General features: G+C 49.0%; 2 protein-coding genes across 5 annotated transcripts; one reads left to right on the top strand and one right to left on the bottom strand.

Moving 5' to 3' along the window:
* Nucleotides 1-26,760: 26,760 nt before the first annotated feature.
* On the top strand, nt 26,761-79,032 carry ATP6V1C2 (ATPase H+ transporting V1 subunit C2). 3 transcript variants are annotated; one of them, XM_072767717.1, is made up of 14 exons: nt 26,773-26,857; nt 28,166-28,320; nt 30,515-30,582; nt 54,289-54,374; nt 61,845-61,939; nt 65,381-65,472; nt 68,088-68,186; nt 68,753-68,821; nt 70,358-70,450; nt 70,571-70,664; nt 73,055-73,192; nt 73,992-74,089; nt 78,382-78,514; nt 78,768-79,032. In XM_072767717.1, exons 2-14 carry the CDS (start codon nt 28,192-28,194, stop codon nt 78,855-78,857), a joined length of 1,284 nt encoding a protein of 427 aa, XP_072623818.1. In that variant the 5' UTR covers nt 26,773-26,857; nt 28,166-28,191; the 3' UTR covers nt 78,858-79,032. The 3 variants fall into 3 exon arrangements, 2 of the variants coding, with proteins under 2 accessions (XP_072623817.1, XP_072623818.1); XM_072767716.1 differs by lacking the exon at nt 73,055-73,192 and having other exon boundaries at nt 26,761-26,857; XR_012003236.1 differs by having other exon boundaries at nt 73,055-74,089.
* On the bottom strand, nt 78,973-100,067 carry PDIA6 (protein disulfide isomerase family A member 6). 2 transcript variants are annotated; one of them, XM_072767718.1, is made up of 13 exons: nt 99,934-100,067; nt 94,298-94,439; nt 90,207-90,264; nt 89,642-89,768; nt 88,073-88,179; nt 86,579-86,709; nt 86,071-86,185; nt 85,321-85,461; nt 84,698-84,782; nt 84,496-84,568; nt 82,957-83,115; nt 80,559-80,655; nt 78,973-79,964 (listed from the first exon to the last, which is right to left on the bottom strand). In XM_072767718.1, the coding sequence occupies exons 1-13, from the start codon at nt 99,950-99,952 to the stop codon at nt 79,896-79,898; spliced, it is 1,323 nt and encodes a 440-aa protein (XP_072623819.1). In that variant the 5' UTR covers nt 99,953-100,067; the 3' UTR covers nt 78,973-79,895. The 2 variants fall into 2 exon arrangements, with proteins under 2 accessions (XP_072623819.1, XP_072623820.1); XM_072767719.1 differs by lacking the exon at nt 99,934-100,067 and adding an exon at nt 99,566-99,719.
* Between the last annotated feature and the right edge of the window lie 15,021 nt (nt 100,068-115,088).

Genomic DNA, 115,088 nt, shown 5'->3' with positions numbered 1-115,088 from the left:
CGAACCGGTGGACTCGTATTCTTTTCTGCCCCCCGTTTAAGCTATAATACATCGCACATGAGTGCGCTTTGCAGCTGGTGTCGGGGGGTCCCTGGGTGGCGCAGCGGTTTAGCGCCCCCTTCCGCCCAGGGCGTGATCCTGGAGACCGGGGATCGAGTCCTACCTACATCGGGCTCCCTGCATGGAGCCTGCTTCTCCCTCTGCCTGTGTCTCTGCCTCTCTCTCTCTCTCTCTCTCTGACTATCATAAATAAATAAAAATTAAAAAATTAAAAAAAAAAGGGCAGCCCGGGTGGCTCCCCGATTTAGCATCACCTTCAGCCCAGGGCCTGACCCTGAAGACCTGGGGTTGAGTCCCACATCGGGCTCCCTGCATGGAGCCTGCTTCTCCCTCTGCCTGTGTCTCTGCCTCTCTCTCTCTCGCTCTCTCTAATAAATAAATAAAATATTTCGTAAATCTATTTTTTAAAAATCCGGTGTAGTAAAAATGTTACTTGCATCTAGATTTGTTTGACATCCACTAAGAAGGGAAAGAAGAAAAAAAAAGCATACTAAGGAAAATTGTAAAAGCAGGAGGGTGAAGATGGAGGATGAAGTGCTTTTGAAACTGATGTCTTGGGAGAGGGGTGTGTGACCGGAAGGACAAACACAGCCCCTCGCTACAGCGTTTTCAGAAAGTTGACGAACTCTGTTGGTTGTTCGGTGAGGGAGAGGGGCCTCCGAAACTGTTGCCCAGACCCGGGGACTGGAGCATTTTCAGCTTAGATGCAAAGTTAATGGGAAAGTGTAGTTCCGAGCAGTCACACGGGGCCTTGTGAAATCCTAACAGTACCGCGTCCCTTGCATGTAACCGAGGTGGATCATTTCTTTCTTTCTTTTTTTTTTTTAATTTTTTTTATTTATTTATGATAGACAGAGAGAGGCAGAGACACAGGCAGAGGGAGAAGCAGGCTCCATGCACCGGGAGCCCGACGTGGGATTCGATCCCGGGTCCCCAGGATTGGGCCCTGGGCCAAAGGCAGGCGCCAAACCGCTGCGCCACCCAGGGATCCCCAAGGTGGATCATTTCGAGCACAGGCTGTATTAGTTTACCCCAAGGGGGAGGGCTTCTGGGCTTAGCAATTTTGGTTTTGCTGTAACTGTCCTCAAAGTTCCAGTCCAGGTTCTACCTTCTGCTTGAGCGTTTCTTTGGAGGGAATGCGCAGGACTGTCATCCCCCGTGGGGAAGCATCGTGCCACAGTAGAGAGGTCACCGGCTCCGTAGCAGTAATAAGCCTTGCAAGCAAGTCATAAAAATAGAAGGCACTTATTTTCCAAAATATGCAAGATGATTTCCAAGAAATCTTGAATAATTTTATACAAAAAAGATGCTACTTTTATTATTTCCACGAATGTCTTGTAAAAGTCCATTGATTGTAAAACATGATAGTATCTGTCACTTATGAAGTACTATGCGTTAAATAGAAGATATGTAGACCTGTCCTACTAATTTTTAAAAAATATTTAATTCACAAGAGACACAGAGAGAGGCAGAGACACAAGCAGAGGGAGAAGCAGGCTCCATGCAAGGAGCCCGATGTAGGTAGGACTCGATCCCAGGACTCTGGGATCATGCCCTGGGCCAAAGGCAGGCGCTCAACCGCTGAGCCACCCAGGCATCCCCTAATTTTTAAAAAGATTTTATTTATTTGAGAGAGACAGCATGAGCAAGGGGAGTGGCAGAGGGACAAGCAGACTGCCTGCGGAGCAGGGAGCCTGAGGCGGGGCTGGATCCCAGGACCCTGACATCGCAAACTGAGCCAAACTCAGACACTTAATTGACTGAGCCACCCAGGCACTCCTATCCTACTAATTTTGGTAATTAAGGGCCCTAGGCCATTTCGCTTTGCTTTATAGGGTCCTATTTCCCACTGATGCCTAAATCTGCCTTCTCATTCATTAGCACTGGTTTCATTATTCTGTTTTTGAATCTTCGTTCATGCTAATCTGAATTCTGGAATGCTCTCTTTTTCACCTTATATCCAGTTTCCACCGCCTCCTCAAAACTCGCCTCTTGAATATCTTGTTCTTTCTCTTATGCTCACTGTACTGTATAAGTACCTTTATGGCAACTCTTATCTTTTTGGTAGATTTTTGTTAGCAATAAACATGGTAATTTAACACACCCTGTAAGGACAATAATAATGAACCTGGATGTAATGCTGTCCTCGAAGCCTAGGCTTGGAGATTTCATTCAAGTGCTCTGGTTTCCTTAAATCACCATGACTTCTCAAGGCTAACTAAAATGGCATTTTTCAAGAGCCCATAAAGCATCTTCCTTTATTAAACTTGGGACAGTCTCCTTTAGAACATGTCCTTCATTCTTTTATCTTCTCCCTCTCTCATTTTTATTACTATAGGAAAATGTTAATGTATTTGAAAGTATAATGCCATACCAGCTTCAACAGCTCACATGTGACCCAGCATGCTTCCATTGTACCCTCACACTCCCTCTTCTTGGGTTAGTTTGAATGATTTTGTGTAAATCCATGGCAATTATCTTTGAGGGTTGTATTGTACGTGTCTGACCACCCCGTCCAGTCCATCTAGACTCGGTGGCAGCACTGGGCCTTAATTCATCTCTGAGTTCCCTGGGCCAACCCAGTGCCTAGTGTGTAGCGCACTTTCAGTAGATATCTCTTCATTGAAATGAATCAATTAATTTATCACTGCTCATCCTGACCCGAAGTCCTAATTCTTTCATCTGTACATTGCGGCCTTGTTAAAAACAGTGTATCTCTATGCCAGATGATTACTGTTTCAGATACGTCCATTTCTACTTCTTGTGTCTCCAACAAAAAATGTCAGAGTCAGAAACCACACAGGAGGGAACACAGTGTTTCCTGCAAGATAAAACAAGGTGTTCTTGGTTCCTCAAAGCCAACACAGCTCCCTCCCCACCGTCACTAGCCTAGGGGCTTACTGGCTGTAACTGCACTCTAGGTTGCTTTCCACTGAGGACAGAACTGCAAAGCAGGTGTCTTTTCTCCAGTGTTTCTAGTATCATCTATAACACAAACGCTTCTGAGGATATAATGAACTGTGAATGTAATGCTTACTAGATGCCTGTGCTTGGAGCTAAGAGCATAGACTGTAGAGCCAGATTGGAGCCAGATCCTGATTCTCCCACTGGCTACCCAGAGAGAGCCTAGAGCTACAGTGAGCGAACCTAATCTCTCCCTGCCTCTGTTTCCGCATTTGAAAAATAAAGATAATATTAGGACCTACTTCAGAGGGCTGTTGTAATTGTTTTTAGAATTTATTTATTCATGAGAGAGGGAGGAGAGAGAGAGAGAGAGAGAGAGAGAGAGAGAGAGAGAGAGAGAAGCGGCTCCACACAGGGAGCCCGATGTGGGACTTGATCCCGGGTCTCCAGGATCACGCCCTGGGCCGAAGGCAGGCATCAAACCGCTGAGCCACCCAGGGACCCCCATGTAATTTTTTTTTAAATGAGCAGATGCCATAAATCATGGAGTCCAGGATATCTATTCTTAACATTCCTGAAGTGAAGGTCTGTCTTCTGTGTCATGCATGTTTAGGTGACGGTGTTTTTTCCTATAGTGGTACTTTAGCTAATGGTGTGTATAACAGTTAATGGGCTTTTATTTCTTTATTTCTTCTTTTTTTAAGATTTTATTTATTTATTCATGAGAGACACAAAGAGAGGCAGAGACCTAGGCAGAGGGAGAAGCAGGCTCCATACAGGGAGCCTGATGCGGGCCTCAATCTAGGTACTCCTGGATCACACCCTGAGCCAAAGGCAGACGCCCAACCGCTGAGCCACCCAGGCATCCCTCCATCCCTCTTTCTTTCTTTCTTTCTTTCTTTCTTTTTTTCTTTCTTTCTTTCTTTCTTTCTTTTTACATAGATTCCATGCCCAATGTGGGACTCGAACTCACAACCCTGAGATCTACCAACTGATCCAGCCAGGCGCCCCCTTGGGCTTTGAGATTCAATAAAATTCAGTACAGTTGGAGTACTCCAAACAGCACCTGACATGGTGAAAAAACAGCACCTGACATGGTGAAAACTATGCATTACTTGCTATTATCTAGTCCTGGGAACCAAAATATTTAAAACTATTTAAGAGAAAAAGAGCTAAATGTAGGCTCCATATTTGGAGCCATGAAGCCTAACTTAAATGTTCTGTTTTATTAGTTGCCATTTCAGAAACTTTCAAGCAATCTCCAAGATTCCTCTTTAATTCTCTACCTCCATGGCCAGTTGGTCTCCAAATCCTTTTGATTCTACTTTTCAAATGTCAGATTCATTCTTCTCTGTTGCCATCGTGCCATAAGAGTTCAAAGCTTCATCCTCTCTCACCAGCCCCTTATAATCCTTTTCTCTGGTCTCTGTCTCCCCCAGGGTACAAAATAATCTCTAATGGGAAAATCTGATCACATTACACTCCAATTCAAAACTCTTTAGTTTTCCCCAAACCTAGAAGAATACATCTGCCTACTTTTGCTGACCTCTCTGGCCTTCCAGTCACAGTACCTGATGCTGCCCCTCACCCACTAGACTCTCCAAGCTGAACTACTTACAGCTTGAAAAATACAAGACCCTCTCCTGCCACTCCTGCTCTTCTGACTTTTTTCAACTCCCTCTCTCTGGAAACCTCGGTAACTCCCATTCATCCCTCTTCATCTCTAGGAGGGCTTAAAATATCTAAGTTCTCATCAAACATTGTATATAATCTCACTGCAGTGTTTCTTAAGCTGCACTTAACCTGGTACTTCTGGCTGTATTCTTTAAAAGAAAAAACTTTAGGATTAAAAAAAATTTCAATGATAGTCTTTTTAACAATTGATTTAAGCGTATCTGATTATCTGGTTGGCCATCTTCTGAAAGAAGTTCAGTGTCAGTGCCAGGTTTGCATTTCGTTTACAGTTCACTGGTGCCACGTGTCACTACTTTCATTGTCTTGGCTCAGTGATTAGGAGAGGAGGATGGTATGAAGTAATATGATAGGGACAAGTTTGAGCCAAGTAAAAGTCCAGTGATGTCATGGCCTGCTGTGTGAAAGAAGGTTTTACAGTTCGTCAAATAGAGAACAATGATGGGAAGAATCAAATCAACTTGGTCGGATAAGGGCAGGGAATGCAAAAGAATTCGTGCAATGAAAAAAAAAAAGAATTCATGCAATGCTATATATTCCTTCAACAAAGTGGCAAATGGTTTTCACCAAAACAGTATCTATCATCATAGTAAATGAATTTGAATCACATTGGTTTGAACTTTCAACATTTTGCTTGAAAATAATGTATAGGTTTATTCTGTTGTATAGCAACGCAAGAGCTAGAACCACAATAAACTTAAAGCTGGCTTTATATTTACACATATTCAAGTCAAACGTTTAAAAAAAAAAAGTCCTAATTGCAATGCAGTGTTCTGCATTGGACCCTGGAACAGAAGGAGCACATTAATGGAAGAATTAAGAAAATTTGAATAAAATCTGTAGTTTAGTTAATAGTATTGCGTCAGGGGCACCTGGGTGGCTCAGTGGTTGAGCGTCTGCCTTCGGCTAAGGTCATGATCCCGGGAACCTGGGATCGAGTCCTGCATCAGGCTCCATGCAGGGAGCCTGCCTTTTCCCTCTGCCTGTGTCTCTGCCTCTCTCTGTGTCTCTCATGAGTAAATAAATAAACTTTTTTTTTAAAAAAAAAATAGTATTGCACCAGTATTAACTTCTTAGTTTTGATAAACATGCCATGATTGTGTAAGACAGTAAGAGTAGGGCACCTAGAAGAAGTGCATATGGGAACTCTCTGTGGTGTATTTACAACCTTTTCATGCGTCTAAAATTATTTCAAAATAAATATGTTTTTTTAAATAAGCCAAGCCAATATTGAGAGTGAGATTTCATTTCCCCTTACCTGAATGATCCTTACTTAAGGTTGAAGAATTTGTAATTTTTTATCTACTTAACCACATCTCCATAGATTCCTAAACTGCAAGTACAGCATCAGATCTGTGATGAATTGAAAGTGTCTCACCCCATGTAGATGCTGCTAAGTGTATGTTGCAAGAATTAATAAGAATAAAATCACCAACTTCACTGCGAGGACAGTAAGCTTTCTAATTTAATGCTTTATACAAGTCTCCTCTCTTAATCTTCACCAAAACCTATGGAGGAGGCAGTATTAATTGTCTCATATTACAAGAGATGTTAATAATTGTTCGATTTATGTAAAGGAGTATGTGAGATGTTGAAAATACCTCTTTCTCAACTTTTCTGTAGGTTTGAAAGTTTTAAAAGAAAAACAAACTTATCCCAGGTTGCGTAAGAGAGATGGGATGCACCCTGCCTGAGTTGTGGACCTCGCCCCCCCCCCTCCTAGCTGAGCCCTTCCCCGCCCAGGATCCCACGTCTGCCCGTCTCCCTGCTTCTCTGCATCATCACTTAGGTTTGCCCATAACCCATGGAGCAATTTTCCATATCTTAAAAATGCCATTAGTTTTCTCTTGCTCTCTAACAAACTACCACAAACCGAGTGGCTTAAAACAACATAAATATCGACTAAACAGCTATGTATAGGTCAGATCTGGCATGGAATGGCTGGGTTTCCTGGTTCAAGGCACCACAAGGCAGAAACAAAGGTGGCAGCCAGGCTGAGTTCTGGTCAGGAGGCTCTGGGGAAAAATCAGCTTCCAAGATCATTCTTGTCAGCAGAATTCATTCCCTTGCAGTTGAGATCCCTTGTTTTTCTTGCTGGCTGTCATCTGGGGGCCACTCTTGGCTCCCAGAGGCTGATCTCAGAACCCTCCCCCATGACCTCCAGAGGCACCTCACAATCTGGATGCTTGCATTCTTTCAGGCCACTCAGTGTGGTCCCTCTGATCTCTTCCTCTGTGCCCAACAGAGAAAATTCTTCTAAAGGGCTTGTGTGAGTTAGTGAGGTCCAACTGCAAGATCAACTGATTAGTAACCTGAATTACACCTGCAAAAATCTCTTTTGCTACATAACAATATCCTATCACATGCACAGGGGAAGGAATCATGGAAAGGTGAAGGTCAATGGGTCATTTTAGATTACTGCTGACCACACCTGGATAGTCATTGCCACTGCCACCAATGCCAGCATCCAGAGCAAGTTTTCTTTCCTGCTGAGGGAGAAGACAGTCACTTCTTCCATGCAAAGGAGTCCTGGCATACAGGAGAGAGAGAGAAAAAAAAAGCAGGGGGAGGGGCAGAGGGAGAGGAAGAGAGAATCCCAAACAGATTCCCCACTGAATGTGGAGCCCGACCCAGGTCTCAGTTCCACAACCCATGAGATCATGACCTGAGCTGAAACCAAGAGTCGGAGGCTTAACGACTGAGTTACCTGGGGCTCTAGTTTTTTTTATTATGTTTAAATCCACAAATGCCCAATGGTAAAATAAACTATAGAACATTTGACCACAGAAACGTATTCCCTAGTTTTGACACGTAATAGGTGCTCATTGTCTGTTGAGTGCATAAATAAACGAATAACCAAATTAAAAATGGTTAAAGCCCTATGCATGTTATTAAGAAAATAACATTTCATAAACGTTATTGATATAAATTTATTATTGTCTTCATTAGTATTATTAATATGGGCATTTAACGGTCTTCAGTGAACCTGTACCTACCTTAAGGATAAAGTTAAGCTGGACTTTAGATTAAGTCGGGTCGTTTTGTTTGCTTGTCAGCTTTATGTGGTGGGGGGGCAGATAGGGAGGGAGTTATCTTATTTCCATAAGATAATAGAATCCTGCCCTGAAGTCTCCCTCTGTTTTCTTTCCTTTCTCCCTCCCCCTTCTCATACATTCACCAGCCAAACATTTATTGGACCTGCTGCCAGGCCTTGTACACGTTAGGAATAAAAGCCTGCACAGGATATAGCCCAAACTGCTAATGAACCCTGGAGAGGGAGAAATCCAACCAGGGAAGCTGAACAGTAAGACAGGAAGACTTCTTACACTTGACCACAAATACCCTCACTGGGACCTGTGCCCCAAACCAGACCACAATCATCACCCCACACCCAGCCTCAGACAGTGAGATGCTACTTCACTACACATTTCCTCCTCAATCACTTACATTTTGTATAAATAATACAAAATATGGGGGGTGCCTGGGTGGCTCAGTGGTTGAGCGTCTGCCTTCAGCTCAGGTCGTGATCCCAGGGTCCTGGGATCGAATCCTGCATCGGGGTCCCCGAAGGGAGACTGCTTCTCCCTCTGCCTGTGTCTCTGCCTCTCTCTGTATCTCATGAATAAATAAATAAAATCTTTTTTAAAAATAGAATACCAAATATGAATGTTCATTCATTTCCAGCTTATTTGGAAGGGGATATTTGAGTATTTAACGTATGAGCTCCTTTAAATAAGAACAGATGCTTACTGAAAATGAGCACAGGGTGAGTATAGCATACAGAATACAAACAGGTGACTTCTGTGCCTGAAAGCTTATCATGACCTCTCCTTATGACGGAGTTGCTGGCTGACACTGTGGGCACGGGCAAATTCATTCCATCAGAGCTCACAATGTTCTGATCTCAGCGGGCCTTACGCATAGCTGTTTGTTGACTTACTTTCCAAGACTAAGTAACTGGACTACAATACTACAATACAATGTTCTGTCTTCTGAGACCATTTAAAATGATGAGATTATACCAAAGGACAAAAGCCATTGATTTTAGGAAAAAGCAACTCATTTTCTGGATGATTTGCCTGGGCCCTCTAAAGCTCTAGGGCTTCCTGCGCTATAGAAACAGAAACAGTTACAAGTGTGAGATGTGCAAAGGACCCGTGCAGTCACACAGGGCCCTGCACTCAGAAAAGCCTTATCCTTGGCTTAACACTCTGCTGTCACCATCTTGAAATCCTTAATAAGTTTTGAACAAGGGACCCCTACATTAGATACTTTATCCTGTGCACAGGGCATAATGAGCACATCAAGGAAGGCCCCCTAACTCCTTTGGGGGTTGGGGAGGCTCTCAGATAGAGGAAGGCACAGGGGATATCAGGAAATGCTGCCCACAAGGTGGGAAAGAGCCAGATTGTGCACATGGTGCATTTCAAGTTAAGGTGGTTGGGACCACATTCTGGAGCTAATGAGCTTTGAGCCAGAGTGGCATGGTCAGATCTGCAAAGGATTCTCTCTGAGGCTGCTGTGCAAGCTGGCTTTGCAGAGTGCAGCTAGGTAAGCAGTGATTGCAATCCTCTAGCTGAGTAAGGGGGAAGGCCTGCATTCTGCATGTTCTACTACATTCTCACAGTAGTGGGGAAAGGTAAGAATGGATCCAGCATATATTTAGGGAGAAAAATCAGCAGGCCTCAGTGATTATTGCTGAGGCTAAGAGAGAGGGCCAAATTCAGGGAACCTCCCAGTTTCAGGGGCAGGCATGATATCACATAGTATAAGAGGAGGTTGAGGAGGGGTGGGAGAGATACATAAATAATTCAAGATGAGATTTATTGTTAAAATGTCCACTCTCATCACATTAATCTATGGATTCATTGCATTCCTCATCAAAAGCCCAGGGGGGATTTTTTTTTTTTTTTGGTAGAAATTGACAAGCTGATCCTAAAATGTGTAGAAATACAAAGTTTTCTTTCAAAACACTTTTGGGGGAAAAAAGAGTTAGAAAACTTACACTACCTGATTTTAAGATATACTGTAAAACTACGGTAATCAAGATAGTTGAGCTTCTAGAATAAGAATCAGCAAACAGATCATAGACGAGAATAAAAAGCCCACTAATAAACCCTAGTTTATGTAATCATCTGATTTTTCAACAGTGGCACCAAAGCAGTCCAATGAGGAGAGGAAATTTTTTGCAACAAATGGTGCTGGGGTAACTGGATCTGCAGGTGGGGAAAAGCTTACCTTGAGTCCTACTTCGTACCATACCAAAAAAAAAAAAAAAAAGAATTCAAAAGTGATCATAAATCTCAACATCAAAGTTGAACCATTAAGATTTTAAAAGGAAACACAGGAGAGTATCTTGTGACTTGGGATAGGCAGAGCTGCTTCAGTCACAAAAAGAATCTGTAATCATAAAAGAAAAATTGACGAGTTAGACGTCATCAAAAATTAGAAATTTCTGATCATCAAGAGACATAGTTAAAATGAATAAGCAAAATACAAGCTGGGAGAAAACAATCATAACATATATGCCAAAAAGGACTGGTATCTAGCATATATAAAGAGTTCCTACAACTCAATAATGAAAAAAAAATCTAATAAAAATGTATTAATAGAGTAATGACCAAAAAGCACATGCAAGTGTCTTCTACATATTTAGTCATCAGAGAAATGCAAGTTAAAACCACAATGAGATATCATTAAAATTAAAAACTCTGACAATACCAAGTATCAGTGAGAATGTGGAGCAGAGGAACTTTCACACATTGCTGGTGGGAGGGTGACTTAGTGCAATCACTTCAGAAAACTCTTTAGAATTATCTACATAAGTTGAACATATGTAAACCAAGACCCAGTGATTTCACTCCCAGACACATCTTCAAATGCAATGCGAACAACATGTGCACCAAAAGACACCAGAATGTTCACAACTGCATTCTTCCTAATAACCCCAAACTTGAAACAGAAGTTCACCAAAATACAAAGTGCAATGACCAACAATGAACACTGTCAACTAAGAATGAATGAACCAGGGACGCTGGGGTGGCTCAGCGGTTGAGTGTCTGCCTGTAGCTCAGGGCATGATCCCAGAGTACCAGGATCGAGTCCCACATTGGGCTTCCTGCATGGAGCCTGCTTCTTCCTCTGCCTATGTCTCTGCCTCTCTCTGTGTGTGTGTGTGTGTGTGTGAGTCTCATGAATAAAAAAATAAAATCTTTAAAAAAAAAAAAAAAGAATGAATGAACCATTGCTCCACCCAAGAACACAAACTCTCAGAAGCATTATGTGGGGTGGTTGCCAAGGAAATGGTGAGGGTAGAGTTTACTGCAGCGGACCAGGAGGGCTCTGCTCCCCTACACACACTTTCCCTTGCAGGCAACAATACGTGTGCAGTGTGGTAAGGAAGCAAAAGCCAGGCCTGAGGAAGCAAAGCTTCCTGACAGGAAGAGAAGAAGAGAGGTTGGGTGGTGGCCACAGGGGATTTGGGGACCAAGGAGGACGGTTTCAGGACAGGAGGTGATTGAGCTTGTTTGCAAGCTGAGGGAAGGATCTGTAGGGTGACCATGTGAAGATAAAGGGGAAGAACTGATGGGAGAGATGGGGCTCCGGGTGAGCAGGGACCTGTCACATTCTCTGAGACAATTTTAAAAAAAGGTGGCAGTGGCAGCAGGGGGTGCAGAGGGTGAAACATTCATAGACTGGAAGGAATATGACACCTGAGGGGGTCACTTTCCTTGAAGTAAGAGGCAAAGTCATCTACAGAATGAAGGCTGCAAAGCCCAGGGGAGGGACCCCAGCAGAAGGGCGATGGGAAGCTCGCTAAATCCCTTTGACGGTTATGATCCCTTTACTGTCTCCCCACAGTGGGTAAGGTCCCTGAGAGAGGCGGGGACCCCGCCTGTCCTGTTGATGACTATCCTGGCCCATGGGAGGTGCTCAGGGCATAGCTGTGGAATGGGTGAACAGGCGAGTGACCCAAAGAAAGGGACCGCTGGGGGATCCCTGGGTGGCGCAGTGGTTTGGCGCCTGCCTTTGGCCCAGGGCGCGATCCTGGAGACCTGGGATCGAGTCCCACGTCGGGCTCCCGGTGCATGGAGCCTGCTTCTCCCTTTGCCTGTGTCTCTGCCTCTCTCTCTCTCTCTCTGTGACTATCATAAATAAAGATATTTTAAAAAAAAAGAAAGAAAGGGACCACTGGGGGTGGGGGGGGGGGTGTCAAATGCCAAGAGCAGTGGGGGTCAGACTTCAGTGGGGCTCCCTCCAGCCCCGCTCAGCTGCCGCATGGGGATGGTGACAACCTTACAGGGTGGAGGGGCCTGGGGTTTGCTGAGCAAGGTGGGGCGATCCGTGGCAAGAGCCGGGGAACGAGAGAACAAGGGTGCGGGTGAGATGGAAGTTCAGGCAGTCGGTCGTCCAAGGGCAGGTGACAGGCGTGCTTACGTGTGCGCATGCACATGAGCAGGTGTGAGCGCCTGCGTGTGCATGTGCGTGTGTGCAAGCACATGAGCACTGTGAGCATGTGCATGCGTGTGTGTGCATGTGAGCACGTGTGTGAGCGCGCGCTGTGGGCCATGTGGTGGGAGTCGGGCAGGGGACAAGGAGGACAGCAGGCTGTGCTGAGGGGCTGGCGGTATCTAAGCATTCAGATGTGGAGGAGCTTCCAGGGTGGGGGGCAAGGTGCAGGGCGTGGCCACAGGAGTGGGAGCTGAGGGACAGAAAGGGAAGGTCCTTGGAGGGGAAGAGCTCCAGGTGCTCAGAGGCGGGGGGGGGGGGGGGGGGGTGTCCATGGGGACACTCGAGCCATGCATCCTGGGCTGCAGAGAAATTTCACTGAGGAAGGGGGAGTGACCAGATGATGACATTTCACTCACTCATCACTCATCACATTTCATTCATTCATTCATTCATTCATTCATTCATTCATTCAGGAAATTCTGCTGATTAGCTTCACCCTGCAGTGAAGCAGGCAGACACGGTTCTTTTCCTGATGGGTCTTGTCATGTCTGAGGACCTATCATCACGGACACACGTCTCTGCTTTCTCTTGTCCCTTCCTAGGAGGGGCAGAGGGCGGTGGGCAGCTGGGTGTCAGGAGCCTCAGCGGGGAGGGGCTTCTGCACAGTCACCATCTCGGAGGCATCTGGGGGTCTCCCCACAGGTGTCCTCAGGGGAGGGTCATGGTGGGAGGCAGAGGAAGGCTGACATGCAGCTTGTCTGCTTGCCGGGGAGATTGGCTCCCAGGATCCCTGGGCCTTTAGGACCAGAAGGAGGATCCTGAGTACTCCAGGAAGAACAGAGAGAGGAGAGCAGGGTGGGGAGAAGTGGGGATGACCAGGAGGTTGGCAGGCCAGGATGTGCTCCCCCAAGAAATGAGGGTTCCCAAGGGCCTCTCCAAACCCATGGACACGGGCTCAGGCTCATACCCAGATTTCACTCTTGGCCTTACCAACACCTCAAAATCCCTGCTTTATAAGTTGGTGTATGTGAACTGCTTCGCTTTGCCCACAGGTTCAGCAGACTTCCATAAAGCAGAGACTCGTGGGAGTTTTGTGCTGCTCTTCCATGCTGGTGAAGAACCCTTGCTCCTCTATAACATCCTGGTTCAAAATTACCTATGATTGTGCTGCTGGTTTTTTCAAATGAACAGGCCTTGAAAACAATGATGTGCTTTAAAAAGATGGCAGGTTATTTAGCTCGTTCTATGTTATTTCATCTGGGTGTCAGTGTGCCACTCCTGCCAGGTAAATCCACGGGGAGAGGAGGTCGTGCATCTCAGCACAAATGTTCACAGGTGCATGTAGTAGTTCTAAAACAGATCTTTACAACCTCTTTTAAGTGTTGGGTAGCAGTCTCATCTGCACCCTAGGGAACCTCCCACAATGCCCTCCCAAGGTGCTGGGGTGAAGGGACAAGGATGAAGGGATGGGCTACCTCCTCTACTATTGTCATCTGCTCATCTGCCTGTAAAATCCACACCCCCCTCTCCACCGGCCTCTGGCTAAGCATAAATCTCTTCAATAAGCCATGTGGGATAACCCAGAGCACAAGCCTTCCTGGGGCCCTACTCCATGTGGGACACTGTGTCCAGACCAGGGGCACAGACATGATTCGAATCAAGAGGACCTGGATTGTCCCCAAAGCTGACTGCAGTGGGGTTTGGGGCAAGGCTTGTCCCTCCAGCCACCTAGACAGTGGCTTGCTCCCCCAAAACGTTGGCAGTGCAGTGTTGAGATCAAGATAGAGCTCGAGCATTCAGAGACTGGCATTCCTCACCTCTGAAGTTATTGGGCGCAGCGTGGCTCTTAGGTTCATAGTTCTGGCAATGTTTATCAGCAGTTTATGAATCAAGGATATATTATTCATGGCAATGAATATATGCTTATGAAATAATTAAATATCTGAGTGGTATACTCATTAAATGTAATCTTTTTCAAGAGAATTATGAGTATCCACTTATTAAACATACATTTCCCGGCAACCTACTCTGTGCCAGGTGCCGTGCTGGGTGTTGACGACACAGAGAAGAGTGAGGTGTCATTCCTGGCCTCTACTGGCTCACGGCCCAGCCATGGGCCTGATGAGTGACCCACGACCACAGCCTGATGCCCTGCAAGCCATGAAGAGAGGGATGGGAGATGCCAGTTGGTACAGAAATCCGACCAAGGACCTGGAAGGGTTTTACAGGCCGGTCGTGCTTGAGCAGACCTGTTTGCTTTTAGGCTGCCCTTTTTTTGTACGTGGTATTTGCAGCTGCTTTCCTTTTTTTAAAGTAGCTTTATTGAAATATAATTCACATACCATATAATTTTCAGTATATTCATAGAGTTGTGCTATCATGGCTGCAATTAGTTTACCTGTTCATGACCCCAGAAGGAAACTCTATATCCATTAATAGTCATATTCCATTTTTTCCCAACCCTTCCCACCCCTCAGCTCCAGGCAACTACTCATCTACCTTCTGCCTCAATGGACTGGCCCATTCTAGACATTTTATATAAAGGAAATCATATAATACATGGTCTTTTGTGACCTAGCATCATGTTTTCAAGGTTCATCCACAGCAAAGCCTGTGTCTACACCCCATTCCTTGTCACTGCCGAGTAATATTCTATTGTATGGACATAACACAGGTTATTTGTCTCTTCACCGGTTGATGGACAGTTGGGTTGTTTCCACTTTTTGGCTATTATGAATAATACTTTTATTAACACACATGTCCAAGTTTTTTGTGTGGACAGTGTTTTCATTTCTTTAGTATGTACCTAGGACTGGTATTGCTGAGCCATCTGGGGTAGCATTTAAGGAATTGCCAAACTGTCTTCCAAAGTGGCTGCAACATTTATATTTCCACCCCCAGCGTTTGAGTGTTCCAATCCATCTACACCCTTGTCAACACTTGTCTTTTTTTCTTTCTTTAAAATTTTATTTATTGGTTTGTTTGTTTATTTTGATGGGGAGAGAGGCAAAGAGAGAGAGAGACAGAAAATCCCAAGCAGGCTCCACACTCACCGCAGGGCCCTACACAGGGCTCCATCTCCAGATCCTGAGATCATGACCTGAGCTGAAGTCAAGAATTAGATGCTTAACCGACTAAGTCACTCAGATGCTCCATTGTTTTCTTTCTTTCTTTCTTTCTTTCTTTCTTTCTTTCTTTCCTTTCTTTCTTTCTTTCTTTCTTTCTTTCTTTCTTTCTTTCTTTCTTTCTTTCAGTAATAGCCAACTTGTGTGTATGAAGTGGTATCTCATAGTGATTTTCTTTTTTGTCGTGATCCCAGTGTCCCTGGATGGAGTCCCACATCAGGGTCCCCACAGGGAGCCTGCTTCTCCCTCTGCCTATGTCTCCACCTCTCTCTCTCTGTGTCTCTCATGAATAAATAAATAAGATCTTTTTAAAAAATCCAATGCCCATTTCAATTGAATTGTCTTTTTATTATTGAGTTCATAAGAGTTCTTTATATATTCTAGATACAAGTTCCCTATCAGATATATAATTTGCAAATATTTTTTGTCATTCTGTGAGTTGCCTTTCCATTTTCTAATGATGTCCTTTTGAAGCACAGAAGTTATTTATTTTTTATTTTTGTTTTTATTTATTCAATTTTTTTTCTTTCATTACTCGCAATCTTGGTGTCATATCTAAGAAATTTTTTTCTTAAACCCAAGATTACAAAGATTGCTCTGTTTTCTTCTAAGGATTTATAGCTTCAGCTCATTCATTTTAAGTTTGTGATCCATTTTGACTTAAGTGGTGTAGACGTGGTGGGAGCTTGTGGGGGAACTTGTTTTCCTTTTTTCAGGGAATTAGCAAAGTTCCCTGCTGGGGGTGGGAATGGGTGAAGAGAAATTGAACATACAAAGAGAGAGGAGAGTTTGAAATAGAAGAGCAGGGACAAAATGGATCAGGGAAATGTAGTATATTACTGGATTGTACCAAGGACACGATCTAGGATCCTGGTGGTAAAGGTCAAGGGAGACTGTAGGGGAATGTGGAGCCGAGAAATGTGCACAAACAACCTACTTAAACTACCCTTTATCTTCCTAGTTACTTCTTCATTTCCTACTACATCTAGTCCAGACTCCTTTGTCTGATCAATTCATAAATTGATTAATCTTCTACCTAAGAGAATAAAAGCTTCCTGCTCTGGTCTGGTCTTCTGGGCTTCATTGTCTTATGAAGGTTTCCACGTACAAGTAAAAATCTAATAAAATTGCCATGCTTTTCTCCCATTTATCTGTTTTGTTCCAGTTTAATCCTTAGGTCCAGCCAGAGATCCAAATAGGGTAGAGGAGAATTTTTCTTCCTCTACAGTTTCACTTGACATTTAAGACCAACGGCATATCTTGGCAGGACATATTCTATGTTTCCTTCAAGACCAATCAAGACACATATTCTATGTTTCCTTCAAGCCCTGTGTTTTCTTCCAGCCGTGACTGCTGCGTGATGCAGGCACAGTGTGGGCGAAGAGGTGGATTTTCCCAAGGTTGGAGTTTTTGGCCATCAAGTAAAACAAAGCAAGTAAGTGTCAAGAGAGCTGAGAGGGTGGGCAAGGGAGTAAATATAATACAGACAGTGAAGTTTAAAGAGGGATGTGAGGGCATGGCAGGGTGACAGGCAATGGCAGGACCCATGGATTTTGGTCCCAGTGGGATGGACAAGGACCATAGGGTACTAGGAAAATAAGGTGGTGGTGTTGGGTTGGGGGCACATAATCCACCTGGTAACTGAGTAGCCGTCTGTGTTGGCCAACTGCCTTTATCCAAAGGCAACAAAGAAAATTTCTCATATTTCTATAACAAGTAGTAACAGGAAGCTTAGGTCCTTGATGTCTACATTTCAAAGAGGGGCCTTAAGCAAAACCTCCCTGGGTTGTCTTGTTGGCCAGAGGCTTCTGTAGCTTTAAAAAAGATTGATATACATGTCAAAAGGATAGACTTAGGGTTTACAAACATACTTTTCTCTGGCAAATGCTCTAATAAAACGAAAGCGAGGCAGAGAAAATCACTTCCTCTTTGGGCAATAGGGGAACATCAGTATCATTCTTAGTGGATTTGACAGTGGTCGGAGAGTGAGATGCATGGTATGGAGACCAGCAAAGGGTTCCAGGCAGTAATGACAAAGGCTAAGACCATGGGAGTAAAAGACAGATGGTCACCATCACTGAAGGAGAAGAGTTCAGAGAAATGAGCCAGAATGTGGCCAGGATCAGTTCCATATGTGGTGCCATCACCAAGCATTAAGAGAAAGAATGTGCGAGGAACTAAACTCTTTGAGGAAGAAGATGGAGTGCCTTGGGGGTGTATAGAGCACTATCCTGAGTGGAAGTGGGTGGTATGTCCAATATGGTAGCCACCCTCCACGTGTGACTTCTCACATCTAAATTAAAAAAAATTTTTAATTTTATTTATTTATTCATGAGAGACACACAGAGAGAGGCAGAGACACAGGCAGAGGGAGAAGCAGGCTCCCTGTGGGGAGCCCGATGAGGGACTCGATCCCAAGACCGGGGATCATGACCTGAGCCAAAGCTGACACTCAACCACTGAGTCACGCAGGTGCCCCTAAATTAATACAAATTAAATAAAATCTAAAACTCCATTCCTTAGGGTCACTAGGCACATCTCAAGTGCCCAATAGACACAAGGCTAGTGGCTACCACGCAGGGAAGGGAGCACAGTTAGAAAATGTTTCCTTTCCAATGGAGGCAGAGAAGTTCCAGTGGACAAACCAAGCAGCAGATTCAAAGCTGGGGAGAGGTGTTGGGGGTGAGGATGGAGGAAGAAGAACCTGGAAGTGGCAGGAAGGAGCAAGGAGAGTGCTTCCCACTGGAGACCCAATGTTAGGAGGTACGACGGTGAAAAGCAGCTGCTGCTTGAGAGAGATCTGAAGAAAATCATGGCCTCATGGGGAGGTTGAGGTCAGCACAAGATAGTGAGGGAGGCTCAAGGAAGGTGGAACAGCATGGGTTTGCTGACGGGGGTGTGAGTTGCAGAGGGCACAGGTACAGGGGCTGAGGGCTTGAGGAGGAATAGGAAGAGGGACAGAAATAGGAGTGAGATGGGAATGGTGACCTGGTGGGGGGGGGCGGGGGGGGGGGAGCGGGGTGGCTTCCTGTGGTGGCGGAATGGAAGGATAGAGGCCTAGTGGCCTCGAGGCCCACAGAGGGGCCAGGCTGTGAGCGGAGGTGGGGGAAAGGGACCCGTCTCTTCCCTTCCACTTCCCGCAGGCCTGCAAAGGGAGATTTTCTTTTTATTTTAACATAATTTCAAAATGACAGAAAAATAACAAGAACAGCACAAGGGGGGACACATGGGTGGCTCAGTGGTTGGGCATCTGCCTTCAACTCAGGGCGTGATCCCGGGGTCCTGGGATCGAGTCCCGCAACGGGCTCCCTGCTGGGAGCCTGCTTCTCCCTCTGCCTGGGTCTCTGCCTCTCTCTCTGTGTCTCTCATGAATAAATAAATAATTTTTTTTTAAAAAATAGCACAATGGATATCCATAGATATAGGTAGGTATATGACGAGACTGTGTGTAAAAAGAGAGAGAGATACACATATCTCTCTATATAATATATGTTATTATTATTTGGGACAGTTTGAGAGTAAGTTGAAGACATTATGTCCCTTTACTGCCCTCTATTCCAGCTCTGGAACTACCCATTTCTCCCTGGTTCCCTGTTTCCTTTCAGGGGACAATGGTATTTAGAAATCAAGATGTAAACTACCGATGTTTTCGGTGCTGATAACTGATAAATCATTGCATCTAGGCTCTCCCAATGAACAGAGCTAGGAAAATATCTATCTGTCCATCCAACTATCCATGCAGCATCCACACATCCACCTGAAAATCTAGAAGTTCTTTACTCACACCTCTAATCCCCATCCAGCTACACAAGGTTTGTTCCAGTTTCCCCCCTTTTCCGTATTTGTAACTTCTTTCCTCTATGTGAGAAATGGGGCTTTGGAGTTTATTTTAAGAGCAATGGGAAATGATTGGAGGATTTCGAGCAGAGGCATGATGTGATCTGATATGTGTTATAAACCACAACTCTGGGGCAGCCCTGGTGGCTTAGCGGTTTGGCGCCGCCTCCAGCCCAGGGCGTGATCCTGGAGACCTGGGATCAGATCCCGCGTTGAGCTCCCTGCGTGGAGCCTGCTTCTAACCTCTGTCTCTGTCTCTGTCTCTCTCTGTCTCTCATGAATAAATGAATAAAATCTTAAAAAAAAATAAACCACAACTCTGGGTTGTAGGGAGATGTATTAGTTTCCCAGGGCTACCTTAGCAAAGTGACACAAACTAGGTGGCTTAAAACAAGAGAGATCTGTTCTCTCAAGTTCTGAAACCTAGAAGCTCTAAATCAAGGTGTTAGCAGGACCATGCTCCCTCTGGAGTCTCAGGGGGGGAGGGAGGTTTCCTTGCTTCCCCCTGCCTTCTGGTGGCCCCAGCGCCCTCAGTCTTCCTTGGCTGGTATCCCTCCAACCTCTGCCTCTGTTTTTACCTGGTCTTCTTCCCCACATGTCTCTATTTCCTCTTCTTGTAGGATCCTGGTCACTGGATTTAGAGCTGACCCTAAATCCATATGATTTCATTTTGATATTCTTAACTAGTTACATCTGCAAAGACCCGTTTTCCAAATCAGATCCACTCTGAGGTTCTGGGTGGACATGAATTTGGGAGAGGAGCATGATTCAATCACTGCAGGAGACGGGAGCAGAGGTGATGATGGCCCAGAACAGAGAAATGATAAGAAGAGTGGGCAAGTTCAAGATGTACTCTGGAATCTGTAGGGCACGCTTGGGACTGGCTCTTAGGAAGCTCCTTAGAGGAAAGGTTGAAGAACAGAACACGTGGAAACTTTCTACCTCATGTTTTTAAAAGATTGTAATAAAGCTAGGAGAGCCTTTTTTTTGGTGGTAACAAATATTTACTTAACAACCTTTGAATGTTTGCTAGGTGTGTTCTAAGTTCCTCAGAGAGGTAAAAGACAAAAAAATGAAATGAGTCATCAGAGAAAGGTAATTCAGGACACTTAAAATTTAGCTATCAAGAAACAAATAACTAATCATGATACAATAATAAAAAGCAAGACTATGTAGCTGATGAAAAGTTCTCTAATGGCCTTAAATACTTGGCCTCTTGGAAGGAAGTGTTGATCATGCTCTGCCTTTTCAGGGCCAGAGGATGGGAGTATTCAGAGGTACAAACTAATATGAGGATAAGGAAAAAGAAAGAGAAAAAGAAGGCAGGCTCTCCTTGACTTCTTTGAGCTTAAGAGTTGGGCAGGGCAGGAATGATGGAAGGTGGTAGATTCCAGAGCTTGGAACAGGAGGTGGAGCATGTAGACATTATTGCATCTTAGTGATTGGCATCGGGTGGTCTGGATGGCTGTTAATTTTACTATGATTCCTTGATTTTCTTGAGTTTAAAAATGACTTGTTTACTACAGGGGCACCTGGGTGGCTCAGTCAGTTAAGCATCTGACTCTTGGTTTTGCCTCAGGTCATGATTCAGGGTCATGAGATTGAGCTCTGAGTCGGGCTCTGTGCTCAGTGGAGAGTCTGCTGAAGATTTTCCCTCTCCCTCTGCCCTGCCTCTGCTGCACATGCACTCTCTCTAAATAAACAGATAGACAAATAAATAAAATCTTTTTAAAAATGACTTTCTTATTGCCTTTTAAAGATTTTATTTATTTGTTTGAGAGGGAGAACATGAGAGAGCACAAGCAGGTGGAGCAGCAGAGGCAGAGGGAGAAGCAGAATCTCCACTGTGCAGGGAGCCCAACATGGGGCTCAATCTCAGGACCCTGAGATCATGACCTGAGCCAAAGGCAGCTGCTTCACCGACTGAGCCACCCAGGCACCCCCAAAATGACTTGTTTATTTTAAGAAAGTTGAAAATACAAAGATCAAAGGAGAAGAAACACCTATGATCCCACTTTCCAGCAATAACTTCTAACATCTTAATTTATTTCAAGATGAATATAGATGCATGTTTTGCATTTCTTATATTTACATTATCATTTCTTACAAAGTTGGAATCTTTTTTTGTTATTTATTTATTCATGAGAGACACACAGAAAGAGAGAGAGAGAGAGAGAGAGAGAGAGAGAGGCAGAGACACAGGTAGAGGGAGAAGCAGGCTCCATGCAGGGAGCCCGACACGGGACTCGATCCCAGGTCTCCAGGATCACACCCTGGGCCAAAGGTGGCACTAAATGGCTGAGCCACCCGGGCTGCCCACAAAGTTGGAATCTTAATGACAACACTTACTATTCCTCTAAAACATTTTCAATGGCACCATGGTTATGCTATTATTGATTTGCTCAAACCCTCTTGGTTGGGCATCTACGTCACCTCCAATTTTCAGTCTTGTAAATATAATTCAAATGACTGTGGAAGTCACTCCTGTTTAACACTCAGAGCCACTACTCACACACAGTGTTCTATCTTCATGACCTTGTCAAACCCTTTACAAGTTCTAAAACAGGATCGATTTAAGAAGAGCAAGAAAATTCTCACCAGGCTTGCCCTGATTCTCCAAGCAGTGGCGGGCATTTAAGCTCCTTGCTTTAGGTGACCCAAAAAAATATTCCCTGAGCATCTACTCAGCACCAAGAATGTGACAGTGAGTGAGGCATAAGCCTCTGATCTAGAGTAAAGAGAGGAGCACAGTGGGGTTAGGCACACTTGGACATTTGCACACATTCCATTTCTTTCCGTTTTTATCATAACTCTCTAGCTAGACCTTGAAGTCCCCATTTTACAGGTGAGGAAAGTGGAGTGCAAGGAGGTTGGGTATGTGGCAAGGGCACAGTTAATAAGCACCAGAAATGGGACGTGAGGTCAGATCCTCTTAATTCCAAAGCTAGAACCCAAACCCCTGAGAGACTCTTTGCTTTGCCTTCTTCCCCAAGCAGAGCACTAGCTGTGCTCTACTTCCTCTAAGGCGAAATACATCAAAGACACGTTTGAAGTGACTGAATGCATGAGTGACAAATGAGCCACAAGTTTACAACAGGGCAGAATCAGTGTCCTCCAAAAGAACCCTGTGAGGGATAAGGAAAGGAAAGACAAAGGAAGGAAAAGGAGCAAAGAGTGTTTGAGGTGGCTAATGCTCCTAGCACGCCTTCACCAAGGACTTGATATGGGCCGGTCCTTGGGCCATATCGTGGAATCCCCAGAAAAACCTTAGAAGACAGCTACGGTTACTATCTCTGTGTCCCAACTCACCCAAATCAAGTAACTTGTGCAAGTTCACTCAGCGAAGAGTGGAAGAGTCAGGAAGGTAATCATGGACGGAGTGCTAGTAACTCATCTTTGGACAGGGCAGTGGAGGGAGCTTAGATCTGGTTGAGCAATATGCTCTCAGGGGTGGAAGAATGAAGTTCAAGTTCCAGGTCTACCAGTAACTGTGCTCCCGATCAGATCACTTAATCTCCTTGGCCTGTTTCTTCATCTGTGAAACAAGGATCATGGCATTCTTGAGCGCTTACATCTCATTTCTATGCATGTATCACATCCTGCTCGGGGGTTTGTATTCATACCTTTGTGAGTTAGGACTTCTTAAGATTCTGTTTACCGCACTTGCTTCTCTCCATCGCTAGGCTGAAAACTCTGATTCGCTTTTGCATCCCCCCCACTGCCTTGCAGACACTGGAAAGAACAGTAACAAGCTTTTAAATGAGCAAAAGAAGAGCAGTATTCTCCATAACCCTGTCCACGTTGGGCAAAAAAATCATGAGAATTCATGGCCTCGCTTTGTCCAACCAAAGAGCGAAAGCCATCATGACTGTCCTTAAATCACAAGGGTATTGGCTGAATGGGAAAACATAAATCAAAGTACTTTAGGCTCATGGAGAAAGATGCCTGGCATGGCCCATATTTAAGATACAAAACCCAACAGGATATCTAAGGAAAGAGAGGGATCAGGAAGTGAAGGGAGCGTTCACAGAGCACACCACGTCTTTGGTGCCTCCAATGCTGTTCTCTCTCACCCGCAGGACAAGCCTGAAACGTGGGCATAATTGTGCCCCTGTTTTCAGATGGGAAACCCACAGCTCAGCAAGGCTAAGTAGCTCATCCAATTGCCCGATTCCAAAGCCTAATCTGTTTCTCCAACACCATCCTGACTCAGCAGACAGCTCCACTTAACATTTATCTCCACCAGAGAGCTGTCCTTATAGAATAACTTCCCTGGGTTCTTATCAGGAAAGCCTAAAAAAATCCACCTGAGCCACCTGCAGGTGGAATTACGTGTCCATGCTCATCGTAAGGAGCATCCTATGACGGCTCTCTCCACAAAGTAACAAAGAGATCCAAAGGGCAGCATCTGGGAGAGGCCAGGGAACAACAGACCAACTAGGCCAGCCTGGTCCTTCTGGTTCCCAAACTTGATGGGACTGTTTCATCTTGCACAGACTTCAGCTGGCTCAATATGTAACCAGTGCCAACTGCGGAAATATTCCTGGACTATGTAGCCAAAGCTAAATTCATAATAATCTCAGGATAATTCCAAGCTGATAGCATTTCTTTCCTGGCCTTTATTCCCAGGAAGACATAATATTCTTTACAACCTGGGTTCTTACAGGGTTGTGTCTATGAGGCACTTTCCCTAACCTGCGGGTGTTTTCAAAGCAGTGGTCAAGGCACATAAGCTTGCAGTCATTTAGCTGTAGATTTCAGAGACGTTGGGAGTGTGGGGACAGTTGGAGGAACTGCACATGGGTTCATAAGGGCTGCTTCAGGCTGATACACGGAAAGGAATCACTTTCCTTATGGAGTGGGAATGCTGTTTTATATTCTTTAGATATACCAAGGGACCAGGTTCCACAACTTTCGGTGAATTTCTCCCAATTTCTCTGTGTTAAAGATTGATTGACTATAGGGAAACATGACAAAAATAAAACAAGTCCGTTCAGAACTGATGAGTACAGATGTTGCCTTTGAAAGCTGCAAATCGAAAGACCCCTGGGGCAAGACAGTGCTGTTTTCATCTCTCTCCCTTCTTCTCTCTCTGTTTTTTTTTTTTTTAATCCTTTATTTAAGATATAAGTTGTCCAACAAGATCTCTTCATTTGCCTTTGAAATCAAATAGATCTGATTCAAGTCCCGATCTGTGGTAAATTGTTGATGCCATTGGATTATCCTTCATTGATAAGATTGGCCTGATAATTTTTTGATCTTTAAAAAACAATCCACAGAAGGACGTCAAACCTTATGTATAATATCTAATCTCAATCATGGCCAAATGTCTTAGTCTATACATATGAATATGCATTAAAAAGTAGCTAAGAGAAATGTTAAGAGTGGCTATTTTCAGACTGTGGAAATACAGGTGATTTTTTTTATTTTCTTTTTTATACTCTCTATGTTTTCCAAATTCTCTATAAGCAGCAGAAAGTGATGTTTATAAGCAGAAAAAAGTGAGTTGAAAAAAGTCAAGCTACTTCTACAGCAGTAGTCATCAACTATCACAAATTCCAACCTGTAACAAGAAGCTTAAGGTGTACAATAATCAGAAAATTTTAGGTTTTCAGTAGGAAGATTTTAAGACAAGGAACACTGTAGGTCTTCAATAACTTCTTAATCAGATGTCCAGGAGTTATTTTGTGTCTGACTCTTATTTCGTGAAACAAGCTTGTTAGAGGAATCCATATTTGTAGAAAGAATGGTGCCGTAAGGAAAGTCCAGGACAATTCTAAATGTGATGCCCAATGCCTGAGAAGCCAGTGTAGGGTGATGGTTTGGAATATTGAAGAAAAACATGATCTGAGAAGGAAAGCACATATTCTCCCCCTGAGTTAGGGCCCAGTCCTGCAGGCTGGCGGGGAGCAGGGCTAAGGACCCTTGGACCCCAGGCCTATATCCCATTCATAGCTCTGCCATTAACCAGTGACCCGACACCCAGCAATTCATGCAATTCTGGAGCATCCCTACACTTGTTTGTAATTGAAGTTTGTCCACAGCTCTACGATTCTGTTTGGCCTGGCTGGAAAGAATTGACATTCCTGGGTCAAGTCCAAGGTCGGAGACCCTAGGTTTAATGTCCAACCGGGCCACTCCTTCCCTGGAATTACCATTTTTACCTCCCTGTACACACCGGGTTTCCTCATCCCTTGGTTTCAGGTGTCCTCCCTCAGAAGATGTTGCAAGGACTGACTAATGCACATGAGTGTCCCAATCGTGATGATGCACCGCACAGGTGCTGGGAGTTCCGAACTGCCAATTCCAAGCCCACAACAGGATTGCAGTGTGAGCACTTGTGACCTTAGAAGTCACCTTTCTGTGCGGCATCTGGGGCTTCTCATCCCAGCATCTGGAGTTCCACCTTCCCTTCCTTCCCAAAGATCCGAAAGCATTCTCAGCAACAGGTGGATAGTCAGACTGGTTTTGTCTAATAAGGGGGGGGGCTCATTTCTCAAGGAACTCTTCAACACTCTCCACCCCCCCCCCACTATAATTCTGAGATTTTTATCTTTCCCAGAAATCACTGCAAACATCGTCCACGGGGAAGGATACGCTCACATTTCCTCCTCTACTCCAGAGAACATGAATTCTTAGGAGTTTTTGTTTCGTTTTGTAAGCGTCACACGTTAATTTCTGGGGGTTCCCTCTCTTTTTTCAGACAGCGCGGTTCGTGACTGCACATGGGGCGGGGGGACACTAGGTTTTCAAGCCCTGCCACACCCAGGGCGGCTTCGGCTTCGCAGGAGGGGTGAGGTGAGGTGGGCGCGGGGGACCCTGGAGAGTTTCCTTGGCAACCGGGGACCCGCTGCCGCCCACGTGGACGCCCACGGAGGCTTGGTCGCCCGCCCAGGTGCGTTCCAGAACCTATGCGGACCTGTTGCGCTTCTTCCCACGGATCAGTCCTGTCGCCGGGGGATTCCCGAGCCCCTGTGCTGGGTCCCCGCGGGGCGGGGGCGGGGGGTCCGGGTCCCGGGGACCGCGCGCAGCCCGCTCCTCTCGGGCCTGCAGGTCGGGTGCGCTCTGCTACGTCGTGGGCCGGAGCTCCTCACCCCGCCCCGGATGCTCCCCAGAATCCCGCCTGCAGCACCCCCGAGGGGGACCCAGGGCTCCGATGCTCCCCAGAATCCCGCTTGCACGCACGCCCGAGGGGGACCCAGGGCTCCGATGCTCCCCAGAATCCCGCTTGCACGCACGCCCGAGGGGGACCCAGGGCCCCGATGCTCCCCAGAATCCCGCCTATAGCACCCCCGGGGGAGACCCAGGCCCCCGATGCTCCCCAGGATCCCGCCTGCAGCACCCCCGAGGGAGACCCAGGCCCCCGATGCTCCCCAGGATCCCGCCTGCAGCACCCCCGAGGGAGACCCAGGCCCCCGATGCTCCCCAGGATCCCGTCTGCAGCACCCCCGAGGGAGACCCAGGCCCCCGATGCTCCCCAGGATCCCGCCTGCAGCACCCCCGAGGGAGACCCAGGCCCCCGATGCTCCCCAGGATCCCGCCTGCAGCACCCCCGAGGGGGACCCAGGGCCCGGGGCGCGCGGAGGCCACAGCCGGCGAGGGGCCCCGGGCGGGCGGCGGCGGGAGGCGGGAGGCGGGTATGCAAATGTCCGGGGGCGGGCGGCGGCCTCCCGGTCGGGATAAAAGCCCGGGGCGGGGCGCCGCGCAGCAGCCGCTGCCTCCCGGGAGCCGGCCGTGCGCTCCGCCCCGCGCCCGCCCGCAGCCCCCCGCGCGGCCGCCGGCTCCGGGTAAGGACGCGCGGGGTCTGGGGCGCCACCCAGGGTCGGGCGCTCGCCGCCCCCCCGCCCCCGCCTGGCCTCGGCCCCCGCGCGCCGGCCCGGGCCGCGCTTTCTCCGTGGGAACCGGGGAAGCGGCGCCTCCGCGGCGCCCTCGGCGGGCCGGGCGGGGGCATCTCCGCAGGCTGCGCGCGCGGGCCGGCGTGTCCCCAGGCCTTGGGCCCCGCATCGCCAGGGACTGCGTTCGTGGCGCGGGGGGCAGGAGGGACCCGGGGTATGGGGGGGTGCGACGCGAGGCCAAAGGAAAAGCTTCCCGGACGGGCCGGGCTGTCCCCCTCGGGAGGCGCTGGGAGGGGAGGAGCGGGCCGGGGACCCGGGTGTGGGCGTGTGCACGTTTGAATGAGCAGGACTAGTGGCCTTTGGAAGCCGCAGACCTGAGGCCCGGTGCGCTACCCACCTCTGCACGGTGCACACCTGGTCGTAGGGAAAAAGGACTTTCGTAGGCCTCCCACCACCCTTTCCACGTATTTGGGAAAAAGTGGAGTTCTTCTGAGGCCTGTTTTAAGATTTTACTTACTTATTTGAGAGAGAGCTTGAGTGCAAGCAGGGGGGAGAGGCAGAGGGAGAGAGAAAAAGGGAGAAGCGGACTGTGCGCAGAGCAGGTTGCTGCTCAGCCCAATGTGGGGGCTCCATCCCAGGACCCTGGGATCACCCCCCGAGCTGCAGGCAGACCGAGCCACCCGGGTGTCCCCCGAAGTCTGTTTGTAAGGGTAGCACTATTCTCCAGGTTGGTCAGTTAAGATCCGGGGTTTGTCCAAGCAAGCCCCTGTTGTGAAATTGCCTCCTTGTCTCATTCCCGCCTTCACCCCATCCTGCATCCCACAAAGTACAAGGTGGAAAGGAGGAACTATTTCAGAGGGCCCCACGCCCAGCTTGCTGTGCCCTGCGTGTGCATTATGGTGTCAGGAGTGTGTGTGTTTTGGGGGGGGGGGATCAAAGGAACAGGAATCTGGTTCTCCCCAACCCTCTCCCCCAACCCTGGAAACCAGTCAGAACCACCCTAGGGGTGGCTTGAGAGTCTTTCTGGCGCCCTGAGGGCTTTCTGAGTGGAGATAAGAAACGTTGCTTTGTGCATATGGTGTCCTTGGAACTAGAGAATCTGAATTGGAAGGTCAAAGGGGCAAAGAATGAGAAATGGGAAAATCAACACATCCTGGAGAGGATTAATTCTGCGGGAAGGGAGTGCGGAAGGAGTAGAGAGATATTTGACACTTGTCTCCTCCTGTTTCTGTTTGTGTATGTTGCTGTGGTTCTGGCCAGTAACTGGATAAAAGAAGGCGGGAAGCATGTCGGAGTTTTGGTTAATTTCTGCCCCAGGTGATCAGGAAAATTTACAAGCTCTGGAGAGGATGAACACCGTAACCTCCAAGTCCAACCTGTCTTATAACACCAAATTCTCGATTCCAGACTTCAAGGTAAAATTCCTGGAGAGGAGGAAGGAGGTGATGGATTGGGGTGGGTGGATGTCTTCTGGGAAGCCAAGGAGAAAATAACAGGGCGAAGACAGCGAGGCTGAGGACCAGCCTGGGGGTGAGGATGGACAGGGTGAGTCAGCGGTCTGGATGGGACTTCGTACCACGGCCCGAAGTTAGTTGTGGTTCCTGTGGGCTTAAAGACACAGGACAGAACAAGCAGGGGGAGACGGGTGTGGGTAGAAGTGTCTTCAAAAAGTGGGAAGAGCATTTTACACACCTGGGCCCTGTGAGTTGTTCTAGGATTCTTCGTGTGTTGTCTTGGACACATAAGAAGACCAACAATACAGTTTAAACGTGCGGGCTTGGAGAGCTGCATCCTGGTAGTTACCGTACTTGGTAGCCCAGAACCATTGGGTAGTCCCCAGTAGAACTGGGAACGTGGTGGGAGATAAAGGATCCTTCTGGTTCTGGTGGAGAGGCAAGAAGGCAATTTAATGATAAGTGGGCAGATGGCAGAAAGAGATAGGACAGGAAAGAGGTATGAGGCAGGGGAGTCTAAGGGCTCTGCAAGAGAACAAAGTTAAAATGAAAGAAATATGAAGGAGAAACAAGGTGTGTAATAATCTTTTTGCTTCAAAAGAGTGGAATTCTTGTCATGCCTCCTAAGATCGTACGTTTCCAAAAGGACGAAGCTTGAGGCTTTTTCGATGACACCTGTGCAAATGCGTTGTGGGTGCTGGAGGGGTGGCCCCAACTGCCCAGAGGCAGCTCTTCTAGCAAACTGTCACCTAATCTTTCAAACCTCAGTCTGCCCCTCTGCCCTACGAGCTCTGCCATCAGCCACCCTAGTTATTGGTGATGCTACTGTATCTGTGAGCGTTTATTGAACAATATGTTGGGGGCCAGGCACCTTCAGCACATCATCTGGCATCTTCACAAGTCCCACGGTATAAACCAGGAAGAGCCAAGAAGGAGACCAGGGCTGCGGATCCGGGGAGTGGCAGCACTGGTTGTTGAAGCCATATGTGGCTGCTTGTGTAGACGTCCCTCTGTCTGGTGGCCCATGCTCTAAAGGTTTGGGAATTCAGCATGCACGGGCCGCAGACTCCGTAAGGCAGCGTGTTAGACTGGAGGGAGCAAAGATAAGAAACAGGAGCCTCCCCCAAAGTTGCTTAACATCACATTGCCTGGAAAGGAGCAACTGCACTCACAAGAGCTATCCGGGCTTCGTCCGTTCCTAATTAGCTTTCTTAAAGTATTTTTTTTTAAAGCATTTTTAAATGAAGGTATAGTTGACACACCACGTTAATCCTGATTACTCTTCAGTGCCTGATGGGTGACTGGTGACACGAAAACAAAGTCCTTCCTTCTGGTTCTGTGGCTAGACCTTTAAATACAGCTTTGGACGCTGTAATCATTTTTCACTTTAAGAAACAGATGGTTACAAGAAATCTGAAAAGAAAAGGCCTTGCAGGACTGATGAGGTGGGAGGGAGAGCTGGCCCCCGGGCCAGCAAGGTCATTGTTAGTAATAGCAAAGAACAGACATAGGGACTGGTTGCACATTTTGGAGAAGAAAGGCTTTAGAAATGGCAATTTCCTTTTTTTTTTTTTTAAGATTTTATTTATTTGAGAGAGAGAACGTGAGCCGTGAGGGTGGGGTTGGGGGTGGCAGAGGCAGAGGAGAAGCAAGAGCCCTGCTGAGCAGGGAGCTCAAGGCGGGGCTCAGTCCCTGGACCCTAGAATCATGACCTGAGCCAAAGGCAGATGCTTAACCTACTGAGCCACCCAGGCGCCCCAGAAATGGCAGCTTCTTTAATGTGCTTTCTGCTACATCTGCTCCTCAGCTGCGGGGATTAATCACATGACTAGCAAATCCCATTCTAAGAAGAAAATGAGCTGGGGTCTCATGGTGACCTAGTGGTCACTCCTTCCTGTGGCAGAAATATGACGTTTATCCCAGTTTATTATAATAACAGCAATAACAACAACAATGATAATTAAAATTAAAAGTTCAAAAATATCCCAAATCCATGGCTTCTCTTTAACAGCTCTTCCCAGCTCCCAGTTGGGCCATTAACCAGGAATAGTGAAGGCAAGATGAAGGTTACAGAACTCCCTGCACTGTTGTTGAAAGTGACCTACCCTTCTCTGCCAGAAAGCGTGAGCCTCTAACTTCTTTCCGATCTTTCTAGGTGGGGACCTTGGATTCCCTGGTTGGCCTCTCTGATGAGCTGGGGAAACTCGATACCTTTGCTGAAAGGTAAACTATTTCTTATTTACTGCAAACAAGTGAGAATTTGACATTGTTGTCAGAGGACACAGTGCTCTTGCTTTGGCTGAACCCATACTGGCCCAAACCGAGTCCTAGAAGTCACATGAAGAGCCAGTGTGGGTCCCCATGAGGGCACCAGTTGGACAGCAGCACCTGGGGGCTCTCAGGTAGATTTTTTTTTTTTTTTTGCTGGAGGCAGCATTTTTTTAGGGGGCTACCTTCAAAATGAAGAGAACTATGGCATAAGGTATTAAAAACTTGTCGATGGGGGGAGCCTGGGTGGCTCAGTGGTTGAGCATCTGCCTTTGGCTCAGTATGTGATCCCAGGGTCCTGGGATCCTGTCCCACATCAGGCTCCCCAGAGGGAGCCTGCTTCTCCCTCTGCCTGAGTCTCTGCCTGTCTCTGTGTCTCTCATGAATAAATAAAAAAAAAAATCTTAAAAAAAAAACTTTTAGAAAAGTAATTGATGCAGGTTCCCCCAAGGCTTTATATATTTTTTTAAATTATTTATTTATTTATTTACAATAGTCACACAGAGAGAGAGGGAGAGAGAGAGAGAGAGAGAGAGGAGCAGAGACACAGGCAGAGGGAGAAGCAGGCTCCATGCACCGGGAGCCCAACGTGGGACTCGATCCAGGGTCTCCAGGATCGCGCCCTGAGCCAAAGGCAGGCGCCAAACCGCTGCGCCACCCAGGGATCCCCCAAGGCTTTATATTTTAAAGTTCTTTGTTTGGTTTTGTTTTTGTAGTAATAGAAGCACATAGTAAAAAATTCGAAGTGCAGACGGAAGGCTATCCAGTGACATGTTTTCTTCTCATCTGGTTTCTTCTTTCCTGTTCCCTCATTTCCCCCCTTTTGTGGCAACATTACTGTAATTTTGAGGAGCACCTTCTGGAGACAGCCTGTACATGCATAATCAAATATGAATATGTCCCGAAAAGCAGTTTTACACAAATAAGAGTGTATGTCCTGCACCTTGCTTTTTTCACCTAATCACATATCTTAGAGATAGTTTCATGTCAGTCTATAACTGGGTTTTTCTACTGGGCTCTATTCTATTGAATAGAGATTCCCTAATTTACTTGTATTTCCCTGTTGATGGACACTTAAGTTTTCTGGTCTCTAGCTGTTACAAATAATGCTGTATGGTGGTCCTTTTTCCTTTGTGCACATGGAGGAGTAGGATAATTGCAAGTTGAAATGCTGGATTAAAGAATATTTGGATGTAAACTTGTACAGATATGCCCACATCACCACTCCAAGGAATTATTCCCATTCCCATTCCCACCAAAAGTGTGTGAGGATAGTTCAAAGTCTTAAAGTCCTTTATTAATTTTTAAAATTGTTACAAATCTAGTACATAATCTCTGGAAAATACAGATGGATCTCAGAGGACCATGAAAAAGAAGATATAAATCAAGGGCACCTGGGTGGCTCAGTGGTTGAGCATCTTGCCTTTGGCTCAGGTTGTGATCCCAGAGTCCAGGGATTGAGTCCCGCACCAGGTTCCCTGCAGGGAGGCTGCTTCTCTCTCTGCCTGTGTCTCTGCCTCTCTCTGTGTGTCTCTCATGAATAAATAAATAAAATCTTTAAAGAAAAAAAAGAAAACCCAAATCACCAGTAATTATGCCATTCAGAAGATACCGCTATGATGTCATGTTGTATTTATAGTAGAGACCTCCAATTTTTTCTCTGCATGTTATTTATGCATGCATATATTAATAATGGTGACATTTGTTATATGAATTTGTAACTTGCTTTTCTCCTTACATCTTCTTTTAAAGATCATTTATTTGAGAGAGAGAGCAAGAGCACTTGCATGAGTGGGGCAGAGGCAGAGGGAGAGAGAGAGAGAGAGAATCCCAAGCAGGCTCCACACCCAGCACAGAGCCGGAAGTGGGGCTCGATCTCACAACCCTGAGATCATGACCCTGAGATCATGACCTGGGCCGAAGTCAAGAGTTGGATGCTCGACTGACTGAGCCACCTAGGTACCCCTGTCTTCATATCTTATATCCTGTGGATCACACTATTAACTCTTCCACTCTGAGTGTTATACCCTAGGGATTTGCCATAATTTGTTTATTTGGGTGTTTTAAAATAATAACCCCCAGTTTTAGTGCAACTGAAAACGTGTTAACAAATGTTCTCATGTGAATGAAAAATAATGCAGGTGGGGTAGATGAAGAAAACAGTCCACGAGGCCCAGGTCATGACCAGGACACCCGCCACTTAATCTTGCTGCCTCCATAGAGGGTTGCTGATTCTTGGGGCCTATGGACTTTGCTGGTGTTTCTTTTCAGCGCAAAGGTGATGTGATGTGTCCCTGCCTTTTTAACACATTTTTAAAGGAGTCCTAGCGATCACACTTTAAGGATTCTTAATCTGCAGATTGGTGCCATGAGCTAGAAATTAGGTTTTCTGGGTTCTTTTCTGGTTCTTTTCTGGTTTTCTGGTTCTGTCGCTGTTCACCTACCCCTAGTCTGAGAATGAAAACGATGCTTTGCTAGTAACATTCTGATACACATGGGATGTTGCTCCAACCACAGGAAGGCAGTCCTGGTCACCAAGTAGTTGGCACCAACTTTGAAAAAGAAAACTAGCCTTTGGCTTTCCTATCTGTAAAATGGGACAATAGTGAGTGTCTCTGTGCTTTCACAGAAGAGTGAAGGGGAGTAAAGTCATGTTATATCAAGTATTATAAAAACCTAGGACATGTTCTTTTTTTTTTTTTTTTAAGTTCTTTTTCATGAGAGGCACACAGAGAGAAGCAGAGACACAGGCAGAAGGAGAACAGGCTCCCTGCAGGGAGCCCGATGTGGGACTCGATCCCAGGATCCCGGGATCACGCCCTGAGCCAAAGGCAGATGCTCAACCCCTGAGCCACCCAGAGGCCCCCCTAGGACATGTTCTATGAAAAGTTAACATCTGAGGAACAGTGGCCTGATCCCTAAATATCAACTCCTTTCTTAGGCTACTCCGCTGCACAGGAGTTGGGTCTGACAGACACTGGAGGCAGCTCACTGCCCTAGGCTCGCGATTACTCCTGATTTTCTCCGCAGCCCTGACACACCACAGCATGAGGACCATGCAGTGAGGAGCGGCAGTATTGCCATAAGAAGTGTTCCCAGGCCTGCTGCAGAAATGACCGCGAGTCAGCATTTTGTCCTTCTAGACTTTTTTAGACCCTTCTAGATCTTTCCTTGCTACAAATTGTCTGCCCTAGTGCAGGTCCCGTGGCCTGTTTCTTATTCCTCTAGCTCTAAAATTCTATGATCCTGGATTATTATTTCCACCTTCATTTCCTTTTTGTTTTGTTGTTTTGCCTTGTTTTTATTTGTGTTCTGTCCCATACCTAGTGGTTGCAACAGTTTGCTTGCGCTGGTGCCATGGCATGTATTTAAGAAGTACTATGAAAATAGTGTGAACAGGCAAGGTTAAGGCTGTCATCGTGAAATAGAGAGGACCCATACGAATTAAGGTGTTTTCAAAAAGCAGGGCTAGGTGTGGTGAGAATGGCAGTCACAGTGCATTGTTTTATTTTTCCTTGTGGGTATATATTCTCTAGAGCCTTCCTTCGGAGGCGGGGCCGGGAGAGGGAAGTAGTGTGATCTGAGCACCCCTTATTTCTAGCATTTATTTAGTCCAGGGGCCCAGGGTTCTTTGTCTTAGGAGTTAATGCTGGAGTTTGGAGTAAAATGATAGGATATACACTACCTGAAGGCCTGCAGGTCTTTGAAACGTCCCACCTCATCCTTTAAAGGGGACATGAGTGTTGTTAGATAAATAAATGCTAGCCCAGGCAGCACAAACCTGTCAGCGCTGCTTCTGGCCAGGAGAACAGAGGAGGGGCAAGTGTTTTCAAGGTGTATTGTTTCCATATCCTTTTATTATTTATTTACTCGGGGCACTAGAGTGTTTTTCCATGTAGCTGGAAGGCAGGTTTTGCTTACTGCCTTCTTCTTCTTCCTTTTTTTTTTTTTTAATTTATTCTTTATCTGCCCCCCCCCCCCAATTAACTCTATATTTACCCTGGAATTCATGAACATTTGAGAAACCGAATGATTTTATCTTGAAAGAAGCGCACTGCCTCCCTCCCCCCGCCCCCCACCTTTATCAGTGTTTGAGTTCTTCACGTTATCTTAGCTGGTTTTGCGTGCGGGTTGAAATATAGTTACGCTGCACAGGTGCTTTGGGCACTCAGAGACACCGCATGGGGCCCTGTGGTACACGGGTGACTGTCGCTTGCCCCCTGAGTAAAGTGCCCAGCTTCTGGGATAGCTGGTGGCTTTTCTTTGCCCATGTGGCTCGGGGGAGTTGACTGAGGGTTAGCTCAAAGATGTGGATCACAGATTAGATACCTGAGTGCGGATGTCTGCTTAATGATGCAGATCTCAGGGAGTGGGTTCCTCTAAGGGCATTCTAAAGACCAGCAAATATAATTTAAAACATTACCCTGGATGCATGACATTTCTTCAGTTCATTAGAAAAATATCAATTGAGTGCCCCCCCCCCTTTTATTTGGCAGAGAGAGATTAAATGCACGAGCTGGGGGGAGGGAGAGGGAGAAGCAGACTCCCTGCTGAGCAGAGAGCCTGATCCCAGGACTCTGGGATCATGACCTGAGCCCAAAGCAGACACTTGTTTAACCAACTGAGCCACCCAGGCGCCCCAGTTGAATGCCTCTTAATGCTGTGTGCTTTCTAGACTCCTCAAAGCTGCCTGGCAGTCCTACTGTATGTGTTGGCTGTCCTCCTGTTCTTGATGACTATTTCCAACCTCCCCCTCACTGTAAACCCCCTGAACACCTGCTCAGGCTGCTCAGCCTCCCCAGACTCTCCTCCTCCCAGACCCCCTGTCCTGGTGGGCTCCCTCTTCATGGCATTCACAGTGTACTTGTGCATTTTCTTCTGCGATCATTTGGTTAATATCAGCCTTCTAGCTAGATCCTGAGGTTAGTCATTGGTACACGGTAGATCCCTTGCACCTATAACTTTGTAGGCCCTCAAAAACCAGCTGAATGAATGAACAGAAGAATCCTGAAATATTAGAGCTGCACAGACCCCTAGAGAGCTAATCTAACCCAGCCATGCTCCAGATGAGGAACATGCCCAGAGAAAGAGCTGAGTGGGCTCAGGGCAGCAGAGGAGCCTTGACCCAGATTCACCCATCAGTCATTGTTAGGATTTTTTTTTTTTTTTAAATACAGACGTTTAAAAATGGCTCACTCATGTCTTATTCATTGCTCAGATAATTAACATTGGCATTTTACAAAGTATTTGTAAATATTTAAAAATTTAAGTGGTGTAACAATCAAATGGTATAAAAAGGAACAAAAAGTTCCACCTTACCCCAGTTGCTCTCCCCGTAGGCAATCATTATGATGGTTTTGTATTGTTCCTTCCTTAGTAAAACAAAACAAAAAATACACATGCCTTCATGCTCCTGCCCTAATATTTACAAACCTTAAAGATCTCATAGTGAGATATCTCCTAAGCATGAATTTTTTTTTAAATTCAGATATATCCCAAGCATTTAGGACAGAACCTATCACATGGATGGTGCAAAGATCTTGTTGATAATTCATTTAGGATTATATTGAAATTAGGGGGTATTAACACTCTTATCATTTTGAGTATTTCCTTGAGCACAGTGCATCTTTCAAATGACTTAATTATTTTTCTCCTTCCTCTGAAAGAGAGTTTCCATGTCTCATTCAATAAAGGTTCTGCACAGTATCTCATTGACTATTTCCCCTCGTTTTATTTTTTATTTAATTGCTATTAGAAATGAGATGTTTTCTTTAAATGCTTACTGTTTATAAATAGAGATTTTCATGTATTAATTTCATGACCCACAAACTTACTGAATTGGAGCTAAGGCGAGAGGCCAGGGAGTCTGGCTCCAGAGTCCTCACTTTTAACCACAATATTAAGGTGGGTCTGTTGTGTGACAGCACAACATTAGAAAGCCGTATTAATGTAAGACTGATGACAGCTTTGTAAAAAGAATTTGGAAGTTTTACTCTGTTCTCCATCCTCTCCACGATGTTCACACAGCATCCACTAGCCACATGGGGCCTTTGAGTACTTGAGAGGTGGCTAGTTCGAAATGAGATGTGTAAAGTATGAAACATCACATTACAAAGACTTAGTACCAAAAAAAAAAAAAAAAGGAAAATCCTAATATTTGTTGAAACAGTAATGTTTTGGATATTGAGTTACGTAAAATATATTATTATTATTTTTTAAGATTTTATTTATTCATAGAGACACAGAGAGAGAGAGGCAGAGACACAGGCAGAGGGAGAAGCAGGCTCCATACAGGAAGCCTCACGTGGGACTTGATCCCGGGTCTCCAGGATCATACCCCAGGCTGCAAGAGGCGCTAAACCGCTGTGCCACCGGGGCTGCCCCGTAAATATATTATTAAAATTAGTTTCACTGTTATTTTTTTTAAGATTTTATTTATTTATTCATGAGAGACACACACAGAGAGGCAGAGACACAGGCAGAGGGAAAAGCAGGCTCCATGCAAGGAGTCCGACACAGGACATGATCCCGGGACTCCAGGATCAGGCCCTGGACTGAAGGCGTTGCCAAACTGCTGAGCCACCAGGACTGCCCTATTTCACTGTTATTTTTTTTAGTGTGGCTACTAGGAATTATTATTATTATTATTATTATTATTTTTAAAGATTTTTATTTATTTATTCATGAGAGACACAGATTGAGAGGCAGAGACACAGGCAGAGGGAGAAGCAGGCTCCATGCAGGGAGCCTGACGTGGGACCGGATCCCAGGACTCCAGGACTACACCTTGGACCGAAGGCAGATACCCAACCACTGAGCCATCCAAGGATCCCCTACTAGGAATTTTTAAATGACACTTGTGGCTCAATTATATTTCTATTAGGCAGCATTGGGCTAGAGTCTAGACAGTGCTTCTCAAACATACAGATGAATCCCCTGGGGATCTCAAGAAAAATGCAGATTCTGACTTAGGACCTTGCATTTCTTACAAGTTCCAGTTACATAAACTGATACTGTGCTGCTGGTCTGCAGACCACACTTGGCATGCCACCTCCACACCACTTACGTCAGTGGCTCTTGAACAGCAGCGTACAAGAAAATCATATGGAAGCTTTGTTAGGAAACTTATTACTGGGGGCACCTGAGTGGCTCGATGGTTGCGCATCTGCCTTTGGCTCAGGGCATGATCCCAGAGTCCCGGGATCAAGTCCTGCATTGGGCTCCCTGCATGGAGCCTGCTTCTCCCTCTGCCCATGTCTCTGCCTCTCTTTCTCTCTGTGTCTCTCATGAATAAATACCATCTTAAAAAAAAAAAATTACTGGAGGGGCGCCTGGATGGCTCAGTTAAACATCCGACTCTTGATTTCAGCTCAGGTCATCTCAGGGTCGTGAGATCGAGTCCCATGCCCAGCATGGAGCCTGCTTGAGATTCTCTGCCCCTCCCCGCCCCCCCATGAGAGAATAGATTACGGGACTCCACCTGCAGAATTTCTGATTCAGTAGGTCTGAGGTGGGGCCTGAAAATCTGCATTTTCAGTGTGAAGTAAGTGAGTGCTGTTTCTATCTTTGGCCATTTGAAGACCTCGTGGGACCACGTGTATTGCTGCTTCTCCTGAATGTTCCATGGGTGCCAAGCTGGGTGCATGCTCTTGTTCTCATTGTACAGCGTTGATAGATGTTTATAGGAACAACAGTTATCACCATTTTCATATCTGCTCTGTGCTTTGGTACCTGATGCCACTTGGCGCTCTTGCTGGAGGCACGAAGGCTGTGGGGGTTGCCACTCGCTGTGTGCGCCTCTGTTTGCCCTGTTTTCTGTCTTGAGTTCACGCACCGCCCTGTTCTGGCAACTTCCTTTCAGCGATCACTCATCGTGTGCCGGGCGCTGTAGGAGGCGCTTCTCATTTCTCTGTTTCCTCATGGAATCTTCGCCACAGTCCTGCGAACTGGGTAAATACCCGCTCGTGATAGATGAGAATACGGAAGCCGCTTGTGCAAAGTCACGTAGCTGGTGCGTGTCAGGCCTTACCTGGTCCACCTGCTTCTCTCCTCGCCTCAGCCAGGGGCCTGGGAAGGGGACAGGTAGCTTCTCCCCTGCCAGCCCTGCCTTCAGGTCCTGCTGTGACACTCTCTGCTCTGCCTGAGGTGACTCAGTCCCTGACCCCCCCCCCCCCCCCCCATCTCTAGCTGCTCTCACTAAACCAGAAGTTGGGCCAGCAGGGAAGGAATGTCGGCTGGTGGCCTTCTGTGCAGCAGGCCTGGGGTCAGGGGAGGCCTGAGGCAACATTGTGAAATCCGCAGAATAATCCTTTGGAGGCTAAATTTAGTCAAAGGCTCTTACTTCCATCTTAGATCTTGAGCAGCTCCTGGGCCCCACGGCTCCAGGGTTCTCCAGGCCTCAGCCCAGCGAACCTAACCTCGTTTGCTCGCTCAGCCCTCTGGCTTGGCTCTTCACACCGTACGAGATGGCTGTCACCCTTGTTCTCAAGAACTTCAGGAGCAGCTTTATTTATTTTTTTTAAAGGTTTTATTTATTTATTCATGACACACAGAGAGAAAGGCAGAGACATAGGCAGAGGGAGAAGAGGCTCATGACTTTTGTGCTTGAGACCTTCCTGTGGCTTTCCAGTGCCTTCGATATAGAATGCGTGCTCTTAACTCTGACTTCCAGAACCTACTGAGTCGGGCTTTGGAGTCCTCCCTCATGCCCTCCCCACGAACCACTGCCCTGGCCCCATGCTGCTCTGGGTTCAGGCGCAACCTGTCCCGGACGAGAAGGCCCCCCACCCTTGCAGGGCGGGTTCCTTCTTGTCATCCCCATCTCAGGTTAGATGTCACCTCCTCCAGAGGCCTTCTCCAGACTGGCTGACAGCCTTGTCCTGCCAGGTCACCCTGTTTTGATACTTGCATTCCACCTGCCACTATTTAATACTTTTGTTTTTTGTCTTTGCCTGTTTCCTGTAGAATATAAGCCCTAAGAAAGCAGGTAAGCAGGTTCTGGAACAGCGCCTGACTCATAGTGGGAGCTGAGTAAATATGTACTGAATCCGTGTCCCTCATCTACCCCATCAGGAGGTCATAAGCCTCCTCTTTCAGCCCAAATGATTCCCTGAGAATTAAAAAAAAAATGCACAGGTCCTTGGGCACCACCACCTCCAGGGATTCTGATTAGGCTTATCTGGGGTGGGGTCCTGGAACGTGCATTTTATTTTATTTTATTTCATTTTTTTAAAAGATTTTTATTATTATTTATTCATAGAAATGCAGTGAGAGAGAGAGAGGCAGAGACACAGGCAGAGGGAGAAGCAGGGTCCATGCAGAGAGCCTGACATGGGACTTGATCCAGGGTCTTCAGGATCACGCCCTGGGCTGCGGGCAGCGCTAAACCGCTGCACCACCGGGGCTGCCCTTTTATTTCATTTTTTAAAGCATTAATTACTTGACTAATTTATTTATTTATTGGAGAGATTGAGAGTACAAAGGGAGAGAGAAACTTAAGCTAACTCTGTGCGTAGTCTGACTGCTGTGGGGCTTGAACTCATGACACTGAGATCATGACCTGAGCTGAAATCATGAGTTGGACACTTAACCAAATGAGCCACCCAGGCGCCCCTTGGAACCTGCATTTTAAATAGAAGCCTAGGGTGATTCAAGAGACACAGAGGGCTGGAGACACAGGCAGAGGGAGAAGCAGGCTCCCTGCAGGAAGCCCGATGCAGGACTCGATCCCAGGACCCCGGGATCACGCCCTGAGCCAAAGGCAGACACTCAGCCACGGAGCCACCCAGATGTCCCAACCCCATTTAATCTCCACGCACTTCCAGGAAGTTGATCTCTAGGCCGGGGACTCTCAATATATATTAAAAAGTTCATAATAAAAAAAAGAAAAAGTTTGTTTCTGAACCGGTCATACATTCACACGCATCCAAGATCTGAACAATGAGAAGTCTCCCGGACACTTTACACGGTCCGCGCCCCATCTGACCCCTTCCCTGGCCCCTGCTTAAGGAAACCAGTTTTAGGAGTTGCTCGGATACATTTTCGGAGCCTCTCCCCTTTGGAAACGCAAAGTAGTAATCCAAATGGGCGTTTTGCATCTTGGTTATTTGTCACTTAGCAATGTGTCCTGGGAGATTCTCCTGTTGGTTCATAAAGAGCTGTCTCTTTCCCAGCTACCAGGCCCCCCACACGGGGAAGGTCCCATCGTTTATTAACCAGCCACAGTGGTGGACACTGGCTTATTTAGTCTCACGGGGAAGGGGAAGGGAGCCGTTCCCAATGGTGCTGCAGTACCCAATCCCGCACCCAGACCATCACTTTGCACGGAAGGGTGTGCAGGTGTATCCGCAGGCTGAATTCTCCGAAGCAGACTGCTGACTCCGAGCGTCATATGCTTTTGTAATTTTGATGGATGTTGCCAGATTTCCCTGCGCTGACCATTTTGCACTTCTACCCTCGATGATGAAGAGTCCGCATTTCCCTAAACCTTTCTCATCAAGTGTGTTATGAAATGTTGGGTTTTTATGAACTTGACAGTTCAGAAATGTGACCTGGGGATAGTAGCTTTTTTTCCCTAGTGGCTGTATTTAGACATGAATGACAAGCAATAGACAGTTTGATGAGTTTTGAAATACACATGTCTGTGAAGCCATCACCACGTGTCCCTTTCCCGGCAAAAGGTGCTCTGTGTCCCTTTGTAAGCCATTTCTTTCTCACAGCTCCTTGAACACTGATATGCTTTCTTTCACTATAAGATTATTTGCATCTTTCACAGCATTTATATAAAGGGAATGATATGGTTACTTACTCTTTCTTTGGTCTGGGTTTTCCATTCCACATCATTATTTGGGATTTATCTATGTTGTTGTGTGTCTATTAGCAGTCATTTTTTTTTAACTGCTCAGTAGTAATTTGTTTTATGAGTAACCCTCAATTTATTTATCTGTTCACCTGTTGGGGGACATTTAGATGCCTTCTAGTTTGGGACTTTTTTTTTTTTTTTAGTTTGGGACTTTTATGTATGTATTTTTTTTTAGAGAGAAAGAGAGGGAGAGCAGGTACGTGAGGGAGGGCCAGAGGGAGAGGAAGAGAGAATCTCAAGCAGACTCCCCGCTAAGTGTGGAGCCTGTTACAGGGCTCCGTCTCATGACCCAGAGATCACGACTTGAGCCAAAATCAAGAGTCAGACACCCAACCACCTGTGCCAGCCAGGCATCCCAGTTTTGGACTATTAAAAAGAAAGATCTTTTATGAACATTCATGTACAATCTTTATTATTGACATATGTTTTATTTATTATTATTACTTTTAAAGATTTTATTCATTTATTCATGAGAGATGCAGAGAGAGAGGCAGAGACATAGGTAGAGGGAGAAGCAGCCTCCCCTCAGGGAGCCTGATGTGGGACTCAATTCCAGGAGCCCGGGGTTCACATCCTGAGCCAAAGGCAGGCGCTCAACCACAGAGCCACCCAGGCGTCCCTTGACATATGTTTTAATTTCTCTTACATAAATATCCACCCATTGAGGCATGTAGGGTCCTGGGTACACAGTGTGGGCATACACATCCCCTTTGACCCTCAAACCTTTGGATTGCTCCAAAGGGATGGACGCAGCTTAGAGGAAGGCCACACTGGGACCTTCTAAAGCGTGGGTCCCATGTGGTCCCAGGACACGGCTCCCTTATCATCGGCTAAGTTTGCTATTTCGATTGCATTGAGGCTTAGTGTTTTGTAGACATAGAGAATGCTGAGTTGTTATTTTTAAGGAAATGGCCATTCTTCAAGACGTTCACATTCTGGGAGATGGGGTAGATGAATAAAGAGATCATCTCAATCCTAGGTGACGTGTGAACAAAACAAAAATGGCTCCATGTTGGCTCTGAGGAACACTGGTCTAACATCCTGCTTCACATCTCAGGCACTTGCCCAGCCAGCCAGCACTTGCCGGGCATCTGTGTGTCTTCCAGGAACCACTGTATTTTTGCTGGAGCCGATGGTCGTACAATTAATAATTTTTCAGAGATCTGTTGTTTTGATGGAGTACCCAGATAAGGAAAGCCACACTTTGTACAGTATAATAAGTGATGTGGTGGAGGGAAGTTTCCAGTAAGCCCCACGAGGGCGGCAGCTGTGGTCGGTTTGTTCACTACTATCTCCCCATAATATTGCCTGGTACATAATGAACACAATACAGTTTTTATTGAGTGCAAGAACCAACAGGTATTGGGCGGGGGTGTTATCCATCACTGTATTGTGTATGTTAGGGGTGACTTGCCGCAAGGAGGGGCACTTGGGCTGTTTTCAAGGATGAGTTGCATCCAGGTGGCTCAGGATGTCCCAGGTGCTTCTAGAAGGCTGGCGTGGGAAGGGCGGTGGTGGGTAGGTAGAGAAGGAGGAGGCCGGACAGGCAGATGGGCCCCTTGTTAACTTGGCCAGGGAGCTTGAACATCAACATTTGAATTTCTTGGGAAACCACTGACATGGTTTGAGCAGCGCACTGACATGCTAAGCTGGGTATTTGCAGAGCTTTGTCTGCTTGTTGTGGGCGGGATGGACAGGAGGGCGCCAGATTGGGAGAGGCAAGACAAGCAGAGAGGAAGCGATTGGAGGAAACATGGAGAAAGATGTTGTGGCCTGCCCAGGACAGTGACCCCGGGCAGGGCTCGGACAGGTTGGTGGCAATGATAAGATAGCAGTGATGGGAAAGAAGGGAGCGAGGCCAAGGAACTTTGGAGAAGGTGATGACATCCAGCATAAAGGGCCAAATCTGTCCTTGACATTCTCCTCCAGGCTGGATCTTCACCTTCAAAGCCAAGAGAAAGGCTAGGGCAGGTTTTTAAGAACTGACATAATTCACACATGGTAACAGTCGCGCCTTTGATGGGCGCTATTCATTGGTCTCAAGTATGTTTACAACCATCACCACCATCTGATTCCAGAGCATGGTCATCGTCTCAGAAGGAAACCCTGTGCCTGTCAGTCACGATCACTCCATTCTGCAACCTCCAGCCTCAGCCCCAACCCCTCCCCTCCACTCCCCCAACCCCTGGTCATTGGACACTCATCTATGGATTTGCCTCTTGTGGGCATTTCATGCAAAGAGAAAGCCTGGATATTTTCAGATAAACCAAGAGGAAACACCTTTCATGCAGATTTGCCATGAAATGTGTGTTCACGAGGCCCCTGAAGGTGATTGACCATGGGAGGAATCCCATAGGGGTGGCTGGCCAGGCTCCACAGAAGCCCCACCCACTTTTGCAGTGTGGAAAAACTGTTTGTGTCAGCAGTCTATTGCCTTCTTCTTACTTTAAAAAAAAAAAAAATTCGTGTGCAAATAGACAAAAGATTTAAGTGAGGAGAGATTTTATGGAAAAAAAAAAACAAACCAACAAGTCAACAACAGTTATTAAATTCAATTTGTTACTCTAAAACTGAGGTCTTGTTTTTGCTCTGGTCGGCTACCTAAGGGCTGTGTGACCTCGAGTGGGCCCTCACCTCTCCTGGGCCTCCAAGGGCCCTTCCAACCGTGACCCCATGTGATGATTCTGGGTGGGGGGCTTACATTCTAGGCTTCCTTCCCAGGCATGACCATAATGTCAAGAATTTTTTTTTTTTAAGATTTTATTTGTTGATTTGACAGAGCTTGCAAGCAGGGGAGCAGCAGGCAGGGGGAGAGGGAGCAGCAGGCTCCCCGCTGAGCAAGGAGCCCAACAGGGGGCTCCATCTCAGGGTCTTGGAATCTTGACTTGAAGACAAGACGCTCAACCGACTGAGCCACCCAGGTGCCCAAGTCAAGGATTTTTAATGGCGGGAGGGCTTCTTTCATTTTATTTCTCGTAATGAAACACTTACTTCACTCCATCATAATAATACCCTGATTAATACCTTCACGTAAATCCTTAGCTGCGTTTTTGGCTGTGTCCTAAAGACGCATTTCCAAAAGTGGAATGACTGGTTCAAAGGATACAGGCGTATTTCAAGCTGTTTGTACAGATCGCTAAGTCGTTTTCCAGTGAGGTGGTAAGACAGTGCTGTTTCGTCATACCCCTGTCTGCTGGTTTACCAGGTAAAATGCAGATCATGTGTGATGGTCTTAATGTGTATTTCCTGGGAACCAGCAGGAGGAAGCATATCTTCAGGTGCCCATCAGCCATTTGTAGTTCTGTTTTTATGATTTGCCCGCTCTGGCCTTTGCCCATTCATCCTCTGGGGTGGGCTGCAGGTTGCACGACTCTGGGGGCGCTCTTCACATCGTGTGCCCTGGGCCTAGCTTGCTGTGAGGGAGGCTCCTGCAGTTGGTGCCCAGACTGCTTGGTGGATTGACTTTTCTGGAAGATGCTCCGGAACTTAAACAAACTCCAGTCTCCCTTCTCATCCCCATGCTCAGAGGATGCCCGCTTACTCCTGAAGGCCTGCAGGACCTTAGAGCGTTTCAGTAGGAAGAGAGGAAGAGGAAGGAGCGTTTCAGAGGAAGAGAGGCCTTCCTTGTCCCCAGCCCCGTAGGGGGGCGAATTTTCTCTTGAGGGTAGACAGGCTTTAGAAGGGGACCAAGAATCAGCAGAGCTGTGGGTGAATCAAGCTGCATAAAGCTGACTTGGCCAAAGCAAATTCTGTTTTGAATGATGGGTGATTTTCCTAAATGGCTTTACAAACAGTAGGCTGAGGGGATCCCTCTAAAGGTGGAAATATCAGCCCATTATTGCCACTTCCAGCTTCTAAAAAGCAAGGCCAGAATTCAGAGCCTCCAGAGCCCTCCAGAGCCCTCCAGTGTGGGAACCTTCTCAGAGGCCTCACTGAACCTTTATTTTTTATTAAAAGAAAGTCAGAGAATCATGATCCAGTCACATGTTCCTGATGATTGCTGCAAGGCACGTTGATTTCATTGTCCTTTGGCGGAGGAGGAAGCACAGACAAAGGAGTGGGGTGAGGGGCCCAGGGGCTCCGTGAGTCACCAGCTGTGTGGAAGCTTCTGGGCCTCGCTTCTCCGGGCTCCTGTGTGGCTGCAGAGGAAGGCTGGGCCTGTCAGAGCCCCTTCATCTGTGGGGTGTGCTTGGGGTTCTGGTTATCCAGAGATGGACACGTTGGCCGCTGGAGCGCCGAGAGCGGGTGGTGCCGGGCCTTGCGTTAGGGGCGGGGTCTGGGGACAGTACTAGTCAATGTCAGGGCCACCAGCCAAGGGATCTTGGGCGGGTGTCTTGGTCTCTCTGAACCTCCGCTTCCTGAGCTCACTGTGGTCTCGCCTCATCTGTCATTCGTTGATGTTTGTGTCTGTGTGTCCACGGAGTGCCTGAGGCCGGAGGACAGCTCACTAGATAAAAGCCATTGTTACTCTTGCTTCCGAGCCCTGTGGAAACTCCTCTGCCCCGCCCTGTCATCTGTTGGGCCTCTCTTCCCTGGCATGGAGTAATTTCTGAAAACCAGTCGGTTATCAGCCTGCTTTGCCTGAATTTTCCAAAAAACCCAGGGAAGGGGGGCGGGGAGCCCTGTTTCCCTTCCCGTGGATGCACCCGGGGCCTGGGATCCTCAAGCCACGCTCCCTTCACTGGTGCGCAAGGCTCAGCCCTTCTCCCCGCAGAGCAGGGGGGCGGTGCAGGCGGGGGCGGGCCTCCCGCCCAGGGGGGTGGGTCCGATGAAAACTGGGTCCACAGGGGATGCTCTGGAAGGAGGGACCCCACGAAGCTTTGCCAGGCAAGCTTGCAGTGGGGCCACCCTTCAGGAAGAACGTCCTCTGTGCGTGGGCCCTGGGATCTCGTGGCGCTTCAGCGAGTGGCGATCACCCCCCGCTGGTGCCCATCGTCCATCCGGGGTGGGCCTGGGTGAGCCCCGGGGCCCTGCGCCACAGGTGGTCAGACAAGCGTGGGCTTGCAGGAGGAGAGGGCATGGACAGAGGTCTCGGGGGTCCCTGTCCTGCTGTGTGCTCAGCTCTTGAGCCATCCTGTGTCCCAAGGGCCAGAGGGAATGGCCCTCTTGGAGCCCAGGGTTCGAAAATCAGCAGTGCCAGGAGGTGCCCCATAGTGTTCTCAGAAAGGAGGAGCAGAGCATTTTCACGGGCACACGTGGCCACCGGCAGCCCCTCTTCCCTGGCCCCTCAGCCCCGGGTTCCTAGCTGCCTGGCTCCTGGAGGCCTGTCCCCCCATCGGTTCCCTACCTGCCCTGCCTCCCACCTGGGTGGTGCCCCCGTCTTTCTCACCTTCTCCCTTAGCTCCCCACTGGACTAGCAAGCTCAGTTTGAAAGAAATCTTAGGGCAGCCCCGGTGGCTCAGCGGTTTAGCGCCACCTTCAGCCCAGGGCATGATCCTGGAGACCCGGGATCGAGTCCCATGTTGGGCTCCCTGCACGGAGCCTGCTTCTCCCTCTGCCTGTGTCTCTGCCTCTCTCTGTGTCTCTCATGAATAAATAAATTAAATTTAAAAAAAAAGAAAGAAATCTTAAGCAGCTGAGCCCATGTGATATGCTCTTGATCACGTTCTTATTGCTCTGTTTGTTTGCCACACCATTCTTCTCTTTTTTTTTATTAATACATGCTGGTCATTTTAAAATCTAGATCCCCTCTCTGCAACTCTAGTCCCCAAAGACAGCCATTTCAACAATGTAGTGCCAATCTTCTAGATTTTTCCATGCATAATACGAGTATTTTTATGTCTTTTGGTTTTGGTTTTACAAAAATGTGACCATAACTACAGATACTACTTATTATTTTCTTTTTTAAAAAAGATTTTATTTTTTTTAACCCGATCCTGGGTCTCCTGCTCCTTGTGGGGAGCCTGATGCGGAACTCGATCCTGAGACCTTAGCTAGGATCAGGACCAGAGCTGAAGGCAGACACTTAGCCGCTGAGCCACCCAGGTGTCCCAGATACTACTTATTATTTTCTTTTTCCCCTTTATTCCAAAAAGGACAGCAATCCATGAGAGACCTTCCTCATTCTTTTTTGGAGACTTCTTGGTGATTCATTATTATCACCTGGGTCCCTTGTTCGCTTTTCTGTTTTTTTTTTTTTTTGTTGTTGTTGTTTTTTTTTTTTTAAGATTTTAACATTTATTTGGGAGAGAGAGAGAGCATATGAGGGGGGGCGGGGGGGAGGGAGGGACCAAAGGAGAGGGAGAAACAGACTCCCTGCTGAGCAGGAAGCTGGACTGGGACTTAATCAGGACCTGGAGATCATGACCCGGGCTGCTTTAACTGACTGAGCTATCCAGGCGTCTCTCTCTTCTTTTGAGACTCCCAAAATGCATATATTGGTGCACTTGCTGTGCCCATAGAGCCCTTAGGCTCTATTCACTTTCCTTCAATCATTTTTTCTTTTTGTTCCTCAGACTTGGTAATTTCCATGTCCTGTCTTCAGATTTGCTAAATCTTTCTGCTCATATCTGCCTTGGAATCCCTCTAGTGAATTTATCATTTCAGTTATTGTACTTTTTAGCTCCAGAATCTTTTTTTGGCACTTTTTAAAGGCTTTCTATCTCCTTTTTTTTTAATAGTTCAATTTAAAAAAAAAGATTTTATTTATTTATTCATGAGAGACACACAGAGAGAACCAGAGACACAGGCAGAGGGAGAAGCAGGCTCCCTGTGGAGAGTCGGATGTGGGACTTGATCCCAGGACCCCGGGATCATGACCTGAGCCAGAGGCAGATGTTAACCACTGAACCATCCAGGCATGCCTCTATCTCTTTATTTTTTGTTCATAGTTAATTTTCTTAACTTTCTCCTCAATTTCTCTTAGTTCTTTGAGCATTTTTAAAACAGTGGTTTTAAAGTCTTTGGTAGGTCTACCATCATCTCTTTTACAGAGATAGCTTATGTTCATTTATTTCTTTTCTCTGAATGGGCCGTACTCTCCTGTTTCTTTTTATGCCTTGTAATTTTTGTTGTTGTTGAGCACTGGACATTTGAATCTAATAATGTGGTAACTCTGGAAATCAGATCCTTCTCCTTCTCTGGGTTTGCTGTTTTTTGTTATTGGGTTTGCTGTATTTTGTTATTACTTTCAACTGTTGTAGGCTGTCTCCGTGCCAAGGAATAGCCTGAGGTATAAACTTAGAGTCTCCTCAGGTCTTTTCTGAGCCCTTCCCTGGCTTTGAACATTTGCTTTCTAATGTTCCCCATATACACAGTTTTGTTTGTTTGTTTGTTTTAGAATGTTAATCTTCATGTCTGGTTCCAAAAATGAGAAAAAGAAGAGTGAAGAGGGGAGAACGACAACACACTCTTTAAATCCCTTGGAAGTCAGTGTAGCTGAAGGGCGAGGAGCTTGCGGCGGTAGAGGGAGGCATAAAACACTCACCACACTAACCACCCACCTCTTTGTACCTCTGTGATCAGAAGCAGCAATCAGAACACAGATCCCCAGTATCTCAAGGACAGGGTCCTTTATGTTCACCCTGGCTCCTGCAAACTGTGTACAAGTTGCTCCTGGAACACACAGCTGCCTCCCCTGTGGCTGAGAGATGGGAAAAGGGGTTGCTGCTACTGTGTTAAGAGCTGAGATTGAACCAGATTAACCACAATTTATGGTTCAAGCCTTCCCCTGGAAGTTGCAAGCCTTCAGCAGATGCCAGGTTTCCTGTAGTTATATCAGAGAGACAGTCACTGATGTACCCAGCACCACAATTAAGATTACCCAGTGTTTGCAGTTTGCTTTTTTAATTAAAAATACAAGCGTACATCCTACCTTATGGATTAATACATGTTTTCATCAAGTGCTTTAGAGGAAAGTGCCGAGTGTAATGTAAACTAGCGTTGAAGAGCATGGACTTCAGAGTCGTGTCGATTTGGGATCAGTGTCTGCTTTGACACCTGTCACCCTCCGTGGGTAACTTTCAGCAATGTAAGTCTTTATGTTTTCACCTTTAACATGGGGACATCATCCAGCTCAAAGCACCGTCTCAAGAATTGAGTTCCTGAGATACTTAAAAGCCCTTACAAGTAAGTCAATTTAAAAAACAAAAACAAAAAAACAGAAAAAGCAGCCAAGGGCATAAACATGCTATTCACAGAAGAAGAAAACAGTCATTTGTAGAGTCAATGAACCTATGAAAAGATGTCCAGCCTCAGTGATGATCAAAGAGATGCAAATCAGAGCAACAATGAGATATAATTTCTCAGCTATCAGATCGGCAGAGATTAAACATTCATGACACCCGATGTTGGCTGTGGTTTAGGGAAGCAGGCGCTCTTACCCATTGTTGATGGGGCTGCACGCCGGCTCTGTATATTTGGAGAGTTGCTTGGCCTGTTTGTTAAAATTACAAATGTTTATACCCTTTATTCCACTAGTTATTCTTTAACAACTTATTCTGACCTGCACAAGTGGGCAAAACATGTGTATCATTGCAACATCCTATCACAGGGGAAACCACCCATGTGTGCAAAGGTAGGGAAGTAGTTACCATACAGTCAGGTGGCAAGACACCATGCGGTAGATCCCAGGTACGGGGAAGCTCTGTCCATGGAAGTGTGTTCACAGTAAACTGTAGAGTCTCTTAGTAAAAACAAAACATCACATAGTCTCTTAGGCTCCTTCTGATGAGAAAAATGTTCTGATTCAGGAAGACCACAATTTGCTGATGACGGTATAGTCATCACAGCTAGGTCAGGGCTCCTTTTGTTCTGTGCAATAAGTGGGTTTTCCAGCAGTTAAACTTCATCAGACCATGTTATTCTGAGATGTTCCGCGGTGGCGTACACGCCTGAGGGCAGGTGTGCGGCCCTACTTGTTATTGTTGAAAATTCCATACGGGCTGGAATCGCAAGCCACAAAAAGTCATTAACAAAATGATGAGTGAGTTCTGTTTTGCGGTTGATTAGGAAGCAAGCATGTGTGGTATTTAGGTGCCGCGGAGTGCCAGAGGTCATGTATTCACTCGACAAACGTGTCCTGAGCAGCGGTGCGCATCACGCATTGTGCTGGGGTGAGCGTCACTTCTACCTTCGCATAAACAAATTATTACTCAAGGCACCACAGAGGATATGGAGGTAGTGACTTGCATGCACCACGATAGCAATGATAAAGAGGAATTGTTTTTTCTTTTTCTTTTTTTTTTAGATTTTCTATATTTATTCATGAGAGACCCAGAGAGAGGGGCCGAGACAGAGGCAGAGGGAGAAGCAGGCTCCCTGCGGGGAGCCCAAGGTGGGACTCGATCCCGGGACCCTGGGATCTTGACCTGAGCCGAAGGCAGACCTCAACCGCTGAGCCACCCAGGCGCCCCAATAAAGTGGAATTGTTGACAGCTTTAGGATAGAAGCTTCCCGAGAGGAGGGCCTTTGTTTCATTCGTTCACAGCACTATAAACAGTACTGGGTACACAGTTGCTTTAGCATATGGAATTTGCTGGATGAATGAGCAAACAAATGGATAAATGAATCTAGTGAGCCAGAGTCTTCACAGCGAATGGAAGACACATTCAGATGAGGAGGATTTTTTAAGAAATTTTTTTGGAATTTTTTTTTATTGGAGTTCGATTTACCAGCATACAGCATAACACCCAGTGCTCATCCCATCAAGTGCCCCTCCCAGTGCCCGTCACCCAGTCACCCCATCCTCCCGCCTGCTTCCCCTTCCATCACCCCTTATTCATTTCTGAGAGTTAGATGTCTCTCATGTTTTGTCACCCTCTCTAATTTTTCCCACTCGTTTTCTCTCCTTTCCCCTATAATCCCTTTCACCATTTTTTATATTCCCTGTATGAGTGAAACCATATAGTGTTTGTCCTTCTCCGACTGACTTACTTCTCTCAGCATCATACCCTCCAGTTCCATCCACGTCGAAGCTAAGGGTGGGTATTCGTGGTTTGTAATGGTTGAGTGATATTCCACTGTGTATATAGACCACAGCTTCTTTATCCAGATGAGGAGGATTTGAGGAGTGTCTGTTTATGAACGGGTGAAGAGTTGCGTGTGGACTGTAGGTGGCCCACGAGGGATGGTGTACAAACCCAGGCAGGTGGGGAGCCGTGGTCACACCTCCAGGCTGGAGGGGAAGAGAGGAGAGAGGTTCCTGGAACTGAGGGAACCAGACTCACCGTTCCCCACTGGCCCCAGTCTCCTGCCACATGTCTCCCTGAGCAGGGGGCGGAGAGCCCAATGTGGTCCATTGGGCTGCCTAGAGCACCTCTGAGGTTTGCCTCGAACCCCCCACACCTGGAACCGCACAGGCATTACAGCACACTACAAATAACCCCATGAGATGGGCAATCCCGTCTCCATTTTATAGCTGAGAAAACAGACTGAGATTAGTGGGGTAATTAATTAGTAGAGTCATTATAATTAGTTATAATTAGTAAGGTGGAGAACTGCTATTCTAAGAAATGCTGACACATTTATGGAGGTGTTAAGTCCAGGATGGGTCGCAGTGTAGACAGCAGCGTGGCCCAGTGGCTGAGAACCTCAGGATCCTCAGATGGACCAGGTGGATGGGGTCAGCTTACTTCTCTGGCCTTCATCTGTAAAATGGGATAATACTCGCCTTCAAGAATGTTGGTGAGGATCTTTTAAAAAAGATTTTATTTATTTATTTATTTGAGAGAGAGAGAGAGAGAGAATGAGTTGGGGGGAGGGACAGAGGGAGAGGGAGAAGCAGACTCCCCACTTAGTGGGGAGCCAGACATGGGACTCGATCCTTGGACCCCAGGGTCACCACCGGAGCCAAAGGCAGATGCTTCACCGACTGACCCACCCAGGCGCCCCTGCTTGTGAGGATTCAATGAGGTAATGATTACAGAATATTTGGTACCTGGTAGTCTCCGCCAAGTGGCAGGTGTTATCAAAAGAAAACCTCAGCTCACATAAGCCGTGGACGTGGAAGGTGCTGGAAGTGTGCCGGAATGCAGAGTGTGTGTTTTCTCTTGGGCAGAGCAGTATGATGGTTCATTTTTTGGGATATTTTTCAAATTTTGACCATGAATACATATCACTTTGATGGGAAAACAGGTTCGTTCCTCTCCCTTTCCCCTCCTCCCCTCCCCTGATTGTCCCTCCCTTCCTCCCTGTCCCTCTCTCCCTTATATCTGGGGCCTTTCAGTGGCGCCCTTCTGCCTCAGTTTCCTGCATTGGTCCTCAGCGCCCCCAGCCTCCTGCCCTGCGTGGCCAGGATGGCCAATGCCACAACAGCAGAAGAGCATGTTCCCCTTCTGGAATTGAGTGACCTGATCCAGGCTCCCTGCCAAGGCTGCCTCCCTCCTGGGAGCCCGGAGCAGGTGGAGAGGAGGCCTGAGGCAGAGATTGGGATTCTCAGAGCTTTTAGACTTCAGTCCTAGTCTGGCATGTTTTCCAGCCGGAATTCCCAGTGCTCAGCCTCCAGGAGCAGACACTCTGCTCCCAGATCCTCGGTGTCTAATGAGTTATATTAATATAATAATCCTGCAAAATGAGTGTGATCTGCATCTTATAGATAAGAGAACTGAGGTACAAAGAAATTTTAAAAATCTGGCCCAAAGCATACATTTGGGGGACCTGGCTGGCTCAGTCAGAAACGTGTATAACTCTTGATCTTGGGGTTGTGGGTTTGAGCACCTTGGGTGCAGATATTACTTCGTTTTTTAAAAAGATTTTATTTATGGCATGATCCCAGGGTTCCAGGATCGAGTCCCACATTGGGAGTCTCATGTCTCTCTCTCTCTCTCTCTCTCTCTTTTTTTTTTAAAGATTTTATGTATTTATTCATGAGAGAGACAGAGAGAGAGATGGGGCAGCGGGAGAAGCAGGCTCCCGGAGAAAAAAGAAAAAAAATTGCAAAGAGCACCCTGCTGGCTCCGTGGGTGGAGCATGGACTCTTGATCTCTGAGCCCCACACTGGGAGTGGGGCCTACTTAAAATAAAAATTAAAAACCAAACAAAGAGGCGATACATTTGTAATTGGCAGAGCCGTGTGAATTTGAGTCCTTCTGCCTTGAAATCCTATACTTCAATTTCTTTTCTCATACTTTGTTATTGGTTTGAGGGGTGGAGAACTCTTGTTTGTTTTATGACGTTTTGGATCTTCAGCGTTAACATGAGTTTCAGGCGTACGGCCTAGTGATTGGACGACTCTCTGCCTTGCTATCACCATCCTTTCTCATACTTTCTGAAGCCTCCAGGAGCCTTTCTGGAGACTTAAAAGGTTTTGATTTTCTAATTATAAAAGCAATACTGAATTATTATAGTCCGGATTAATTCAGTATTGAATTACCATTATGGATGATAATCGAAAATCCGTAAAGTAGGAAGAGCACTTTCACGTAGTCACAGCCGTGCTGTCTGTATAAGTCTGTATCTTGGGTTTTTTCCATGGAACATTATAATGCATGCCTTGTCCCACAGTATTAGGCATTCTTTGTAGACCTCGTTCCCAATGCCTGCGTAATGGTCCCTCAGTGGGCTATGCCGTTTACTCAAACAATCCCCTATTGTCGAACCTTCCAGTGGCTTCCAGTCTGCTGCAGCGCAGAACATCTTTTTATTCAGAAAGCTTTTTCTGTTCGTCCTATTTCCTTAAGATAGGTTCTCAGAAGTGGAAATACTGGTTCAGAGGCTATTCACATTTGAAGTCTCTGCCTGCCTCTTGCCAAAGATCCCCCAGAGGGCGGCTCCCATTCCTTTCCCCACCCACCCGCCCCGTGGAAGAGGAGGATTAGGAAGACACCTTCCTAGTCTAACGGCCTCGTGTTCTTTTCCCAAAGCCTCATAAAGAAGATGGCCCAGAGCGTGGTGGAAGTTATGGAAGATGCTAAAGGGAAGGTTCCGGAGAACCTCCTGGCCAACGGAGGTAGGTCATTGGCGTCTTTATACCCAGGGTTCTCTCAGCCGCTTCCAGCCCATCGGTGCCCCTGGCTGTGCCACCTGTCGTGGCTGCAGCAATACGGCCCAAGGAGTGTCAAAATCGACACGGCCGGGCGCTGCTGTAACCTCGTTTTGAGCTCAGCAGCACCACTGGTTTGAAGACATGCCCCTGGGCCTGTTACTAGTCCTGCTGTGGCATTTCTAGAGCACCTGCCGGTTTTACCCTATAGAAACCTGAGGGGACAATGGGGCTGGTGGGGTCTAACGGTTTGACCTACCTGCCTTCTCTATCAGCTTCTGCTCTGTCCTGCATGGAAAGTTCCACCTTCTCCTCCATCCCCCCACCCCGCCCAACCCATTTATCCCTTTCCCCAGATAAGGCTGGAAAATGCCTTCAGGGCCTAAGGAAAGCCGCAGACTGAAGTCTTAAGTTGTGGCCAGCAAATACACAGAGTTAGACCGAAAAAGCTCTGTGCTGTGTGTTCACATTTGGAATGTCTTTTATTTTTTTTTTTTAAGATTTTATTTATTTATTCGTAAGAGACACACAGAGAGAGGCAGAGACACAGGCAGAGGGAGAAGCAGGCTCCCCACAGGGAGCCCGATGCGGGACTCGATCCCAGGACCCCAGAATCATGACCTGAGCTGAAGGCAGAGGGTCAACCACTGAGCCACCCAGGCGTGCCTAAACCTGTAACTCTATCAATGCACGTACGAATACTGAAAATGAGAGTGTGTGTTCTGTATTTAGCACTTCTGTCATTTGTTACGTAGCAATGCATAGTTCTTCCCTCTTGAGAACCATAAAAGGCCTTTTTATTTGCTTGTTTCAATTGACAAATGGAAATGCTTGTGCCCCCGAATCTGAACTTGGCCTTGTGTGTTCATGCAATATAATAACTCCCCCTTATTACATTGCAGGTTTGAAGGAAAAAATGAAATATTTAAAGAGTAGGTTATGTGTTGTTTGCCGTGAGTGTGCTTGGTGTGATGCCTGCATGTCCCTGGGAAGGTGGACTCTCTCAGCCTGGCCGTAGGGGTGTGGTGATCGGGTCACGGTGGATTTCTCCAGTTAACAGCCTATCACCTGTTTTATTCCTTTTCCCTCTTTCTCGTGTCTGCCCTGCTTGCCCCACCAGCACTGCATGCCTCCTGGAATGGGGTAATGCTCTGGCTCTGAAGTTCAAGGTGGACTCTTGCATCTTGTGGCTTGTGGCCTGCTCCTTGCTTTGATGACTATCCTCTGTGCCCACTGTCCTGCCTGCTCTTGGACTATGGCTGTTTTGTGGACCCTGCAGTTCACATGTCAGGCTTACCTTTGTGTGGTCCTGATGGGGTTCACTCATGCAAGGGCCCTTCTTCTCATGAGTCTCGGAGTCTGGGGGGGGGCGGGGGGGCATCCCCGTGCCTGAACAGGCCTTTCCTGGCTTCAGCGTTTCAGAAGGAAACATTTGCTTTGGGTTTTCTCCAGCCTTGCTCAAACCAGTGGGATGAGCAGCGGCAAATCCTTTTAGGAAGAACGATGAAGGCCAGCAAATCCTTTTAGGACAAACACCCGATCTTTGATTGGAATTTAATCAGAATACCTTTCCGAAGGCAGTCTGTCTGCGATAACTGAAATTTCTTGCTGGTGCTAATAAAAAATTACTTTTTAAATAGATCAACTGATCTTACTTCCAAGCCAGGTAACTTGGGGGGTCCTAGACCAAAGAGCTGGCTTAAGGGAGAGAGCCGCTTTTCTACATAAAAACCTGGTCTTTAAGACACAGGGATTCAAGCTCACTCTGCAATAGCGCTCAAGATGCTTGCTTCTACCCACAATTCATGTTCCTTAAAACTAGATATTCTCATTCCACCATCTCCATCCCCGGTGCAATGGCAGCTATTGAAAGGCTGGCTGCTTCTCATCTCGGAAGGAGGAGATTCAGCTTCATTTGTTCATGTCATAGGCTTCATTATCCCCGGGCCCGCTGTGAATCGGGTCCCCATGATTTCCCAGACTAGAGCTTCCAGGCTCCTTCTGTAACCAGCTCTGTGCAAATAGAGGTCAGGGGCTCAAATGCAGGGCTCTTGCTCTTGGCCAGTGACTCTTGACCTTCACAACGTGTATTAGCACAATAAAGGCTCTGAAAAGTACTGCAGTCAAGAGACCTGCTCAGGCTGACTTTGCTCAGGCTTTTCTGATTCCATTTGGATGGGGAAATCCTTTTCTTCTTCTGCAGAGCACCCATGCGTAGCATAGCGGTTGACAGAATTAACTGGAGATGTCAGTGCTACCCTCAGTGGGCAGGATTTCGCCTCTGTCCCCCAGGGCACTGTTGTAGGGACAGCCAGCCAGCAGCAGCAGCAGCCTTGGAGCAGCCACACCTGGCCCTGGACCTTCACAGGTCATCTCTCTGGGTCGTGGTTTTCTCACCCGTCATTGGACATAATCCCTTTACAAAGGGCTCTTAGCCTTGCACGGGCACCTTTTGTTTTTGCTTGCTCTTTGGCCCCAGCTGAGCTTTGAGTCTGGAAGGAAGGAGACAGGTGCTTTGGCTTGTAGCAGTAGCGGGGCAGACGCATGGCTGTCTGGCGCAGGCCCCAGCTCATGCCCAGATGTCATGAACACCCAGAGATTGGTCAGTCTGACCGGGAGAGAGGCCGCAGCCTATGTGGTCATGGGTCCCTCATCCTGCTGCCTGCCAGGAAGGCCTTGTTTTGGTTCTAAGATGAGGTCACTAGTGCGCAAGAGCAGCCACCTGTGAACAGCATGTTTTGATTCTGAGTGAGCCTGCCCAGGTCATGGTCTGACCTCATGGGCCATCAGCCCAAGCCGTCAGTTGCTCCCTTGGGGGCCAGGCTTCTCCGACTTCAGCCAGGGAAGGGAGTGGGGGCCTGTTCTTTCCCGGGCCAGCGGAGAGAAAGCTGCAGGACAGGAAGGCCCAAGGGGACTGCTGCTTTCTAAGTCGGGGGACCGTCCTCAGGCCATGTTGTCACCGAAGGTGATGGGCACGGACAGGGCGGTGCTGCCCTTGGATGCTAGACCTAGGGCAAGGGTCAGGGTCTGGAGCTGGAACTGGTGCTCTGGACACACAAGGGGAGGTGAAGGAGGAGAGGGGGTCAGGGGGTCAGGGGGTCAGGGTCACACACCAGAGATCCCAAGAGGCTGTTGCAGGGAGGTCTGCACGGTCTCAGATTTATCTGACATCCTCTCACCCCCTCATTCATGGACCACCCCCACCCCGCATGGCTCTCAAGTCCCAAGCACTGTGCTGGGCGCTGGGCATGCAGATTGCTCTCCAGGAGCTCCTGGCCGGGGGGACGGCCCCACGGTGCCATATGGGCTGTGATGCCAATTAAGACTGAGTGCTGGGGAGCCACCCAAGGAGATGGGCAGAGCCTGGCTCCTACAGGAGCTCTTCTGGCGGAAAGGGAGCAGTTCATTCTCTCTGATCTGAATGCCATAAAGACCTTAGAATTTATGACAATGCGTGGAGACACGTTTGGTTTGATCCATATTGTGTCTCTTCTCAGCAACCCACGTACTGCAAGTTAGTACAATCACCAGGGTTGTTAGGGAGATTCTTAAATGGAAGGCTTGCTCTGTGTTGGGCGCTGTGACCGGCTCTGGGGACACAGAAACAGTCATCCGGCCTCCAGGAGCCTGAAAGTGCGAGGAATTGGGGCGGGGGGTGGGGGTGTCCAGGCAGCATCATGAGTGGAACCGAACAGGCGAGTGTCCCAGGCAGCAGGTGGATGGACGGTCGGCAGGCTTTCAGGAGTGGCCCTTGTCCTGCTGTTAAAAGACAAAAGCAGCAGTGAAAGAGAGTAGGGGGTCCAGGCATCCGTGCCCGGGGTCTGGAGTGTCCCCAGGGGGCAGGAAGTGGCAGAGTGGTCGCGAGAAGGGGCGCAGATTCCAACGCACAGGTCTGCCCAGCATCCCCGCCTGGGGCCGGCCACTGGGACGGGCGAGGGCTCCAGCCTGACAGCCTGTGGCCAGCGTGCCCCGCCCGCAGCGGGGCTCGGTGGCTGGGATCAGTTGGCACAGTTGCCTTCTCGACCTTCGGGTCCTGCCTCTGACCTCACCCCACCCCGTCCGCCCCCACCCTCCATCATCCAGACATACGTGCTGTTCCCCCCTGGCCTGCACGCTTCTGCAGCGTTTTCCCCTGCAGGGTGCGGCAGTACAAAACCATATTCATAGCAAATTTGTACCCCGGTCTGTATCGGCTCGGGGTGTCCTAACAGAATACGGCAGCCGGGAGTTTATGCAACAGACCCCTATCCCTCGCGGTCCTGGAGGCTGGAAGCCCAGGGTCCGGGGCCAGCAGGTTGGTGCCATCACTGGGTCCTCACACGGGCCTTGCCTTGGTGGGAGCCCCCTTGTCTCTCCTGATGGGGCCCCGCATCCCAGCCGATCAGGGCCCCTCTCCCCCTGGAGCCTCTTGTGAATTCGAGCACCGGGAGCCTGGAGGCCATCTCCTAGGTGCGAGGGAACCCAGGGGTATGAGCACTGGGTTCTTGCGTAGAGATGGGCCACCATGCACCCTGCAGGGTAGCGTGACCTGACTGGGGCAGGCAGGGAAGGGGCGGGGGTGCCGCCTCCTCCCCAGTCACTGTCTCGTCTCATAGCAGATGTTGGTGAGGGGCCTGCCTCGTGCCGGTGCCCTCGCCTCTGCGATGGAGACGATGATAGTACTTTTTTGTGTGTGTGATTTTAGCATGTTTTCTTATTAAATGAAGTATCAAACATTATTTAACTAAATTATTAAGATCTGTCAAATAGCAGTCATTCTTTTAGGTGTATGTTAAATGATAATTTTTTTAAATAATAAATTTATTTTTTATTGGTGTTCAATTTGCCAACATACTTAATAGTGTTAAAAGGTAAGCTAAATGGAATGACTCCCAGTCCCGGCCAACGTGAACCAGCAGCCATCACCCATCACTAGCCTTGATGTCCTGGGCGGTGGCAGCAGCGTCCAGCTGGAAGGCACTTCCCACCCGCTGTGCGCTCCCTCCTCTGCCCGCTGCCCGGTTCCCTCCTCTGAGCCCCGTTTCATTTCCATCTTCGTCCTGGGGACTTGACTCCCCTCATCTCGGACTTGTCTCCTCTCCCCTCTGCCCCATCCATCCTTGTGGCTGCCCAACTTAGTGAGGGGCCCCTTGCTGTCCCCACTTACCCAGCCTGGAAATCCAGGGGTGCCCTGGGCGTCCTTCCCAGGCACTGTCCTGTTGAGCTGGCCCTCCCCTTTGTGCTTCCAGAGCTTGGCCCCTCTCCGCTGCTCCTCCTCTCTGACACGCACCCCGTACCCCGACACTGGCTTCTCTCCTGCAGAGCCACCAGTGGCCCCAGTGCATGAATGTCCTTGGCTGACCACACAGCTCCTGGTGTCCCCTGGTGTCCCCTGGTGTCCCCTGGTGTCTTAACCTGCTCAGTGACCTACCTTCCCAGCTCTGCTGTTGGAGTTGGAGCAATGTGTGGCCAATTTCTGGTACACACTGGGTGCCTCGTGTCTTTATCATCATAGGAGCAAACACAGACACGGCCTTCTGTGACCCGCCCTGGCCCTCCCCTTCCATTGGGCTGTCCCAGCAACCCCGGGCCCCCATGCAGCACCCTCCCCCAGTGGCCATATGGCAGCCTCCCGTCACCTCCAGCCCCTGCGTGCAGCCCTCCTGGCCCTCCGTGGGAGTCAGGCGCCAGCTCGCCTACCCGTAGCACCCCGATGCGCTTCTGTTGCTGCTCAGCCTGCAAAATGCCGCTCAACCATTTGCCTGGTTGTCTCCCCAGGAGAAATCGGTGGTGGTGGGGGCTCCCTCTCCCCCTCACCGTAGCAAGCTGGCATCAGTGGAGGTGCCTGACTGTTGAGTGAGCGGCCAGCAGTCCCTTTTATCTGCACAAGGATGTGCTGGGCAGGGGGTGCATGCACCTATCCTGGGGTGAGAATCCAGGAGAGGGGGGCTGGTCTCGAGGCAGGGTGTAAGCAGCAGCTTGCTCCAGCAGGGGTCGGGCGCCTCCTTAAATGTGCACAGAGCTGATCTGAAGAGTGGGCACTCAGCGGTGTGTGGCCTCCTCCTGCCCATTTCTCAGGTGGGGAGACCCAGGTGCAGAGGGCTTTGTTACTAAGGCGCCCAAGGCCGGGTTCCTGGATTAGCCCACGTTCACTCACTAGCGCGGCTTGTCTCACCTCCACAACAGAGCTCCTTCCTCTGCCCACAGCTGGTTAGGGAACCAGAAGCATCCCAAGGATGGCAGGTTTCAGTTTGGTTTTGGAGAAAGGAAGGGGAAAAGGGAAATTTGTTGAAAAAAAAAAAAAAAACCCTGATTTGGTCTATTCACTATAGACTATCATATAAAGGACATACATTGAAAAATGCACCTCCTCACCAGGTGGGAAAAACCACAGTCACAGACTCTAGTATTTTGCCAAGGTTTGTTTGTTTGTTTATTTATCTATTTTTTATTCATAAGAGACACAGAGAGAGGGGCAGAGACATGGGCAGAGGGAGAAGCAGGCTCCCTGCGGGGACCCTGATGCGGGACTCGATCCCAGGACCCCTGGGATCACACCCTGAGCCAAAGGCAGATGCTCAACCACTGAGCCACCCAGGTGTCCCTTTGCCAAGGTTTAAAATGCCTTCTTGTTTTTTTTTTTAAAAAAGATGTGTTTATTTGACAGAGCATGCACGTGTGCATGCGAGAGTTGGGGGAGGGCCAGAGGGAGAGAGGATCTCAAGCAGACTCCCCACTGAGTCGGGAGCCCGATGAGGGGGATCTCAGGACCTCGAGATCATGACTCGCAGAGAAATCAAGGGCAGGATGCTCAACCGACTGAGCCACCGAGGCACACCTAAAATGCCTTCTTTAAAACAAACCGTGTGTGTTGAAGTTGCCTCTGTCCAGGGCTTGGACGAGGAAGCTAGAAAGACGGCTCATCTTGTGGGCAGGTGGCACCCATAACTGGCTCTGTGGTCTTTGGGGGTTGGCTTGAGGCTCTCTGGCGTGTCTTTGAGGTACCTCAAAACAGAACAGTAACCCAACAGGGGAATGTGGCCAACACAACCGGCCAAGGTGGAGAATTAGCCTGGCCCTCAGAATATCTCCTGACTTTGCTTCTACCTGGTGGAAAGTAGGGTCTCCCAAATGCAGATCTTGGGGGTGGGGATGGGGGCAACCACCTGAGGGAGTTTGAGGCTCAGGTGTGCACTGGTTACAGCGGCCTATGGCTGGTGATGGGTTTTCAGAGGGGCTTTGGGTGCTGATGGTCCTGACCCAAGGCCAACCAGCTGGCTCCGTACTCTGCTCCCGGGGTGGGGGGAGTGTGTGCTTTCCCAGAGCCCTGAATCTGTCCTTCTGTTTCTCTGATTGCTTCCTTGGTTTAAGTGGGGGTTGCTTGGCTTGGGGTTTGGCAACCTTGGCCTCATGAGATGGGGAGCATCCCACTCATTTATTGAAATGTGTTTCTTCCAGTTGACTTGACATCCTTCGTGACCCACTTTGAATGGGACATGGCCAAATATCCGGCGAAGCAGCCGCTGGTGAGCGTGGTGGACACTCTAGCAAAGGTAAGAGGAGGGCCTTCTTCTGGGGGACAGTTAAACCTCTGTGACCAGGGGGATCTGACCACCTGCGGGACCTACGCGGCATTTGGGCCCTGGTGATGGTGCCAACAGGGACTTTCTGGGAGGCCTGAGTCAGGAGGCTGGGTGCGGTCCTAGCTCTGCTGAGTGACCCTGGGCGGAGTCCCCTTCCCATTTGCTTCTGCCAGCCCTGACCAGGGCCGGAGCCTTTGTGAGGTGTGGCCTTCCATGCCCTGGGCAAGGTCAGAGACTTTCGGGTTTCAGGGCGGGCACCTGTCCTCCCTCCACCTCTCCTGGCCCTGTGATCTGGCAGGCGGCAGCATCCACAAGACACTCCCCTGACCGTGCCCGGCCCAGACCCCGGTGCCCGCGTAGTGTGTTCCCTCCAGCTCTTTACCTTTTGAGAGGTGCTGGTGGAGCAGCTCAGCCCCATCCTGCCCTACTCGTGAGAGCCTAATCCCCCCACCACACTCCAGAGTGATCGTTTGCCTGCCAGAAACTATCTGCTTCCGTGGAGAGTCCCGCTTAGGCGCCCTAACTCCTGGGAGGCATCGCCAGGGGTCCTGCTCCTGCCTTGAGGAGCCTGTGACGATAGTGAGGCCAGTTAGGGGCACCTGGGTGGCACAGTCGGTGGAGCCTCTGACTCTTGATTTCGACTCAGGTCGTGATCTTGGGGTCGTGGCATCGAGCTCCGCGTCGGGCTCTGTGCTCAGTGGGGAATCTGCTTGAGTTTCTCTCTCTCTCTCTCTCTCTCTGCACCTCCCCTCTAAAAATAAATGAATAAATCTTAAAAAAAAAAAAAAAAAGGCCCATAAGCACCGCAGCCCACGCTTCTACCATCTTGGTAAGTGGTGGCTTCCAGTTTTTACTTCATAAATGGGAGTGCGTTGGCACAAGTCTCTGGGGACATTGGAGGTGTCTGGTGGCCCTGTTGCTCCTGTTTGTCTCACTGAGGCCGAGCGCTGATTGTCGGGACTGCCTGCCCCCTCCCTCCACCGTATACTGAGCCCCTGACAGGTCGCCTCTCCGCTGGGCCGGGGTGCCTGGGAGACCGAGTCTCGGGCAGGCCGGGAACAAAGCCTTCCTGTTGTCTCCTCAGACCACAGAGCCACCCAGGTGTGTCTGGGCGGGTCAGGTGAAGGAGATGGGCCACGGGGACCCACCCGAGTGCAGCCCTGTGCTCTCCTCACGGCCCGCTGGTGCCCGGCCTGTGTCTCTGGGAGCTTGGGTGTGGCCAGAAGGCTCCGGAATCCGGGTGCGGCTCCTCCAGCACTGCTTATGCCACAGAGGTCCCAGCCCCTCGGGGGACAATTGGGCAGTGATTCCGGAAAGCCCTTTGAGGGGGGCTGCCCCGAGCGCTGGTGCCAGGTGGGGCTTCCCAGAGGTGTTGTGCACCCCCCGCCACGCTGGGCAGGGCGGGCAGCCCGTTCTCGCCACCCTAGGGATGCCGGATGGTGATGAGGCCCTGGACCACGTCGGGGTGTCCACCGAGAGGGGAGCAGAGCAGTTGGAGGGGACACACCTTGACTTCCCGCTAGGCCAGAGACCCGAGGGTGACTTTGGCAGGAAAGCAAGGAGAGGGGGGAGGGCACCGGTGCACTGCCCGGGTGCCCAGAACCACGCTGGGCTCTTCCCGTGTCACCCCTGTGACGTGGATCCCCTTCCTCTGGCCGCGGATGGGAGGCTGGCTGAGAGCTTAAGTGCCTCACTCCGGGACCTGGGGCGGGAATGCAGGGCTTGGCCGGGCCGCGTGTGTGTCTGCGTGTATCTGTGTGTCCGTGTGTGTCTCTGTGTCTGTGTGTGTGTCTGTGTGTCTGTGTCCATGTGTCCATATGTCTTTGTGTGTGTGTCTGTGTCTGTCTGTGTGTGCCCATGTGTCCATGTGTCCGTGTGTCCATGTGTATGTGTCTGTGTGTCCAAGTGTCTGTGTGTGCCCGTGTGTCCATGTGTCCGTGTGTCCATGTGTATGTGTCTGTGTGTCCAAGTGTCTGTGTGTGCCTGTGTGTCCATGTGTGTGTCCATATGTCTGTGTGTGTCCGTGTGTCCATGTGTGTGGCGTGGCTCCTGTCCCCTGCAGTGTGAGGCCCTAAGCCGCGGCTCCCTGTGGTCGCCCCGCAGCATGACCATGTGGGCAATGTCCCCAGCCCTGGCTCAGGTCTGTTCCTCCCCCGGGAGGTCCTTCACTGGGAGAGGCTTGGGACCCAAGGTCGCTGGACCGCTGGGCGCCCAGCGGCACTTGCTGGGTGTCCGGGTCTCCCAGGCTGGCAGGGTCCCGGTGCTGACACCCGGTGCTGACGTCCCTTAAAGAAGAGGCTTGGGGGTGGGGGGCTTCGGCCCCTCCCAGCACTGTGCCCGGCATGTGGCAGCGTGTCCTGCCACTCGGTCGGGGACCCGGCCGCGCGTGTCGGTTCCCACAGGCCGGGTCATGCCGCAGTTTCAGAGGCTCCAGACCCACGGGTGTAACACGGCGAAGGGGTTGCTCTTCACTGAGGGGGCACTGCTCCGTGCCGACCCCTCGGGGTGCTGGTGCTGGTGTCTCCACTGCCTGAAACGTCTCGGGTTCGGCGGGGCAGGTCCCTGCGGCTCTCGGGGCTTCGGCCTGGCCTGGCTTCCTTGAGCGGGGTGCGTGTGTGCATGTGTGTGCGCAGCACCAGCCACACGCCTGGGAGCCCCGCTGGGTGTGCTTGCTTCCGGTGAACGCGTGTCCCCAGCACTGCGTATGCCCGGGGTCGCAGAGACGGGACCCGGCCCGGGAGGAGCTCAGTCTGGCATGGGCCTCGCCCTGCTCAGGGGCCTGCGCTGCAGATTCTGGGAGCTCAGAGGCTGCAGACGTGACAGCAGCTCCCAGGCAGGCAGGGTGGGACCTGGCGTCCGGTTGGAGCCCGACTGGGCTCCGATGGGGCCGCTGAGGCCCAGCAGCCAGAAAGCACGAGAGTGAGGCCGTGGGCCCCGGGCTCGTCCCATTTCCACCACCTGCCCCCCCGGGGCCCGCTGCAGGAGGGGGTCTGGGACACCCTCCCAGAAACTCGAGAACTGGGGATCTCCTTAGTGCCAGCTGCAAGGAGCCTTCCTACCTATCTCCCCCTTCCTGGGGACCGGGCCCCGGCGGGGCCAAGGCACAATGGGTCCCCCAGGAGCCGGGATGCGGTGGCCTCGGCTGGCCCAGCAGCAGGGCAGGGCTTGGAGTTGGCAGATGCGCCCCACTGAGCGAGCCGGAACAGCTGTGCATGTCGTGTCTGGGGGCCCCGCATGTGCGGAGCGGGGATCTGACCTCTGGCCTGCTCCGCGTGCGCAGGACGGCGGGGTGGGGGAAGACGTGGGCGTCCCTGACAAGTGGGCCGCACTGGTGCTTTATGCCGACGGGTGCTGGGAACAGCTTATGGCCGTTTTGAAAAGTTGGACCGACTCTTCTGCTTTTCCAAAAAGCAACTGGCGCAAATCGAGACTGACCTGAAATCCCGAACAGCCGCCTACAACACTCTGAAGACAAACCTGGAGAACCTGGAGAAGAAATCCATGTGAGTATGCGAGCTCCTGCACTGCTGGAGCCAGGTGGGTGCAAGGAGCTGGAGGGCGCAGGAGCCGGGCAGGGACCGGGCAGGGCAGGGGCAGGGGCAGGGGTAGGAGTGTGCCGTTCAGGTCACTGCGTGAGCCGGGGTCCCGGCCCGGGTCTGAGAGAGCGCGACGCCGAGGCGCTCCTGCCTCTCCAGAAGCTGTGCCCTGGGAGGGGGGCCTTGGTGCACAAGTCTCGGAGGAAAGGCCCAAGCAGGGGTGATGGCACCTCCCTGCCCGGGCCCAGAGAGGAATACCATGCTGCCCCACACCGCCTCGACCCCCAACCTCCCCAGGTTACTGAGAACACCTGGGTTGCACCCCAAGACCTTTCCCCCATGGAAGCTTTACAGAGGACCCTCCCTGCTTGGGTGGCGGGGACCTCACTATTAGAGGGGCACCTGAGGGCAGTGGGTTCTGCAGCCCAGAGAAGAGCAACCTCAAGGGCTTCCCCACTCAACTGAAGGACCTCACGGGAGGGGGAGGGAACAGACTGCTCTGCCCAGTGGACACCAGTCCCCACCAGTCACCAAGATGGTGGGAGGTGTCTGGGGAGAAGCAGAAGCCCGGTGTCATGATGACAGCAGCTCTCTTGTGAGGTAGTGAGTGCCTTGTTGTTGGAGGCATGAGGAAGAGGCCAGATGAGCTCCTGCCAGGGAGTCTGGAAGGTGCTCCTGGGCAGGGCTGAGTTGGCAGGGAGCACCCTCCGAGTCTCCCCAGATTCTGGATCTCATTCTGTCGGCGGTTCTCTGAAGATCCTCCAAAGAAGAGAGGCACCCAGGGGAGTTTGGACCCAGCTGTCCCTCTGAGTACCTCCCACTCCCATTTACGCCCCTCTCTTCGGATGGTCACTGGGCCAGCTGTCTTCTTGTGAAAGAAGCCAACAGTACATTAGCGGAGAAATTTTTTTTAATTTTATTTTTTATTTTTATTTATTTATTCATGAGAGACACACAGAGAGAGGCAGAGACATAGGCCGAGGGAGAAGCAGGCTCCCTGCGGGGAACCCGATGCAGGACTTGATCTCGGGACCCCGGGGTCACCATCAGATCACCAACCACTGAACCACCCAGGTGCTCCTTTTAGTGGAGAATTTAAAGCCACTGGGGAAAGGTGCACTTCCACTAGGAATGGTGGTTGTTGGTTGCTCGACTTTGTATCAGGCCACACGGGCATCACCTATGTCTCGCCTCGCCTTTGGCCTTACAAAGGCATGAGATGGGAGGAGGGCAGGGCACCCGTGGCAGAGAGAGCCCCACTTCGTGACCCTGGCATCGATCTGTCATGGCATTGACCGTTTGCCTGCTGGGCCATCTCCTCGTCGTGCCCTCCAGTTGCGGGCTCCTTGAGAATTGTTCGGGGACTTGGGCAAACATCTGGTCCAGCCTCTTCAGTCAACTGGTGAAGAAGCTCATCATCCGCTGATTCACGCAGCGCTGAGCTGTTGAGAGCACCTGCCGCGTTGAGGGAGGGACAGGCTCTTCCTGCCTCCTTGGTCTGTTATTCTTCTTTTGATAAAGCTTTATTTTTATTATTATTATTTTTTTTAGATTTTATTTATTTATTCATGAGAGAGAGAGACAGAGAGAGACAGAGAGAGGCAGAGACACAGGCAGAGGGAGAAGCAGGCTCCATGCAGGGAGCCCGATGTGGGACTCGATCCCGGGACCCCAGGATCGCACCCTGGGCCGAAGGCAGGCGCTAAACCGCTGAGCCACCCAGGCATCCCGATAAAGCTTTATTAAGCACCTGCTGCATCCTCAGGCTTTATGCCAGGCCCTAAAGGTAACATAGCAGAGTAAAGTGTCATTTCTGCGCTTGGGAGAGCTCACAATTACTCGCTCAGCGGGTATTTAGGGGCGATCTGCTTTGCGCCGGGAGTGCGGGCATAGCCAGCAGGGAGACCTGTCGGCGGAACAGTCACGAGCAAGTGCCATGGTCGGAGGCGCGTGCCCTGTGTCCCTGGAGAGGGTCCTCCGGGACGTAGTGATGGCGCAGGTGGGAGAGGTGAGGCTGGAGGTGCCATGTTCCCTAAGGCTTTGGCCTTGGCCCAGTGGCTGAGAGCCACCCGCCAGGGCCGTGTCGTGTGCTAAGGTATCAGCTACCGTGGTGGCCCGGGTGCCGAGGCCGCAGGCGGTCTCCGTAGCTGATACAGTAGCCTTGAACCACGTGCTAAAAACACCACGACCTCTGTGGGGACTGGGTTCCAGCCGGCAGGCAGCAGGTGAATGTCCCCTGGCGGCTGGACCTGGGAGGTGTGAAAAGTGAAACTGGGCTCCTCCCTGGGCCCGGCTCTGCTCAGGACAGCCCGAGTGTTGACACTTGAGTAACTCAAGCTGCCAGCCACCCGCAGTCCCCTCCCAACCGCGGGTGACTTGCACGGGGGCGGCCCAGGTGACGGAGGTGTTGGGATCGGCCGCCGCAGCTCAGGCCACCCAGAACGGGGAGGGAGCGCTCGGGGGACCACTCAGCCCAGGGCCTGCTCGTGTGTCGTGGGTGTGCGGGGGTCCCTGTGTCCCAGAAGCCCAGCCTCCCTCTGCCTGTCTGCTGATCACGCCCCCTCTGTCCCATCCGGATTCAGGGGAAACCTCTTCACTCGGACACTGAGCGATATTGTGAGCAAGGAAGACTTTGTGTTGGATTCCGAGTACCTCATCACACTTCTGGTCATTGTCCCCAAGTGAGTGGTCCAGGAAGGGGGGGGGGTTGCTCAGCCTGTGTTGGTGATCACAGGAGGAGACTGGAGGGAAAGGAGCCCTCCATGGCCTGGACCCCGGGGGCAGTTGTGTGGGCAGGAACGGGAGCAGGAGGACATTGTCTGTCGTGTAAAGCAGCAACAGGCGCAGCCACTTCTTGAGCACCTGCTGTGTGCCACGTGCCTTAGACAGGAGCTCTTGTTTCACTCACCTCAAAACCCGGGGGTGGCTCTCACTCCCTTGTCCACAGGCCAGAGAGGCCAATTCGCTTCTCCAATGCTGCACAGGGTCAGGACTAGAAAGCCCCAAGGCGTATCTCTGGCTGAACCCTTCACGTGGGCCCTCGGTGGCATCCCCAGATGTGGGGCGGCGGGGTCCAGGACCGGGCAGGGGAGGGGGCTCCCAATGCCCCGGCAGGGCCTTGGGGTGTTTGGGGCTCTCTGGCCCAGGCCTGCTCATCATCTTGGGAAAAGGGCATGTCCAGCGTCCTAAGACTCGGGACCCCCCAGCCTTTCTGCAGAAGTCACTGAGGGATTCTGTGTTCTTGCAGACCAAGCTACACGCAATGGCAAAAAACCTACGAATCCCTCTCGGACATGGTGGTCCCTCGGTCGACAAAGTAAGTGACACCCCAACTTGGCACCCTCTTGCCCTGAGAGTGAGGGAACCCTCAGCCCTCCACGCTCGCCCTCACAAGAGCCCCTCAGCCTGGAGTTCTGTTGCAGCCGCACCCCCAGCCACAGGCGGGACTCCCTCTATCTTTCAGAATGCCGCCTCCCTGCCCCCTCTTCCAGGAAGCCCTCCCTGGCTGCCCTCCCTGGCTCCCCCTCTGCTCTCTCAGCGCAGGTCCATTCTTTCTCCTCCCTCCAACTGCGGGTCAAGCAGGGGCCTGGCTCTGATGGCCACAGAGCATGAGCAGTGGGGGAAGACGTCTCAGCGTCTGGCCTCCTGGGGTCGGAGCAGGAGTGGCTGGGGAGGGCTGGGAAAGTGGTAGGAGAAGAGATACAGGAATATATTCAGACCATGAGCACCAGGCACATGGGGAGAGCAGCGTGTCAGGGCTGCACGCTGCACACAGCAGCCGGGGTGGGTCTCCCTGTGCAGCTTGCAGCAGGAAGAGCAGCGGCTGGAAAGTACACCCAGCCCGTTTGCGTAAGGCCTGGAAACGGAGGGAACTGAGCCATACGTGATCTGGGCACGTGCGCGTGCACGGTGGCATCGTGGGGCTGTGGGGATGGGAAACGCCAGGCTCAGCACGGTGGTGACCTCGGGGCGGGCAGCTATGTGCAGCCGGAGGGGCCCCAGGGTTCTGCTGGGTGAGAATCGCGTCATGGCTTCAGTGGGGCGGCCAGTACGTGGCGTTTGTTATTCTCTCTGCCTTTTCGTACGTCTGAAATACGTTGTCGTTTAACAAGATTTGACGGTGAGTCTTGGCCAGCCAGTCTCGCCAGGTCACCTGCTTCCCGGCAGCCCTGCCCACGCCCATCTCAGCTCCGAGGCCTCCAGCCGGGGGACATCTCCTGCCTGGGTGGCTTCCCCAGGGTCACAGCTCACAGGAGATAGCAATCCGGCTGAACGGAGGGGTGCGGGGAACGGGACAGCTCCGTGTGCTGGGGGCCCCTTCCAAAGAGGCTGCCCCACCAGGTTCTCAGGCCAGAACCCCCAGGCTCTACATTGTCAGGAGGCCCCTGAGAGTCTGCAGAGGCGACTCTGGAAAAGTCTCTGGAGCCCGGGGCGGCCGTTATGGGCGGGGGCTCTGAGAGACAGGAAAGGTGACCTGGCCCACATGTCCGTGCGACCTGCCCGGGCTTGGCAGGGGGCTTCCTTAGGTCTTCTGGCCAGCAAGGCTGATCCCAGAATGCTGACCACTGGCTCCGGTGACCGCTGTGTTTGGGACAGTGCCCACCGTGGCCCTGTGTTGAGGCGTGCCTTGGAGGCTGGCCGATTGGAATGTGGCGACGTTGAAATCATAAGGGACGCCCGGTTCCCTGCCCTCAGCTGGTTGGGAGGGTTGGGGGGGCCCGCAGGCTGACGGGGACAGAGCCTCCCCTCTGCAGCGACCGCCTCTCCAGGGAGAGGGGCCAGGCCTCTCCTCGGCCCGCTCCGCCGTCGGGTGGGGCGAGGAGTCCCCTGAACACAGGCTTCTCTCCCCCAGACTGATTGCCGAGGACAACGAGGGCGGCCTCTTCACAGTCACCCTGTTTCGAAAAGTGATCGAGGATTTCAAAACCAAAGCCAAAGAGAACAAGTAAGGGCGGGCGTCGGTGGGCTCCCCGGGTTTGGTCCGTCCCTCCCCTGGTGGCGGGGGGCCGTGTCCCTGCTCCGCCGGAAGCTTCCTGGTGAAAGCGTCTCATTTGCTTGTTTGAAGGTTCACTGTCCGTGAATTTTACTATGATGAGAAAGAGATTAAAAGGGAAAGGGAAGAGATGAGCAGGTTGCTGTCTGATAAGAAGCAACAGTATGTGAGTAGACGCCCCGGGCTGGCGGGCTTCATGCGAGAGCGCCCCCTCCGCCCGCGCCAGCGCCCCCTCACCTGGGGACCCGCGGCCCCGGACCATGTCTGGGGAAGGGAGGGGCACCCAGGTGGCACCTGAGCTCTGCTACGGCGCTGGGTGCCTCCCCTAGGAGAGCTCCCGGGAAGGGACTCCTAGCCCCGCTTGGCAGCCGGGAAACTGAGGCTCTGGGAGGTCCCCCCACCTTCCTCCACCCCGAGACCCGGCAGGGGGCAGCGACCCAGGCCGGGGTGGCTGTGCCGAGAGCGGGCGGCCCATCCCCTGGGCACCTCGCTGTCCACCCACGTGTGGCCCGATGTGACGCCCCCCGTCGCCAGCACCTGTGTAGATGTCCCCTACGCTTTTAGCAAAGAGAGGGTGCGTATGCCGGAGATTTCTAGCCGCAGCCGCTCAGAGACCTTCCACCTGCAAGGGCCGCTGGGCTCAGGAGGGAGAAGACTAGGCTTTGGGTAATTATTTATTTATTTTAGATCTTATTTATTTATTTGACAGAGAGAGACAGTGAGCCCCAGAGAGCACGAGCAGGGGTGAGGGGCAGACGGGGGGGCGGGGGGAGAAGCAGACTCCCGCTGAGTAGGGAGCCCCACGCGGGGCTCGATCCCAAGACCCAGGGATCATGACCTGAGCTGAAGGCAGATGCTTAACCCATGGAGCCACCCCGGCGCGCCCAGGCTTTGATTGTTGAAGTGTGAACAGTGTAGCCCTGGGAGGGTCACCCTGCTGCGCTGTCGCCATCGAGGTGCACATCCCGGGTGTAGGGTCCTCCCCCTGCAGAGAGGCCTCAGCCGGGTGGCTCCAGGACCTCCCCCCTCGTGGACTGTCTTCAGGGCCTTGCTCCCCAGCCCCACTGGGGAGGGTCCTCAGAGGAACTTCCAGTTCGGCCTCTAGTGCAGAGAGGGGGGCAAGGATGAGTAGAACGTACTTCAGGCCTCTTGAAGGGAAGCCAGGGCGTAAACAGAAGCTGCAAGTATGTGCTTGGGTAGAGAGCGACGAGTGCCTCCCGGGTGGCCGAGCGTTTGGCCCGGGGCCTCCCCTGACACCCGCTGGCGGAAACTGCACGTCCGGCTTGACCTCTCTGGGTCAGTGGCCTTTTCCCGGGGACTCCAGACAAGCTGCCCCTTGAGGGAGCAGCGGCACGGGGTTCCACGAAATGGGGTTCCCAGAGCCCCTCCCGGGCCGGCCCACCATCCCCTCTGAGGAGGAAACAGGAGCTGATCACGTGATCGTGCCCGAAGGGATTTGACCCCCCCCCAGCACACATGTATGTGTACGGACATGTGTGCACACACCAAGTGAACACGCTTCTCAGATCCACAATCTGCTGGGCCTCGGGTTGAGGGCTCCCCCTGGGACGGAGGGCCCCGAGGCCCTGACCCCACACCCCCAGGCAGGAAAGGCCTTCGCCAATGAGAACCCAAAGACCGAAGGGTTTTCCTCCTTGGCCTTAGCTCGCCCCAAACCCCAATCGCCCAGGAGGCCTCGGTAGTCTCTGTGGTCAAGCCTCGTCCCCGCTGGCTTCGGTCCTGGGGCCCCTGGGTGGGGGCCCAGACGGTGGCAGCCTTCACACGTGTCCGGGCAGGAGGCCGTCGGCACCCACCTCCGCGCTGGCACGGACCCCCTGAGATCAAGGTGACACACGAGAGTCTGACACCTGCCACCCAGGGCTCAGGTTGCCAGCTGGCACTTTGTTACGTGGTGTCGGCTTCTGCACCCCTCCCAGGGTCCCTTCGAGGGGGAGTGGAGCTGCCGAGACACGCTAACTCCTTGCCAGGCCCTGCTGTGTGCCGCCCACGGGGCTCAGCGGGGGCGCCCCCCCACCCCCCGGCTTCTGGGGCGTCTCCTTCCCCTTCGGCTTGCTGGGAGGTGGTCCCGTGCATCGTTGGTCCTCATCAGCCGGAGGGCACGGGTCAGGTCCCGGGGCTTCCACTCCCCTCGAGAGCACAGGGTGGGGCTTTCCTGTGCTTTCTACCTGTTTGCAGAAAAAGGGGATGAGGCGTGCAGGGTGGGGGGGACCCGGGGTGGAGACGCGCTGCGGGGGCAGGGCCCGTTCCGCGGACACCTGCTGCGGCTGTCCCTGTCCTGTCCCCTCCGGAGGGGAGGTCTGGACCGAGGCCAGGCAGAGGGAGGGTGTGTGGGACCCGACCCGGCTGCTAGTGATCAGCTCCGTCCCCGAAACGCGGGGCCCGAGGACGCAAACCCCCGCCCCGTCCCACCCCCAGGTCCCAGGGCGGCCCGGCGCCCCCGAGCTTGCCTTCCCGCGCTGCTCAGGCGATGCGACTTGTTTGTTTGTCGTGATGCGTGTTTGCTGAGAGATTAATAAATCATTTCTGTGCCTTTAGCAAACTTCCTGTGTTGCTCTTAAAAAGGGATCATCCACCTTCCCGGACCACAAAGTTAAGGTAACCCCGCTAGGTCCCCCCGATAGGCCCGCTGCGGGGCAGACGGACAGAGAGAGAGAGAGTGAGGGCGAGGGAGAGGTAAGCAGCACCCCGACCCCTGGGCTCCCCGCGCCCCCGCTCGCATGTCCTCGCCCGCGCCGGCATCTTCTGAGAACAAAGCCTTGCGTAGAGCCTGAATCCGGGAGCCCAGAGCGCTCCTGCCTCCGTCCTCGTCGGGAGGGCGTCTTTGGAGCTGCCCCCCGCCCCGGCGACGGATGGTGCTTGTTGGCCAGGGTGCCCCTGCCCTGCCTGGAGGTGGCTGGAGCTGGTGACGGGGCCAGGCCCTGCTGGGTGGCGGTGGTCGGGCAGCTCGGCTCCCCTCCCCTGGCTGCCCGGGCTGGACCCACCCCTGACCTTTGTGGCCCATTGGCGGCGGCGCCGGGAGCTCGGAGCCCGCGCTCCAGGACTCTGCGCTCCGTCAGGGGACCGGCCACACCAGCATTAGTGGCAGCTGCGGTGGCCGTGAGGGGTTGCGGCCGCGCGAGGTGGGCTCTGCGGAAGCCCCTGGAAGTGGCATCTGGCGGACGCTGCCAGGACAGGGGGGCGGGGGGTGACGTGCCCACTGCCTGCCGACAGCCCTGAGGTCAGGGGCTGCCCAGCGCCCCCGCAGCCCGGTCTGGTGGCCCCACGCATGTGGCAGGTGGCTGGCCCGCTGCACTTCCCCGGCTCCGGGTGCCCCAGAGAACCCGGGCCCGGGCCTCGGCCGACCGACTCGCTGCTTCCGCGGGCCGCCGGGCAGCGCTTCTCCGCTCAGGGCTTGCTGCGTCCGAACCCGTGTCCTCCGGGGCCTGCGTCGGGCGCGCGGCCAGCAGGCCCCCCCGCTGTCATGTCTCCGCAGGGCCCGCTGCTGCGCTGGCTCAAGGTGAACTTCAGCGAGGCCTTCATCGCCTGGATCCACCTCAAGGCGCTCAGAGTGTTCGTGGAGTCGGTGCTCAGGTGCGTGGGGGAGATGCCGCCCCGGCGGCCTGCGGGCGGGAGGGGGCGCCTGGACTGCCACCTGCCCCTCCGGCCCCCTCCCTGTGGGGCTCCTGCCCCTGCGCCCTGCTCAGGGCCTCCTGGGTCCCCCGAGCCTCCGCTCAGCGCTGCGGCCCCGCTGTCCTGGGCTCTGCACCCCCTTCGTGCCAGGCCCGGGGCAGGTGTCCCGCTCTCTGCTACGGGCCACTCCTAGAAGAAACACCAGCCCCGTCTCGGCCCCGACCTCCGAGGCCTAAGGCGGCACGAAAGCTCAAACCTAAAACCTACACCCACACGAACGAACAACAAACATTTTGCCTTGTTTTTCACGAACGTGAAATAGGTTCACTGTGAAAAATTAGGAAACTGTAGACATGTACAAATAATGAATAAAAGTCATCTGTGACTTTAACACCGAGACAGAGACCGCTAGCTGCTGCGCCGGCCCAGCTCCCTTAGGAGTCTTTGTTCCGTTGGGTTTTTCTTTTTCTTTTTCTCTTCTAATTTACAGATATGCAGTGGGGTTCTTTGGTTTGTTTTTACAAAAATGGGATTCTACAGGAAATATTTTTTGAAGCCTGCTTTTCTCCGGTGGTTTGAACATGCCCTGCTGCGTTGGGAGCTCAGGGGCAGATCTTGGTGGCACCCCAAGGCTGTCTGTACACCCTTTTTCCAGAAGCTCCCACCCCTGCCTCTTGGCCTGCTCTGACCTGTAGGTGCCAGTGCTCCTCCGGTCCTCAGGGTCTCTGGAGCTCTCTTGCTTGCTCCCAGTGTGCAAGGCGGGTGGCCCCAGGACCCCTGCACGGCCATCCACCCGAGGCCTGTGCCTACTTTCCTTTCCCTGCCTCTGCTTCCTACGTCTCCCGATCCTGCCGCTCACCCGACACAGGCTTCTGCACACCTGGCTCATCTTCCCTCCCAACCCTTTCCTCTGGTGGCCCCATTAATGCCAGTGGCCTCACGTCTTTCCTGTCAACGGGCCCCAGACCTTGGGGCACAGGCGCCTCTGCTCCCTCATCCTCACTCCCTGCACTCCTCAGCGCCCTTGACGGGCCACCATCCTGCCATCCTCCTGCCTGTGCTTGCTCTCTTCCCCTGGTGTCCCGCCTAGCGGGGCCAGCTGTTGCCACAGGCTCTCACTTGGTTCTCTGCCACCGGTTCATCCTCCGCGTGGCCACCAACGTGGTTTTGTTCAGACAAACTAGTCGCTGCCAGGCACGGTGTTGTCCAAACACAATATGGTGGCTGCCAGGTGTGGTTTTGTCCAAACACAGCTCGGATCTGACCGTGGCTCCTCGTCCTCCCTTGCCCATCGCAGAGGCCTGGAATGGCGCAGATGCTGGCATTGGGTCGCAGGGTGAACCCAAGCTAATCTGGGGTGTTCTGGCCATCTGTAGTGTAGACAGGCCCCAAGGCTGACCTGCTTGCCTCAAAAATCAGTGGGTCTCAGGCCCAACAGTGTGCATGCCCATTTGTCTGAGAGGTAGAGATAGATGTCCTTAATAGCCTAAGCTGAGGGCAGCCAGGGTGGCTCAGTGGTTTGGCGCCACCTTCAGCCCAGGGTGTGATCCTGGGGACCCAGGATCGAGTCCCAAGTCAAGCTCCCTGCATGGAACCTGCTTCTCCCTCTGCCTGTGTCTCTGCCTCTCTCTCTTTCATGAATAAATGAATAAAGTCTTTAAAAAATATATCCTAAGCTGGATAAAATGGAGTATTTCCTCTAAAAGCCTAGGTATAAATAATTCTTTACAAGACTACCGATGTAGGACTTTTTCTTGCTGTATCCGTGTTTTTCCGGTTGTAATATATGAATACTGTTAAAGACATTCAGGTTCAGAAATGCAGACTGGAGAAAGTTCCAGTTCCCTGGTCCCCAGGCTCACAGATGATCATGGTTAATGGTTTCAAGATTCTTCTTATCCCCCAAATGGGACCATTTATCCTTAATGTTCTGCAGCTTGCTTTTTAAAATGTGCCTTCGATTAATTAGTCTTATAATTATGTGTGGAGCCAGCTGATCTTTTTTTTTAATGTTTTATTTATCTATTTATTCATGAGACACACAGAGAGAGAGGCAGAGACACAGGCAGAGGGAGAAGCAGCCTCCCTGCAGGGAGCCCGATGCGGGACTCGATCCCAGGGCCCCGGGATCATGCCCAGAGCCCAAGGCCGACGCTCAACCGCTGAGCCACCCAGGCGTCCCTCAATCCGATCTTTTTAGTGGTGTTTCCGTAGTGTGTCCTATGGAGAGATCATAGTCTGAAAAAACGGGTGTTGAACTAACACGTGTGTCGGAGCACAAGGCCAGTGAGGTCGGCCTGCTTGCCTGTTCCCCTGCGCCCCAGCTGGCATCGAGGAGTCTTCTCTCCAGGCTGTCCCGGCCTTCCCGCCTACGTGAGGGGCCGGGGCTGGCTTGCTCTCCCCCTCTGTCCCCCAGCCCTGAGCTGGACAGAGCAGATGCTAAACGTTCATGGCTCGGTAGCACCGAAGTGAAGTGGACGCAGGCCTCTGCCGAGGAGGGGCTAGACCCCTGGGGGTGAAGTGAACCTGGGGCTTCAGCCATCCCGGCTGCACGCGGAGCCGGCCTCATGGGACTGGAGGAGCTGGCCAGGTACTAGCTAGTCAGTCTGGCTCCTGGGAGAGGTGCTGGTGGGGGACAGATGTGAGGGAACCCTACTGGTGGCTGTGTGGCTGCATTCGTTTATGGAGAGTCCTATAGAGGGGACAACGGAAACAGGCACCTTGGGGAACCCCGACAGGGAAGGGGGTGGATGCAGAAGAGCCCATGGGGAAGTCAGAGGCAGGAGGAGGGAGTGGGAGCTTAAGGATCTGTGTGTCCCTGCGGATGGGCCGTGAGGTTGTTGTTGGGACAAGCTAGAGTGTGGTGGCCGAAGGATGACTGGGTGACACAGGACACTGGACGCTCTCACGTTTGGAATGAGAGCCTTAGGGAGCCCAGGAAGCTTATTTAAAGCAGGGCAAGATGGTGATATGGTAAGGGGAAGGGGGCAGTAGTAGAGAAAGCCTGACGCCCTGTGCAGCACAGGCTTGACGGTGGGGTGGCTACAATGGTCTCGGGATGGGGGCTGCAGGCCCCGGCTCCCCCCTAGGTGACCTCAGCAATCAGGGAAGGGGGTCCTCGACTAAGCGGTCCAGCGAGGAGCAGCACAGGGGGCAGCCTTGGGGAGAGTGAGATCAGACCCAGCTGTTCTGGAAGGCATGTTCTGAGAATGGAGAAGGCGTTCCTCTAAATTGACCCAGAGTGGGAGTTTGCAGGGAAAGGCCTGGGAGGGTCTGCGAAGAATGTGAAAAGCCCTGAAATCAGGAGCAGGCCGAGAAAGGGGAAGGGCTCGGAGGCTACATGAGCATGGCAAGGAGCATTGTCAGGATTTACTGAGCGTCGATGGCCCGTAGCTCCCAGGCTGGGAGAGGCAGGAGAGCTCGGACCATGGGGCCTTGGTGGGGAGGATACACAACCTCCCTGAGCACCTTGGCAGTGACTGGAGGAGTGACCAGTTGGAGGAGGATGCAGGGGTGGCTGTGACGGCCTGGGAGTTGGAGGGCCTGTCCCTAGTGTACAGGTTGCCCGGGGGTGCCCAGCAGGTGGAGAGAATGGTCTTGGCAAAGTCGAGGATGTGGAATGGGTTTCTGGAAAGCACTGGGAGTTGGGGGAGTCGGAGGGGAAACTGCTCATTCCTAAGACGGCTACAGCCCTCTGCTCATTTTCCCCTGGGAAACCCCAGAGCTCTGATGATAGGAGGGGGACAGAGAACAGTCGAGGCCGTCCCCCTCACCTGGGACCTAGACTACCTGCTGCCATCCCTGTCCGCACCTGCCGGCTCCCCTGGCACTTGCTCTGGGAGACGAGTTAGGCAGGGTTCTGAAATTGGGGTTCCGCTCACCCAGGGTCTTCAAGGCACAGGACTAAGTAGGTCGCAGGCTTGATTTGCAGTGAAAGCAGTTGCACACGCAGCTGCAGCCTCCTTCATGTCACCTCTTCCTGCAGATTCCACAGACCTTGGTATTTTAGTGGACGCCACGCCATTAGTGGCCAGAAATGGCTGGTTAGCATGTTCTGGATTTTCCTGCCCAGAAAAACCCAGTTATTAGTCTTGCCTCTGACCCTAGACACTCCATTCAACTGGGTGTATTTTCTTCAGTGTTGACTGAAGCTTTTATCATTTCACTAGAACTTCCTCTATTCCTTGTCAGGGTTATTTTACCCACATTTGTGCCGGAAGTAACTTATTGGCACATTTTGTCTCTCTGGGAAGGTATGGACTCCCGGTGAATTTCCAGGCGGTGCTCCTCCAGCCTCATAAGAAGTCATCCACCAAACGTTTAAGGGAGGTGCTGAACTCCGTCTTCAGACATCTGGATCAAGTAGCAGCTGCAAGTATACTGGATGTAGGTATAGAATCCAGAAATGGCTGGGTTTCTGCGCTGAGGTCAGCCGCTCCAGGTAGGAGGCCCTTTCCGAAAATGGAAACTGCCAGACTGTTAAGGGCTACGTTTCACCAACACACAAGGATAACAGGGAGGAAGCCGTGTGTATGTTTGCGAGGCAGTCGTGTGCTGTGCGGGGCAGAAAGCATGGTGTAGACAGGACAGCAGATCGGTTTCTGGGTTTAGAGCGCCAATACCACGTCTTCTTTTGCAGGCATCTGTGGAGATCCCGGGCCTGCAGCTCAACAACCAGGACTATTTTCCTTATGTCTACTTCCACATCGACCTCAGTCTTCTCGACTAGAGAGATGAGCTGGCGCCACTGCGCGCTGTTCGTGCAGACTTCTTACAGACACCTTGTTCCCCTTAGCCAGAGAGCCCTACAGAATTGAGATTTTTAGAGAAATTGCTCACAAAAGTTAGTTACAGTTGTATTTATTTTTTTTAAGTTACAATAAAGAAACGCTCAGTCCTTTGAATGGTCTCTTACGTTCTAACAGAACTCAAAACTGCGCTTTACATAAACGGGAGCTGCCTGTTGAGTCGGTAGCCTGCTGCTGTTTCGTGTCTTAATGGCCATCTTGTGAGGGCGGAGGAAGACCCTTCCAGATCCCGAGCTCACTGTATCATCAGCGCTATTTCCTAACGGTCACCAGGGATGCCCAGACACAAACTCCTGTGTGTGAAATGCAGCTCTCAGCAGAAGGCCACTGCTGTTCACCCTTCTTTCTACAAGCTCGCTGTACATTTTACATCTCGAGGCTGGAGCTTGACCTCAAGGGACACATGTGAAATCTGTGCTTGGCAGGCATCCAGATGGTGTCCCCTGGACCACAGGTGTGCGGGGACAGAGGACATCACGGTCAACCCTTCATTATACTAATTCACTGGCTACATATCGGACTCTGAATTTATGATGTGGACACTAAGTTCATACATTTATTGGCATTGTCCAAAATATTATTTTATTTTTTAATGGAAAAAAGCCATTAATATTCAAACGAAAGAATCACATTAAAAAACTTAATAATATAAGAAACAGCCTCCAAGAACATTCAAGCAGCAGTCAGAGGGAGGGAAAAGTATGTCAACAGCCCATCAGTTTTCCTCAAAATATTACTTGATAAGACAACCCAATTCGCTGGCTACAACAATTCATAGAATTTTTCATTGTTTTCTTGAGATGCAAAGTTCACTGTTGCAGTGTTTTCACATGACCAATCAAGTGCTACTTCTTGGTTAAAAAGGCCACTGGTAGACTCATCTGAGTGTGAAGAATGTTCCTTCACTGCTGGGGAAATCTGCTCCCAAGAAAAGAAAACTGAAGTCTGTGCCAAGCCTCTCACAGCTCATCTCTTTCCAAATCGTCCAGCTCCACGTCACTGAGGTCAATGTCGTCTTCCACGGGAAGCTGGAAAACAAAAGCCACCGTGAGGCCCTGCAGGAGAGAGGGAATGGGGGCTCGGAGGGCCCCACGGACTCACCACAGAGGAGCAAACTCATCTCTAGAGATGCCCCGGATTACAGAGCCCATTCCTCCCTAATCCAGCTCCTGCTTTGAACACTCCCTATTATTTCACAGCCGGAAAAGCTGAGAACTTGGGTGAAGTAGGAGTTTAAACTATTACCACCTCTTTAACACCATTTAGCTTGTCCTTCTGGGGAGGAGGGGCACAAGTGTACTAGAATGAACACTAATTTCAAAGCTGTAATTCTGTATTTCTCAGACAAAAGGTACATGAATTCCAGGTTCAACGTTTGGTTTCAGAATGAGAATCAGGAAAGAGACGTCAAACACTGAAATTTTCTTGGTTGTCTCTGTCAAGAATAACCAGTGCCATGCAGCCCTGAGAGGCTGGTGAGGTCAGGTGTTTCTGACGCCACGCCAAGGCTTTATCTGGTGGAAAGGTCTTGGCTTACAACAGCAAAGATGCACAGGGATGGGGACAGTAGGAAGCAGCTGTCCAAGCACCACAATGACAAGTCCATGGCCCCGGCGACTCACCTCGCCATCCTTGCCGTCCCAAGGCTCTCTGGTGCTGATGGTGGGGAAAGCCCCACCTCCGACAGGAGCTGTAGATCCACGCCCAAAAGAGAGCTCCCTGTGGGGAAGATGACCAAAGCAAGCACATACAGATGAAGGAACAATGCTTTAAAATAATGACTTGCCCACCAGGTTCCCGTGGAGGCATCTCTCACCTCCTACTCCTGAACAGTATTATCTCAGCTCATGTAATGAAATGGTTCAGGTCTTGGCATCAGATAAAGTCAGTTACCACCAATAATTAAGAAAAACTTATTTTGCTAAAATACAAATGAAGTACACAAAACCTATCAAAATTGCATAGAACCTAGGCACAACACGGGCGTCGGCGTAACGAAACTGTAGGTAGACTTAAGACCCCTGATACACCTTATGAAAGATGGCACCTTCAAAGTGCAATTCGGTTCCTTTCCTCAGACACCTCCGAGCACACAGTAAGTAGCACTTAGACCAGCCCAGGGACACAGGCCTGGAGGTGATGGTGGCGTTTCTCACACCTCAGGCTTTAGGGCAGAGAAGAGTTCTACGATGAAACAGCACCTTATGTCTTAACTTTGACCAATTCTGACAAATATTTCACCAGAAAGACAGAGAGGCAGTCACTGGACTGGGAGCAAGCTTTCTTTAAAAGGAGCCTCCAAGCATCCTCAGGTGAAGGGTGTTTGGACCACAGGGGAAAGAGGAAAAGCGAACAGGAGTGAAGTCTCCCCTGTGTGCGTCTGATGGTTATTCAGCAGAGTGGGAAAACCGGTTAATTTGATCCACTGCCTTTGGAGACTGCATTTTACATGATGTGCTACCAGTGGCTCTTACACAGGAGCAATTGTCTCCCTAAGGGGCATGTGGCAATGGCCGCAGACATTTCTGATGGGAACAACCGTGTGTGCGCATACGTGTGCAAGGCATGCAACTGGCATCTGAAAGGTAGATCCTAAACATCTGTCACTTAGGACAGGGCAAAGATCTGGCCCTGGTGCCAACGTCGAGAAACCTTGATGTCTGAAGATCAGTTACATTCAGAAAACAGATGGTCAGTATGCTGAGACCCGACCCTACCACCACTCACCGAACCGTAAGCGTAACACAGGGCAGGATGCTGTCTATGCAGAGTACAGTGGTGTCAGCACAGCCAGTCGGCCCCATGTCTCACACAGTCTGTCTACACTGAGCTAGAATGGCTCAATTCACTATGAAGGGGCAAAGGCCAACCCAAGCGGTGGCTTATGTAAGAAATACAAACCCATGTCAACAGAACAAGGAAAGCCAGTGGTGCTATTCCTTATGAGATTAGCATCCTGAATCAGGTTATTTGTCATCTCTGAACATACGTTTCTTCATTGAAACGATGCCAATATGGACAGGAGCTGGTGTTCAAATAAAAGCTATTACCTTCCTATGTAAGCTCAGCAGCACTAAGAGCAAACAGGACTGATGGAAAGATGCCAAGCCTCCTTTAAATAGGAACGAAATTCTGAGGGAACTGTGCCTTGAGGGCAGAGTTCAATTGCTAAAAAAAAGTTTTTTCATAGCTCAGCCATGCTCCTCCCCTGTGCCACCATTTTCTCTGCAGGGCTGCATGCTATCATCTCTTCTAGGGGAGCCCGAGAAACACAGCTGCTGCCTCACACAAACCAAAGGGCCATGAACAGATATAAAACCCCAGTCCTTTTCTCAACTTCTGGGTGGGTAATGCACCCAGACACATACTTGTGTTCTGGCCAAGAGGAACGCTTTAATAGACCTTCAAGGAAGGATCTAGAAATCACTAACACTTGTGGGTTGAGTGCAGATTTCAAGTGCTGCTACTATATTCCTAGGTTGTCCATTTTAGCTTCCTCGTTGCTGACGAGCTTCTATGGGCTGTGACGAACTGCACATTTCCACCAATGTATTTCTCACTCTGCTTTTCCAAGAGCCGGGCCGCACAGGTGTGTGGTTTCTGAGCACACGTGCTGGCTGGTGTGCACATCAACCTCCCTGCCAGGAGTACACTCATCTTCACATAACCACCTTCTGGAGCTAATGGCCAGAGATGGAAGCAGTACTCCCTGAGGTCGGGGGCACAAAGCATGTGAGGGTGGCCCCTGGGTGAGACTGGCCCACTGAGACTTTTATGACAATCAGGAAGAGCTCAGTGCCAACAGCACAAAATGGCAAGATGGCCTTCACTATATAGAATCCTTCCACAGAAAAGGGAACACAGCTCTTAAAAGAGGATTTAGAAAGCAAACACCTAATTCTCCAGAATGCCAAATGCAAAGTAATTCCATTTATTGCCTGGTCTATATAAACCTAGTTTTGAACCCACACCACAAGAGAACTAAGCCACAAAACGTAACTCAAGAAAGCAAGAAGTTACCTGAGAAACTCGTTAATGCCTTGCTCGCTGAAAGACCCTTTTAGAAGAGCAAATTTCATCTTGCGGGCATTAATGGCAGCCATGGCCGGGTAGCCAAACCCTCCAATCCCCAATGCATTTTCAAGTTCCGACTGGGCTCCAGCTTCTGTCCACAGCCACCTAAAAAAACAAGCTGGTTGTTAGGATAAAGATTTCTCTCAAATTAGATGGAATCCATATAGCAGGTATTAAAAAAAAAAAAAAAAAGATTACACTATAAATATTTTATGGAACAAAATGGATGCAGGAATAAAAAGGAAGTTCACAACAATAATGTATTCTACATGTACTCTTTAAGATTTTATTTATTTACTTGACACAGAGGGCGTGTGGGTGCACAAGAAGGGGGAGTGAGTGGCAGGCAGAGGGAGAGGGAGAAGCCGGCTCATGGAACCCAACGTGGGGCTCAATCCCAGGGTCCTGGGATCATGACCTGAGATGAAAGCAGATACTTCACCACTTAACCAGCACCCAGGTGCTCCTCTACATGTTTTTTCTTTTTTTTAATATTTTTTAAAAAAGATTTATTTATTCATGAGAGACACAGAGAGAGAGGCAGAGACACAGGCAGAGGGAGAAGCAGGCTCCATGCAGGGAGTCTGACGTGGGACTCGATCCCAGGATCCCAGGATTACACCCTGGGCTGAAGGCGGCGCTAAACCGCTAAGCCACCCAGGCTGCCCTACATATTCTTTTAACTACAGTTCCTCTTACGTTCCCTACACTACCTCCAGAAGCCCCCCAAGTCTGCAAAGTTTTCCTCCCAGCCCCCAAGTTATCTACTAAACCTGGTGAATTTTCTGTCTTTATTACCTGAAATCCTACTAACATCATTTGGATGATTATGCATGCTCTCTAGGAGTATAGGAACTTCTTTGTAAAACTTACTGGCATGTTATTATTCAGCACCAGGAACATGCTCAACCACATTACTCAAGCTCTACAATGGTGAAGAGTAAAGGGCGTCAGCCGTGCTATTCTGTAGGCACACAATCCTCTGTTGAACTAATGGAGGAGGCACAAGGTCACCTGAGGGCCGGCAGGGGCAGGAGGGCGGTTGGACAGCGATCGATATTGAGGAAGAGAAGCAAAAAGCTGAACAGGAGACATACTTTATCTTAAAAATCTGCCTGTATCTAGTCCTCGCTTGGAAAAGGTAAGAAAACACACTTCTATTTCTGCTTTCTTTATCTGGCCTTCGAAGCTGTACCAGAATCCAGTTATGTGACTAAACCAAGTTTTCGCTTGCTAGCCTGGGGCCCCAACCACTATTTAAAATGACTGTTATGAAAACAATATACACCGTGGCACAGATCAGTATCTTATAAATAAGAGACCTGCATTACTTCTTTTCCTTCTAGGTGAGATTTACCTCTTAAATTTAAAAAATACCAAAGAGAAACAGGGACACATCCCACAGAAATCACAGCAGGAATCAGACACTTCAGGAACATGATGATGCTCTCCCAGCCAAATTGTATTGAGAAAATAACAACTTACCCCCACATTTTCTTTTTGTATTTGTCTGCCAACTTCAGAAGAACTTCTAAGTAAGAATTTCTGCCAGCAGCTCCTGATTTGAACAGACAAAATTTTTTAAAGGCAAAGATAAACAAGTCTGTAACATTAATCAAATAAGTGAACATTCTGAGGGCAGGCAGCACAGAGCAACTAATAGCAAGGGAGCCTCTGTTCATCGTACCAGTATCCAGAATGTGAGGCAGCACGGCTACAACACAGAGCTGATGCTCCTCACAGGTCTTCTTAGCAATGTCCTCATTGATGATCTGTGGGCCCAGAAGACAAGGGGTGGTTGGAAGGCCACAGTCACAAAACCCAAAGGTCAGCTTGACAACAAAGACTGGGCATCATCACGCTCACTGAAGAGCAAAGCAGTTCACGAGACCGAGTGACCCTTCCCAAAAAGATTGCCTCATATGCACTGTGGCACCAGTGATGGACTTCTGTGATTCATCCCTAAGCCCTTCCCCTGGGATGCTAGTGAGGCACCTATCACATGCTCAGAGCTCCACAAATAACAGCTATTACTTTGAGAACGATGACAGTGTGACCGGATGCATTCTAAGAAGCTTGGTACATGTGTACTCATGGTGTAATTATTTTAGTACTAAAAGTTGTGAAAAGTAGCAATTTGTCAGACAGGTTTTCCCCACTTGAAAGTACAGTAACACTTTAAAGAGATCATTTTAAAAGAGAAGGAAAAGAGCTCCTCTGAAAAGGCAAAGTGGGTGTCATTACTGCTTTGGTGCCTGCCACCATCAGACTGGACCGTTCCTCTTATCCCAAGTGATGGAAGCGATTTACCTCAAGCAGCTCAGGGGGCGGGGCATTCTCAGAAAACAAATCCAGGGCCCGGGAGACGATGTCAGATCGTGTCCGTCCTCCCTCATATTCCATAGGAGACTCTCCCTTCTGAAATATCTTGATTGTAGGAAACCCCCTAATCTATTAAAAAGAAAAAAATAAGACAAAATCAAATTAACATTTAATAAGGAATAAAATAAATATCTACAGATTCTAACACTACTTTATGGGTGATTTAATTGAACAATATCCCCAGCCTGCATCAGTTCAGGCCAACAGTCTGCCTACCAGGCTTAGCATTTTATATATTTGAGAGAGACAGAAAGCACAAGCAGGGAGCCCGGTGTGGGACTCCATCCCAGGATCCTGGGATCATGACCTCAGCTGAAGGATACTTAACCGACTGAGCCCCCAAGTGCTCCCAGCCAAGTTTTATTCAAAACTTACATATATATTTAATACAACTATATCTGCTCTAAGACAAATGCACCAACTTCAAAAGCAATATTAGCAACTTGTAAAAGCCTGGGCAAGCTGAAGATTTGCATTAAGCACACAGCGGAAATAGTGAGATACTAGATTTAAAAAAAAAAAAAAAAAAAAGAGTCCTAAGTTCAAGACTTAATGGTTAACAATAAAGTGCTTTAGTTTCATTACAAATGGCCAAACATCTCCTCTCCTACCGCACAGGGAGGCTTGGGATACTGGATGAAGTAACATAAAAACAATTAGCCTTACAGTTACACTCACCCCGTATCGGCTGGCCAGAAGCTGGTTAACCGTGGCATCCACAGCTGCAAGCTTCACTTTTCCCTTCGTCTGCTCTTTCACCTCTGTAGCTGCAGCAGCCCATTCGGGCTCGAGGCTACAGAAAAACACTTGCACGTTAAAAGTGTATTTTAACTCTGGGCACAAATACTTTAGCTGAGGCGTGCATTTCTGCCCAGCCCCGTGAAATCACACTTGGACAACAGGTTGTGTATAGCTCCATGCATGACATGATGCCACCCTCCCACATTCACCTCCGGGCCTTTGTCACTGCCCTCCCTGAATCTGGATGCTGGCTCCCTGTTCATCTCTGAACACATGACAGAAGAAGCTCTTGGCAGTAATGACAATGTGTAATGTCATTCGGAGTCAAAAGTTTCTCTGGAGGAGAGCTCGGGGATTACCTAGACCTGGGTCAGCTTCTTCAAAGCAAGTGAGGTGACTACACTGAAGGCACTGTAACTCAAAGAACCTGGCAAAAAGCACTTACTTTTTGCAGTGTCCACACCAAGGAGCATAGAATTCAACCATCCAAACATCGTCACTATCGAGGACATTCTTATCGAAGCTGTCGTCTGTGAGCTCGATCACATCCTTCTTATTTGAACTTTCACTCCTACCCTGTGACAGGTGACATGCGACATTCAACTCTGCTTGGCCAGAAAGCACACTACCCTGTTCTAAACAGAATTCTACAATAATCTCTTCCAATGTTAACAAAGTTTGGAGCTTTCTTTCACAGGAAAACTATCTCACTCAGATTGGGGCTATTCCTTAATAGTATTTTTGCTTGGTAAGCAGTGTTTGCTGTCAATTACCAGAACCTACAGAATAAGCTATCACATGCACCTGAATTCTATCACCTGCTGTTTTATTAAGAGAAAGCCCACATGGCTCACAGAACCACCCAGGAACACTACTCTATTCAGACTGGGCACAGCTGCTGGTTCATCCCAGGATGTTAAACGTACCACAGCTGCTACCTTTCCACAGATAAAGTCCCTACCATTCAAGAGAGCTAAATATAGAATTTAACCCCCTTTTTTTCCAAAGAAATTTTTTAAAGTTTTACTTAAATAAGTAAATAATACGTCCTCTCTACACTCAGTGTGGGGCTCGAACTCATACCCCCAAGAGCAAGAGTTGTACACTCCTCTAAGCCAGCCAGGCACCTCCAAAGAATTTTCCAAATACCAAATGGCAGAAGCAGTCAGTTCTGTTACAGGGCTTTCTGGTGCCTAGGCCAAAAGCCAGGGACTAGGGGAGACAACTGCACCCATTCAGTGATGGAGTTTGAAATCAAAGGCAAGAGTGAGGAATCTCTGGGTAAGTTCATCATCTGTAGAAGGAAGCTAGTTTTACTGATCTCTTTAAGAGTAAAGGGCCATTTAATCTACATTTTTTAGAATTTAATGCCTCTTCACAAGAACATAAGTACATCATGGTTAAACATCACATGTCATACAGGGGCATCTAAAATACCAATCCACGGAACAAGAAATTGTTTTTTGTTCCATTTGTGTAGAATTTTCCAGGATTTCAGGCTGACTACAGATATAAGCCAAGAGATCATTTAAATTGCTTTCCTCTTTGGTTAAAGCCGATCTGGTCTCTCTCTCTCCACTTTGGAACTACAAAGGCCATAGGATCCCTAAGCCCAGCTCCTCCGGCCTGGAGCTCTTTCTCTAGCTACAGCCCAAACTCTTCTATTTTAGCGCTGGGCCAATGAAGCCCATCTGTGGCCTGGTTCTTGGCCTGCAGTTGTGGCAAGGTGCCCTGGGACCAGTGACTTTTGAGGAGGCCAAATGAACAGGACGGGTGGCTGACTTCCTCTGGTATCAGCTGATGTAACCTCATGTTATTTTTTAACTGAAAATTCATTAAAATATTAGTAATAACCAAAAAAATCTATCCTCTCCAAGGAGTCCATATTCTGGCATCAAAATCATCACACGCATTAAAAATCGACAATATACAGCCTTACTTGTTTTCCAGAACTGTATCCGCCACCCCTTCCTCCAAGGCGGTCCTTCACAAGCTGGCGCAAAGCACCAAGAGCAGCATCCACAATGGCTTCACCAGTTCTGCTCCCTATAGGAAGACAAGGGACAATCACACAAATAGGCGGCGGGGGGCTGTGCGCCAGTATGACACTACCTTAATCTGTCAGTTTCATCAGATGTTTGAACACACCCAACAGTACACACATGTATTTAGCAGAGAGCCAAGTTCTCCCTACCATGCATATTGCACTGGAATTTTCACTGGGAAAGCCAAATCCCCAATTTCAGTTTGAGGTTGTTAGTGTGAACAAGAACATCCTCCTGTACACCTCTTAATACCACCTACAAATGAGAGTAACTCAGGAATGTTTACTGAACAAGGAACACATACACAGATGAATAAGAAACCTGTATCTACTTAATAAAGCAGAGAATATTTCCAAATACAAATTACCAATTGAAGAAAAAAGAAAAGAAACTTTCTATGATAATGGAGAGAAAAAAAAATCAGGAAAAAGTAGGATATGAAAGGTCTGAAAAGTCCCATAATCCAGGCCTCTTTTTTCTCTCTTGCTGACATTTATTTTAGGCTTTTTTAGGTTCTAGCTGAATTTACTCCTTGTCTAAGAAGTAACTGAATTACTGAAACTCAATAATGACAACAGCCTTTGGAAGTTTAGCCAAAACTATACTCAAGAAAAAGTCAGGAGGCTATTAACTGACTCAGAAGTATATGGACAATCTAAGCCATGAGGCTATCTTCAGAGTTCAAAGGCAAAACTCTAATAAAATTTCTTTAGAAAATTTCTTTTCTTTTCTTTCTTTTTTTTTTTTTTTTAAAGATTTTACTCATTCATGAGACACACAGAGAGAGAGAGACAAAGAGAGACAGAGGCAGAGGGAGAAGCAGGCTCCCTGCAGGGAGCCGGATACAGAACTCAATCGCAGGACCCTTGGATCACAACCTGAGACACTCAACCACTGAGCCACCCAAGTGTCCCAATTTTGTATATTTTTTTAAAAGTAGTTTCTTATCAAACGTCTGAGAACATTTTGACCTGACATTAGAAGAAAATACAGTACAGCAATATTCAGAATGTGTTCAGATGGTGTGTACTACAGCCCTGGATGACACTTCCTAACACAAAAGGCCAAGAACTGCACATAACATAGCCTTCTAGTCTGTTCCTTATCTCCAGATGCCTCCATCCTCGGAAGCAGTGCCCCTTCCACCTATCTACCTGGAAATACACCAAATTAAGAAATGCACTAGGAAAGAGAGGATTTTCTCACTCTAGACCCAAGAGTTGGCAAACTTTGTGAAGGGCCCAACAGTAATTATCTTTAGCTGGGCAGTAATTATCTTTGTCTATTGCAGCCACTCGATGCTGCCATTTTGGTGTGAAAGCAACTACAAACAGTATGTAAATAGGTATGACTGTGTTCTGAAATATAAACAGGTCTTTGCCCCTATTTTTTTTTTTTTTTACCTACCTGCTCAAATTAAAATTCCAACCAGGGGGAATGGAGCAGTTAGGGAAAGTCCTTACCCTGATAATCTTCTGGTCTGTTTTTGTTGGATCCAAAAATCTTAATAGTAGGAAATCCCTGAACACCATATTGACCTCCCAGAGACTGATGTTTATCTGCATCCACTGCACCAACTTTGACAACATCCTGTGAAAAAATAAAAGTATTACCTATTTTTCTTTCAAATAGCAGATTCCACCATTTGATTCATGTAGACTCAGGGACAAGAAAATAAAGGGCAGGATTAGGTTTATAAAAATGGAATTACTGAGGGCTTTAGCCTGGAGAAATCATTCCTACGTGGAATGATGGGGGAATGTTAAGTCAGCCCTAGAGAGGGAATTCTGTTGCTCCCAGAATTACTACAACTAAGAGTAATTATGTCGTTAATCTGGAAAATCGAATTAACGAACATAGCCAATGTAAAAATGAGATGTAAATTATCCCTTTGATCTCTACATGATTTCGGCACCGGAACAAAGGTTCTGAACTTCAATGTGCAAATTATTTTCCTATTGCACATTAAGCCCAGTTGTATACTTATTTATACATATACACCTGAATGTGGACATTTTAGAAACTTACTTTTAATGCAGTTGCTACCTTCTTCCATTCTGGTGTCAGCCTCTGGCAGTGGCCACACCTTTTGGGAGATGAAAACACAAGGCAACGATTAGTATCTTGGATCCCCAATTCAAAAATCCTCTACCAACAGTCTACTGAGTGAGTTGCACAGGGGTGGGTGCAAATGGTACCCACCGGGGAGTACATACAGGCATTAATAAAACACAATCAGGGATGTGAAGGAACTTGCCATTTTAAGGCTTTACTATAATCCTTTTTCATATACTAATTTAAAAAGTTTAAACTGTCATTTCTAACTCTATCCTGGGGTAGGAACTTTGGCATTTATCCGGTCAAGTGTACCTCAATGGGTGGTCTGAGTTAAAAGGTCAGGCAAATGCAGCTTCTTGGGGCCCATGAAATCAAGACTCCTAGAGAAGGGGTTCAGGAACCCGCATTTTATTAAGATCAATTAGTGATTCTTAAGCTCATTAAGGTTTGATATTCTGTGATCTAGTTCAACTTCTTCATTTTATAGATGAGGCATCTGTATTAAAGCCTAAGTCTCAATGCTCTTTGGCTCCCACAGAAGCATGTAGGGTTACAAATGTACATGTAATCCCAAATCTCCTAGCAAGCTAAAAAGTACTTGATACCACAAGGTAGAGATAAAAGAGTGAGAGGAAACAAGAGAGACAGAGATGAGTACACAAGGAAAAACAACTTTAATCTTCTAGGGAACAGTATTTAAAATAAATTATCCTGAACCATACAGACATGTGCTTTTAAAAAGTTATAGATACACACACCTGTTACGTTTATACCATTTATTGAGGCTGTAAACCGTTTTACTGTTCGTTTTCACTGCTGCATAACATCCATTGGATGAAGACACTATAGCCAGTTTACCCATAGGTGATTAGTTGTTTTTTAGAACAAAGTCTCCTAATTAGGTTTCTAAAAACCTACTAAGCAAATGCCACATGCCAGGACCATGAGGAGCCCTTCATACAGGATTTCAATTTCATTTCATCAACAAAACATTGAAGACAGGCCTTGTTATTTTCACCTTATGGATGAGCAGACAGAGGCTGAGAAGTTCAGAAACCTGTCCAATATCACATCACACAGGTGTCCGGTGACAGAGCTGCTGGATAGGTCTCTGTGACTCCAGGTCCCACATTCTTAATCACTATATATTATCACCTTCCGTAGGAGCCTAAGCCTATCTCAATATTTTAATAGAATCTTCTGGGAAATATCCTGAAATGCTGGTTCTACATACTTAATATCTAGTATCTTTTGCTGTTCAGGTGAGCTACTTAGAAGTCCAGGTGTCAAAATTTTATAGGATTTTGTGGCTCTTGAGTCTTCCTTTATTCTATGAAAGGACTCATATCAAAGATTGTCAAGAGTATATATTCTCTTTAATTTCGATATGAAGCATAGTAAAGACACAACAGAATGCCACAAAAATACAACACATCTCTACACCTCTACCCAGAGTTCTTCACCTGGGGTCCACAGATCCTAAAGTTGGTGGATAAAAATTCATGGGTTCCAGGAACTTTTGATGAATGGAAACCACCTCTATTTCACTAACTTGGAAATAAAGGCTTTCCTTCAATGGTGAACATTCACAGCACACCACTTGTCACAAGTGAACTCACAGCTACCTTCACATCACTTCACTACCAGTGCTGCTCCACTGATCTCCCAACCTCATTTATGCTCATCACTACTTCACGATTATGGTGTCTAGGTGTTAGATCTTCCGCTGGATCTTGGTATTTACTGTCCCAGTGCAAGAGTACTACATAACCACATCTATCTATCTATCTATCTATCTATCTATCTATCTATCTATCATCTATCCGCGCACACACACACACACACATATATATATGTATTTTTTAAAGACTTATTTATTCATTCATGATAGACATAGAGAGAGAGAGAGAGAGAGAGGCAGAGACACAGGCAGAGGGAGAAGCAGGCTCCCTGCAGGGAGCCCGACCCGGAACTTGATCCCGGGACTCCAGGATCGCGCCCCGGGGCCAAAGGCAGGCGCCAAACCGTTGAGCCATGCAGGGATCCCCCACATCAATATTTATTTTAACATTTTGATAATGGTATTTCAATATTTTAGGTTCCATGACCTCGTGTCCTTTATTTTATACATGGAAAAGGAAAACCTTTATTATGGGGAGAATTCAAAGCCTTCACCAAGCTGCCAAGTCCAAACACAAGGAGAGAGGAAAAACACTTGCTCTAATGATACCTCCTCTTCCCCAGAACACTAGGAAGCAAAACTGCCATGTTAACAGTAACCATTAACTACATGATCCAGATCCGACCTTCTCAATTGTGCTCTCTGGTTTAGTTTTAGAGTGAGGTATATTCTCTAATATTGTAGCTCCCCAAAACAATGTCAATTACTCATTCAAAAATGATTTAAAAAAAATCTAACTTATAAAAATTGCATAGAAAGGCATCCAACACTTAACAGTTTCTGTAATTATTATCTGTACATTTGCTTATATGAATGAACTAACCCATACAGAATTCTCATTTGGATTTAACAAACAAAAAACAAAAAGAAGCTTTAAAAAAAAAAAGGCATTAAGCTGAATAGTATTCACAATGTGGCAACATAAAAGTAGAGGATTTTACCTTAATTTGCTACATTGAACATTAAGTGAAATAGTCCATGAAAACTGGTATTGAGTTCCCAAAACTCAGTTTTCATGGTCTTGCAAAGGAAAAACTTAAAGCAATGAAGGAAAACCTTTCATCAAGTATAGCCTAAAATGCACCAACTCAGGTAAGAAGAATTTTTTTAAAAGATTTTATTTATTTATTCATGAGAGAGAGAGAGAGAGAGAGGCACAGACACAGGTAGAGGGAGAAGCAGGCTCCACGCAGGGAGCCCGACATGGGACTCGAATCCCGGGTCTCCAAGATCATGCCCTGGGCCGAAGGCAGCGCTAAACCACTGAACCACCCAGGCTGTCCCGGTAGGAATTTCTAAGAATTTCATTTACTACTCCCTATGTGAGTGTGGGGGGCACAGCTCACCTCTAGAAGGACTTCCTGGATCTCAAACCACCACACAGTTTATCTGTAAGACACACAGCCGGCTGGGGCTCAGGGAACCTGCAGGCTCCTAATTTACAGAAGTACAGCCTCGTGCACATTTTGCAGTTCCCATTAATCTGCTTCTACACTTCTATTTGTTGGGTTTTTGTTTTGTTTGCGTTACATGCTTAACTACACACACAATTAGTTCAATACTGTATTTTGACTACGTATAATTGTGCATCATTAATTTCAATATAATTACATCTTTATTCTACAAGGTTTTTTTTTTTTTCCCCAGCAATGCATGTAAGGCAAGAGAAGAATTTTTTTTTTTAAGATTTATTTATTTATGATAAACACACACACACAGAGAAAGAGAGAGAGAGAGAGAGAGAGAGAGGCAGAGACACAGGAGGAGGGAGAAGCAGGCTCTATGCCAGGAGCCTGACATGGGACTCAATCCTGGGCCTCCAGGATCGCGCCCTGGGCCAAAGGCAGGCGCCAAACCGCTGAGCCACCCAGGGATCCCCGACAAGAGAAGAATTTTAAAATTAGACCAGATTTTTCTAATATTTCTGGAAGCAACTCTCAAGAAACAAAATGGAATCACTAGTTCTTCCCTTTCCTGGGCCCAATATTCTTTCACCATGAGTTTCCCTTCCATCAAGATCCTACTTAACCCATCACTGAGATATATATATATATATATATATATATATATATATATATATTTTTTTTTTTTTTTAATTACAAGAAAATTTTCTTTCTTTTTTCTTGCAACAATTAGTTACTTCAACCATTTTTTTCCAACCATTTACTTCCAACCATTTTCCAGTTAAAGGCCATGGAGACTCCATCTCCACGGCCTTTAACTGACACCACTTCAGGCAGTCTCCCATCCCCTTCTCTACTTCTTTTGAACAAGCAGTATACTAGATAAACTAGACGGCTGAATAAGAGCACATTTTCATGTAATATTTCCCCTAATTTTATAAAGTACCATCAATATCCCACAACTGTTTTATACTTACCATGGAGCATAGAATTCTACCAACCACAAATTATCACTTTGAATAACTTCCCGGTTGAAATTTGATGGTGTTAGTTCAATCACATCATCGCTGGAGGAATAAAGACCGTTTGCTGCTAGGAAGAAGGTGCAGCTCATCAGACCTGTGGTAAGGACACAAAGCACAGCATGAGTGAAAGGGTTCATGCTCCAGCAGCCAACTCGGACAATGGGGGTCTTCTATTGTTCAAGGTCCTTCTGGGGCAGGGTCCCTTGGACCCCCAGTGCCCTCCCCTTCTCCCGCTCACTGCAGGGCACAGCAAGTAGGAAACAGAGGCCATATGCTCACCTCTTGAGCTGCGGCCAGAAAAAGATTTCTTACTTCGTGCTTATGCACTAACATCTTCATTCTTTACAGTCACCTTGTGAGGTAATACTACTGTTGTTTTATGGGCAAGGACACTGAAAAGCTGGGAGGCCTCCCTGTGACCCTAGGCAATCCACGCAGCATTATTTCTCGTGTTATTCAGTTGCAATATTAGCACACCATCTTTATTACTACTTTTGGAGGAAAAATTGTGTTTCCTCTACTAAAATAGGACTATCAAGGGCAGTAATTGCTTTTATAAATATTTTTATTTCTGCTAACACTATTCATGGCAATCACCCAGCACAGGCAATGCTGTTGAATGAGCTTACAAAGATTTTTCATATAAATGCTATAGAGGATGAGGGCAGCCCAGGTGGCTCAGCAGTTTAGCGCCGCCTTCAGCCCAGGGTGTGATCCTGGAGACCTGGGATCGAGTCCCACGTCGGGCTCCCTGCATGGAGCCTGCTTCTCCCTCTGCCTGTGTCTCTGCCTCTCTCTCTCTCTCTCTCTATGAATAAATAAATAAAATCTTAAAAAAAAATAAAGTGAGGATGGAGTCTTGTCGTTATTATTGATAGCACAGTTTAGCCACACGGTGGACCAAGTGCATTTTGGCTGGCTACTCCAGGAACTGAAAGGTAATTTTTAACTGTTATACAGGAAGAAAAGTTCCAAACTGACTTATGAATATTTTAAGAACTCAAAAGTTTTTTGAATAGGTAGTACTACCAAAATTCCACCTCCTCCTTTTAAATATATGTAGAATTTTTGTTTTCCAATTGCATTGCATCTAATACCTTCAGAATAATGCCTAATAATGGACTATTCTTGACTTTAATATTTTCTTATTTGCTGGCTTTGGAGTTGAAACAGATAAACTTTATGATAGTAAAGGAATTCCTACCTGTTACTTCCTCTTTAGCATCTACGAAGATGACTGTATTTCTTTTTATCTATTGATGCAATAAACTATGAAACTGCCCTGTCTTCTAAGGCAGCGTGTGTGCATCATTGCAATCACATTTACATGTCTTGTAGATAGTATCTGGAAAATTTCAAATGGAGCTTTTTGGAATAGCTCAATGGTGTATTTCTTTTGGAAGGAGTATACACCAATGTTAACGCTTCTGTTGCTAAATCTTCTACCTCATAGTTACATAGCGCTTTCAATTTTCAAATCACTCTCAAATACGTTAGACCACTTGGTGTTTCACAGCATTGATAACCTGAGAGCAGGAATAATCCTGCTTTTGTAAATAAGGAAGCAAAGGCACATCTACTGGCCCATCTGTGGTCTCTGACGTCTATTTCCAAGTTCTTCCCATTAAACCACAGTTGTCTTTTTAGTGCTCAGGATAAAATGGTTCAGTAGGTCATGGGCATGAATAAACCAAGTAATGATGTTGTTCAAAAAACTGCATCCGAGGGGTGCCTGGCTGGCTCAGTCAGCAGAGCTGAGCATGCAACGCTCAGTCTCAAGGATGTGAGTTCAAGCCCCACACCGGGCATGGAGCCTACTTTAAAAAAAAGATATTGCATCTCAATTATAGATTGGCTAATATCGGAATTTATGAAATAAAACTGTGGACTTTACTAAGGGGGACATGAGAGGTTATCATGCAGGAAGATTTGCTTTATAGAGAGTTTTCTAGCTCCAATGCAGACCGGTTGGGGAAACTCTCAAGAGAGTGGTGGCACCCAAACCTAGGGAAAGATGGAATGGGCAGCAGTGACACACGTTACTGGGAGATCAAATAGGAGATGGAAAATGAACTGCTGGATTTAATGACAAATCGCTGGGACCCAGGACAGCTGTGGTGAAGGACTGAGAATAAGCAGCAGCCAATTTGCAAACGACTGGAGAGGGTAGGAGGGAACAAGTTGATGAAAACAGGTAACTCTTTAAAACAAATTTTATTAGAAAGAGCACAAGAGAGCAAGCAAACCTGCGGTAGAAGGAAGGTTTCTTTTTAAAGTCGAGAGTGATCTGAGCAAGAAGGGAAAAAATATGGGGAGTGGGAGAGGTTCAAGATAAAGGGGAGGAATAATGAAATAAAATGCCTGGAATGAGGAAGGGAGGGAACCAGGGTGACAGGGGCAGCCCAGGACAAGATGGCCTCCTTTTCCACTTCAAGAGGTGGGAAAGGGTGCATGTGGATGGAGGTCAAGCCAACCAAAGTGGGGTTTTCTTGATAACCTCTACTGTCCAATATGGCAGCCACTTGCCACATGCAGCTGCCCCTACATGTGCAAACAGCATAAAGAGTGCACTATATTTTGATGACTTGGTAGGAGGAAAAAAGTATCTTATTAGTATTTTTGATATTGATTACATGCTAAAATGATATCTTATAGACACTTGGGAAATTTATATTAAAATTAATTTCACCTATTTCTTTTAAGCCTTTTAAATGTGGTTAACAGAATATTTAAAAATTAGATATGAAGCTTGCATTATCATCTCCATGGGACTGTGCTGCTCAATTATATTTTTGTTGTTGCAGGAAAGGTTAAGGGGAGCTTGACATATTTAACAAAGTAAATTAAGAATCCAAGCAGAGTCCTAATTCTGAATAAGCTTAGAACTTAAGACTGGTCCTGGAAAATCTCCACAGAGATCTACTTTCTAAAGTTTTTTTTTTTTTTTTAAATCAACATGAATTAATACTTGTTCGATACACTGAGCTCACTGAAATTTTTGAAAATGCAAAAGAAAACCCATCAACAGTTCCACTAGAATGGGCAGTATTTTGCTGAATATTCTTACTGACATTTCTATGTAACTCAGAGCTCTAAAACTTCATATTTATATGCATGTGGTCATTCTATACATTCCTTTCTGTAACCTTTTTTCACTCAAAATAAGTCAGACTGGGTGGCTCAGAGGTTCAGCGCCGCCTTCAGCCCAGGACCTGATCCTGGAGACCCGGGATCGAGTCCCACGATGGGCTCCCTGCATGGAGCCCGCTTCTCCCTCTGCCTGTGTCTCTGCCTCTCTGTATGTATCTCATTAATAAATTTAAAAAATCTAAAAAAAAAATAAATCAGATATTTTCTATATAATTATGGATTCCTTATCACTCTCATCCCCTATATAGCCATTATCATGTTGCCAATCCACGACCAACAGAATTTATTTCTGATTTGTCTCTATTAACAGACCAATGCTGAAAATTCTTTTTTTTTTTCAATGCTGAAAATTCTTATACTTTCCCTTCCCCTCAAATAAATATACATATTTTCTTAAGAGATGATCTTACAGGGGTACTGGGGGAAGAGCTATTTCAATATATGTATCTGTCCAAAAACCCTCCAGAAACTGACATGGTAACTAAGAATACTGAAATAGCACCACACACCAGGCACTAGCTAAACAATTAAGATATATTAACTCATTTCAAGAACTTTATGTGCTCATTTTTACACCAGGAAACAGAGCCACAGAAAGACTAGCTTGCCCAAGGCCACATAATTGGAAAGAGATAGAACACTGTTATGCAATCCAAATTTTTAACCAAAGGACTGAGACTGCATTAGTATAATCCGAAGGAGGGCCATTAGGTAGATTGTGGGAGGAGATTTAGGTCCTCTCCCTTCTCCTGTCAATCACGGACAGCAGATGTTACAAGCAGGCTGGCTTCACGGAAGGGGACGGACCATGATTTTTACCTAAGGAATGTGCTTCCTTTCCCTACAGGGATGGTCATGACATCAGTGTAACATGGACGAGGGTTTGGGTCCCCCCCCCCCCAGCAATGGTGTTTGGCTTATTTGTCTTTAAATTTTGCCTAATTCTCACAAGAGCCTCCTCTTTCTTTAAAAGGCTCTCCAACGGAGATGTCTTGATAATAAAGATTGGGGCCCCAAATTCCTTAAAAGGCACAATGACCTCGTAGGGCCTAGAAAGGAATTGAACATAATACTCAGAAACACAGATTACAAGATGTATAGATTCCAATAGCATGAAAGAAGCCAGTAACTACTCCCTACAAAAACCCTCAAGAGGGATCCCTGGGTGGCGCAGCGGTTTGGCGCCTGCCTTTGGCCCAGGGCGCGATCCTGGAGACCCGGGATCGAATCCCACGTCGGGCTCCCGGTGCAAGGAGCCTGCTTCTCCCTCTGCCTGTGTCTCTGCCTTTCTCTCTCTCTCTGTGTGACTATCATAAATAAATAAAAAAAAAAATTAAAAAAAAAAAAAAACCCTCAAGAAAACCAACAACAACAATAAAAAACAAAAAAACAAAAAAAACAAAAAACCCGGGGCCACTTAAGATGATAAAGTAAATCGATCTCGACTAGTAATGTTCTGTTTCTACAATTCACACGGCGGTTCCACTCACGGATAATGAGCACCAATGGGAAATTGGAACATCCGAGTGTCTAGCATCCCTGGGAGCAGATGGTTTTGCCATCTGTGGCTCCCCATTATCCCTCCACAGTAGCTAAGGATGTTATAAATCCACATCAGCAGCATCTCTGTCCCACCACACCTGCTAGGAAGAAGAGTACAAGATCCCAAAAGCAGTCATCTAGAAACCAACAGGGCTCCCCCCCCCCAAAAAAAATAAACCGCTCACGCCGTGTAATCAAGTAACGAGTTAACTGACAGGATCACTGACCCTTTCCGAGCCGAGTCTGAATTCGCCCCGAGGGAAACTGAACGCAGACCGGAACCTGTTCCCCTCCTGTACCTTCTCCGCAGGAGTCCCGCCAAGTGTTCGTACCTTGCCTCCTCCCGGGAGACCTCTACGAACCCCCCACCCCGAGCAGCACCCAGAGCGGGGTGGTGCGTGGTGCCGGCTCCCGGGCTCCCGGCTAGTAACGCGGGGGCGGGCCGGGGCGCCGCGGGTGGCACCGAGCGGAGCCACAGAAGCGACGGGATCCTCCTCCACCGCAGTCCCTGCGCTTCCTAAAACAGACCTTTACGCGACCCATGGAAGGCCGCCGCTCCATCTAGTTTCTCGGAGTCCAAGCCCCCGGCTCAGGGGCTCTGGGAGGGCACCGTCCCCCTTCCCGGCCACGCTCCGGCCTGCTTCCGCTTCCAGGGCTGGGCTCTGCTCCCGGGTGCCCCTCCGTGGGGTGCCCCTCCGTGGGGTTCCCCCGAACACCCCCGCCAGGGCCCGGGCTGCTCCGCGCGGCTCCCACGCAGCTCCCGGCCTCGGCTGCCCGCGCCCGCACCCGCGCCCCCGCCGCCGCCGCCCCGAGGCCGCCAGGGCCCCGCACCCCCACCGCAGCCCGCCCCGCCCTCCCGAGGGCAGCCCCCGCGGACGACGAGGCCGCGCGCCTACCCAGCACCAGGCGAGCCATGCCGAGCGCCCGGGCCGCCGCGTCGTCCCGCCGCCGCCTGAGCTCCGCGCGCCGCGCCCCCGCCGCCCCACGTCCCGCCCTCAGCCCGTGAGGCAGGCGCCGGGCGGCGCGGCGGGGACGGGCCGGAAGGCGCTCGCCAAGCCGTGGCCGCCGCTCATTGGTGGCCGCGGGCCTCGCTCACTCGCGCAGCCAATGGGAGGCGGCCGGGTAGAGGTTCCCGGTTTGATTTTTTTCTCGGGGGCGGAGCCAGCGGCGGAAGGAGGGACTTGCTGGGGGCGGGGCGACGCCTCCTTTACCTCGGGGCGGGGGGTGGGGGGCGCTGGGTCCATCCCTGGGCCTGTGCGCTCGCGGCCTCTGCCCTGGGGGGCCCGGCGCCCGGTTCCTGTTAGTCTTCGGGTCTTTATTCTGTTTCCCTCCTGGCCTTTAGGGCGGCCGTTGCCACCCTCTCCCCACCCCTTGACCTCTTTGTCCCCCTCCCCCTCCCCACCCCATGGGGGGGTTTCTCGTGCCTGGACGAGGATTCCAGCAACCGCTTGCTAAGCACGTGCTGTATACACCATCGTTCGACACGTATTTATTTTGTTGAATTACTTTAAAAGTTCCTCGGTCCGGGGCACCCATAGGATGGGGTCCCCCTGGAGGCCCGCGGGGTTCAGCTTCAGCGCTCCTCCTGCGAGGGCCCGAGCAGCGCCCCCGGGGTCACGCACGTGCTTTGCGAAATTTGCAAAAAGTCCAATATCTTAAGCGTAGCAGGCTAAGATCCCTTTCCCCTTCTGGCTGCGGAGGGGCCTTGGAGCATTTTGTTTCTGTGTTAGGGTTTATTATTGTTATTATTTTCGTATATTTTTTTATTGCAGTTCTATTTGCCAACATATAGCATATCACCCAGTGCTCGTCCCATCAGGTGCCCCCCTCAGGGCCCGTCACCCAGTCACCCCATCCTCCCCCGCCCACCTCCCCTTCCACCACCCCTTGTTCGTTTCCCAGAGTTAGGGGTCTCTCCTGGTCTGTCGTCCTCACTGATATTTCCCACTCATTTTCTCTGCTTTCCCCTTTATTCCCTTTCACTATTTTCCCCCCAATATTTTATTCCCTAAATGAATGAGACCATATAATGATTGTCCTTCTCTGATTGACTTATTTCACTCGGCATAATACCCTCCAGGTCCATCCACGTGGAAGCAAATGGTGGGTATTTGGCATTTCTAATGGCTGAGTAACATTCCATTGTATACATAGACCACAGCTTTATCCATCATCTTTCAGTGCACACCGAGGCTCCTTCCACAGTTTGGCTATTGTGGACCTTGCTGCTATAAACATCGGGGTGCAGGTGTCCCGGCGTTTCACCGCATCTGTATCTTTAGGGTAAATCCCCAGCAGTGCAATTGCTGGGTCGTAGGGTAGCTCTACTTTTAACTTTTTGAGGAACCGCCACACAGTTTTCCAGAGGGGCTGCACCGGTTCACATTCCCACCAACAGTGCAAGAGGGTTCAAGAAGAGTTTATTTCTCTGTAGCGGTTCATATGGAAGACAACTCTGGTTCTGGCCAGAGCGTGGAGCATTTAGTGGAGGCCAGGAGTGGTGAGGCCCTGTAGTGCTTCCTGGAGGAGGTGGCACTAGAGCTGAGTCTGAAAGATTTGCCGGGCACACAGAAGAGAAAGTCATCCAGGCATAGGAGGAAGCAAAGGGAGTGAAGAAGGCCCAGCAGGGGGAACTGACCAGGCCAAGGAGTCTGAGAGGAAGCTGGCAGCAAGCGCCGGATGATGGGCTGGTGCAGCGCTGGGGTGCTGCGTCACATCTGGAAATAACCCAGATTGGGCACTGGGCCCTGTGGATCCCTGATTTTTAATCCTCCAAGATCTCTCTGGGTTTACTGAGGACATTGTAAAATTAAAGATTTGTCAGGGCGATCAGTGGTGGCCTCCCAAACAAACAGCTCTAACATCTCGGTGGTCTACGCCATAATGCTTTGTTTCTTGCTCTTACTGGAAAGCAGCTTTCTTTTCTTTTCTTTTTTTTTTAATAATAAATTTATTTTTTATTGGTGTTCAATTTGCCAACATACAGAATAACACCCAGTGCTCATCCCGTCAAGTGCCCCCCTCAGTGCCTGTCACCCATTCAGCTTTCCATGTGGTGACTCAGGGATTCTGGATTCTCTTATCTTGCAATACCACCATCTTCTATAACATGCAATCTCAGCATGGGAGATATTACCCTAAATGGGGCAAACTTGGTTTTGGGGGAAGGCTAGTGAAAAAAATCTTAGATATTATAAGGGCTACAATACCTAAACAGATATACAGTATCTGTGTTTTTCATATTTCATGAGAGAGATGAATTTAGGGAAAAGAATGTCTAAAAAGTCTCCTCAGGGGGATCATCATAATAATAACTATTAAAAAAAAGACTGAGATACACTGTTCTAGAATAGGACTGCCCAGTGAAACTCTGTCAGCCACAACCACATACAAAATTTAAAAATTTCTAGTAGCCACATGAAAAAAGTAAAAAGAACACCTGAGACAAATATAACATTGTATGTTAACTATAGTGGAATTAAAATAAAAAAATTTTTTTAAAAGATTTTATTTATTTATTCATGAGAGACACATAGAGAGAGGCAGAGACATCAGCAGAGGGAGAAGCAGGCTGCCCGCAGGGAGCCTGATGTGGGACTTGATCCCGGGATCCTGGGATCACATCCTGAGCGGAAGGCAGACTGTTCAACTGCTGGGCCACCCAGGCATCTCTAAAATAAAAAAAATTTTAAAAAGAAAAACAGATTAAATTTAACAATATAATTAAACCCAAAATAGCCCAAATGTTATCATTTCAACATGTAATCCCATAAAAATGATTAATGAGCTGTTTTCCTTTTTTTCATGCCAAATCTTTGAAACTCCGAGTACATTTTATACCCACAGCACATCTCAGGTTAGACTGGCCACATTCCAAGTGGTCAATAACCACATCTAGCTAGTGGCTACTGTATTGGACAGCACAGTTCTAGAACCTTCATTGAGTCTTTGGTTCTTCCGCAAAGTTAGGAGCAAAACAGGGACCAGGAGAATTGCACAGGTAGTTCCAGCCTGGCCTGCTAGTATCCTTCTGCTCACATTCCATTGGCCAGAGCCAGCCATGTGGCCCCAACTTACCCACAAGGGAGGCTGGAAACAGTGTTCTGTGTCCAAGAAGAGAAATTGGATTGGTTGGGATCGAGACAATCTCTGCTGTAGTATGTACTCTGGCCTCCAAATATCCATGCTACTCCTCCTCCACCCATCGAACACACTTGGTCCCTCCCCAAGGGACTTGACCCGATGTCTGTCACTGTAGTCAGCTCAAAGACCTGGATGTCTGGTGATATCTTGACTTCCCCAGGTCAGGGTGAGAGTTCTCATGATATAGACCATAACTAATGAACTAAAAAGAAGAGCTATCCCTTCACCCCCAAACTCTGAATGTATGATGTTGGGGCAGGGCAGGAGAATCATAATAAATATATCTTCAAAAGGAGAAAAGTGGAAAATACATGGCAGTCTGTGGTTCAGAGCAATTCTGAAATCCATGGTGGTTGGACTCTGTAAGGCTCCCGTACTGAGGAAAGACAGTTCAACTAGGCTCTGATTCTGCTCTCTGGGAGGAACTCTGGGGCCCTGCTCCACCCTCTGGAAGGCGTGCCCTGGTGATTGGTCTCCTACCCACCTCTGAAGTGGGAGCTGGGCAGCCTGCTCTCCGAGGGGGCCTCCTAGCCCTCAAAACCTGTCTCTTGCCTGTGGAAGATTGGGAGTCCAGGGCTTTTCTTGTTTTGTGTTTTGCCTTTTGTTTTGCTTTAAATGAACTTTTAATTAAAATATAACATTGTTATTGGCTGGATTGTATCTCCCTCAAATCCATAATGCCTTAGTTTCCAATGACTGTATTTCGAGATAGGGCCTTTAAAGAGGTAGTTACGGGTAGTAGGTGAGGTCGAAGGGTGGGGCCCTGATCCAATAGGACTTTTGTCCTCACAAGAAGAGGAGAGGCACCCAGAGTAAGCACACACAGAAGCAAAACCCTGTGAGGACCCAGTTGGAAGCAGCCATCTGCGAGCCAAGGAAGGAGGTCTCCCCAGGATCAAACCTCGAACTCAGATTCCCAGCCTCCAGAGCCCTGAAACAATGCATTTCAGTTGTTTAAGCAACCTTCCCCCCCCCCACCCCCCGCCACCCGCCCCACCCCATCTGTGGTGCTTTGTCATGGCAGGCCCAGCACACTAACACAAACACACATACAGAAAAAGAGCACAGTTCTTTAAGGGTAACAGCCACTTGACATTTTCCTAAAGTGAAATATGCCATTTAACCCGCATCCTAGAGGAACCCCTGGCACCCCTTTCAAAAGATAACTAATATCGTGAGTTGTCATTATAGATTGGTTTTGCCTGTCCTGGCACTTCATTAACATACATCAGTATGCACTATTTTGAGTCTAGCTTCTTTCGCTCAGAGTTATGGTGCTGAGATTCAGTCATATAACTCCTGGTTGCGCTTCATTGTCTGAATAGCCCACGGTCTACCTCTCCTCCTCTCCATGGACAGAGAAGACTGGCTTTGTGCGGTATTTAAAGATTTATGTATTTATTTTAGAGAGAGAGAATGCAAGTGAGTGAGGGGAGGGGCAGAGGGAGAAGCAGACTCTGAGCTGAGAGTGGAGTCGAACTCGGGGCTCAATCCCAGGACCCTGAGATCACCACCCGAGCAGAAACCAAGAGTCGGCTGCTTAACTGACTGTGCCACCCAGGTGCCCTATTATGTGATGTTTGAAAGACCAGACACACACCTGCTACAGGCTGTTTTCAAGGTGTTGCCAAGTGTATGGTGGCCTGTTACAGTTTAAATCTCAGCTCAAACAAATAACCTTATTACCACAAACTATTTAGTAGGCCCGAGTTCACTTGTTAAGTGTTACTTGGTATGAAAGAATTAGGTTAGGTTATGACAAAAAGAATCAGCTAGTCTATGGACTTAGGCATGTGGATGCTTCCCTCAACCCTGTGCCTTTTTTTTTTTTTTTTTTTTTTTTTTTTATGATAGTCACACAGAGAGAGAGAGAGAGAGAGGCAGAGACACAGGCAGAGGGAGAAGCAGGCTCCATGCACCAGGAGCCCGACATGGGATTCGATCCCGGGTCTCCAGGATCGCACCCTGGGCCAAAGGCAGGCGCCAAACCGCTGCGCCACCCAGGGATCCCAACCCTGTGCCTTGAAGGTCTAGTGTGTCCCGGATGCTGTGAGGAGAACAGAAGGATACAGAGAACACAGTTTCAGCCATCAAAGGATGGGTTTATTGGTATGTTTTGCTATAATCTAGAATATTCTGTCTCTCTCTCTCTCTCTCTCTTTTTAAAAAGATTTTACTTTTATTTATTCATGAGAGACACAGAGAGGCAGAGACACAGGCAGAGGGAGAAGCAGGCTCCTCACAGGGAGCTCGATGTGGGACTTAATTCCAGGACCCCGGGATCATGACCTGAGCCCAAAGCAGATGCTCAACCACTGAGCCGCCCATATTCTGTCTCTTAAACAAAGGCTTAAATGTGTTCGCTCTTCACTCTTTCACTCATTCGCTTGATGAGTATTTATTGACTGTTCATTTATTTGAGGCACGGTGCTAGGTTCCAGAGGTTACTACAGTGATCAATAGATGTTCTTGGCTTATAGAAGCTCACAGTCCAATGGAGGAGGCAGGTCAGTAAAAAGCTACAATGACGGTGGGAAGTTCTATGGGATCACATAGTAAGCAAGCACTTGGCTCTGCTTGAGGGAGTCTGATGTCAAAGAGGCTTCCTGGGATGGCAGGGAGGCCGGAGGGGGTGTTCAAGGCAAGGGCGGGCTCGTGAACAAAGGCACAGAAGCAGCAAATGTCGGGCAGCCGTCCGTAGCACGTAGCACGGCTGTTGAGAGCAGTCCCGCAGCGACACTAAGCCACAGCAGGTCATTTTTCTTTTAGCAACAGGGTTTTAAGAAAAAAAAAAAAAAAAAGCAAAACATTTTACGTGACTGAATTTCTTGAATTTTGGGTGTATTCAGTATTGCTCTCTGGATGCTCGGTAGATAAGAATGGAGGGTTCTAGAGTTGGGTGACCAAGACCTGAGACAATTCCAGAAAGTCCCATTGGCCTTGGCTGGAAGCTGAGCCCTTACAGCCCCAGCTCCAGGCCATGGTTCCTGGGAAAGATCGGAAGGACAACAATAACATTTTCTCAAGTACAGTATAGGCTGCTCCTCAATGTCTTGATCACCAACCAGAAAAGAATAAACCAGAGGGTTTAAGGAGGAGGAAAGGACAGTCTGGAACCTTGATTCCTTCGCCACCCCAGAGCAGTGAACAGAGCTAGTAACTCACATTTCCACCACACTTCACATAATTAATAATAATAATAAATAACATATAACTTTGCATGTGCTTCCCTAGATTTTTAAAAGCAGGGTGAGGAGTGGGGATGTCGATGAAGACACTATAAATTTCTTTTTCTTCTATTTCCCTATAATTTCCGCCCTCCCGCAACTGGGTTGTTGTGGTTGCTGCTTGTCTGTCCTTGTCCCTCACCCTGACATCAGAAAGCACCCCTTCCATCCAGAAAGGAGAGGAGACAAAGGTGGGGCTGGGTTAGAATGAGTACGTTGGGGGGACAGTCTCATGGTTGTTATATTTTTCTGCTCAAAGTGAGTGAAATTAAAGCCCTGAGGAAGGAACTGGATTCTCAGCCAACCCTGTGTCCCCTGACACCAGCGAAGGATTTTACCAATCAGGAAAAAAGGAGAAAGGTATTCCAGGTGGAGGACATGGTCTGAGCAAGGGCATGGAGGCGTGAAAGCACATGGCCTTAGCTCTCAGCTGCTGGATTTTTTTCTTAAAACTGGGCATGTCTACTAACCACAGTTCCTACTCGCTGGATGCTTCCCACGTGCCAGGCATGACACGAAGCTCGTGACCTTTACTGACTTATGGAACCTGCACACAAATGAGTCTATCTACCCTTTTCGTCTTTTATGGCTCTGCTTACATTTCAAGTCTTTGGAGGTCTTCCCTGACTGCACCTCGTAGTGTTGGCACGGCCCCCCCGACCCCCATGATTCCCACTGCAGCTCCTTGCTTTTCCCCTTCTCAGCAATTGTGTTAGTTTCCCGTGGCTGTTGTAACAAGTGACCACTAGTGTCGTGGCCTCAATGATGCAGACTTATTACCGCACGGTTCTGCAGGTTAGAAGTGCAACACAGGTCTCACTGGGCTACGGTCAAGGGTTCGTCTGGGCAGGGCTCCTTCCCGGAGGCTCCAGAACGGCATCTGCTTCCTTGGCTTTCCAGCTCCTGCAAAGCCACCAATTATGTCTGGCTGAGTCCTTCTCATGTCCGGTCTCTGTTCTCTCTCTCTCCATCCCTCCTCCACTTCTAAGGACCCTTGTGATTACAAGGGCCCATCCAAATAATTTAGGATAATCCCCTTATTTTAAAGTCACCTGATCATCGACCCTTCATTCCACTTGCAAACTAGATTCCCCTTGGATACACAATGCAGCATATTTGCCAATTCTAGGGGTCGGGACATAGACAACTTCTGGAGCCCATTATTCAGTGGTGACACCTCCAAGGCACTCAGTGAATATTTGTTGAGGGAAGGAATGAAGAACCCTATGAGGCAGGTATTACCAGGACTCTTCTACAGGTAAGACAGGACTCAGTGAGGTGAACAAACTCCCCCAAGCTCACAGAGCCATGGCTCCTAGAATCTGCGAGAGGATGGGCTAGGTTATCCGGCAATAACACACTAAGCCTCATCTCGGTGGCTCACAACAATCAAGGGCTGGTCCTCCCATGCTACCTGTCTCTCATGCGCTGGCTACAGCTCTCCTCCACATCAGCGTCCCTCTGAGGCCCAAGTAATGGAACAGACCCCAAAGGGACGTTGTCGTTTTCATGGCAGCGGGGAAAGGAGCCTCTGGCCCAACTGCACACGGGCTTTTGAATCTTCTGCTTGAAAGTGGCACACCTCACTCACTTCCACTCATATCTGTTGAACCAACCAGAACACATGAGCTCACTAGCAGAGACTGTATTAGCCTGCTCGGGCTGCCACAGACTTGACCACTTAGACCACAGAAACATGCTGTCCCACAGTTCTGGAGGCTAGGAGTCCAAGATCACGGTGCCAGCAGGGTTGCCTTCTCCTGAAGCCTCTCTTTGCTTTGTAGATAGTCATCTTCTTACTGTGTCCTCATCTGACCATTTGTCTATGTGACCATCATCAGTGTCTCACCCTCTCCTTGTAAGGACACCAGCTGTACTGGGTTAGGACCCCACCCTTATGACTTTGTTCAGGCTTCATTATCTCCATAAAGGCCCTATATCCAAATTCAGTCTCACTGGAGGTCAGGGCTTCACCATCAGATTTTTGAGGGGACACTAGTTGGTAATAGCAATGTATCACTTCCTCTTATGAAAGAACATCATGGTGGGGGGTGGAACATTTGGTGGAAAATATATATAATCCACCACAGATTCTTTTTTTAAAAAATTTATTCATGAGAGACACACACAGAGAGGCAGAGACACAGGCAGAAGGAGAAGCAGGCTCCCCACTGAGCAGAGAGCCCAATCAGAACTTGATCCCAGGACCCTGGGATTATGACCTGAGCTGAAGACAGATAGCTTAACCGGCTGAGCCACCCAGGCTCCCCTATATGCTTTCACTTCTATATAAGATACCTAGATTAGTCAAATCCATAAAGATAAAAAGTAGAATCGAAGTTTCCAGAGACTGGGGGAGGGAGTGATGGGGAATTGTTATTTAATAGGGACGGGGGTTTTGTTTGGGAAGATGAAACGTTGTGGAGACGGCTGGTGGTTGTGGCTGCACAGCAGTGTGAATGTACTTAATGCCACTTAATTGTATACTTAAAAATAGTTAAAGTGGGAAATGTTATTCTATGTGAATGTTACTACCATAATCACACACGGAAAGGAGATGTTCTTCTGGGCTCCTGGGGCATGTGGTGGGGGGGTTCTCTGGATCGGTTTAATGTGCTATTTCGTGCTCTGCTTCTCTGCTGGCCGAGTGCCCCCCTGAGGTTCAATGATAGTGCCTGGGCGGGCACCTGACATAATTGAGCTGCTAATATGGGTTTGATTTTAGTGCAAAAAGAAGTGAGTGCATTTCTAGGAGTTTGCACACGTACAGCATGTTCCAGGTAGGGGAGCACCTCTGGGGTGCTGGAGGTCATGTACGGCCCTGGAGAACAGCCAGTGCCCTGGCATATTTAGCAGGGAGTACCGATCCCACCTCTGTGTCTCCAAGAGCATCAGGCAAGTTGGGACAGAGAGCACACAGGTCACGGACGGGCGCCCTTCTCAGAAGAGCCATCTGAGCAGGACGGCTGTCCTGACACAGGGCCTGGAGAGGCTGGGGTCCGCGTTCCACCGGGAAGACCCAAACTCCAGGGGCCTTGCAGCAGGCGGCTGTGAGGGTAGCAGGGAGGCAGTGCCCAGAACCTGGAGGGCAGGGAGATGAGGGCGCCCCCTGCAGGCGATGGGGGGGGGAATCCACACTCCAGGGCCTCCCCAGCCAAGGGGCAGTGTGTGCAGCGCAGCAGCCCGTGAGCTGCAGGCGGTGATTTTGCACGGACTGCTTGTTAGTCCCTCTTCTGCACGTACCACCACTTATTTACCGGGTCCTCTCAGGGCCATTTTGTTGGCTTCCCTTTAACTTTCGCTGCTACAGGTGGGGCTGCACTGACCACAGTACTCAGGATCAGTACCCGGTTGGTAGTAACATCTGACTGGGGCACCTGGTGGCTCAGTGGGTCAGGTGTCTGCCTTCAGCTCAGGTCCTGAGCCTGGGGTCCTGGGATTGAGCCCTGCATGGGGCTCCCTGCTCAGAGGGGAGTCTGCTTCTCCCTCTGCCCACTGCCTGCTCCTCATGCTCTCTTTCTCTCTCTCTCTCTCTCTCTCTCTCTCTCTCAAATAAATAAGTAAAATCTTAAAAAAAAAAGAAGTAACATCTGACGTAAAAGGAACAGGGCTCGGTTCTTCTGGTGGAAGATCCCTAGGGCTGCCATAACGAAGAACCACACATAAGGCAACAGAAATGTATTGTCTCACAGTCCTGGGGGCCAGAAGCCTGAAATCAAGGGCCTGGAGGATGGTGCTCCCTCTGAGGCCTGCAGGGGAATCCTCCCTGGCCTCTTCCGGCTTCTGGCGGTTTTCTGGTGCTCCTGTGTGGTAGGTGCATCACTCCCACCTCCGCCTCCGCGCTCACACGGCCTTCTCTCCAAGTCTGTGTACCTCCTCTTCTTGAAAGGACCCCAGTTGTATTGGATTAAGGGTCCAGCATGCTCCAGTATGATCTCCTCTTAGCTAATTATATCTGAAAAGACCCTATTCCCAAGTAAGTTCATGTTGTGAGGTAGTTGGGGGTTAGGACGTAACCGTATCTTTCTGGGGGACGTGATTCCAGCCACAGCAGCCACAGCACACCTCTTAAGTTTTGAAATTTTTCCACTTAAGGGGCCAGCCGAGAATAAATTCAAATTTATAAGTCAAATCCCAACTTCCGAGAATCCTGAGAGGTGTAGGTAACGTGCCCATTCCTACCCCCCTACCTGTGGGATCAATCTTTCCTAAGAAGTATGACTGTAGAACCCCCCCCGCCCCGACCTTGGGATGGAGAAAGAAGGGCAGTGTCCAGACCAAGAGGAGAGGCCATTGGTATCCACCACAGACACCCCAGAATATCCATTTATTTGATTTAAAAATTTTCTTTATTTTTCATTTTCATTCTGATATAGTTAAGCATTATATTAGTTTCAGGTGTACGGTATAGTGACTCAACTCTTCCCTGCATCACCGGGTGCTCATCACAACAAGTGCCCGCCCTCATCCCATCACCTGTTTCCACTCCACCCCCCCCAACTGCCCCTCTGGTGATCGTCTGTTTGTTCTCAGTAGTTAAGAATCTGTTTCTTGGCTTGTGTCTCTCCTTTATTCCCTTTTGCTTGTTTGTTTTGTTTTGTTTCTTTAGTTCCATGTATGAGTGTAATCATATGGTATTTGTCTTTCTCTGACAGACTTATTTTGCTTAGCATAATACCCTCTAGCTCCATCCGGGTCATTGCAAATGGCAAGATTTCATTCTTTCTTTTTTATGGCTGAATAATATTCCATTGTATATATATCACACCTTCTTTATCCATTCACCTGTTGATAGACACTTGGACTGCTCCCATGTCTTGGCTATTGTAGATTTTGCTGCTATCAACATTGGGGTGCATGTATCCTCTGAATTAGTGTTTTTGTATCTTGGAGGTAAATGCTTCATAGTGCAATTGCTGGATCCCAAGGTAGTTCTATTTTTAACTTTTTGAGGACCCTCCATACTGTTTTCCACAGTGGCTGCACCAGTTTGCATTCCTACCAATAGTGCAAGGAAATATTGATTTTTTAAAAAGATTTTTATTTATTTATTCATGAGACGTACAGAGAGGCAGTGAGACAGGCAGAGGGAGAAGCAGGCTCCCTGCAGGGAGTCTGACATAGGACTTGATCCCAGGACCCCAGGATCATACCCTGAGCAGAAGGCAGATGCTCAACCACTGAGCCACCCAGGTGCCCTGGAATATCCATTTTTTAAAAATTGCATCTCTTGACTATTCCCTCAGTCTTCACTCTCAGTAGCTCACAAGCCCTTCTAACTCCTCATGTGTTATTATTAACAACTCCAAACACGTAGAAATATCAGAAGAATTTTTCAGTGAACATTCACAAACTGACAGCCCACGTTCTATAAATCATGTTTTACTGTGTTTGCTTGTCTCTTACAACTCTCCACCTGCCCACAATCATTTTCGGGATCTTGGTTTCTGTTTCCCAGTTATCTCCTAGGTATCTTCAGTCAACTTACAGATCTATCGGCACCATCTGAACGTGCTCGCAACAATTCGTTTCTAAGGTTCTCAAAGGGATGTTTCCAAGCGTGGGGCTTTCTGACACTGGCCACAGTCGGGGTAGCATCTGCAAGCTCACTCACTCACGTCTGGAGGTTGGTGCTGGGTCTCCGCTGGGACCTCAGACGGAGTCATTGGTTAGAACACCTGCTTTGCCCCGTGGCCCCTACACATAGGCCTGTTGGGTTGGGTTGTGTTGGGTTGGGTGGGGAGGTGGGGTTCCTCTCTGGTCTGGAAGCGGAGTTCGAGAGTGAGCTCTCTAAGATTCAGGAAGAGATTGAAGCTGTCATTAGCTGAGCAGTGACAGGACCCAGACTCAAGGGCCCGAGACACAGACCTGCCTCTCCGTGAGAAGAGTATCAGAGTTTTATGACAATGTTTTAAAAGCGCCTTCAGAGATTTATTTTATCAAGGAGTTGGAAGTTGATTCACAGATTGGAATGGTCTTTTCTCACTTTTCTGCTGTTGATGTGCTGCTCATCCTTTTCATCCCTGTTGAAATCTGCCTGGCCCCCCAACCCCCTATGTTTCCTTTCAGTTTAAATGATCTGGCTTCCTCTGTCTCTACTAATGCCCTGCAAGGAAGCAGAGGGCTAGATATAGTCAATCTATATTCACTGCTCCTATGGCCAGACACCATGTCCCCTGCAAGGCAAGTACCCCAATAAATGAAAGTTGGACAAGTGAATGTGCCTCAGAAGCTGAAGGGGTAGAGAGGAGAGGAAGTGGGCTCAGGGGGGGCCAGGCCTCCCACTGACGGGGGCCTCTGGCTGTGCAGCTGGGGGTCTGCCTCTTATTCAGCGATATCCGAATCGATGTTAAGCCAACATCCAGAAAATGCAAGCGCTTTTCCCTCCGCAGAGACTTAAGCATATCTGTGGCTTAAAGATTCTAGCTGAGGGCAGTGATAAATGAGTTTTAGTGCAGTTCAGCAAACAGGTCCCTGGGCGTGTATTCCTTATCCAGCAAGCCTTCCTACAGAGGCATTTCACAGAGCAACGCTATCTCCACCCTCGGTGCCACCTAACAAGTCAAACAGGGGCCCAGCTGTTGACCTGCTGGCTTTTGGTTCTACGTTCTGGCCTGGCTTTACATTGCTAAACAATTTGCAAGGCTTCTAGGCACAGCTAAAGCTAAAGAAACAGCTGCTTTACGAGCGTAGGGCTTTGCAGCCGCTGTTCAAGCGGGATGTGGGGTGAGCCTTTGTTGTTGAACGTTGCTCTTGTAGCAAGTCTCAGGTCTTAAGCCCTGGCGGTGAGCAGGGCTTCCTGAGCACAGAGGAGGGCTCCCCTTTCCCAAACTGCCTTGGTGGCTGATCTCCAGCTGGACCTTTACTATAGGCCGTAGAAAGTTTTTGTGCCCTGCATCCCATGACTTGTCCGGGCTGATCTTAGGATACTCCAGGGTCTCTGCACAGCTTATGCTCATTTGGTCTGGGGCTGGACTATGATGGAGAGAGAGCATGCTGTGATGCACTTCTCCAGAGCAGAGGTGGTCTGAACAAGTCACCTTGCTCAGTTTTTCTTGGGTGTCAGGGGTTAAAGTTTTCATGCTTAAAAAAAAAGCTAAGGGCCTTCCTGGCTGACTGAACCAAATGTCTCCCAGGTCCCCTCTGGGCCACCATGTACCCAGAGCCCTGTCTGGTGGAGACCCTCCCAGGCAGCCCCCAGGATGACTGGCTCCTGCAGTCTCAGGAATGTCCCACATCCTTTGTCCCTTCCTGGTTGAGCAGTTTGGTCCGATCCTGCTTCTGTAAGCTCTCGGTGCCCGGCCTTGCATGCCTGATACTGCCTGTGATTTGGCCAAAAGCCATCAGACCAAGGATGTTGACTTTCTGCTCTCCAAACAAAAGATCCTGTGATTACCAGGATCTGCCCTCCTTAGCAGGCACAAGGGCTTATTAACAACTTTTTTTCCTTTTTACCAAATCCTGCCAAATTTGAAGCATCTGTAGTATTCCTCTTCTCCTTCCACATGGATCCTACCTTGGTAGGGTTTCAGCATCTCCAGCCTCAAGATCACAACAACCTCTGGCTTCACTTTTTTTTGGTTCTCTTCCATTACCTCCTTCCCCAGGACTTTCTAGAGCTTTCTGGAGGTTGAGAGAGGCCTGGGCCCTTCCTTATTTTATTTTACTTATTTATTTTTAAAAAAATTTATTTATTTATTCACGAGAGACACACAGAGAGAGGCAGAGACACAGGCAGAGGGAGAAGCAGGCTCCCTGCAGGGAGCCCGATGCGGGACTCGATCCCAGGACTCCAGGATCACGCCCTGGGCCAAAGGCAGGTGCTAAACCACTGAGCCACCTAGGGATCCCCCCTTATTTTATTTTTTGACATACTAAAAACCAAAGACATGCCAAGGCAGGGTTACAAAGTTATGATGCATTGTGCATGTTTGCTTTTCACAGTATTGATGCTTTAAGTATAAAAAAAAATGCAATCCTATCCAGTTGCACTAGTTACAAGATAATTGTAGAATTAAAAAAAATTAATATAGTACCTTCCAAATGGTGTGACCTGGTAACAGGACACAGGTGCAAAGTAGTTTCAGGAATATCCCTCCCCACCTCCTTTTTTCTTTCCCCCTTGCCAATATGTCCTTGTGACTGACTATTGAATCCTATTTGAAGATAACTTTGAAAGTCCAATTGTGGATTCCTTGGAGAATTAGAAGCTGGGCCTTCCGGCCACCTGCCAAGGCACATATCACACTTCAATGGCTTGGTGGTTGCACTGTGACATCCACGTGCCTTATACGTGTGCCCCTAGGGAGGCTGAGGGACTGCCCTTCTCCAGGCTCTGCTGCATCCTGTGTCGCTGACGTCTTACCACACCGTGCAGAACGGGTCGTCTGTGTCTGTCACTTGCAGTGCTCCAGGAGCCACTCGAAGACAAAGGCCATGTGACTTGCTCATATGGTTCCTTTCCCAGCTTCCAGCAAGGCCCCAGGGAGATGAATGAATGAAGGGTCAGCAAATAAATGTAAAAAGTGAATGAGATCCCACAGGGCTCTAGGCGTATCAGTTCTCCGTTTGTTCTGGGCCAGGTAATTTTGTTTGAGTTGGTGGAACTTGGTGAACTTGTGAGACTGCCAGAGTTCCCGCCAAGGTCAAAGGCCTCCTTCCCCGCGGTGGGGGTGGTTCTG

The sequence above is a fragment of the Vulpes vulpes genome, chromosome 8, assembly GCF_048418805.1.
Source record: "Vulpes vulpes isolate BD-2025 chromosome 8, VulVul3, whole genome shotgun sequence".
NCBI lineage: Eukaryota > Metazoa > Chordata > Mammalia > Carnivora > Canidae > Vulpes > Vulpes vulpes.
This window is presented reverse-complemented; position numbering and strand designations above follow the sequence as displayed.

What these genes read in the sequence shown, in the direction of transcription:
- ATP6V1C2 (XM_072767717.1), top strand. Translation starts at nt 28,192, where the DNA reads ATGTCGGAGTTTTGGTTAATTTCTGCCCCAGGTGATCAGGAAAATTTA. An exon ending in TGGTGGACACTCTAGCAAAG is followed by an intron (nt 61,940 to 65,380) that starts GTAAGAGGAGGG and finishes TTTTCCAAAAAG; the next exon opens with CAACTGGCGCAAATCGAGAC. An exon ending in ACCAAAGCCAAAGAGAACAA is followed by an intron (nt 70,451 to 70,570) that starts GTAAGGGCGGGC and finishes GCTTGTTTGAAG; the next exon opens with GTTCACTGTCCGTGAATTTT.
- PDIA6 (XM_072767718.1), bottom strand. An exon ending in GATACAGTTCTGGAAAACAA is followed by an intron (nt 86,710 to 88,072) that starts GTAAGGCTGTAT and finishes CACCTGTCACAG; the next exon opens with GGTAGGAGTGAAAGTTCAAA. An exon ending in GGGACGGCAAGGATGGCGAG is followed by an intron (nt 79,965 to 80,558) that starts GTGAGTCGCCGG and finishes TTTGTTTTCCAG; the next exon opens with CTTCCCGTGGAAGACGACAT.